We start from the raw sequence: 144,179 nt of genomic DNA, 5'->3' as shown, positions 1-144,179 counted from the left end.
TTATACAGTCCTACCTTCCCTATGGGATCCTTTTATCTACCTGCATAAATGTACCAATCTATTCATGACCCTCAGTGGGTGGAGTTCTGCCCGTTGTGTGAGTGCCGGTGGTTTTGGTGCTTCTCCTGTGCTGTTCAGTCCATGCTGCAATAAATACTCTGCACTGTTTCATCTCCAATGGTATTGTAATTCGTTTGTTGTGCCTACCTCAAGTTAAACACATCCTACTGGTGCAGATCATCCCCAACCCAAAACCATTATCTTTTCTACCCCCATTAACTCTCCCCAAGCTCACTTTCCAAGTGTTCAGTTTTTCCTTCCTGAGAGTTTGATTCTGTATCCATTTTGTCCACCCCCTGTGTCATCCCCTACCACTTATTCCTCCCCAAATCCATTATTTATCCAAGCCTCCCTCTATTTTGGCCCTTATTCCTGATGTTGTTGAATTTTACCCCCCTCTCTTGTACTGTTATGTACTGTTACTGTTAAGCCTGGCGTTGGCTTAGTGGTTATGGTGCCGGCTTGGGATCCGAGGATCCTGGGTTCGAATCCCGGTCGATTGCTGAATTAACGCCAGGGGGGTTGACTCGGCCTGTCATCCTTCCGAGGTCGGAATTAACGCCAGGGGGGTTGACTCAGCCTGTCATCCTTCCGAGGTCGGCAAATTGAGTACCAGTTTGCTGGGATGAATGATCCCGGTGTGTACCCCGATTTAGAATAGGTACACCGTATCCCTGCGCATCTGTAAGAGGCGACCAAGGGTTGGCGTCAGGAAGGGCATCCGGCCATAAAAACATTACCTCAAACAGGGAACCATGATTGTCATGGGGCCTGCGAGGCCAACCCCCACTCCAGCGGGGAAAATGGCCTTAAAACGATCATTCATTCATTCATTCTCTTGTACTGTTATGTCCTGATCCGTTCTATGTTCTCGCTCCACCACAACCATGGGCCAAGCCATTGTATAAAGAAAAAAAGGACCGTGGGTTCTGACACTCACCTGGATCAGGAGCAACAGTCACTCAAACCCCCAGAAATCCCCCTCAGACCCTGATATTGTATTAAAGACATGACCAAACTTTGGTACATCATGGGCAATGAAGGTTGTGATCAAGTTTCATTGAAATCATGTGTGTAGTTTCAGAGAAGAGAGCCAATAACTATTTTGGTGGGGCCAAACTAGCCATCTTGGGCTAGCCCCACCAAACCTTAGCCTTTGTCTGTCCATATATCCCCACAAATGTACACCAATCAGAGCTGAGGATCTGGTCACTTGACAAGGGAGGATGAAGGAGCTGTGCTCCCACGTAATCGGAAGAATGGACGCGACAAAAAGCTGGAATTCGTCCGAGTTTCTTTATTGTCACAAAACAACTCGGGTACTCTGAAAAGCCCGTTTATCGGGCAGCAATATATATACACACATTATCCCGGAGCGTTTGCCCGGGAAAGACGACAGGGGGCGTGGCCCGGCGTCCCGGCCGAGGCCTGGCAAGTTGAGCGCGGGCCTGCCCGGGCGTCCTGGACGAGCCCGGCATGGTGATCACTCCGTGACCTTGGTAGGTGCAAGGCGATTGTGTAAACCCAGCGGTAGCCGCTACACACGTCCCCCCAGAATCGACTTGCACCGGCAGGGTCAATTGGAGGGGGGTCCTGATGACCCGGCCGAAGCGACCCCTGGCGGGTCGTGGGGGGGGGGGGTCCGGTGTGGTGGTGGGTGGTCGAGTGGGGGGCACCGTGGACGGGGGGCGGCCTTGCCGCGGCAGAAGGGCCAACCGTGGCGGTTGGTCGATGTCCACGTGCGCCGGCTTGAGGCGGTCCACCGCAATCCGGTCCGACCTGCCGCCGATGTCGATGACGAACGACTTGTCATCCCGTCGCAGGACCCGGAAGGGCCCGTCGTACGGCGGCCGGAGTGGCCCCCGATGTGCGTCATGACGCACAAAAACGTACTCCGCTGTGCGAAGCGCTGGGGGGACGTAGGACTGGGGGTCACCGTGGTGGGATGTTGGCACGGGGGCAAACCGTCGGGCGGCCTCCTGGAGGTCCGAGCGCTGGTGAGCTGCGGACCAGGGACTGGTAGCGTCGGGCATGAATTCGCCCGGGACGCGTAGCGCCTGGCCGTAGACAAGCTCGGCGGTGGATGCCCGGAAGTCCTAGGACCCACGGCAGCCGGTCGGCCCAACCGCCGTCTTGAAGGCCGGCCATGAGCGCGGCCTTCATGGAGCGGTGGAATCGCTCGCACAACCCGTTGGCTTGGGGGTGGTAGGCCGTAGTACGGTGGAGCTTGACCCCCAGGTTGCGGGCGCCCGCGCCCCACAGCTCGGAGGTGAACTGTGGTCCGCGGTCCGACGAGATGTCCGCCGGTGCGCCGAAGCGGGCGACCCAGGTGGCGATGAAAGCCTGCGCCACGTCGGCGGTGGTGGTGGAGACGAGGGGAACAGCCTCCGGCCACCTGGTGGTCCTGTCCACCATGGTGAGCAGGTGTGTGAACCCCCGTGATGGGGGGAGGGGGCCCACCAGATCCACGTTGACGTGGTCGAAACGTCGTTCGGGCATGGTGAAAGGTGCCAGCAGGGCCTGGGTGTGTCGGTGGACCTTGGCCTGTTGGCAGGCTGTGCAGGTGCTGGTCCAATCGCGGATGTCCCGTCGAAGGCCGTGCCAGACGAATCGCGCCGACACCAGCTTCTGGGAAGCTTTCGGGCCCGGGTGGGAAAGGCCGTGGAGGGAGGCGAAGATGCGGCGTTGCCAGGTAACGGGCACGATGGGGCGAGGCTGGCCTTGGGAGACGTCGCAGAGCAGGACAGTGTCCGCGAAGGGGATGTCGGCCAGGCGGAGGCCCGTGTCCGCCGCCCGGAGGGCTTTCACCATGGTGTCGGTGGTTTGGTCCGCCGCCATAAGCGCGAAGTCCACGCCGAGGTGGACCGCGTTCGCGCTGGCACGAGAAAGACAGTCAGCCACGGCGTTGTTTTTGCCGGCGACGTGCCGGATGTCCGTGGTAAACTCCGACACGGCGGAGAGGTGGCGCTGTTGGCGGGCCGACCACGGCTCCGTGACCTTGGCCATTGCGTAAACCAACGGCTTGTGGTCGACGAACGCCGTGAAGGGTCGGCCCTCCAGGAGGTGGTGGAAATGGCGAACGGCCAAGTGTAGACCGAGGAGCTCACGGTCAAACGTGCTATATTTGAGCTCGTTCGGCCGGAGCTGCCGGCTGAAAAAAGCGAGTGGCTGCCAAACCCCGTTCACCCATTGCTCATGTACGGCGCCCACCGCGTAGTCGGAGGCATCCGTGGTGAGGGCGATGGGAGCGTTGAGCACCGGGTGAGCGAGCAGTGTTGCGTCGGCGAGGGCCCGCTTTGAGCTTTGGAAGGCCGCGTCCATTGCTGCGGACCAGACGATGTCGTGCTTGGCCGGCTTGCCCCGGGGGGCTTCGTAGAGGGGCTGCATGAGTTGAGCAGCGCAGGGCATGAAGCGGTGATAGAAATTCACCATTCCCAGGAATTCCTGCAGGGCCTTTATGGAGCGGGGACACGGAAACGTGGTGATGGCCTCGACCTTGGTTGGCAGCAGCACGGCCCCGTTCTTGGTGATGTGGTGGCCCAAAAAATCAATGGCCGTCGTGCCGAAGTGGCATTTGGCCGGGTTGACGATGAGGCCGTGCTCGCTGAGGCACCCGAACAGTGTTCGGAGGTGGAGGAGGTGCTCGGCCCGGGACGTGCTGGCGACGAGGATGTCGTCCAGGTAAATGAAGAGGAACGGCAGGTCACGCAGCACGCCGTCCATCAAGCACTGGAATGCCTGAGCCGCGTTCTTGAGGCCAAACGGCATCCGTAGGAATTCGAATAAGCCGAACGGCGTGATGACGGCCGTTTTAGGGACGTCGGCCGCCCTGACAGGTACCTGGTGATATCCCCGTATGAGATCGATTTTTGAGAAAATGACCCGTCCTGCCAGACGGGCGGAGAAGTCTTGGATGTGCGGGATCGGATACCTGTCGGGGGTGGTAGCGTCGTTAAGGCGGCGGTAGTCGCCACATGGGCGCCAGCCGCCCCCTGGTTTTGGGACGATGTGTAGTGGCGAAGCCCACGCGCTATCGGAGCGCCGCACGATGCCGAGGTGTTCCAAAGCGTCGAACTCGGCTTTGGCCATGGCGAGCTTGGCTGGGTCGAGGCGGCGGGCTCTGGCGTAGACCGGCGGGCCCGTGGTTGGTATGTGGTGCTCGATCCCATGTCGTACTGCGACGGCCGAAAACGTCGGCCGCGTGAGGGCCGGGAACTCCGTGAGCAGGCGAGCAAACTCGTTCGCCGCCGGGAGGGCACATGCCAGTTCGGTCGGAGCGGAGCTGCTCAATGTGCATACCAGGGAGCTGAAGGTCTCGGCGTTGATGAGGCGACGCCGTTGGACGTCCACCAGCAGTCCGTGTGCGCAGAGGAAGTCGGCGCCTAGCAGAGCCATGGGCACGCTTGCGGTTACAAACGTCCAAGTAAAGCGTTGGCCGCCGAAGCAGAGGGTGACGTTGCACGGGCCGAAGGTGCGGATGGCCGATCAGTTGGCCACAACCAAGGAGGGGCCGCGCAAACCGCGGACTGCCTGTCCTGATCAGAGGCGGGTATGATGCTCAGTTGGGCGCCGGTGTCGCACAGGAAGCGCCGTCCGGACGCTTTGTCCGTGACGAAAAGTAAGTTGCCCGTGTGGCCGGCGCTCATGGCTGGTAATGAACGCCGGCCCGGCCATTTCCCGGCCTGCCGAAGGTGCATGGGGGTCGGCATGTCCGGGCCTTCTGTCCGAACCTGGCATGATAGTAACACCACGCTTGGTCAGGTGGAGGCCTCGGTCGTCGTGCTGGAGGTGGTCGGCTCGGCGTAGCGGCCACCAATTGCGTCGGCAGTTCGGTCGTCGACCGTGCCGGGTGCTCGGGCGCCATGGGCGTTGCGTCGGACGGCGGTGGGCCCCAGGTCGCTGCTGCAATGCGTTGGCCTGCCGCGGAGATCTTGTCGGCTTCCCTGGCGAGGGCGCGGGGATCCGTGATCGTCGTGCTCGCCAGGGTGAGGCGTACCGGGCTAGGCAGCTGACGGAGGAACAGCTCCCGGAACAGGAATGCCGGAGAGTGCTCGCCGAGCAGCGAAAGCATGTTGTCCATTCGCTCGGACGGGCGCGTGTCGCCGAGCTCGGGCAGGTCGAGCAGGCGCCGTGCGCGTTCTGCCGATGGGAGGGCGAAAGCGTCGAGGAGGAGCTTTTTAATCGCGCCGTATTTGTCAGCGGCTGGCGGGCTCTCGAGGAGGCTCAGGGTGCGGGCCGCGGTGGCTGAACCGAGCGCCGCTACCACATGGTGGAAGCGGGTGTCGTCGGCCGTGATTCCTCGCAGGGCGAACAGGGAGTCCGCCTGGGCGAACCAAACCGCCGCGTGAGCCTCCCAGAAGGTAGGCAGTTTAAGGGCAACTGCCGTGTCCATGTCGGTAGGTCACCAATGAAGGAGCTGTGCTCCCACGTAATCGGAAGAATGGACGCGACAAAAAGCTGGAATTCGTCCGAGTTTCTTTATTGTCACAAAACAACTCGGGTACTCTGAAAAGCCCGTTTATCGGGCAGCAATATATATACACACATTATCCCGGAGCGTTTGCCCGGGAAAGGCGAGAGGGGGCGTGGCCGGGCGTCCTGGCCGCGGCCTGGCAAGTCGAGAGCGGGCGTGGCCGGGCGTGCCCGGGCATGCCCGGGCGTCCCAGCCGAGGCCTGGCAAGTTGAGCGCGGGCCTGCCCGGGCGTCCTGGACGAGCCCGGCATGGTGATCGCTCCGCGTCCTTGGTAGGTGCAAGGCGATTGTGTAAACCCAGCGGTAGCCGCTACAAGGACACAGAATGTTGTGAGGTGGGTAGATTTCAGAGATTCCTCAATAAAATTATGGTTTTCAAATGGACTACGTGTGAAGCTGCTGCCGAATCCGGACGTTTAACACAATATTTTGTTATAGTTTACTGTTTTTTTACGCAAGTCATTCACGAACCGGATGACCATGTCTGACGTTCGACTGAAGGTGGCACTAGAATGTGGAATTTATTGGTTCATAGTTTCCCATTCGCCGTTTTTACCCAAATCATTCACGGACCGGCTGTCCATGTGTGACGTTCGACTGAAGGTGGCACAGGAACGTGGAATTTATTGGTTCCATGGTATAGCATACACCGTTTCCGCAGTTTGTTTGCTTTTGGCCTCCACTTTTGGCTTTTGGTTTGCTTTTGGCTTCCTCCATAGCACTGGTACCTCGCTAGTAAATAGCTATATGGCCACGATTGTAGGTTCTGATACTGGTGGTAGTGATAGACACATTATACCACTCCAGTTATTTTGTTACACACATCAATGCTGTGAACGCCATTTTGTAAATATAATTTTTACCTTCATGTTTCTATTTTAACTATATTCCCTCCTTATTTAAAATGATTTACAAACAAGGTACCGTCAATACGGAAGTTATTACTGCAATAATATTCGTGTTACAACCAAGCTAATATAAACCTGAATACACCCTCAGTAATTACGCCTTTATTTAACATTGTTTAAAAACTTATACAAGAATAGAGTAATAAAAACACTTTAATATACAATTAGTAAACGTAGAATTATCCCCATTTAGATGAAGCGATATCCAAACGTGAGCTAATATAGCTGCCAGCAACACCTGCAGGTTTCCCGTGACGTCTTTGTCTTTTAGAGATTGTTGAGGTTTTTACAGGCGGTCGTGTTTTTGAGATTCTTTTCGAGGATTAAACGCCGTTTTATTGATTTAACACGAATTTTCTGTTTTGTTTTCGTAAAGTACCATAAGTTAGTTTCATATTCACTCGTCTGTCGACGAAATATCCACCAGTCAAGGAGCTTGCGGGTTGCGGTTGCGGCTAGTTTTGTCAGGTCGAAAGCAAGGTCGGGCCTCTGTCACTGTGTGTCTCTTTCTGCCTCCCAACACTCTTTTTCACTTACCGGTCTCCTTCCGATGCCGTCCCCGGTCTATTCCTGCACCCCCTTGGTCAAACCTTTGGTGTCGTACCTGCTCCCTCCTTGGTATCGCACCTGCTCCCTCCTTGGTGTCCTACCTGCTCCCTCTTTGGTGTCGTACCTGCTCCCTCCATGGTGTCGTACCTACTCCCTCCTTGGTGTCGTACCTGCTCCCTCCTTGGTGTCGTACCTGCTCCCTCCATGGTGTCGTACCTGCTCCCTCCTTGGTGTCGTATCTGCTCCCTCCTGTGGTGTCGTGTCTGCTCCCTCCTTGGCATGGTACCTGCTCCCTCCTTGGTGTCGTACCTGCTCCCTCTTGGTGTCGTACCTGCTCCCTCCTTGGTGTCGTACCTGCTCCCTCCTTGGTGTCGTACCTGCTCCCTCCTTGGTGTCGTACCTGCTCCCTCCTTGGTGTCGTACCTGCTCCCTCCTTGGTGTCGTACCTGCTCCCTCCTTGGTGTCGTACCTGCTCCCTCCTTGGTGTCGTACCTGCTCCCTCCTTGGTGTCGTACCTGCTCCCTCCTTGGTGTCGTACCTGCTCCCTCCTTGGTGTCGTACCTGCTCCCTCCTTGGTGTCGTACCTGCTCCCTCCTTAGTGTCGTACCTGCTCCCTCCTTGGCTTGGTACCTGCTACCTCCTTGGTGTCGTACCTGCTTCCTCCTTGGTATCGTACCTGCTCCCTCCTTGGCATCGTACCTGCTCCCTCCTTGGTATCGTACACGCTCCCTCCTTGGTATCGTACACGCTCCCTCCTTGGCATCGTACCCGCTCCCTCCTTGGTGTCGTACCTGCTCCCTCCTTGGTGTTGTACCTGCTTCCTCCTTGGTGTCGTACCTGCTCCCTCCTTAGTGTCGTACCTGCTCCTTCCTTGGCATGGTACCTGCTACCTCCTTGGTGTCGTACCTGCTCCCTCCTTGGCATGGTACCTGCTACCTCCTTGGTATCGTACCTGCTCCCTCGTTGGTATCGTACCCGCTCCCTCCTTGGTGTTGTACCTGCTCCCTCCTTGGTGTTGTACCTGCTCCCTCCTTGGTGTTGTACCTGCTCCCTCCTTGGTGTCGTACCTGCTCCCTCCTTGGTGTCGTACCTGCTCCCTCCTTGGTGTCGTACCTGCTCCCTCCTTGGTGTCGTACCTGCTCCCTCCTTGGTGTCGTACCTGCTCCCTCTCCAGTCTTGTACCTGCACTCACACCTCCCCTCCAACCCCCCCTGGTGTCGTACCCGCTCCCTCCTTGGTATCGTACCTGCTCCCTCCTTGGTATCGTACCCGCTCCCTCCTTGGTGTTGTACCCGCTCCCTCCTTGGTGTTGTACCTGCTCCCTCCTTGGTGTCGTACCTGCTCCCTCCTTGGTGTCGTACCTGCTCCCTCCTTGGTGTCGTACCTGCTCCCTCCTTGGTGTCGTACCTGCTCCCTCCTTGGTGTCGTACCTGCTTCCTCTCCAGTCTTGTACCTGCACTCACACCTCACACCCCCCCTGGTGTCGTACCTGCGCCCTCCTTGGCGTCGTACCTGCTTCCTCCTTGGTATCATACGTACTCTTCAGTTTTGATGCTTCTTCATTACCGATCATATATCAGGGCCTACGGCCCCATGAAGTCGAACTCCGGGGAAATAATTAACAAGGTTCATCTTTAAAATACGTACTGCTGTTGATATAAATCGCAATACCAAGCTTTCTGTTCCCGCAGCAATGGGATCACTCGCCTCATGTAACCTGAAGAAGGGAACCTTCTACACCAAGTTGGCAGATGTTGATTCTGTGCAGGATGAGCAAGGGACGGCAGACATTGCTCAGTTCCCATACGTGGAGTTTACAGGTCGTGACAGCGTTACCTGCCCCACGTGCCAAGGAACCGGGCGCATCCCCCGCGGTTAGTTGCCTTCATTTACACAGGGCCTTATGACCAGTGTGCAGAGCCTCCGCTGGGTATGTGGGTGGCTCCCTGCAAACCTCACTTGGGGGCTCTTTGTATTGCAGGGATAATAATATGGTGACAGCTCTTCAGGCGCAAAATCGATTCATACCTCGGTTCCAGAGGGGTTTAGCGAAGTATTATTAGTTCCGTCTGTCTCTGCATGTATCTGTCTTTCCACACCATCATGGATAATGTATTGTCATATCTCGGCTATGCCTGCACCAATTGTAACCAAACTTGGTAGGATAGTAGTGTGGGTCAACCAGAGTGTGATATGTGGACAACAATGAACAAAGTTAAATGTCAAGGTCATCAAAAGGTGAAAATCACATTTCTAACAATAACTCTGGAATGAATCATCAGAGAAAGAAGTGGGTTTTTGCATTAAAGTACAGCAAATGTATTAATTAAGGCACATCAAATCAAATCTGACTGAGCAATTGACTGTCAGGTTCCATTAAAATAAAAAATAAAAAAATTTGACCTTAAAAATCACAACGACCAAAAATGCAAACATTTTTAAAATCTTCATAATTATCTCAGAAACTGAGCTGCAGCAATCCTTCAAAATTAGTTTGTGGAACCTTCTTAAAAACCCCAATCATTCGCTAAAATAAAATGATGAGGAGAAATTCCAACAGGGAAAATGACGTCGTTTATTCGAATTTCACGATGGAAAGAGCAAATGCAGATCTGATGATTTCTGAATGTATCTATACGCACATAGCTCTGTAAATAATGACCCGATCTGCCGATCACCCACAAGCTGGGCACAGATGTAGTACAGACTGAACAGACACAAATGATGAATCCCTGCAAATAAAGGTCAAAGGCAACAACTCGAGAACAGAACAAAGTGAATGTCACATCATTCCGAAAAGTGCTCAAAAAGATAATTATTTTGAAGTATTACGTGGTGGAATTGGTCTATTATGGATTTCAATTCTTCAGATATTCACTGAGGGGATGCGGAGAAGAGCATCAACCATGTATGAGTCATGGAGTCAAAATATCATGTCTCACACACACACACACACAACAATGTAATCGATGCGTTTACAATTTCACCCTTCTACTTTTTCTGGATGCAAAATCGTCAATAATGTCATCATACTTCTGTATTCGTCCTCAGTCCTTCTCGATTGAGATGATGGCCAGGTGTGACAGTCTGTCCCATGACATTGTAGCTTTGTGAGCTTCAGCTTTGAGAAAGAGCGTTCTGCAGATGCGACAGTTACCAGCATCGTCAGTAAAACCCTCAGAGCCACGTGTACATTTGGATAAGTGTCTATGAGGGAGTTTTTAGTTGTTTAGCTCAATGTTTCAAGTGGAGAACATCTTTCCGGAAATGAGTTGTGCAGAAGCTTGAGTTCTTCCGGTAGCTCGATGGGTTCCCAATCGCTTGAATTGCAATCGGTTAGCAGGATATGTCGGTTGTTACAGCTTTTCGAAGATCATTGTCACTTAAAGCTTTCGTGGCTGCGATGCGAAAGAGAAAGTTGAATGGTTGTAGGATGCAGCGCATGTGCTCAAATCTACTGTACAGTGCAGTCAGACAAACATCAATAACCCTGTAGAAAAATTGAACTTTGTCTGTGGGTCTGAAACTTGTTCATCTGCAGATTCGTAAGAAAAGTGAGCATTACACGCCTGGATTAGGTCTAATGCAACATTCAACTACACGTCCTTTGACTGCAATACCTTGCTGACTCGGTTGATCTGGACAAGTATATTGTACCAGATGACCAGACATATGAGAAATCTGAAAGTCCCCACTTCCTTCACTAGGCCCATTGCCTCGCTGTAACATTTAGCATCCTTTCCTTTAGCAGTGTCAGCCAAACTCAGTAGAGCAGCATAGCCTATGTGAGCCGAATACCGAGTATGTTAAGAAAGAATATAACGCTGACTCACATCCTAAAGGTACTTCCGCAAGATGGAGGAAATTATGTAAAATCGAGTAAATAATTCATAGTAAATTTCATTTGATTTACTTTGAGGTCGTTGGAAAGTTATTTAACAAGTAATAAAAACATTTTTTCAAATGAAAAAGGATGTAGGGATGTTACTGGAAAAAGCATGGAAACAAGAAGAAATGATCCATTATATTTTGAAAAAAAAATCAATGTCTGTTTAACATAAAGATGCAGGTTTCTATTTTATAAGTCCATCTATCTTTCTGAATTTGATGAAGAAGATGTTTAATGTATGGCAGCAGGAACCATTTAAGATTTTAGAATAGAGCGTGACAGACACGGAAAAGCACATAAACAACAACAACAACTATGCCACGAAAGGTCCGGCTTTCGCGTGTTTCACTGTTTTTCATCCTCATTGAGATTTACAGATATAAATGCCCTGTGGTTGTGAATTGCAACATGAAGACTTTGATTAAACCCATCAGTGAAGCGATTGGGAGAAGTAGGCATGTAGGATCGTGTTATTGGAAACGTCTTTGTTGAACAACTGGACTTTAAAGAAAGCTGATGTGGGAGGCCCCCCATTTGTGGGTGCCGATCGGAGGCTCTGCTAGTGTAGAGCCTGCACTTGTATGCTGTGGCACTTACCTTTGTTTACCTTTTGCTGGTAGAACAAGAGAATCAGCTGGTGGCACTCATCCCGTACAGCGACCAGAGACTGAAACCCCGCCGCACGTAGGTACTTCCTAATACCTCAATGTGAATCTACAATAATCATCATCATTATTATTATTATTATTATTATTATTATTATTAATTACCAGGTACCCATGGAAATTCCATGTAATGTAAAATGTGACTTCAACAATATTATGCAAAGAACTGTTAAATATCATGGGAATTTAATATAATCTCTTTATATGCTCCCTAAAGATGTTACTTGATTAAATCAACCCTCACCCATCATCTCAACTTATGTGTTACTCCATGAAGAAATGTATAAAATCTACTTTAATCCAGATGTTCATGTTGATTTTAAAGATTACTGGGACAATAAAGTAAGAGACTAAATTGCATCAAGAAAAGTGAAATGAAAATGCAAAATATCCAATCAGCAGCTTTTGAAGGACAATGCAAGAAACGGTCGCCGTAAACAGGAGACAGACGAACGCATGGACATGCACCACGGTTCTCAATATGCAGGATGTCCCACAAGTCGATAACCCCCTTTTGCCAAGCTGTAGACTACGGAATATTTGATGACTGCGCACGTTTCTGGTGTCAATATTTAGCAGAAGGATCAGAATAGATATGGCGCTGCTAGCTAACACCATGCATTTGTTGGTGCTGCTAGCTAACCCCATGCAATAAGTAAACAAATCGAAGACCAAGCCAGCGGGTCAACAAACTTCCAGGCATGTTTGTCTTCCTCCCGGGGAATCATCCTAAAGGTACTTCCGCTTCATCCTAAAGGTAAACTTCAATTATTTTATCCATTATTGCTCTCAAGGGCCAAATGCACGGGATTATCAGCACCATCTCTATTCTGATCCTTAAGCTAAATTTTGATGCCAGAAACATGCGTTTTTTACAACAAATATTCCACGATTTCCAGCTCGGAAAAAAGAGGTTATCCACTTGTGGTACAGCCTGTATACAAGATTCTGAATAACAATAAGTTAAATGAAATTTTTGTATGGCAAAAGTGGTGACAACACAAGACTCATGCACTCTGCCCAAGTCACAATGTACCTGCTTCACATATTGTTACAAACAAGGGCATAGCTTTTCACTTTTCTGACGATATATAGTCTGAACTATATGTGACTGGCTCTGGCAAAAGCAGACACTTGGGGGCAAAAAATTGGAAAATCTTCTTGATTGAAATCTTGTATCCTTTGAAATCTTGGAATATCCTCTGTCTCTTTGCTGATGACTCCACTCTCTGCCTCATCCCTCAGATCGGCAGTCTGCAGCCTCCTCACTCTCTGCAGACCTGGACAAAATCACAGACTGGTCAAACAAGTGGAACATGTCTTTCAATCCTGACAAATCTCACACTCTTACTATGTCTCTCCGAAAAGACCGACTGGACAACCCTCCCATCTACTTTCTCAACAATCCTCTCCAAGAAGTTCTGTCGCTCAAGCTTTTGGTTCTCACTATCTGCCATGATCTTTCCTGGGAAAACCACATTTCCAAGCTGGCCTCAAAAGCCAGTCTGGGCATTCTCCGTCGTACGAAGTCCTTCCTTGGCACACGTGAGCTCCTCACCACATACGAGGCTTTCATCCGCAGCTCAATGGAATACTGTTCTCCCCTCTCGGCCGGTGCTCCTGCCTCACACCACGCTGTTGAAACCAAAGCTTTCAGAATCATTGGAATCTCCCGTGATGAAGCTAACTCCGACGGCCTTTCACTCACTCACCGCAGGCAGGTTGGTGGTCTTTCTGTCTTCTACCGACTCCTCTCCTGCCTTGCTCCCCCAGCTCTCTCTGTGCTCTGCCCCCCAAATATTCCTACAGGTCGCACAAGATCTGCCAGCAACCCTCTTATGGTTAAACTGCCAAAGTCTAGGCTCTCTACTCACCTTCACTCTTTCATTCCTCTTTTCTCCCACCTCTGGAACAAATTCCCCCACTCCCTTCAATCCTACCCCTCCCTCCAGGTCTTAAAAAAAGCTGTTCACCACCATCTCTTATCTTCTCCCATCCAAAACCTTGATCTTTTCTACCCTTGCTAATTCACCCCAGATCCACTTTTTTTGAAATTCCAACATCTTTCCTGGAAGTCCTTGCAGTTGTTACGTGCTCCTCCCCAAACCCCGGTCACGGTGTACCTCCGAGCCCCGAGAGGAGTCACGGCAGAAAGATGTGTTATTCTGTATGTCAAAGATCAATGGTGAAACCACACCAATTGTTACCAACCAACAAGTATTGTATTAAGATCACACAAGAATAACAGTACAACAACAATAGTAATCAATGGTACAACCAATATATATTTCCTATGATTGTACCATCAGGTTCGTACAATATAACTCGCTGTGCTCCAAGTGAGCGAAAAGAAGAACATTCCCAATGTCTCTTTCCCGGCTTCAAGCCAAAGTTGATTCCGGCTTCAAGCCAAAGTCGATCCACTCCAGTGATCGTCAGTACGATGTCGTATCGAGACCAGAATCCTGTTGGGTTGGCAGTCACACTGCCAAAGATGGGTGAAGGTGTCCTCGAGAAGCGACGGGGAAATCACACCTTCAGGTATGGACGTTTGACGGCTCTCAATCGGCGAACCGCAGATTTCCCACTCAAAAGCCACATTACACACACACACCAAATTAACGTCTGGATGCGGTGAGAATGGTTGAAGCGAAGTGAAAAACCTTGAGCGATGCGCAAAGCGCGCGAGTCAAAATGGCCGACGGCCCGTTCTCGTGGCGTAACGGCACTTCGATGATTCTCTTCGGAATCAACCGCAAAACCTGTCACGCAGGTTTATCTGTCACAGCGATGACAACTCTGTCGCAGGAATCCCTTTCCCGGGAAACCCAAAGTTCACACGTGACCTTCGTTCGCCAACGTTCGCTCAGGACCTTGAAGCAACTCGGCTTCTTGTCCGACTCACTCGCTCCGCCTTCTCTTCCTCCTCTTCCTCTTCGTCGTCGTCGTCCGGTTCCGGTTTCATTTAAAACATTAACTTTTTTACCTTTTGAAAATAGTAATCTCTATTTCCCTTAAACGACAACAATAATAGTACATGGAACCAACAATGTTTACAGTGGATGAAAACCACAACAACGGAAGTGACGAATCCGTAACACAGTGTCCATATGTTTTATACCTCTCCCACCTCCCCCCAAGTCCTCTCCCTCCCACAGATCTCTCAATGTCCCTGCTCTCAAATGTTGTGTTTGTGTCCTTCACCTTCTCTCCCCATCTTGTCTATCTCTCCCCTTATTATATGTTGTATGTGTCAGTTTGACTTTTTGTGTGATTAATGTTCGGTCTTTCACGAGCCTCGATGTTGTATCCCAAAAAAAAAAAATCAAAATTGAGATTTTGATATCATCTGATGTCCCCATGCCTTTCTCTTTCATTTGATATGTACATTATGTTAATTGGATGAAAATTAATGAAGCTATGGTATTTTAATGATAATTATATTTTCATTTAAACAATGGAGATTATTAGGTTCAAAGTTCACAATACAGTTCACACGCACAAAGAATGTGCACACCTCGAGCTTTTCATTCATACCAAACATGTATGCCAGGGATCTCCTTCAAATTACGATGTATGGCTCGGAGTAAAACGTCAAAATTTAGCGATCTTCGTGACTTTCTGAGCACATTTTGAGAATGACATTTTAGATTCTTCGTCTAATTTCACAGCTTTTCTGTAGTTTCTTGGAAAAATGTTTTTGTGCATAATAATCTAGAGAAGTTACTCTTTCTATCCATATAAAAATCTCAATTTGGTCCTGTGGTCATATTTTGACTCTATTCGGCTTTTTCTCGCTAAGAGAAATGCCCCCAAATGTCTGCTTTTGCCAGAGCCAATCACATATAGTCTGACCTAATTTTACTTTGAGGTCATCTATTTATGACGTGATGGGATTTTAAACTATCCCACACTCTTCCTGCCTTTGTTTTTCATTTCAGTCCACCACTCGCCAGTCCAGTCAGGCGTAACCTGGTGTTAACTTAGCGGTTAGGGTGCTGGCTTGGGATCCTAGGATCCTGGGTTCGAATCCCGGTCGATCGCTGAATTAACGCCAGGTGGGTTGACTCAGCCTGTCATCCTTCCGAGGTTGGCAAATTGAGTACCAGTTCACTGGTAATTCCCTGTGTGTCGCAAAAGGCGACTAACAGGGTTGGTGGCAGGAATGGCACCCGGCCGTAAAACATTGCTTCAAAAAAAAGGGGACGACTGTGTCCAAAAAAGGCCAACCCCCACTCTGCGGGGAAAACTGGCCTCGAAAGGAGGTTCCACTCACCACTCATCCTCCTCTCCCCTCTTCCATCTCCCTTTCTCCTGCCACCATTTCCTTTTGTCCAATCTACTGCCAAACTTGTGTCCCCACTCATACTACACTCCCCTATCTATGTTCCTTATCCCCCATTCTGTTCCCATTTTATTCTTCTTCATTTTAGTCTCACTACTCTGACCCCCACCCACCCTGTGTTTACGTACACAAGACCGAAAGTCTAACAGCGGTGTAGCTGGGCTTGTAAAATATTATAAACCACAAACACATATGATTAGCTTTTTAAACAGTCGCTAATGCTGTTTATAACATTAAACAAAGAAATTTGGAGGAATCCCGACATCCTTGAGGTAAGCTTTACTTACATAACTGAGGGAAGATCTACTGTAATATATATATACCCCACAAGGATTGGGTTAATAACATGCTATCAAAAAACCGAGGCGGATTCCTTACTTCCGCGGTTGTTAGTGACGTACACCGCTTATCATTGATTCATGAACCATACACCACTTCAATCCATCAACTTTGTATTCACGACATTGGGGATTAAAGTGTTATGGTCATATTTACTATATTATTATTATTACTATTACAAAAATGATACTACTGAAATGATACGCTACTGTATTAAGAAACCTGGGCTTAATTTGTCTGAAACGGTCCGAAGGCATGAAGCCTAAGGCCTACACGTACCGTTTTGTTTGAAGAGACGTAACGCCGATGCTTTCAATATTTGATGGTCATTTTAACAATCGTTTTGTTTATTTTTCACCCTGAATGAAAAACGTTAAGGGAGAGAGAGCATGGCGATTGTGATATATGACAGGTTCGACGATATGTTCGGCCTGAACGAAATTGAATTTCAAAATGCCGGTGTGCAGAGTCAGCTGCCGTACCGCCGTAAAGACATCAGACGTAATCACATCACCCTGTCATGTGACCAGATCCTCAGCTCTGATTGGTGTATTTTTGAGGGGACATACAGATGGACAAACACTTCTAGACGGCTTTTCCCTATGGGCTACGCCATAAAAATATGTGGCCTTTGTAGCACTTCATCTCCTTACTATTTAAATTTTTTGAACATATTGGATTATTTTGTCCTGGCAGTGTAAGCCTGGCTGTTTGTAGTGGTAATTGCAGTTGTTTGTATTGGTGCTTATCATTCTTGTGTTATTTTGAAGGAAACTATACATGGCCATCTCTGTGATCATCTGTCTCCTCATATCGAGCCTCATCATCTTCTTTCTGTTCCCACGCTCGGTGGATGTCGTTACTAATGGAATTAAATCGGACATTGTCTGGATGGACAATATTCAAAAAATCCTGCACATCAACATCACGGTATGTGTTGCATAAGAAATGGGGGAATGTCAGAGTGATTTGGGGATTTTTGTAGTTGGTGTGCTGGGTGATTCAGGGATTTGTGGAGTTGATATGCTGGGTGATTTGTGGAGTTGGTGTGCTGGGTGATTTGGGGATTTGTGGAGTTGTTGTGCTGAGTGATTTGGGGATTTGTGGCATTGTTGTGCTGGGTGATTTGGGGATTTGTGCAGTTGGTGTGCTGGGTGATGTGGGGATTTGTGGAGTTGGTGTGGTGGGGGATTTGTGGAGTTGGTGTGGTGGGGGATTTGTGGAGTTGGTGTGGTGGGAGATTTGTGGAGTTGGTGTGGTGGGGGATTTGTGGAGTTGGTGTGGTGGGGGATTTGTGGAGTTGGTGTGCTGGGGGATTTGTGGATTTGTGGAGTTGGTGTGCTGGGGTATTTGTGGAGTTGGTGTGCTGGGGTATTTGTGGAGTTGGTGTGCTGGGGGATTTGTGGAGTTGGTGTGCTGGGGGATTTGTGGAGTTGGGGTGCTGGGGGATTTGTGGAGTTGGTGTGCTGGGTGGTATGGGGATTTGTGGAGTTGGTGTGCTGGGTGGTGTGGGGATTTGTGGAGTTGGTGTGCTGGGTGGTGTGGAGATTTGTGGAGTTGGTGTGCCGGGGGATTTGTGGAGTTGGTGTGCTGGGGGATTTGTGGAGTTGGTGTGGTGGGGGATTTGTGGAGTTGGTGTGGTGGGGGATTTGTGGAGTTGGTGTGGTGGGGGATTTGTGGAGTTGGTGTGGTGGGGGATTTGTGGAGTTGGTGTGGTGGGGGATTTGTGGAGTTGGTGTGGTGGGGGATTTGTGGAGTTGGTGTGCTGGGGGATTTGTGGAGTTGGTGTGCTGGGGGATTTGTGGAGTTGGTGTGCTGGGGGATTTGTGGAGTTGGTGTGCTGGGGGATTTGTGGAGTTGGTGTGCTGGGGGATTTGTGGAGTTGGTGTGCTGGGGGATTTGTGGAGTTGGTGTGCTGGGGGATTTGTGGAGTTGGTGTGCTGGGGGATTTGTGGAGTTGGTGTGCTGGGGGATTTGTGGAGTTGGTGTGCTGGGTGATGTGGGGATTTGTGGAGTTGGTGTGGTGGGGGATTTGTGGACTTGGTGTGGTGGGGGATTTGTGGAGTTGGTGTGGTGGGGGATTTGTGGAGTTGGTGTGCTGGGGGATTTGTGGAGTTGGTGTGCTGGGGGATTTGTGGAGTTGGTGTGCTGGGGGATTTGTGGAGTTGATGTGCTGGGGGATTTGTGGAGTTGGTGTGCTGGGGGATTTGTGGAGTTGGTGTGCTGGGTGGTATGGGGATTTGTGGAGTTGGTGTGCTGGGTGGTGTGGAGATTTGTGGGGTTGGTGTGCTGGGTGGTGTGGGGATTTGTGGAGTTGGTGTGCCGGGGGATTTGTGGAGTTGGTGTGCCGGGGGATTTGTGGAGTTGGTGTGCCGGGGGATTTGTGGAGTTGGTGTGCCGGGGGATTTGTGGAGTTGGTGTGCTGGGGGATTTGTGGAGTTGGTGTGCTGGGTGATTTGGGGATTTGTGGAGTTTTTTGTGCTGGGTGGTGTGGGGGTTTGTGGAGTGGGTGTGCTGGGTGGTGTGGGGATTTGTGGAGTTGATGTGCTGGGGGATTTGTGGAGTTGGTGTGCTGGGGGATTTGTGGAGTTGGTGTGCTGGGGGATTTGTGGAGTTGGTGTGCTGGGGGATTTGTGGAGTTGGTGTGCTGGGGGATTTGTGGAGTTAGTGTGCTGGGGGATTTGTGGAGTTGGTGTGCTGGGGGATTTGTGGAGTTGGTGTGCTGGGGGGATTTGTGGAGTTGGTGTGCTGGGGGGATTTGTGGAGTTGGTGTGCTGGGGGATTTGTTGAGTTGGTGTGCTGGGGGATTTGTGGAGTTGGTGTGCTGGGGGATTTGTGGAGTTGGTGTGCTGGAGGATTTGTGGAGTTGGTCTGCTGGGGGATTTGTGGAGTTGGTGTGCTGGGGGATTTGTGGAGTTGGTGTGCTGGGGGATTTGTGGAGTTGGTGTGCTGGGGGATTTGTGGAGTTGGTGTGCTGGGGGATTTGTGGAGTTGGTGTGCTGGGGGATTTGTGGAGTTGGTGTGCTGGGGATTTGTGGAGTTGGTGTGCCGGGGGATTTGTGGAGTTGGTGTGCCGGGGGATTTGTGGAGTTGGTGTGCCGGGGGATTTGTGGAGTTGTTGTGCCGGGGGATTTGTGGAGTTGGTGTGCCGGGGGATTTGTGGAGTTGGTGTGCCGGGGGATTTGTGGAGTTGGTGTGCCGGGGGATTTGTGGAGTTGGTGTGCCGGGGGATTTGTGGAGTTGGTGTGCCGGGGGATTTGTGGAGTTGGTGTGCCGGGGGATTTGTGGAGTTGGTGTGCCGGGGGATTTGTGGTGTTGGTGTGCCGGGGGATTTGTAGAGTTGGTGTGCCGGGGGATTTGTAGAGTTGGTGTGCTGGGTGATGTGGGGATTTGTGGAGTTGGTGTGCTGGGGGATTTGTGGTGTTGGTGTGCTGGGGGATTTGTGGTGTTGGTGTGCTGGGGGATTTGTAGAGTTTGTATGCTGGGTGATGTGGGGATTTGTGGAGTTAGTATAGTAAATGATTTGGGGATTTGTGGAGTTAGTATACTAAATGATTTGGGGATTTGTGGAGTTGGTGTGCTGGGGGATTTGGGTATTTGTTGAGTTGGTATGCTGGGTGATTTGGGTATTTGTAGAGTTGGTATGCTGCGTGATTTGGGGATTTGTTGAGTTGGTGTGCTTGGTGATTTGGGTATTTGTTGAGTTGGTATGCTGGGTGATTTGGGGATTTGTGGAGTTGGTATGCTGGGTGATTTGGGTATTTGTAGAGTTGGTATGCTGGGTGATTTGGGTATTTGTAGAGTTGGTATACAACAACAACATGCATTTTAAAGGCCATTTTCCCTGCTAGAGCGGGGGTTAGCCTTGCGGTCCCCATGACAATCTTCTCCATTTTGCCCTATTTTCTGCATCTCTCCTTGTTAACCCCCTTGCCCGCATTTCTTCTTCCACCATCTCTAGCCAAGTCTTTTTCGGTCTTCCCCGTCCTCTGCTTCCTTCTACATTCATTTCCATCACTCTTCTCAACCAGTCACTTTCATCCTTCCTCAACACATGACCAAACCATCTCAACCTGTTCCTCTTCACAGCATCAATCACAGGCTCTATTCCCATCATCTTTCGCAATTCATCATTTGTCTTCCTCTCTCTCAACGATACTCCACACATCCACCGAACCATTCGCATTTCCACCCTTTCCAACCTTCGTTGCTGCTCTACGTTTATTACCCATGTCTCGCTCCCATAAATCATAACACTTCTCACACATGCAGCATACACCTTTCCCTTCAGCTTCAACGACACTCCCCTCATCATCAGCACGCCACCCAGTTCCCGAAACTTCTTCCATGCACATCTCACTCGAGCAACCGTTGCCGAGTCTGATCCACCTTCTCCATTCAGCATGTCTCCGAGGTAGCAAAATGTTTTCACACCTTCCAGCTTCATGCCATCTCCAAGATCCAACTCAACATTTCCTCCATCTGCAGCTCCCTCTGTGCACACCTTACATTTGAATGTAGCTGCCACACTGGTTAATGACCCTCTCAGACCACTACATTTTTGATGAACCCACTCAGCGCACATTGTACATTGAATGGAGTTCACTCCGACACCCTTCCTACACACAGCACAGGGCCACTTCCCAGTTCTTTCCACCTCACCACATGCTTTACCACTTGCCATCACCTTCGTCTTTCCGATATTCACCTTCAGACCTTTTGTCTCCATACATTCCTTCCACGTGGTCATCTTTTCCTTCAGTCCATCCATACTTTCCGCAATCAACACCAGATCATCTGCATACAACAACTCCCACGGTAAACCCTCCTTTACGTTCTGAGCCAGCACCTCCATCACAGCTACAAATAGTAATGGACTTAGTACCGACCCCTGATGCACTCCCACCTTCACCTCAAACTCACCACTGTTCCCGTCCTTCGTCCTTACAGCTGTGCGCGCTCTTTTGTACATTGCCATCACTACTCTGATCAACCATTCCTCCACTCCTAACCCAGCTGCCGGGTGATTGGTATGTTGTTGGTATGCCGGGTGATTTCGGGATTTGTTGAGTTGGTGTGCTTGGTGATTTGGGGATTTGTGGAGTTGGTGTGCTGGGGGATTTGTGGAGTTGGTGTGCTGGGGGATTTGTGGAGTTGGTGTGCTGAGGGATTTGTGGAGTTGGTGTGCTGGGGGATTTGTGGAGTTGGTGTGCTGGGGGATTTGTGGAGTTGGTGTGCTGGGGGTTTGTGGAGTTGGTGTGCTGGGGGATTTGTGGAGTTGGTGTGCTGGGGGATTTGTGGAGTTGGTGTGCTGGGGGATTTGTGGAGTTGGTATGCTGGGGGATTTGTGGAGTTGGTATACTAAATGATTTTGGGATTTGTGGAATTGATGTGCTGGGTGTCATGCGTATTTGTGGAGTTGGTATGCTGGGTGATTTGGGGATTTGTGCAGTTGGTATAAAAATAAAAATAAAATAATAATAATAATAATAATGATGTGGAGTTGGTATGCCGGGTGATTTGGGTATTTGTGGAGTTGGTATGCTGGGTGATTTGGGGATTTGTTGAGTTGGTATGCTGGGTGATTTGGGGATTTGTAGAGTTGGTATGCTGGGTGATTTGGGGATTTGTTGAGTTGGTATGCTGGGTGATTTGGGGATTTGTAGAGTTGGTATGCTGGGTGATTTGGGTATTTGTGGACTTGGTATGCTGGGTGATTTGGGGATTTGTTGAGTTGGTCTACTAAATGATTTTGGTTTCCGACAGGCAAACAGGGGTGTTGACAAACACCACTCAAATCGCCCATGTGGAGGTGCTGGTAGCTCGGTCGAGATTATTTTTGTTTTGTGCGGTGGTTATTTTTTCAACTTAATCATGAGGGTGGAAACCTCTCTCAATACAAAAACAAAACGACCACCTTTGGAGGCCATTTTTCCTTGCAGAGCAGGGGTTGGCCTTTTTCGGGCACCCTGGGCCCCTTTTTTTGAAGCAGTTTTATGGCCGGATGCCCTTCCTGCCGCCAACCCTGTTAGTCGACTCTTGCGACACACAGGGAATTAACAGTGGACGGGTACTCAATTTGCCGACCTCGGAAGGATGACAGGCTGAGTCAACCCCCCTGGTGTTAATTCAGCGATCGACTGGGATTCGAACCCGGCACCCTAACCGCTATTTGTGTAGCATGGAACTAACTCGGTTTTTATAATTATACAACCGCGAAGGACACCTCGACCCGGTATATTTGTAGAAATTCGAAAATTATTTGCCGTTTGAGTTGAATCGTTTCTTGATCTTACCCCCATGCACAATACGGAAGTGCTGTCACCTTCCTGGTGTGTCGTCACGGCTAATCGTGAAGAAGAAGATTTTGACTTTTAATTGCAAAATGACAAACTTTATAAACCGGAAATCGAAAAGGACACATCATATCTATTTTATATGGTATCAAGACGTAGAGTTGCGTCAGTGTGGTCTGCGCGTTTGGGTTCCCCTTTAATAGTTTTTCAGTGTGTGTATTTCTTTCCACTGATTTCGACAAAACATATCCATTTGTGTGTTTATTTTCATATCAGGTGTTGTTCTTCTGCATATTCAAATGTGTTCAGGGGCAATATATATATATATATACATGCAAGATTTGGTATAGATTGGACCAGGCATACAGGTGCAAATCATGAGTCCGCTCCCCACCCTAATGGGGAGGGTTGTGCCCATGGCCTGAACCTGGGGATCCCCAGCACGTATGCAAAATTTGGTGGAGATTAGTCGAGGGGTGTGGGATTGCATAGACATCAAAGAAAAGGCACACACACACACACACACACACACACACACACACACACACACACACACACACACACACACACACACACACACACAGTGCGTCTATCACCATTAGAAAAATAGTATTGCAGAGATTTGATTGTAGATTGTATTTGTAAATGAAACCAGCATGCATTTCATCCGGATATCTTGTAACAGATACTGATGCCACAATTTCCTCTTAAACGTGGGATAGTCCTGGATTACTGTTTGCTCGATATTTGACTTTAGCCAGGAATGGCATCATCACCCAAAACCACTGTCTATGGAGGGGTGTTTCTCTCTCATGGGGAATTGTTTTCTAATTGGGAGTTAAATGGTTGATAATGTCACAAATGCCGTTTTCAACTTTGACCGTTTTCAATTGAAACTACCACCTCTCTCTAATGACCCCATGCTGGAGACCATGTGGTGCTGATTTTCCAACATTGTCGTGGTGCTTTTTTTATGCCACAGAGCTCTCTCAATATCACCAACAACAACTATTTCCCTGTTAGTGTGATGAATGTGACGTCCCATGTGCAATACCTGAAGACTGTAATTGGTACAGCACAAGTTAACAACGTCACAAAGATTCCGCCACTCGGCACTGCACAGGTATGTGGGAGGCAGGTGACTGATATGCTACTAAAAGACTAAGTGCAGTCTATTCTGTAAGCGTACACCAAGCTGAGCTGCCTTGTGAGCATTTCACAAGGTGTTGGTCACAAGTGATCTGAGCCTGTTCAAAATCTCCCTCCATCCATATTCCTTGTGTCGTCGGATTAACTTTGCTCCATTCTGAATGGATAGCCCAGGGAGAATGATTTGGTCTTGGGAAGTGCTGTATTTAATTTTGAGCCGCCGGTTCAAAGTCTTACATCGTAGGCGTTGCTGCAATGCACCCTGGGTACTTACTGGGTACCAAAGATAACTTCTGCCTGAGGTTGAAGTTTTTAGGAAGAAAATACATCCACTGTGGAAAAGATAAACAGATGGTTAATTAGCTTTTGAGTGTTTTTATTTCCTTCTTAATCTCTGCACCCGCCTTCCTTTTCCCATCAGGTGTACTTCACAGTGAGCACAGAAATAGGTGCTGATATGACATACGTTCAGTAAGTTATTTCCCTTTTTTTCTTGCCATGGTGGTGCTAGGTATGAATAATTTCACTTTCCTCCTTTCTTTCTTTCTTTCTGGTTGTTGTTGTTGTATATCTGAGGCCTTGTTGCTATGAAGCTAACTGTTTTTGACCCTGTAGGATGTACTGCAAACTTCCTACTATCAAGGTTCACAACATTGTGGTTCTTATGCAGTGAGTATCTCATTACCCTTGCATGTGTGGTCCGTTTTTTGAGGTGTCTTGAGGTGCATGCAAACTATAGGGAAGAATGAGGATCTGAAGTCGATTTTAGGAAATAGAAAAGCATCTTTGGTTAAATGGCAAAGGAATGAGTGGCGAGTAGGGTGAAGTGTGGCTGGAAGCTCGCATGGTTCCTGTGCTGAAGATATAGATGAGATGGGAAAATATAGTGGTGGATTTAATAACCACAACACTTTTCCCAAGTGACGACCTGAGCCCCGGCAGGTTCTTGATGGGTTTAGCATTGTCTGGGTGCATCTTGAATATTTTATTTGAGTAATTTGGCCTTGGGGAAGTTGCGGACCCAAAGGCCGTGGCCCCTCGGCTGTGGACTCTGGAGTCGTTATTGGCAAATGTCAAGCTGATGCGGGGCTGGAAGCTTGGAAATGTGGCATTGCAGCGATGCAGTCCTGGGAGGGCTGCCTTTGAGGAGGCTATCGGATGGATAGTAATTTGGTATGATCCATTAAATTGGGCTTGATGTCTTAATGAAGTGACGGCCACAAAAGACAGATGGGCATGCAGCTTGACGTGACCTTCCCCCTTTATTTATTTTCTATTTAGTTTGCCCACGTCGTGTTTGATTGTGCACACCGTCGGGACTATGTTTCTGACCTTGGAGCCTGAGGCCTCAAGCAGCTTCCAAGATCTTCTTAATCTCTGCCTTGACAGGCTAGCAACCCGTCTGCCAAATTGAAAGAGCCCTCAATAAAAAGGTAATTGACACTTGGAGCACAGAGCAAAGCCCTTGGGGAGGGGGGGGGGGGGGGAGGGTGGGGAGGAGGCAGGGATGGTGGAGGAATGGAGGCTGGGGGCACTGTTCCGATGGAGGAACAGAGCGTCAGTCTAACCAAATCGAAGAGGATTGCCATTCTAACCACCATTTAGTGATGTTTGCATCTAGAAGTTTTCCACTTGGAAAATGTGCTTGGCATACTTACAATTGCTGACCTTGTGTGTTTATTTTGACAACACGGTCTTTAAGAAGTAATTGTTAGGGCGGAACGTGTCAGAGTCGGTGATCTTCCATGAACCAACTACCACTAACATTCCTCTCCCATGCCCAGGGTGTCTGTGACTTCGACATACTTTGGACACATAGAGCAGGACTCTCTGCAGTCGTACCATTATGTGGACTGTGGAGCCAATTTAACGTACACTGGAGGGCAACAACTTGTCCTGTCATCTGCAGAATAGTTCAGGCGATGCTATGGCAGCACGTCCAGCTTGACGCCCGGGGAAACCTGCATCCTGCACTATGTGGTTCTCCGCATAGATATGCAGCAATAAATGTGCTTGAGCAATAGTTTATCATTTTGATGCCACTTTGTATCACGTTTTTCCACATTAAACTATGGAATTAATTAACCTCTCCACATCGGATTTGTGAGTTTTCAACTTTGTGTTTCCGACTATGATTTTATTGGTTATGCACTTTATCCTCTATGCTTCTTAACTTGGAGTCAGAAATTTACTTGCTGTGGCAAATTGATTATCTGTTGCAATTTTTTTTTTAATGCGGAGTGACCCGTGTTCGCATTTATCAACATTTGTGATTCTCTATTATACATTATTCGCAGATATCCGTGGCTTTGCAACTTTAGATGTTTTTCCTATATAGGAGGCTTGCTCTTTTATATTGTTTTTGTGCATCGCTACTTTCTCCCTGTTTTATGGGGTTTTAAACATGAGTATACTTTAAACTTTCACATTTGAAATTGTCCATTATGGTTTGGGCCTTGGTCGCTCGATTCTCCTTCATGATGTGCATGTGAAAGTTTAATTTAAAATGTCGTCTATCCCCCTTTTGTCAACAAATGAAGGTTATAATAAAAATTTCTGGTTGTGGGATTTTCTTTTGTGTAGATTTATTGTCCCCCGTCGCACCGCGGAGCGAAAGGGGGACTATGGTTTTCCCCTCTGTCCGTGTGTGCGTCTGTCCGTGCGCCCGTGCATGCGTACGTGCGTGCGTGCGTAAGCGAAGGACCAAATTATAATTTGATGTGTGGGTGCAACCCACGTCAAAATCCAAGATGGCCGCCGCCATGTATGTCTGAACCTTGTGAGCGGAATATCTTGAAAAACAAGCATTCTGAGTATTGCGCTGCAATACATGTCCCCGACCAAAGTTCAAAGTGCCATAACTTTGTCAAAAATGATCGAATATGCAAATTTATGCACGGTTGATGCTGGTTTTCAAACTTGATCTGAGGTATGCTGAGACACGTGTGTCACGCCTCGCCTCGTTGATAAGCCCGCAAGGTCGCTCCGTGGAGCGGCCTGCACGTATTGCACTGTGTGAATTATATAAATTATTACCAACTCATGGTCTGAGGTACTAGCGATTCAAGAGATATCCATTTTGTTTAAAAATATTTTCGTTTAATTAACGATATCTGCCAAGCCGCGTGCCCTATCGCAAATTCCAAAAGGACATTTTAGTAGACTGACATGCTGAACAGATTTGTGAAGTTTCCCCTCGATTGGATCACAAATGAGGGAGGGGCTCGATTTTAAAGGTTCATGCTTAAAAACGTCATAACTCTGAAACCATGTGACGCATGCCGTCATGCTCGCTGACTTTTTTGTTCGTCATGGGTATGCGATTCTTCCTGCAAAGTTTGGCCTCTCTGTTCAGCCGTTGCAGAGAAAAAGGGGTTTTCATGTTTTCACGAAAAACAATATGGCGACCGAACCACGTGACCTGTGACGTCATAATTACCATTAAAATATTCTACAGACCGAGTCCATCATATGGTGAAAATTTTATCTCAATCGGTCCTATTATTGCAGAGAAATTGGTTTTTAAAGGAAATTAAAACTTACAAGCGTTCTGAGTATTGCGCTGCAATACATGTCCCCTACCAAAGTTCAAAGTGCAATAACTTTGTCCAAAATGATCGAATATGCAAATTTATGCACGGTTGATGATGGTTTTCAAACTTGATCTGAGGTATGTTGAGACGTGTGTCACGTCTCGCCTCGTTGATAATCCCGCAAGGTCGCTCCGTGGAGCGGCCTGCACGTGTTGCACTGTGTGAATTATATAATTACCAACTCACGGTCTGAGGTACTAGTGATTCAAGAGATATCCATTTTTAAAAATATTTTCGTTTAATTAACGATATCTGCCAAACCACGTGCCCTATCGCAAATTCCAAAAGGACATTTTAGTAGACTGACATGCTGAACAGATTTGTGAAGTTTCCCCTTGATTGGATCAAAAATGAGGGAGGGGCTCGGTTTTAAAGGTTCATGCTTAAAAACGTCATAACTCTGAAACCATCAGTAATTTATTATATTTTTCGGTTCACGATCAATGATCGATGTGTATATATATGTTGCTTGGCTTGGCTCTGCCCCTCCGGAAAGCGCGCGCTGTGTCGCGCTGTTGACGTTCATGAGACGAGGCCGAGGACACATAGTGCGGCCTGAGGAGAACTCGAGAATAAACAAGAGATGTCCATTTAAAAAAAATATTTTCGTTTAATTAACGATATCTGCCAAACCACGTGCCCTATCGCAAATTCCAAAAGGACATTTTAGTAGATTGACATGCTGAACAGATCTGTGAAGTTTTCCCTCGATTGGATCAAAAATGAGGGAGGAGCTCGGTTTTTGAAGGTTCATGCTTAAAAACGTCATAACTCTGAAACCATGTGACGCATGACGTCATGCTCGCTGACTTTTTTGTTCGTCATGGGTATGCAATCCCGCCTGCAAAGTTTGGCCTCGATCTCTTCAGCCGTTGCAGAGAAAAAGGGGTTTTTGTGTTTTCACGAAAAACAATATGACGGCTGAACCACGTGACCCGTGACATCATAATTACCATTAAAATATTCTACAGACCGAGTCCATCATATGGTGAAAATTTTATCTCAATCGGTCTTATTATTGCAGAGAAATTGGTTTTTAAAGGAAATTTAAACTTAAAATGGCACTGAGTTAAGGATCATCAGAATTATCAGAATTACCAAAGTTCAAAGTGCCACAACTTTGTTTAAAATGATCGAAACGTGAAGTTCGAACTTAACCTGTAACTTATCATGAGGAAACCATGTGCCAAGTGTGAAATCATTAGCATTAAGCGTTTAGAAAAAAAGTCCGGAAAACTGTTCTTTGCGTGACGGACTGGCAGACTGACAGACGGAGGGACGGCGTGCAAACCTATAGTCCCCTCCGGTGTTTTTTTTTTTTTGTATACTGAATCGAGGCTGGTGAAAGCGCTAACATTTACTTCACAAACAAATCAACCAGACAAACAAAATATATAAAAAGAGGGAGCGGAAGACAAGATGGGGAGAGAAGGGGAAGCACACAAACATAACATTTGAGAGCAGAGAGATGTGTGGGAGGGAGAGGGCTTGGAGGGAGGAGGCGTGGGAAGGGGGGGGGGGGGGTGGGAGAAGTATAAAACACAAGGACTTCCAGGACAGAAGTTGGTATTTCAAAAAAGTGGAATTGGGGTGAAATTAGCGGGGGTAGAAAAGATCAAGGTTTTGGATGGGGGAAGATAAGAGATGGTGGTGAACAGCTGTTTTAAAGACCTGGAGGGTGGAGTGGGATTGAAGAGAGTGAGGGAGTTTGTTCCAGAGGCGGGAGAAAAGAGGAATGAAGGAGTGAAGGTGAGCAGAGAGTCTTGATTTTGGCAGTTTAACCATAAGAGGGTTGCTGGCAGATCTTGTGCGACCTGTAGGAATATTTGCGGGACACAGCCCAGAGAGAGCTGGGGGGGGGGGGGGGGCAAGGCCAGAGAGGAGTCGGTAGAAGACGGAAAGATCACCAACCTGCCTGCGGTGAGTGAGTGAGTGAGTGAGAGGCTCTTGGAGTTAGCTTCATCGTGGGAGATTCCAATGATTCTGAATGCTTTGGTTTCAACAGCGTGAAGACGAGCTAGGTGTGAGGCAGGAGCACCAGCCCAGAGGGGAGAGCAGTATTCCATTGAGCTGCGGATGAAAGCCTTGTATGAGGTGAGGAGCTCAGGTGTGCCAAGGAAGGACTTCGCACGACGGAGGATGCCCAGTCGGCGACTGGCTTTGGAGGCCAGATTTGAAATGTGGTTTTCCCAGGAAAGATCATGGCAGATAGTGAGACCCAAAAGCTTGAGTGACAGAACTTCTTGGAGAGGATTATTCAGAAAGTGACGTGTACACCGGTAGGGGACTAAAAATGGCACTGGGTTAAGGATCATCAGAATTATCAGAATTCCCAAAGTTCAAAGTGCCATAACTTTCTCAAAAATGATCGAAACGTCGTGAAGTTCGAACTTGATCTGTAACTTATCATGAGGAAACCATGTACCAAGTTTGAAATCATTAGCAATAAGAGTTTAGAAAAAAAAGTCCGGAAAACTGTTCTTTGCGTGACGGACTGACGGACGGCGTGCAAACCTATAGTCCCCTCCGGTGTCCACCGGTAGGGGACTAATAAATGAACTACTAACTTCTAATCTGGTGTGTGGGTGTATCTCTGCGTAAGGAAGAACGCTATTGAAAATTGGGTCGCCACGTCAAAATCAAAGATGACCGCCTTGCGTCTTCCACTTTGTCAACTCATCACTTCACCGAAGGGGGACCTCGGCGTAACGCTTGTTTTCTTTTAAACCATGGGCATCTATTGTATGTTGTTTACTTTATTATGGCATGCAGCATGTAGAGTCATACTAACATAATCATAAGACTTTAAACAAACACAAAAATGTGTTTACAAAAACAAAGAAATTTATTTTTGGGGGCAACCTCTTCACGACCCAGACCCCCGCTCCTCTCCCCCCCCCCCCCTCCCCTCAGACCCAGATTTTTATAATGCCTTGAACAAATATTGGTACATTATAGATGATTAAAGTTGTGATCAAGTTTCATCAAACTTGTTTGTGTAGTTTCGGAGAGCAAATACGTATTTTATGGGGTTGAATCGCCTGCCCCCACCTCCACAACCCCTCAACCTCTGAATTTTTTTTAATGTCATGAATAAACTTTGCTACATCATGGGTGATGAGGGTTGTGGTGAAGTTTCATCAGAGTTGCGTGTGTAATTTGAGAAGAAAGCAAATACCTATTTTGGGGGACAATCCCTCCTCCCCCACCCGTTGACCCCTTTAGGGCCCGATATATATATATTTTTTTTTATGCTGTGAACAAATTTTGGTACATCATGAGGGTGTTGAAGGTTGTGGTTAAGTTTCATCGATATTGTGTGTGTAGTTTCTGAAAAGAAAGCAAATACCTATTTTATGGGGCAAACCCCCATAGACCACCTTGGACCCTGATTTCGTTTTAAATGCTGGGAACAAATGTCGGTATTAGTATATCACGGTGTGATGAATGGAACGTTGTGGTCAAGTTTCATCGGAATTGTGTGTGTGTGTGTTGTTGCTGAGAAGAAAGAAAATGCCTATTTTGGTGGAACCCCCTCCCCCCCCCCCCTCCCCAGAACCTCTTGGAACCCCCTCCCCTTTTGTATGCCGTGTACACACTTTGGTACATCACTGGTGGTGAAGGTTGTGGTCAAGTTTCATCAAAATTGTATGTGTAGTTTCGGAATAGAAAGGAAATACTTATTTTGGGGGGTCAAACCTGGATACACTTTGATCCCCAGTAAACCCCCTTTAACCACGATTTTCTTAATGCCGTGAACAAATGTAGTCACAACATACCAAATATAATTTGTGGCAAGTTTCGTCACAATCCCATCAGCGGTTTCAGAGGAGAAGTTGCAAGTGTTTACGGATTGACAGCTGGCTGGGCCTCTCAAGGACTTTCACATTCTTGTTTTGAAGCCATTCCAGTGTTGCTTTGGCTGTATGCCTGGGGTCATTGTTCTCTTGGAACGCAAATCTTCACTGCAGTCGAAGGTCTTTTGCAATCTGAAACAGGTACTCCTCAATGATTTGCCTGTATTTGGCTCCATTCATTGTTCCCTTTATCCTTACAAGTCTCGCAGTCCCTGCCACTGAGAAGCATCCCCATAGTATGATGCTGCCACCACTCTGCTTCATGGAAGGGATGGTGTTAGATGGGTGATGGGCTGTGCTTGCTTTCTGCCAGGCATAGCACTTTGCATTCAGGCCAAAGAGTTCAATTTCCATCTCGTCAGACCACAGAATATTTTGCCTCATGCTCTTAAGTCTTTCACGTGCCTTTTTGAAAAATCCAGGTGTGCTGTCATGTGCTTTTTCTCAGGAGTGGCTTCTGTCTGGCCACTCTTCCATAAAGCCTGGATTTGTGAAGTACTGGAAAGACTGTTGTCCTTCCGGCAGGTTCTCCCATCTCAGCCAAGGAACTCTGTGGTTCTTTCAGTGGTCATTGGGCTCTAGGTTACCTCCCTGACGAAGGTCCTGCTTGCCTACTGGCTGTTTGGTCGGACGGCCAGATCTAGGAAGAGTCTGTGCAGTTTTGTATTCTTTCCATTTCTAAAGATGGAGCTCACCGTGCTCTTAGGAAACTTTCAATACGAGAAATTGTTTTATACCCTTTCCCAGATATATGCCTCCACACAATGTTCAGAGTTCTACGGACAGTTCCTTGGACTTCATGGTAGAGTTGGACTTCTATTCTGACAAGCACTGGCAACCTTGGGACCATATAAATGAAGTTGTTTTTCTTTCTACATCATGTCCAACCAATTGCATTGGCCACAGGTGGACTCCAATGAAGTTGGCGAGCCATCTCAAGGATGAGCATAGGAAACTGGATGCACCTGAGCTCAATTTGGAATGTCATAGCAAAGAGGTTGAACACTTATTGACTCGAGACATTTCAGCTTTTCATTTTTAATTACATTGTAAAAAAATTGTAAATTTTTTTTTTATTTTGACATTATCGGGTATTATGTGCGGAATAGTGACAAAAAATATCTTTATTTAATCAATTTTAAATTCAGGCTGTAACAATTAAATGTGAAAAGTCAAGGGGTTTGAATACTCTCTGAAGGCACTGGAAGTTCATGGAACAGGGAAAAAACAGACATGACAGAGGAAATGAGATATATAAACTAAAGCAACTTTTAAAAGTGTTAATTGATACAATTGAACAGTAAATGATAATTGGAAGAAGAAAAAAAACAAAGGGCAAGAAAAGGAGAGGAGAGAAAGTGAAGGACGCCAAGAAGAGGCAAAAGAGGTAAGAGATAAAAAGAAGTAAAGTAAAACAAAAGCGTAAAAGATTTAAGAGACAGGAGATCTAAATGAATGAAAAGTGCTTGATCCCGTAGAGAGACAGGTTTCTGCTTCTGAAGATAAGGCTTTTCGTTTAGTACTATCCATGGTGCTGAAACGGAGCGAAATACCAGATCCTGTGCTGTGATTGAACAAATGTCTGGAAAGGTTGAAGTGTCAAGCAATCAGCTTGGAGATGTCCGTGCTGTTGGGTCGTACATCGAGCCTGTGTTTACAGAAGCGATCACCCCGTTTCGCCGATGTAGGAGGTCTTGCAGAGTGCATGTGATTCCGTAAATAAAGTTCATAGCGGAGCCATCAAAGTGATCTGTGAATTTGATACTGTTTTGGGTCCAGAGATCAAGGTGGTCCTCTTGATGAAAGGAGTGGTACAGGGACTCGATGAACACTCGAACGTTCCTGGTGGGAAGTCGGAGTGCAATGATCCTTTAACCAGATAATTTCTTACATCTCTGTCCTTGGAGATGAAAGGCAGTTGGGAAAGTAGAGGCATTTTAAAGTTATTCTGGATGATGTTATTGACCTGAAGGTTCATGGAATGGTCGATCAATGTGGATGAGATCCTTTCTTTCCCCTTTTATTTCTCAGATTGTAAACGCAAAGAAAAAAGCCTTATCTATAGGATCAGCACTTTGACTCCACACGGGATCAACGAGCACTTTTCATTTATTTACACCTCCTGCATTCTCTTACAACTTTTCAATCCTTTCACTCTCTGTCTTTTCTTTTACTCTATTTTCCCATCGATCATACCTCTCCCAAATTGCCGGAGGCATTGTATTTTCGGGTTGTCTGTTCGTTCGTGCATCCGTGAAAGGTTTTCGTTACCATGATAACTTCACAATTACTGAAGGGATCGAAGTGAAACTTGATGCAGGTATGTATAATGATATAAAGATGAACTGATTATATTTTGGGGTCACGAGGTCAAAGGGAAAAGGTCAGAGGTCATGTTCGGTAAAAATCCTGTTTGTTTTTTCTGTATTTTTTTTTTTTTTTGGTATACAAGATCGAGGCTCATGTAAGAGCCAACATTAATCACAAAAAGACAAACTGACACATAAAACATATGATAAAGGGAGCGGGAGAGAGGGAAGCATACAAGTGCAACATTTGAGAGCAGGGACATAGGGAGATCTGTGGGAGGGAGAGGGCTTGGGGGGAGGAGGCACGGGAAGGGGGGGGGGGGGTGGGAGAGGTATAAAACACATGGACACTGCTAGGACTTCCAGGAAAGAAGTTGGAATTTCAAAAAAGTGGATCTGGGGTGAATTAACGGGGTTAGAAAAGATCAAGGTTCTGGATGGGGGAAGATAAGAGATGGTGGTGAACAGCTGTTTTAAAGACCTGGAGGGCGGAGTGAGATTGAAGAGAGTGAGGGAGTTTGTTCCAGAGGCGGGAGTAAAGAGGAATGAAAGAGTGAAGGTGAGCAGAGAGTCTTGATTTTCACAGTTTAACCAGAAGAGGGTTGCAGGTAGATCTTGTGTGACCTGTAGGAATATTTGGGGGACAGAGCACAGACAGAGCTGGGGTAGCTAGGCCGGAGAGGAGTCGGTAGAAGACAGAAAGACCACCAACCTGCCTGCGGTAAGAGAGTGAAAGGCCCTCGGAGTTAGCTTCATCGTGGGAGATTCCAATGATTCTGAAAGCTTTGGTTTCAACAGCGTGAAGACGAGCTAGGTGTGAGGCAGGAGCCCAGAGGGGAGAGCAGTATTCCATTGAGCTGTGGATGAAAGCCTTGGGTGTGGTGAGGAGCTCAGGTGTGCCAAAAGCTTGAGTGACAGAACTTCTTGGAGAGGATTGTTGAGAAAGTAGATGGGAGGGTTGTCCAGTCGGTCTTTTCGGAGAGACATAGTAAGAGTGTGAGATTTGTCAGGATTGAAAGACATGTTCCACTTGTTTGACCAGTCTGTGATTTTGTCCAGGTCTGCAGAGAGTGAAGAGGCTGCTGCCTGCCGATCTGTCGGTTGGGATATGGAGCGGCAGAGAGTGGAGTCATCAGCAAAGAGATCGAGAGGATTTTCCAGAGAGTCAGAGAGTAATTAATGAAGACCAGAAATAGCACAGGGCCCAGAACACTGCTTTAAGGAACTCCAGCCTGAACAGGAAGGGTAGAAGAGAGATTTCCATTCAGGGCCACACGTTGACTGCGACCAGAAAGGAAGTCTGCAACCCATGTGTGGAGGTTTCCATGGATACCATATGAGGAGAGTTTGGTGAGCAGAGCGGGGTGCCAGACCGTATCAACGGCATGAGATATGTCAAGGGAGACAGCTCTGATTTCCTGTTTGGCATTGAGGACCACCATCCATTGCTAAGACAGCAGAAGCAGCATGTCCAGAGTAGAATGACCTGGTCTGAATCCAAATTGATGATCAGAGATCAAGCCATTGGAGAAGAGGAAGGATTTGATGTTAGAAGCAATGATGGATTCCATGACCTTGCTGATTATTGGGAGCAGGCTGATTGATCTGTAGTTGCAAGTATCAGTTTTTGCACCTTTTTGTGTAAAAAATCTGTTACCATGATAATGTGTGAACCAGTGATCGGATTTTGACCAAGGTTGGTACAAGCATGTATTATGATGCAAAAATGAACTGATTAGATTTTGGTGTCAAGAGGCCCAAGGTCCCGTTTTGTTCAAAAGTTAGCTTGGTAACAGAATTTTTACCTGTGATGGAATTTTGACCAAACTTGGTATAAGTGTATTGTTGCAAAATCGGGATTTAGGGGTTACCACGAGGGAGTTACTCGGACCCGCTCACTGACCTCTGGACCTGAAGCCACCAGGCCATGGATAAGTCCGCATCCTGACGGGTTGTGAGGGGCAACGGTGGATGTCAGTTGGGATAATTAGGTCTAACGGGGTCCCCTATGCCTTTATATCATGTTACCTGTGGGTGACCTAATAACCTTAGCTAAAGACCGTGCCCTCAGCGTTCACCCAGCTTCCAATTATACTATTACTACTGTTACGTGGTCCTCCCGGTAACTACCTGGTCTTGGTGACCCCCGGACCGTGGGAGGACCCCGCCAGAAAGATATCTGATTTATACGCTTTCGTAGCGCCATGCATATGAAAGACACAATAATTCAAGTCAATAAGAAACCCCACACCAAGGATCCAGATTACTTAATAATATATTCTCCATCCATCATCAGCAATCAACAATCCATCAACAATCTTACTAAGATGGCCATCTCATAAATTTCCCCCCTTTCCCCACTCATGACCCCTCAATGGTCACTGTCCCTCACAATGTCTCTGGGCCCCTCCAGACCAAGGTGAAGGTCGACTTCTCCGCACACGGGCGGTTGAACGAACCCCTGGCTGACGTGCTCCAAACGTGCCCGTCGCATACCGGGAATAGCTGCTGCAGCGCCCACCTCCTTGCAAAGCAAAGCGGGCAGAGCAAAGCGTGGCTCGCAAAACGCGCGAGGCCCAAGGTGCGACCCGTACGCGTCCTTGTAGACGTGGAGGCGAACTGTGCCGGACGCTTGGTTCCGTGCACGAACCCACGGCAACTTGACGTGTAACCGGTAATTACCCCGCACAGGTAACTCCTCTCGCCAGACGGGCTTTCAAACGCAGCGTTCCCCACGCTGCTCAATATCGACACCGCTCGCGTCGGAGCTGGGCGATGAGAAGAAGATGGCCGCTTCTCCCGGACCTTGTCTTCTTCTTTTCTTCCGGTTCACCATCCCGTTTCCGGTCTCCTGTTATCCAGAGCGCCTCTAACCATTTAACCACAACAACCTTTAATAGAATAAACATTAATAAGCAATGACCTGAATAGTAATTCACATAAATTCACATAAAGCCGTAACACTACTACTACTACTACTACTACTACTACTACTACCACTACTACTACTACTACTACTACTACTACTACTACTACTACTACTACTACTACTACTACTACTACTACTACTACGTGAACCATGAGTGAACGCTGGATAAACACTATCGAAGCGAATCAGTGGGGAAGAACTCCCTGGTATCTACTGAGCACACACCGTGTCGGAACAATGGAAGAATGGACGAGAATGAAGCAGATGGAAAATGCATTATTTATTAACTATTATTTGTTACCTCCGCCACCGAAGGTGGATGGAGATTATGTTTTCACCCGAGTCTGTTTGTCTGTGAACAGGATATCTCAAAAAGTTGTGAATGGATTCAAACGAAATTTGGTGGAGAGGTTAGACGTGACAATGATTAAATTATTAAATTTTGGTGAAGATACAGATCTGGATCTGCATCCGATTATTTTTTCTGTGATTCTTCACCATTGAGAGATGGGGGAAAAAAAATGTATATCACGATATCTCAAAAAGTTGTGGATGGATACGGACGAAACTTGGTGAACAGGTTGGGTGTTTGACCAGGAAGGATTTAATAGATTTTGGTGAAGATTCGAATCTAGATCAGATACTTTTTGAGTGATTCTTCACCATTGAGTGAGCATTGATATTTATTATGCATGATATTTCAGCAAGTTATGGACGTATTAGGACGAAACTAGGTGGATGAGTTGGTTCGGCGACAAGAACGAGCGATTCGATTTTGGTTCAGGTCCGATTCCAGATTGCGCCGATCATGATCAGTGGGATACTTGAGCCTGGTGGAGGTATGCTCTCTCCCGAGTATCGTTCTTGTTAACCTCGGCAGGGGAGAGTGGATTGCATTTGAGTCCATTTGTTACTTGCAAAATCGAAGATTTTTCAAAATCGAGGAAATCGAAGATTTTTCAAAATCGAGGAAATCGAAGATTTTTCAACTATATTGGTCGATTGTGTTTATTATGCTGTCATTCTACGGAAACTTGATACTTGCTTTCTGGTAAGAATTTTTTTTTTTGACAAGTATGTTGATCACTCCGGTTTGTGTGTGTCTGTGTGTCCGCTCACTTGCACTTATCTACAGGTCACAATTTTAAAACGATGTTGACGAAACTTCACCAAATGGTAGAGTTCGTAGTCCGACAAATTCCGATATATTTTTGAGGTCAAAAGGTCAACATAGGCCAAAGGTCAACCTTTTTTTTCGAATTTCTAAAATCCTCAATTTTTATCCGATTGACTGGAAATTTGAATAGGATTTTCATATCAGCGAACTGAATTCAACCACCAACTATTTTTGAGATCAACATAGGCCAAAAGGTCAACATAGGCCAAAGGTCAACCACTTTTTTTCAAATTTCTAAAATCCTCAATTTTCATCCGATTGACTTGAAATTTGAAGACTTTTCATTTCAGCTAACTGAATTTAACCACCAACTATTCTTGAGATCAGCGTAGGCCAAAAGGTCAACATAGGCCAATGGTCAACCACTTTTTTCAAATTTCTAAAATCCTCAATTTTCATCCGATTGCCTTGAAATTTGAATAGGATTTACACATCGGCAAAATGAATTCAACCACGAACTATTTTTCAGATCAGCATAGGCCAAAAGGTCATCATAGGCTAAAGATCAACCACTTTTTTTTCAAATTTCTAAAATCCTTAATTTTTATCTGATTCACTTGAAATTTGAATGGGATTTACATATCAGCTAACTGAATTCAACCACAAACTATTTTTGATCAATATAGGTCACAAGGTCAACATAGGCCAAAGGTCAACCCCTTTTTGGTGAATTTCTAAAATCCTCAATTTTCATCCGATTGACTTGAAATTTGAAAAGGATTTTCATATCAGCTAACTGAAATCAACCACCAACTACTTTTGAGGTCAACATCGGCCAAAAGGTCAACACAGGCCAAATTTCTAAAATTGTCAATTTTCATCCGATTAACTTAAACTTTGAAGACTATTTGCATATCAGGTCACTGAATTCAACCACTAATTTTTTTTGAGGACAAAGGGCTGTTCTATGAGTGCCATTCTACTTTGTTCTGTTTTGCCAATTGTTGCTCTGAGTGATTTTTCATTGTTTGGCAAATGTTTTTTTTTTGCATGTTAATCACTCCGGTGTGTGTGTGTGTGTGTGTGTGTGTGTGTGTGTGTGTGTGTTTTGTGTGTTTGTTTGTGTGTGTTTGCTAATTGGCCAAATTTTTTTTTGTGCAAATATGTTGATCACTCCTGTTTGTGTGTGTGTGTGTGTGTTTTGTGTGTTTGTTTGTGTGTGTTTGCTAATTGGCCAATTTTTTTTTTGTGCAAGTATGTTGATCACTCCTGTTTGTGTGTGTGTGTGTGTGTGTGTGTGTGTGTGTGTGTGTGTGTGTGTGTGTGTGTGTGTGTGTGTGTGTGTGTGTGTGTATGTGTGTGTGTGTGTGTGTTTTGTGTGTTTGTTTGTGTGTGTTTGCTAATTGGCCAATTTTTTTTTGTGCAAGTATGTTGATCACTCCTGTGTGTGTGTGTGTGTGTGTGTGTGTGTGTGTGTGTGTGTGTGTGTGTGTGTGTGTGTGTGTGTGTGTAAGTGTCACCGTATGAGTGATTTTTCATCTGTCTGTTTATTGTGAACAAAATATCTCAAAAAGTTGTGGACGAATTCGGACGAAATTTGTCAGAGATGTAGCGTATGTGACAAGGACAAAATGATTAGATTTTGGTAAAGATCCAGATTCGGATCCGGCTACTAGAATTTTAAAAGTGATTCTTCACCATTGGGGATAGGGCCAAAAACGATACATAGCAGGATATCTCAAAAAGTTGTGGATGGATTTAGACGAAACTTCTTGGACCGGTTGTGTGTGTGACAAGGACGATTAGATTCGATTTTGTTGAAGATCCGGCTACGGGTCCGGCTCGTAGAATTTTTAAGTGATTCTTCACCATTGAGTGATATGGCCAACCAGGCGAAGGTTCTGAGTTCCAGTGCTGAGTACTATACCGAGTGCCGTTCTACTTCTAGTTATATATGATTTGGTGAGGATTTGAACTGCTGATCCGATCTCCTAGACTCGGAGTCGGAGTGGACGTTAACCAATTACTCGGAGTGGACGGACGGGAATTAACCCTTCATTGTTGGACTAGTATTCGCCAATCGCATGTGCGAATAGGCCACAGTCATTTCCTATCAAGAAATATTCCTTTTTCTGTTTTAATGTTAAGTTTGTCAAAATTGCATCCTCTTACTAGTTGTGCAGTTTTGTTGGCCCTGATGGTATTGTTCGCAGCGGAGTACTCGCCAAAGCACCTTTTTGATTAATGCTATTTAGTCGCATCATTTATGAAACCTACTTGCGGCCATTACTGAAATTATAGACATGTGTGTACTTGAATCTTTTGTAATCATAAAATTGTGCTTTGAGGTAAGCCGTTTAAGGCATCTACGAATGGGAGATGCGGTTACAATTCGTGAGCTTACGCTAGCCAATGGCGTCGTGCCATGTTAGCGATCATCGGCCCAGTTTAGCACACTAGTCGAGCATTGGGATTTTTTTCCCCCCTAATTCGATTGTATTCCCGCTCGCTGGATAACTAACCAGAGAGGTTGTAATTTCGTGAGGGACTTTGCTGTGCGGCCGATCCAGCAGGCCTTGGATAGCCGTTCGCCGAACGTCGGTGATGATGTCCGGACACTGAATACGGGTCTTGACTCTTTGGACATGCCGGGATCGGTTCCGGTCCATCGACTGAGGAAGAGGCGCTTTGAGAGGTGAGGCCCGCAGTCCAGACTCGTCGTGTCCGGCACTTCGTGGACTTGAAACGGAACAAAACCCCCAAAGTGACGCGATATCGGGTTTGCATTTGGCGCCTTTCGCGATGACAGGCGGAAACTGCATGCGAACGCCTTCCTCTGTCTGTGCTCGCAGTCACTATTGTACTTTGCAGTATATTCACGATTATATTTTATACTATGTTCTCTGTTGTACTTTATATTATAGTCTGTTCACTATTTTGTTCCTCCCGATGAACTTTTGCTGCTTTGCGTTTAAAGCATTTATCTTCTTGCCGTTTGTCCCACATGTGGTTTGGTTTCGTGATCCATTGAGATTGACGTTACAAAAGTCGTTACTCAATAACTATGAACACCAACTGTCATTGGTAACTATAACGACAATAAATACTAATTATTTAAGCGTAATAAATATGTATTTGTTTATTTTATTTGGAGGGGTGGGCTGGTTCTGGAGGCCATTACAATACGAGGAGGCATTGGCTCTTTAACTCATTATTATTATTCGTTATTAATTTCCAGCCACAAAGTTTGACTTTCCTCAAGTACATTGTTGGAACCAAAACCAACTTCTGACTTTGTTGGCCTTTGGTCATTGGGTCCCCAACTCCCCCCACCCCTCCCCCCTTGGCCCCCCTTCCCATCTCCCCCCTCCCCCACCCCTCCCCTTTGGCCCCTCCATCTCCCCCCACTCCTCCCCATTGGCTCCTCCATCTCCCCCCACCCCTCCCCATTAGCCCCTCCATCTCCCCCCACACCTTCCCCCACCCCTCCCCTTTGGCCCCTCCATCTCCCCCCACTCCTCCCCATTGCCTCCTCCATCTCCCCCCACCCTCCCCATTGGCTCCTCCATCTCCCCCCACCCCTCCCCTTTGGCCCCTCCATCTCCCCCCACCCCTCCCCTTTGGCCCCTCCATCTCCCCCCCACCCTCCCCATTGGCTCCTCCATCTCCCCCCACCCCTCCCCTTTGGCCCCTCCATCTCCCCCCACCTCCCCCCACTCCTCCCCATTGGCTCCTCCATCTCCCCCCACCCTCCCCATTGGCTCCTCCATCTCCCCCCACCCATCCCCTTTGGCCCCTCCATCTCCCCCCACCTCCCCCCACTCCTCCCCATTGGCCCCTCCATGTCCCCTACCCCTCCCCATTGGCTCCTCCATCTCCCCCACACCTCTCCCCCCCCCCTTCACCCCCTCCCCCTACCAATCTGGCTTTGCTTTTGTGTTCTCTCCCCCATTGTGCATTCTCCGATGGACATTTGGCATTTTTATCCACATTTTCAAATCCCGCATGATGTCTCAGTGTTTTGGTTAAGCGGGCGCAAATAAATAAATAAATCAGTATCACACATCCATCTTGGGCTGAGATGTTTAACGTTAAATAAGTCAAACTCCCTTTTTGCCAAAAGTATTGCCTTGTTAAATAGTCATTAACTGCTGATCCCTTATACAGAGGAGCTGGAAAACGTACTCGTACCCTTTGGTCCAATATTTGGTTTCGGAATTGTGGAATACGAAGGACATTTAAAGAGGGTTTCAGCTCCGGGATATCAAAACAAGATGTATTACAACTTCATTTATTCATTTTGACGCGCTATGTCTGGGATCTGGGGGGGCTGAGGGTGGATAATTCAACTGTTTGAACCCACACTGGCGAATGACGACATGTGCAATTCAGGGCTTGTGAACTGCTGCATTGTCTAGCTCAGCAGAGTACCATGCATAAGGTAAAAAAAACTACTGTTTCCATTTACCTGACAGACCCTAACTTTGTCCCCTTGCAATATTTTTTGTTTATTTTACTTTTGTTTGTTACCTGCCTTGCCTGGTTCATTCTGGTGAGTTGTTTCAAAATGACTGTGGCAGTCACCCACCCCGGAGACTTCCTGTCGGTTCTGCGTCTGACGACTGCATTACCATTGGAGTCCCCAAAGTGGGTGAGGGCCACGCCGATAGGCGACTACCTGACCAATCTAGGCCAAGCAAATCTTCGGGTCACATGTGGTGAGCTTCTCCAACATCAATCGACCTTTAACAGTATTTAAACCAAGCCATCAGACAAAGCCACCACACCGCACAGAATCCGCCCTAGACACAAAGTCAGGTTTATTTTAAAATAAAACGGGCAAAATACTAATGTAACGAGATGGTATTCATAGAATACTTACCCTGCACAGTCAACTTGTTGCGAGCCAACTTTTCTGTTTGACCACGTGAGCGATGACATCATAAATTTATATTTTCTCATATAATTGTTGCGTAGATCACGCTCAATACATTTCAAACTGATCAGACCAAGCGTTTTCCCTGTCAAATTATGACATCATAATTATGGCACCAATGAGGTCTTCGTTAACACCTATTCCCCATATGGAGTTTTTTTTACAATGAGCCATGTTTCAATTTTTTCCATGCAGCGGTTTTGGAGCTATAGAGGTGCAACATTTTTTGGTTTTTCCAAGATGGCGCCTGTACCACATGACCGATGACGTCATGATCATTAAAATATTCTTAAGGAGGAGGCGCTCCTATGGTAAAAATTTTCGTGTCCATCAGACCATCAGTTGCTGAAATTTTTAAAACTAGGGCATGCCCGTACTATATATATATCTAAAATTATATCCCCCCCTCTATTTACATGAAATGGTTTGGTCCAAAGCGAACGGCTTGCGAGTACGGTGACAATCCCCCCCCTCTATTTACATGAAATGGTTTGGTCCAAAGCGAACGGCTTGCGGAGTTTGGTAAAGAAATCGCCATAGCGTGCACGAACGCGCAGGAAAGCGAAAGAATCGCAAAGTAGTTTTAATTAGTTTTAAAACATAGTTTAACGCCAACATAGTTTGCCAACGTGAAATAAATGAATACGCTCTCAAATGTGCCGTCCGAGGCAGAGTCTGTTCGCCACGTTCGGCACACGTGATAGCTCGCTGCTCTCTGATTGGTTGAATCGTTTTTTGGACATAGCTCGGTAACTACTTCTCCGATTAATATGAAACCTTGAAAAGGCACATCCTCGGGTCCCCAGCAATATACCTGGCAAGTTTAAAGTATATCGGACCCGTGGTTGTCGAGAAACAGCGGTCACAGACATACAGACATAGAGATTACTGGAATTATAGATAGATAATGATCGGATGGATAAGTGTTGTATTTGTCAAATTATGACGTCATAACGAAGGCACCGATGACGTCATCATTAACATATTTTATTCCCCATGGGGAGTAGACAATGAGCCAGGTCTCAATTTTTTCCATGGAGTGGTTTCAGAGGTGCGAAGTTTTTCCAAGATGGCTCCTGTACCACGTGACCTATGACGTCATAATATCATTAAAATATTCTACAGGAGAAGGCCCTACTATGGTGAAAACTTCATGGCAATTGCACCAACGGTTGCCGAGAAAATGAATTTTTAAAATGCAGACCCATACGGCACACGGCACACGTACGTAACTGAATGCTTAACCCCGCTTTTCACTTCACGAACGCAGGGTAATAAATAATTGGCCACAATAAGCAAATCCCTCTTGACCCACTACCGATATACATGCCCATGAAACCAACGACGAATGGCAGTTTCCTTAATTATATAACGTTAAATGCCTTCACTCGTGCGACAAGATAGAGAGGCATGGGAAAATCACAAGACAATGGTAAACCTGGTGAGTCGCCGTGTGAAGGGGAATGTCCTGTTCAGGCCAAACATCCTGTGCCAGACGATATGTGACGGAGCACGGTGGAGAGGGGGTGGCGTCGGCTTGGTGGGGCCTGGCCGCCACACTGGGGAGCCCAGAACGAATGCAGCCTCCGGCTTCGCGTTCCCAGGATTCTCCAGATTTGGCCACACCTTTTATAAGGTCGGTCGCTGGCATCATTGAAGATGCCACTCTCCTCTCATTCACCATTGGCACTTGTCACGGGTGGGGAAAACACTTTCCTTATCCTCCTCCATTCCCCACCTCCTCCCTCCCTCTCCTCGGACCTAGTGTAGGGTGGCACCATGGCCGACTGTGTGGCAGGTATGATGTTTTCCCACCAAGATAGCGCCTTAGGTCAAAACAAATGATAAAAAGAAACATTTAAGACTGGGTAGGTTTTACGTTTCAAACTATACAAATTAGTGACACATCTAATATGATATTTACTTACTTCACGCTTATTCTAAAACAATTGATAATGACATAACTATGCTATATGTATACATTACACCCGTGTTATATTTATACATGTTCAATGTACTGCAAATTCCACTTTCAAACAAGAAAATAAAATTTGTAGCAAATACGCTTCATGACCAAAAGTATGCGGACACTCCTTCTAATTCGTGGATTCGGCTATTTGAGCCACACCCATTGCTGACAGGTATATTATAATCAAGCACACAGCCATGCAATCTCTATAGACAAACATTGGCAGTCGAATGAGCCATACTGCAAAGCTCAGTGACTTTCGACATGGCACCGTCATAGGACGTCACCTTTCCAACAAGTCAGTTCGTCAAATTTCTGCCCTGCTAGAGCTGCTCCGGTCAACTGTAAATGCTGTTATTGTGAAGTGGAAATGTCTTGGTGCAACAACAGCTCAGCCGCGAAATGGTAGGCCAAACAAGCTCTCAGAACGGGAACGCCGAGTGCTGAAGCACATAGCGCGTAAAAATCGTCTGTCTTCGGTTGCAACACACTACCGAGTTCCAAACTGCCTCTAGAAGCAACGTCAGCCAACAACTGTTTTTCGGGAGCTTCATGAAATGGGTTTCCATGGCCGAGCAGCTGCACACAAGCCTAAGATCACCATGCGCAATGCCAAGCATTGGCTGGAGTGCTGTAAAGCTCACCGCCATTGGACTCTGGAGCAGTGGAAATGTGTTCTCTAGAGTGATGAATTGCGCTTCACCATCTGGCAGTCCGACGGACTAATCTGGGTTTGGCGGATGCCAGAAAAACGCAACTGCCTGAATGCATAGTGTCTACTGTAAAGTTTGGTGGAGGAGGAATATTGGTATGGGGCTGTTTTTCATGGTTCAGGCTAGGCCACTTATTTCCAATTAAGGGAAATCTTCATGCTACAGCGTACAATGATATTCTAGATGATTGTGTGCTTCCAACTTTGTGGCAACAGTTTGGGGACGCCCTTTCCTGTTTCCGCATGACAATGCCCCCGTGCACAAAGCGAGGTCCATAAAGAAATGGTTTTGTTGAGATCATTGTGGAAGAGAACCAGTTCCCTGGTAATTCCCTGCTTGTCGTAAAAGGCGACAAAAAGGGTTGGCAGCAGGAAGGGCATCCGGCCTTAAAACATTGCTTCAAAAAGGGGACCAAAAACAACAACAACCACGGTTCCCGAAAAAGGCCAACCCCCACTTTGCGGGGAAAAATGGCCTCTAAAGGTGTTTTTTTTTTTTGTTTTTTTTGTGTGGAAGAACTGGACTGGCCTGCACGGAGCCCTGACCTCAACCCCATCGGACACCTTTGGGATGAATTGGAACGCCGACAGCGAGCCAGGCCTAATCGCCCAACATCAGTGCCCGACCTCACTAATGCTCTTGTGGCTGAATGGAAGCAAATCCCCGCAGCAATGTTCTAACATCTAGTGGAAGCCTTCCCAGAAGAGTGGAGGCTGTTATAGCAGTAAGGGGGGGTGGGGGGCGGGGGGGGACCAGCTCCATATGAATGGCCATTAATTTGGAATGAGATGTGTGATGTTTGGGTGTCCACATACTTTTGGTCATGTAGTGTACATTGACGGATCAGAAGGAGATATAGTGGTTATTTTATGACTGTAAATACTTGTGTGAGGGAGATGGATCCCAGGAAAAACGATAAAAAAACCCTTACCTACCATTCCCAATTTCTTTTTTGTGGTTTGTAACTGAAAATTACTTTTATTTTCATTTTTGGCCTCGACATCCCCTGAATTTTTTCATGGGTGTGTTCACGCAGCATTGCCTGCAAGTCCACATAATATTGACCAGTGTTCGTCGTTTTGTGCGGCATTTAATCAATCAGCAGTACCTTTTTGAAGACACAGAAGATGTTGGCTATAAACTTGCCAGCTGAAGACTGCGTGCAGAACTTATTCAGGTGTGGAAATTCGCTTGTTCTTCTGCATTAATTCAGTCTTCATCTCAGGTTTTCCAGCGGTTATCCGGTGATTCGTCACCGGTAAACCAGATGTGACAAAGAAGAATTCATGTGGTCTTGGACTATTTTTGTTGTGTTGCATGGTTTAATCTCTCCTCATTTCTTGAAGATTTTATCTGATTGGGTCCCACATGTCATCTGGGTTTTTCCTTGGCAGGTTGGACTCTGACGAAGTTGAAGAGCAAGAAAACATTCTCAAGAGACCCCGCAAAGGTGCTTTTTTGTGGTTCTCTCAGTACATGTATTATAAAGAACATTAGAATCTTCCTGCTTTACTACAATGTGTAAAAATTCATTTGAAACCTTGCAAAAATTAATGACTTCCTTATGAACACACAACCTTTTTTTTTTGCAGATACTGCAGAGCAGATAATTGACGGAGCTTGGAAAACTGCAGCGTCTGTGAAAGAGACAGCGTGTTGGTTTGTGCTGTCTGCTTTCAACTGGGTCTCTGCGCGGTTACCCACACTTCCTGGTGGGTTTTGGACCTCTGTGAATGACCGAGTGGACAAGCGCCCAGGTCACATGTCCAGAAAGGATAATGTAAACCACTGGAAGATTCAGTCAGTGCCGCAGGTCAGATTAGTATGCAATTGCGGGGTTCCATTTACTGTTTTTGGTGTAAACGTTTTAACCATAAGGTGGTTAAACCAAAAGAAGAAAACAGGTGTTGGGTTGCTGCAGCCTAAATTCATTCAGGTTTAAGCAAACTGAAACCTGAATGAATTTACCATATCTTCTGGTGTATTAACCACACATCTGTTTTTCACCCTCAAAAAAAAAAAATTCATACTTCGGGCAAAACTTAATGATTTAAGACTGAAACTTTGAAGTCTTATCAGCTGTGTTATCAGGCGCGTGTGTTATCGGGCGCGTGTGTTATCGGGCGCGTGTGTTATCGGGCGCGTGTGTTATCGGGCGCGTGTGTTATCGGGCGCGTGTGTTATCGGGCGCTTGTGTTATCGGGCGCTTGTGTTATCGGGCGCTTGTGTTATCGGGCGCGTGTGTTATCGGGCGCGTGTGTTATCGGGCGCGTGTGTTATCGGGCGCGTGTGTTATCGGGCGCGTGTGTTATCGGGCGCGTGTGTTATCGGGCGCGTGTGTTATCGGGCGCGTGTGTTATCGGGCGCGCGCGTGTGTGTGTGTGTGTCGTTGTCGAACCGCCAGATTATGGCGTGCCATGAACCTGTAGGCCCGCGATGGGCTGGTCGTGAAATCCCCAATGTCATCCTCCTTAGCTAAATTTCTCTCCTTCAGCCTGAGAGTAAATGTTGTCAATGAAAAGCATGTAAATTGAAACTAATTTCCCATTATAAGAGGCAGAGGTTAGGGTGAGTGCTGTCTCAATCCTCATTTTTACTATTACAGTGGTTTATTTTATCGAAATTATCATGTTTAAGACCCACCTGGCATTGCTTCTCCAGCAGTGGGTCCTCATTTGAGAGCTCCTCCCAGTATGAGTCCAGCAACTCCTCTAGATCACCTTCCTCCATCTCATCAAAGCCGACAGTCTTGGCCATTTTGATGATGTTACATCGTGCTTTTGACATTATTCACGCCGAAACTCTTGAAGCCGTGAACAATTTGAAGGCAAAGTTTCCCCCATACAGCATTGGCCGAGCAGCCATCGCAACCATGTCAACCACAGCCCCCTCCTCTCTCCCCTTTTTCTCCTCTTTTTGCTTTCTGGAGAGGTGGGGAAGGTGGAGCGGTAACAATGGCAGCACCTCCTCCACTCTCTGGTCCACCGCTGTTTGCGGCGAGGGGACATCAGCCTCCACGCTGCTCTTTTTCTTCCTCCTCCTTCCCTGTTTGTCGTCCTCATCTTCCTTTACAGTGGAGGAGAGGGAAACAGACAACGCTGCCACAGCAGCGTTGCTTGTCCTGGGGGCAACACCCCCACCCGCATGCATTTTGCTCACCATAGCTTCGTGGGCAAGACCTGAAGGTGTGACCTATCGCACCACACAGGTTACAACACACTTGAGAGGTGCAGTGCTCCCTCAAATGTCCCAACTGCCCACACTGCGAGCAAAACTGTTTTTTATATGCAGACACAGTGGTCCAATTGTCCACGCCTTCGGCATAATTTTGGCTGACGCGCGTAATACACTTCCCCACGGTCCATCCCAATTACTATATATCCCATTAGGGATGTGGGTGACCGAGCCATCCTCCTTGACCCTGAACTTGGCACGATACTGCCGAGCTCCAGTCCATATTCCCAAACCATGTTGGATATACCTTGGTGGGGTCTTTATATCGACATAACGTGACAACCAATACTGTACATTGTAATCGCAAATGCTCTCATTGTAGAGGTGGATCGTCACGGCCCTCTCATGGTCAGAAAGGGCCTTCACCGCCCGGTCAGCCAGAGACCCAGCTGACTGAGCGGCTGTCCACCTCACCCAGAAGTCGGCAAGCTTCCCAGCTGACTGTAAAAACACATCAAACCGATTAGCCAAGGAGATGAGGGAGTAAAAATCCTCAGCCTTGAACTCCAGTGTGCCCAACAATACTGACAGTCCAAATACCTCATTCGGTGGAACAGGTCCCTCCTTCACAAACTTAAAATGGCTGCCGTTATGGCGCTTGCTCGCTATGCCGGAGTCCTTGTGAGGGGCAGGGGACAACACTAAGAATGAGGGTTGGGGGAATGGGAGGGATAGAGGGAGATGTTGGCAGCTAAGGCTACCTACCTGCCTGGACGGCAAGTCCGCCAAACAGGAGGAAGGCTGGGGAAATGCAGGACTGACAAAGACGAGAAAAGAAAACGGGCAGAGACAACACGGGGAAATGAAAAAGCACGCAACACCACAGTGCTCAGCCACCAGCACATTCCACACCAGTGATGCAGTCAGTCAGTCAGACAGGTAGAGAGAAAGAGACAGAGACTGCTTGCCTTTGCCCACGGCGCTTTTATAATCCCTTGGTGAGTGTTGGGCCTAGAGGGGGAATCTAGGATGCCAATTAACGCATCGTCACTTTGCCCCACCGTCACCGATGTCCATCAGACATGACTTCCGACGCACCAGGATGGAGCTCTGCATTTAACACGGGTGGGAGGGGTAGCGACTTGTTCTCTGCGTGAGACGAATGCTGGGACCGTGTAATTGTTTTGTAAAGACAGACGGAGTGATTAGATGTCCCCAGGACGCTAATGGCCAAGTAAAACCTGTCTGTTCTGATATATGACAAAGTCCGGCGAACTAAAGCGTTGGCCGCCACTTCCAGCGATCCCCTTTCCGTGCTTCCTGCAGCAAATGCTGCTCGGTCGAGGTAAGGGTGATGGCAAAAGGTGAGCAAGTCATGTGTGGTTGGAGCAAAGGTTGTGGCGAGTGGTGGTGTTGAATGGCGTGTACAATGTCTTGATGCAATGGAAATTAATGTGAAGATGATAATGAAACCAAAATAAAGTGTTGCTAAAAAATGTGTTTAAGAAAAGCTAAATGTGGTGTCCTTATCATGTATCAAAAGGGAAGATTCAGAGACTGCGAAGACATGGGGCAGTTGAGATTCAGCACGCAATTAAAACCAGATTTTGGCACGTTATGCAAATTAGCATACACACACTGCACAGGGCACACATGAAGCTCATATAGAATTTACAATTAACCCCTTGGAAATGGGGAGAAAAGGGGAAGAAAACTTCTCTACCCATCACCAACGCATTGTATTACACTCTAACCCACTACACAAGCGGAAGGAACTACTCTGACCTTGCTCTATGGAAATAACTACACTAAGGGACCTGGATGGTGGTTGCCATTGCCTCTGAGCGGTTTCCTAAAACCGCAACACTATATATAATATGATATCTCAAAAAGTTGTGGATGGGTTGGATAGGTGACAAGAACAAGCCGATTCCATTTTGGTTCAGGTCCAAATCCAGATCAGGCCTATCAGTAAACTGAAAATTTCAACATATGAAGTAATCAGCTAGGTGGAGGTATGTGCTCTACCGAGTGCCATTCTAGTTGACTGAATTTCTAAAGCCTGAAGTTGCTAGATTTGACACTGACCCCACCTGTGCACACAGAAGCACACACCTGCAGCGTGCACTGCATCAAGGTCGACGTCATCTTCACTGTGGAAACACCAACCGTTGAAGATTTCTTTTGGTAGGGTTTAAGGTGTAATTTCTTTTTGGCTAAACGTGTAATCCTCATGAATGTTTGTGTGAAGACGATGAATGTATGTGAGATGACTGCACTGTTTTTTAACAAACAGAGAATGAAGGTGCGTCTCCTGAAGTTTGCAACTGTTATTTGCCACAAGACAAAAGGAAAAACTACAGGATGGCAGGTAATCATTCTACCAATATTTGTTGTTTGGCCCAATAATTTTGTCCCTCTACCTTCTCTTCTGTCCACATCGGTTTATCCTGCCATGTTATCGCACGCCTCCATTGCCATCCTTTAAAATCTGTCCCGTTTTGTTATTTTTTACTTGTGGAAGTTGGTTATGATATGTTCTTGAACTCTGCTTACTAGATCAACTCCTGCAATGCGAGGGTGCTCATAAACAAGATCTTGACCACCCCCCACCCCCAGTCCTTCCAGAGAAGTCTGTATGTGGAAGGAAAGAACTGCACGGCAAACTGAACCACCATAAACTGCCCAGGTAAATTAGTATGGCTGTCGGCATGCTTGTGGGATAAAGGGAAGTGGTGTTATTGGTCCTCTTCTATAGGTTTGCTTCCTATAATACTATACACTACCGGTCAAAAGTTTTAGAACACCTCGATTTTTCCAGTTTTTATTGAAATTTACGCAGTTTAATGTCTCAACGTACTCTGAAATTAAGCATAGAACAAATAAACAATTGGAGATTAAAAAAAAGAAATAATAGAATCATTTTGTTTAACAAAATTTAATTAAAATTTTTGACTCGGCAAAGTAGCCACCTTTTGCAGATATAACCGCCGAACACACTCGTGGCATTCTTTCTACAATGGAAATCAAATATTGTTCGGGAAGTTCTTCCCAACACTGTTGCAGAAGTTCCCACAAATGTGTTGCACTTGTAGGTTGCTTTGCTTTCACCCTTCTGTCCAGTTCATCCCAAACCAGCTCAATGGGGTTTGAGTCTGGAGACTGTGCTGGCCATTCCATGATTTGAAGCCTACCATCTTGTTCTTTTCCTCGAAGGTAGTTTTGACATAACCTGGAGGTGTGTTTAGGGTCATTATCTTGCTGTAGGATGAACCCCTGACCAACTCGGCGTATACCAGTGGGTATTGCATGGCGCTGCAAAATGCTGTGGTAGCCCTTTTGGTTCAGGGTGCCAGTCACTCTGTGCAAGTCGCCGACTCTGGATCCAGCAAAAGAGCCCCAGACCATCACGCTTCCTCCTCCATGTTTGATAGTTGGTGTCGCACACTGAGGAACCATCCTTTCGCCAACTCGACGGCGTACAAAAACCCTGCGTGATGAACCAAAGATTTCAAATTTTGATTCATCGGTCCATAAGACCTTCTTCCAGTCTTCAGTCGTCCAAGGGCGGTGCTACATGGCCCAGGCAAGCCTCTTTCTCTTATTTTGCCATCTTAGCAATGGCTTTCTTACTGCCACTCGACCGGTCAAACCTGCAGCTCGAAGTCTTCTCTTCACAGTTGAAACTGACACTTGCTTACTTCGACCAGTGTTAAGCTGTGCTTGAAGCTGTTGTCCTGTGAGCCGCCTATCACGCAAGCTGTTAACTCTCAGAAACTTGTCTTCTGATTCTGTTGTGGCTTTGGGTCTGCCAGACCTCTTCCTGTCAGAGTTTCCTCCAGTTTCCAATATACTACTTCCTGCAGTGCAATATTGTCCAAATAATGCTTCAGAGGGTGTAATAACAGTCTGTTCCAATACTGCTTTTATACAGACGGGGTTTGTAATCAAGTAATCAGCAGAGGTTGGGACACCTGTAGGAATTGTTTGCATCAATTTTCAAGGCTTAATTTACTTACATTGCTGCAGAACAGCTGTAAGTTGTTAACCCATTACTTGTTCCCTGAAGAAGGCCTTTTTAAAAAATATATAACTGTGCAATTTACATTATTTTCCCATTTTTGCTAACCTGAACTTTTTTTTTAACCTCGAGCTGTTTACTGCTTACCTTTGTACCATTTCAGGTTATTCACTGGACATTAAACTGTGTAAATTTCAATAAAAACTGGAAAAATTGAGGTGTTCTAAAACTTTTGACCGGTAGTGTAGATTTGCTCTCCATCTGTTCCTCCCAACTGTGGTTTTCTGAACTTTTTCAATACCCTTCAACGTATTCAACTGAAACTTGATAGGGGACATGTATTGCAAATCAATTCTCCCTCTGGTTTCTCCTGGTATGCATGGAAAACTACGTATTACAGTGCATTCAGAAAGTATTCACATCGCTGGACTTTGTTCACAGTTTGTTATAGGCAGAATTTAAAATGGATTGAATTGAGATTTTCTGTCACTGATCTACACATAATACCTCATAATGTCAGTGGAACTTTTTACAGCGTAGCTCGTATGGCAATGTCATCTAGAACAGCCTTTGTCTGTCCATATGCCCCCACAAACGTCCATCATTCAGAGCTGAGGATCTGGTCACATGACTAGGGAGGACACATTTAGTAACTGTTACATTTTACCAAAAGGAAATATAAGATCTCTCTGTGGAATGTTTTGTGGTCCCAGCGGTTGTCGTAACATAGGTAGGAGGTTACAGAAATTCTTCAATACAATTATGATTTTGAAATGAGATCGACACGGACCTTACTCGACAGCTAGCAGATGTTAGCAGATGACGACAGTTCGCTTGTTTGATATCTCAATACAATCGGTATTTTATCATTATATTTTGTTATATAAATATTACAGTATTAATTTGTGTTTGGAATGATGAATGATGCTGTTTGGAATGAAAATATAGAGAACCTGTTGTCAACGTCTGACGTTCGACTGAAGGTGGCACAGGAATGTGGAATTTATTGGTTAATGGTTTGCCATTTGACTTTTTTTTTTTCTTTTTTTTTTTAACCCAAGACATTCATGAACCGGCTGTCCATGCCTGAAGTCCAAAAAAATTAATACTGTTATGAATTTTGGATAGGGGGGTATATAGATCCAGGTAGATCTGCTTAGGTATTATGCTCCGGCTGTCGTAATAGGGAATCTTCACCTGTAATTTTGTTTAGGCGGTTTGTCGGAATTAAGTGTATATCTGTGATCATACAAGGATGATCGTGTGATAGGTAGAGTAGGGATTATATGCTAACTCCCCGGTATGTCAAACCTGTGACCATTCCGGTGTCCCATATGGCAATGCACTCATATACATTAGTTAGGCCCAATAGTACACCACACTAATTAATCCCCCCGCCACAATAACAAAGGAACTGACGGAAGAACAGACCGAAAGCGGCCGCGCACTATGGTGCCATGGCAATGAAACATCGAGCAGGTGGGCCGAGAGCCACGCCCAGAAGGACGCATGATTGCCGGGGGAGGGGCGAGTAATGATCAGGTTGCTGATTGGCAGAGTAGGGAAGATGAAGGACATTCCACACTGATTGGCCACCGACCGATGACACCAACACCAAAGGCGCGAGGCCAATCAGTGAGGAGGGCGCGAAAGACAGGCAAGATGTGACGCGCTCATTGGAAGGGAAGCGCCAGTGACGTCGGAGGACGTCTGATAAAAGTGAGCGGAGACGGACATTTTCTCTCTTCCTTCTCTCTTGGCCCCTTCGCGTCTGCCTATCTTCGCCTCCGCCTTTCTCTTCCCTTTTCCCTTCTCTTTACGTTGGACCCTTGCTCGTTGGCCGACAGACGGTGGATCGCCGACGATCATCCTCCCAGGTTATTCACGCATGGGACCTTACGAGTGATCGCGCAGGGATGCGAGGCTTGCTGCGCAGCGACGGATGTTGGTCCGGCAGCGCGCGAGCGAGAGGTATAATCAAGGCCTGGTGAACGGGGGCACATTGGAGGCCTTTCTTCCCACCAATCGGAGCCGCGGTCGGACTACTGCTCTCGGAGCCTGACCATCCCGGACAATTCCTGACAGACGCCTCATCCAGACAGAGATAAGCCACAGTACACCGAACACAACGATTGCTTTTTATTAATTCTTCCTAGTATCTGTTGTAGAGGTCTGGTGCGGGGACGTCCAAATATAGGGGTTTAGTTTTTACCGTCTCGTTCTTGTTATCGGCATCCGTGGCAATAAAGCCTTGTTCTTTTGTACATTCTAATTCTGTTTACGGCTGAGTTACTTTTTGCAGGTTTGAAGACTGCTCAGGACCGTCAGGTAAATTCCCACTTCTTCTTCTTCCCCTTCTTCCTCCCGTGCGTGTATAGGAAATCCGCCATTGATCGTCGCCTCAGAGTAAACTCGATTGCCATCCGTGATTTCCCGTTATTAACAGAGGGGAATCGCACGACAATACTTACATTATTTGGTAACTGGTATCCCTCACCCAGGTCATACTATCCTCAACAGATAACGATCAAACATGCCCGGCTGTGCCGTTGTTAAAGTATCGGTCTTGTTTTTAGAATTTTTTACAAAATAATAAAATATGGAATACAGAAATATCTAACTTACAAAAATCAGTATTCAACCTCGTAAAATGAGCAATCACTTTCCAAATCACCTTTTTTGAACCAACAACTCGACTGTGTAGGGTGACGCAAACCACAAAAGTTTGCATTGTCATTCTCCACAAGACTGACCCTATTCCGTATCACAGTTTGCATGCAAAAAAAACTAAAAAAACTGGAGACATCGGACAATATTTAGAGGTCCCAACCATATGTACAATGTATATTTTTCATCTTCAAAATGAAATATCCCTCCCCACTCCCCCAATTTTCTTTTTTAAACTATTACTGCTGGGCATTGAAACGATCTCCACCTACTGCATTGTATTTAATAGAGGAAAAGAGAAAATGAAAACCCACAAAGGCCCACCTCTATACCAGCCTAGTAACATACAATCGGCAGCAGTAGCAGTTAGCACAACTGCTACGTAATAGTAAATTGAAATGTCATGGTGCAACTGTCAAATGTTACTAGGTCCAATCATTTTTTTTTCTTTTTTTTACATTACATTTACATCATAATACAATTACATCTATGTAGGTATATATCAAGAGGCAATCCTCAATTGACTCGTCATTGCACGATTTTTTTAGTTACGCACAACGCAATCGTACAATCATTTTAAGGTTGAAAACAAAAGTATTACATTTGAAAATTAATTGGTTGGCTAATACAGTAATTGTCAATGAGATGTGTGATAATGGATAATGATATGATATGCGCATATGCGCACACTGCGCACACTGTGCATGCGCAAGATTGGAGGTCACGTCTATTCAAAGCTGTCCCTGCTCGCACGCTTTCGAAGTTAAGTAATTTTTTCACAATTGTGTTTTTGTCGAAACTGTATCTTTCTTTCGGTGTATGTACCTATTGGGGTGTCTTTAATAGGATTCTCGGTGTTGGTTTTTCATACCTGTGTACAGAATCGTCGGTTCTTTCGTGTCGCGTATTCTGAGGCCTAGTGAAGTACTAGTAGGCTACCGTGTCCGACCCTGGCTTGAGGCTTTGTTTTTGTCTCAGCGGCTCTTCGATCGCGCTGCAATTACTTTCGGTCTCTGGTTTTCCCGGTCTTTTCACCCCATACCTCCTTGTTTTAAAATCTCCTCAAAAATAAAAACCCCAAAAAATATTTTCCTTCTCTGTTCTTATCCGTTTGTTCGTTCTAATTTGTTCGTTCGTTCTTCGACCACGTTGTTTGTGATCACGTGATCACGTTGTTAAAAAATGTTTAATCTGTCCCCTGAAGAACTGTATTCTGTTGTATTCTATAAAACACCTTTTTCTTCTTCTTCCATAAAAGGATACTTTCGACTTGCTCACCAAATCTATTCATTCCAAAAAAAAATTCCATCTCTTATAGTGCATCTTTCATTCATTCCATAAACTCTCCAGCACTCCACCCATCCTTCAGCGTACAACAAACGTATTTTTGACTCGAATGTCTCAAGAAACTCATTTTGCAATAAATGTTCGTTTCCCATTAATCGTACACTTTTCAAAATCCAATCTCACCCCTCCCCTCCAAATCTTCCCCATCACCCCTTCCCTCCAAAACTTCCCCATCACCCCTTCCCTCCAAATCTTCCCCATCACCCCTCCCCTTCAAAACTTCCCCATCACCCCTCCCCTCCAAATCTACCCCTTTGCCCCTCCCCTCCAAATCTTCCCCATCACCCATCTCTTTCAAATATTCCCCCTTGCCCCTCCCCTCCAAATCTTCCCCATCACCCATCCCTTTCAAATCTTCCCCTTGCCCCTCCCCTCCAAATCTTCCCCATCACCCCTTCCCTCCAAAACTTCCCCATCACCCCTCCCCTCCAAAACTTCCCCATCACCCCTCCCCTCTAAATATACCCCATCACCCATCCCTTTCAAATCTCCCCCCTTGCCCCTTCCCTCCTAAATTCCCCCCACACCCCTCCCCTCCGAGACTCTCCCTCGCTCCTCCCCTCCTAGACTCCCCTCTCACCCCTCCTCCTCAAAGCGTCCTCCCCGCTTCTTCCCCCTTCCAACTTTCACCTTCATCTCCCTCAACCTTCTGCCTCACTCTTCCCCCTCCTCAAATAACACCTTACTGCGCCTCACCCAATCACCATCAAACCTTTTGTCCACCCCATTCTTCCCTTTCTCCAAGCTATTCTGAAATCTCTGACACACCTTCAACAGCTCTCCCTACCTCTTCCTCCTCTTCCACATCTTACCCTACCGCTCCCCCCCCCCCCCCCCCCCTGTTCTGTATCAGATGCTCCCCCTGCCTCTTCCTTAACAGTATTGACCTCAAACATCCGGGGCCTTCGCTCAAACTTGACTGATCTCTCCATACAGGTTGCTTCTGACAAACCAGACGTGATCTGCTTAACAGAAACTTTCCTCCTTCATGATGTCTCTGATTCCTTGGTATCTCTCCCAGGATACTCCCTCCTCCGGTATGATAGACCTGAGCCTCGTCCTGGAGGTGGGGTTGCTATCTTTATAAAAAACTCTCTTCCTCACTCGCCCTGCACTGCCCTCTCTCCACCTCACCCCCAGGAATACCTCTGGCTACGGCTTCCCCTTCGCTCCCACCTTTTGTTCATATGTGTGTTGTACCATCCACCAAACAGTGATGACTCCATCGACATCTCGCTGTCTGATAATATGGACCAACTTCTATCTACCCATCCCACTCTCTTTTCCTCATATGTGGTGATTTCAACTGTCACCATGCCAGTTGGCTGGGTGTGGGTACCTCTCTCACCAGCCATGGCTCTTCAGCAAAGGACTTCTGGGACTGACCCAATCTGTCAATTTCCCGACACGGATCTCAGTCAAAGGAGCATCTTCTCTTCTGGACTTGGTTATGACTCACTTCCCTGAAAATGTCTGCTGCTCTTCTTCTGCTCCAATCGGCTCTTCTGATCATGTGCTTGTTAAAGTGGACATCTCTCTGACCATTCTCAGAGAGCCTCCTCAGCGTCGACGAGTCTGGCATTTCACTCAGGCCAACTGGCATGGTCTTCAAGCAGCCATCAATCATCTGGACTGGTCTCCCATCTCTACCGCCTCTGACATCAACTCATCCTGGGAATTCTTTCAAAGTAAATTGCTCTCTCTCATGCACAGAATTATCCCATCTCGTCTTCAGTTTTCATACCGTTCCTCCCATCCATGGTACACGGAATCTTGTGGTGAGGCTATTGCCCAGAAACAACTTGCTTTCGTCTCCTGGAAAGCAAATCCAACGGAAGGAAATCTCATTTCCTTTCACAAAGCCCGAAACATGTGTGTGTCCACCCTCAGGAGAGCCAGGAAACAATATCTCTCCGTTCTCAGGACCGAACTCTCTTATCTGTCTCCCTCTTACAAATCCTGGTGGCGTCTGGTCAAATCTGTTTCTGGTGTTTGTTCCCCCTCCATCCCCTCCCTCACCTCAAATGGCCACACGGCTGACTCCGCACGTGAAAAAGCTGAATGCCTCAACTCTGTGTTTGCCTCTAAATCTTGTGTCCCAAACCCATCCCTCTCTGTACCCACCATACCCAGTCGTACCCAGCTGCTCCTGGACTCCGTGTCCTTTCCTCCTGACAAGGTGGAAAAGTTTCTGTCAACCCTCGACTCTGATTCTGCAACTGGACCTGACGGCATCAGCCCACGGGTCCTAAAATCCTGTTCTTCCGCTCTTTCACTCCCTCTCTCTCTTCTCTTCACCCTCTCTTTTGCTCAAGGTCATCTTCCATCTTCTTGGAAATCTTCCAACATCACCACTTTGCACAAAAAAGGTGCAAAAACAGATCCCAGCAACTACAGACCAATCAACCTTCTCCCAATTATCAGCAAAGTCATGGAATCCATCATTGCTTCAGATATGAAATCTTTCCTCTTCTCCAATGGCTTGATCTCTGATCATCAATTTGGTTTCAGACCTGGTCACTCTACTCTGGACATGCTGCTTCTGCTTTCTCAACAATGCATGGAGGTCCTCAATGCCAAACAGGAAATTAGAGCAGTCTCCCTTGACATATCACGTGCCTTCGATACGGTCTGGCACCCCGCTCTGCTCACCAAACTCTCCTCTTTTGGTATCCATGGAAATCTCCACGCATGGCTGACGGACTTCCTCTCTGGTCGTAGTCAACGTGTGGCCCTGAATGGGTTTCTCTCATCTCCTCTTCCTGTTCAGGCTGGAGTTCCCCAAGGCAGTGTTTAGGGCCCTGTGCTTTTTCTGGTCTTCATCAATGATCTCTCTGACTCTTGAAAATCCTCTCTATCTCTTTGCTGATGACTCCACTCTCTGCCGCTCCATTCCTCATCCCTCAGATCGGCAGTCTGCAGCCTACTCACTCTCTGCAGACCTGGACAAAATCACAGACTGGGCAAACAAGTGGAACACGTCTTTCAATCCTGACAAATCTCACACTCTTACGATGTCTCTCTGAAAAGACCGACTGGACAACCCTCCCATCCACTTCCTGAATAATCCTCTCCAAGAAGTTCTGTCACTCAAGCTTTTGGGTCTCACTATCTGCCATGATCTTTCCTGGGAAAACCACATTTCAAATCTGGCCTCCAAAGCCAGTCGCCGACTGGGCATCCTCCGTCGTGCGAAGTCCTTCCTTGGCACAGCTGAGCTCCTCACCACAGACAAGGCTTTCATCCGCAACTCAATGGAATACTGCTCTCCCCTCTGGGCTGGTGCTCCTGCCTCACACCTAGCTCGTCTTCACGCTGTTGAAACCAAAGCATTCAGAATCATTGGAATCTCCTGCGATGAAGCGAACTCCAAGGGCCTCTCACTCACTCACTCACTCACTCACCGCAGGCAGGTTGGTGGTCTTTCCGTCTTCTACCGACTCCTCTCTGGCCTTGCCCCCCCCCCCCCCCCAGCTCTCTCTGGGCTCTGTCCCGCAAATATTCCGACAGGTCGCACAAGATCTGCCTGCAACCCTCATGGTTAAACTGCCAAAATCAAGACTCTCTGCTCACCTTCACTCCTTCATTCCTCTTTTCTCCCACCTCTGGAACAAACTCCCTCACTCACTTCAATCCCACTCCACCCTCCAGGTCTTTAAAACAGCTGTTCACCACCATCTCTTATCTTCCCCCATCCAAAACCTTGATCTTTTCTACCCCCGCTAATTTCACCCCAATTCCACTTTTTTGAAATACCAACTTCTGTCCTGGAAGTCCTTGGTGTCCTTGTGTTTTATACTTCTCCCTCCTCCTCCCCCCCCCCCCCCCCTTCCCACGCCTCCTCCCCCCAAGCCCTCTCCCTTCCACACATCTCCCTGCTCTCAAATGTTGTGTTTGTGTGCTTCCCCTTCTCTCCCCATCTTGTACTTCTGCTCCCTCTTTTTATATATTTTGTTTGTCTGGTTCATTTGTTTGTGAAGTAAATGTTAGCTCTTTCACGAGCCTCGATTCAGTATACAAAAAAAAAGAAAAAAAAAAGTGTAAATTGTTGGGACCTCTAAACATGTTTTTGACCTTGACATGATATGTGTAATGTTTTTGCATGCAGGTCATGTTTTCATGTGTAATGTAAACAGCCTTGTCGAGTGGCATATTTTCAACATTTTTTCCCTGCTATGTTTTGGGGCCACCCAAGTGGACAGTGTGGATACACGTGTGCTTTTTCAACTTTGGCAATGGAAGCTTGTGTTTGTCAACCTTCATGGCTTTGCGTTTTGCTAAACTGTGTGTGTTTCTTAGTTAGTACTGTACTTCATGTACTGTTAAGTAGTCTGGATGTGGGTGTGCTGGACACTTTACATGAGTGGATGAAGAGGGAATGACAAAGAAAGCGGTTAGGTTGAGGGAGCGAGGTAGAAGAGGAAAATTGGTAGTCCGTGGCTGAGATGGGAAGATTGTGTGAGGAGGGATATCAGTAAGGTTGGGGTGGTTGGAGAGTGGAGAGAGTTGGTTGAGGCCAGAAGGAAGTGGATGAGTATCATGTTCAAGGCAGCACAGAAGCTTGGTACCAATTTGGTCATCCCTTATAAAGGGAAGTGATTAATGAAGTGTCAGTACTTCACATGTACCTCCACCTTTTATATTTATATATATATATACATATACATAAACATACGTACATATATACAGTCATGGCCAAAAATATTGGCACCCTTGCACTTTTTTCAAATGACTCACAATTTTCTCAAATTGAAATTGACAAAAGTATTTGGGCTTCACAATCCTGTATTTCACTGTTAATATTGCAGAACCTTTGTTTTTGATTCAGACCTTAATATATCCTTTTAAATCAGAAAATAAAAAGAAATGGCATTGACAAAATTATTGACACCCTGCACTTAATATTTGGCAGCACAGCCTTTGGACAAAATAGCTGCAGTCAAGCACTTCCTATGGCCAGGAATGAGCTTCCTACACCTCTCTACTGGCAGTTTGGCGACTCTTCTTGTGCAAACTGCTCCAGTTCTCCCCGATTTGAAGGGTGCCTTCTCTCCCAACTGCTGTTTTTAGATCTCCCCATTGGTGTTCAATGGGATTTAGATCTGGACTCATTGCTGACGACTTCATAACAGCCAGCGTTTTGTCTTGAACCATTCCTGGGTGCTTTTTGAAGTGTGTTTGGGGTCATTGTCCTGCTGCAAGACCCATGACCTTCGACGGAGACCCAGCTTTCTGACACTGGGTTGAACATTGCGCTCCAAAATGCATTGGTGATCTCCTGATTTCATGATGCCATGCACACATTCAAGGCACCCAGTGCCAGAGGCAGCACAGCAACCCCAAAACATCACTGAACCCCCCCCCCCCCCTCCATGTTTATGGAAGGTGTTCTTTTCTTTGAAGGTTTCATTTTGTTTTCTGTAAACATAGAGATTATGTGCTTTACCGTAAAGCTCTAATTTGGTCTCATCTGTCCACAGGGCATTCTCCCAGAAGGATTTTGTCTTGTTCAGGTGTGTTTTGGCAAACTCCAGTCAGGCTTTCTTTGCAGTGGGGTCCTCCTGGGTCTCCTACCATAGAACCCCTTTCATTGAGTTGGCGACGGATGGTGCGAGTTGAAACTGTCGTACCGTACCTTGTGTCTCGATGTCAGATTGAATCTGTTTGGCAGTTAATCAAGGTGCTTTCTCCACCATTCGAACAATCCGTTGCTGTAATCTTCGATCAAGTTTTTTTTTTTCTTTTTTTTTTCTTTTCTTGCGGCCACGTACAAGGAGGTTGGCTACAGTGCCATGGGCCTTAAACTTCCGGATAACATTGCGTATGGTGGACACAGGAACATGAAGGTCTCTGGAGATGGACTTGTAGCCTTGAGATTGGTCATGCTTGGCTACAATCTTGTGTCTGACGACCTCAGGCAATTCTCTGGTTTTCTTTTTGTTATCCATGCTCATTGTGGTAGACAGTGACACAAAACACCAGAATGACTCTTTTTCTCTCTTAAAACTTGAATGAGTGATTTTTATATTTCAGGCACCTGCAACTCAGCACAGGTGAGTTCCATTCCAAAGTAAAGGTGAATCACCTGCTTGAAATCTAATTATTTCTAACAACTTCTAAAAGGTGACAATAATATTGACCAGGCCATTTTAGGATTTCTGTGTGCAATAGGCTAAGAATTTTTTTCAGCTTTTTTTGTTTTGTTCCACTGCACACTTCGAAGAAATACATGTGTGGATAACAAAATAATTTTTTATTTCAACAATTTTCAGGAAGGTGTGTGTGTGTGTGTGTGTGTGTGTGTGTGTGTGTGTGTGTGTGTGTGTGTGTGTGTGTGTGTGTGTGTGTGTGTGTGTGTGTGTGTTTGTGTGTTGTTTGTTTGTTTGTTTGTTTGTTTGTATATTATACGGTGCATTCAGAAAGTATTCAGACCCCTTCACTTATTCACATTTTATGTTGCAGCCTAGTGCTGACATCGTTTAAATTCATTTGTTTAAATTGTTTAAATTATTTAAATTAATTGTTTAAATGTTTAAATTAAATGTTTAAATACATTCAATACTTCAGGCAGTTAAGACCGAAAAATAGGGCGTATCGTTCATTTTTTCAGGAAAGCACCAAATTTGGCACAGATGTAGTATGGACCTATACAATTGTTTTCCTGAGGGGCGCCCAAAAATTCAGAACCCCTGGTGGCCGCCATATTGAATTTCAACATGACCGCCCTCTTTGACATATTTCCCTCAATAACTTCTATACTATGAGCGATAACACCACAGTTCCAGTGTCTTACCCCATGTTTTCATGGTCTCTGAATCCAATGGGATCAATAATTGCATAAAGATTGGCATCCATCATCTTTAATTTCAAGATGGCCGCCATGGTGTTTCCATTTTCCTTGAATCTCTCATAGTATTTTAGGTAAAATTTCAATTCCAAGTGATACACATTGTTTTATTGGTCTCTGATAACAATGGAATGGTATTAATTAATCAAAGTTACACACAGTTGCAGTTTTAACTTAAAATATTGTGGGCACTTGATAGGTGGAGGCTCTCGCACAGACGCGTAGTACTACAAGCACTGTCCATCGCAGTCACACAGTGATGTGCAGGGCAGATTTGCCCTGGAGCATTTACAGTTGCATTTACAGGCCGACTTACAATGGCAGCTTGTAAGCTCTGAACATGCCTCCTGTATCAGTGGTATTGTGGTCCAAATTGGTGTCCAAGAAGTCCCTGTTTTCATCCAGCCCCAATCAGCTGGTGATGGAAGTTCTGGGTAGGGCACAAGTGCCTGACTCCATACGTGTCCAGCCTGAAAACATGCACGTTTTAGGTATTGTTCGAAGGCGTCTGCTGTTGGGGGAATGTGCTCAATTGTTCTTGCCTTCTTCGTGAACAAGTGTCGGCGCATGTCATTCACTGTCTTTATCTCGGTAGTCCGGTCATAGAGGATGGCAACATATCTTTCTATGCTCTGTAGTTCCATAGTAATAGCGTCCACAGATGGCCTATAAGCGAGAGCATGAAAGGTCTGCGTGATGCTGGGGTATGCCTCCCAAGCCTTCCAGGCTGTCTTTTTCCCAATTTGGGCAAAAAATGACTGTGTCGCAGCCAGTGAAGGCATGAAATAATGGCAAAGACTCGGACTTCCTGCGGCCAAGGCCGGTGGCAATTTTATGGATGGCAAGGTAGCGGTAGCTTTTACCAGTGCCAATGGCAATCCAGAGTTCCTCCACACCGTGTGACTGGTAGGTAAAGTAGTGTGCTATTGCCAAGACCACAATATCAGAATCTACAGTTCGAATCAATACCCGTTTTCTCCCCTTTTTCACGGCATCCAGGACATTTTTTTGGATTTTTTTGAATTTTTGGGCGCCCCTCAGGAAAACAATTGTATAGGTCCATACTACATCTGTGCCAAATTTGGTGCTTTCCTGAAAAAATGAACGATGCTTCCTCTTAACTGCCTAACTACAATACCCCATAATGACAAAGAGAAAACAGGATTTTAGAAAGTTTTGCAAATTTATTAAAAAGAAAAAACTGAAATATCACATTGACATAAGTATTCATACCCTTTGCTATGACACTTGAAATTTAGCTCAGCTGCCTCCCATTTCTCTTGATCATCTTTGAGATGTTTCTGCACCTTGATTGGTGTCCACCTGTGGTAAATTCAATTGATTGGACATGATTTGGAAAGGCACACACCTGTCTATATAAGGTCTCACAGCTGACAATGCATATCAGAGCAAAAACCAAGCCATGAGGTCGAAGGAACTGCCTGCAGAGCTCAGAGACAGGATTGTGTCAAGGCACAGATCTGGGGAAGCCTACAAAAAAAAAAACTCTGCTGCATTGAAGGTTCCCAAGAGCACAGTGGCCTCCATAATTCTTAAATGGAAGAAGTTTGGAACAACCAGGACTCTTCCTAGAGCTGGCTGCCTGGCCAAACTGAGCAATCGGGGGAGAAGGGCCATGGTAAGGGTGGTGACCAAGAACCCGATGGTCACTGGCTGAGCTCCAGAGATCCTGTGTGGAGATGGGAGAAACTTCCAGAAGGACAACCATCACTGCAACACTCCACCGATCTGGGCTTTATGGCAGAGTGGCCAGACGGAAGCCTCTCCTCAGTGAAAGACACATGAAAGCCCACAGAATCTTGTTTCTCACAGTCTGAGAGTCCTTTAGGTGCTTTTTTCCAAACTCCAAGCGAGCTTTCATGTGTCTTTCACTGAGGAGAGGCTTCTGTCTGGCCACTCTGCCATTCCTCCAAAAGCACATTCCATGACATCTGACATACCAATATCAGCCATCAGGGTTTCTATACATCCAAGGAATTTCATTGTGAAGTGTATAACTGTTGGATCAGGTCTTTCTCCTTGATCTCTTCACCAATCGCTACTTGTAATGGAGTTGCTTTTTTTGCTGATATGTGTGATCAGGTTGCAAACCATTATCATTGGAAATTTTTGCGTTGTCCGGTAGAAATTTATTCAGAAGATCCATCATGGCCTAGCTTGTATATTCATCTGCCAAGTCAATATTGATTTGAGACTCATGTATATCCCTATTGTGAAGAATCATCTTCGTGTCATGTTTCACATGCTTTGTAACTTTCTTCATGGCTTGTTCCAATTCGTCGTCATTGTCATAATCATCGCACACCATCTGAAACTCCTCATTGGCTTTCTCATGAGATACGAGCAAGCTTTCTTTCAATGCCTGGTGCTGACAAAATAAACATTCCTTCTGCAAAATGCGGAGACAGGGCAGTCTTTGAAGTTCTTAACTTTACCACACTTTCACATGTTTGGTAAAGTTTGTAGATTTCAGATGAATTTCTGATCTTTGATCGATCTGCACCAATGTCAGTAACCAGTTTATCGTATTCTGGATCCATTATTGATGATTGATCAGCTCGATTAGCACTGGAAGATGCCAGCTGTAGTGATTTTGGTGCCATAAAGTTGGCTCTTCAGTCACTATGGTGCCTTGCCTCTGCTGCGTGCAGATCACTGAGAGCCCCTTCGACTCTCACTCTCACGTAATTTGCCCATTGATCTCCACGCGCTCGACAGCTGTCCAGTATTACGGATTTTAAATGGCTTATGATGGGTAGGATCAGCTGTTCCACACAGGACTACTGTTTCTTCTTATCTGGTTCACATGAGGCGCCACAAAACAAACAGTGTGTCTTAAAGTCAAAATTTCAAAGGTCAAAGCGACATGGACGGTTTCCTTGATGTTCCGAGGAATTTGGGCAAGATTCAAAGCTTTGTTGTCTTTTTATGCGGGTTTTAGATGTATTTGCTGAAATACAGTCACTGTGGAAATGGACTTTGAAATTACGATTGTCAGAGATGTGTTGTAACAAATCCTGAAAATGAATCGTGATGATCGAATTTCTCTACATACAAGACGTGTACCTTGTGAAGAGATAAATCATTGCTTTAGTTGATAAATGACCAGCAGCAAACTCTTCTTATGTACATTTGTTGCTTTCTGCACAGAATAAACTTTCCCTTTTAAAGGATGTTTTAAATTCAAGGATGTTTGTAAGGATGTAAGGATGTAAGGAAATGTAACCTTTAAAACATCTGGTTACCATAGAAACCGGTGTTTTCTGCAAAACGCTCAAGGGTGCCAGCTTGGCATCAATCAGATTCTGATTCTACATGGTCTGAAGATTTAAAATTGGCAAAGATCCCATATGGGACCTCTACTGCATGGTTACCTCAAACTTGCTCTGGACTACGCTAATGAAGTCGCCGTACGCATTATGTTTTCTGGTCGTCCGTCTGGCTGTCTGTTCATCCATGATAGGTTTTCGTTACCGCGATAGCTTAAGAACGGCTGAAGGGATCTTAGTCAAACTTAATACAAGTATGTATGATGATGCAAACATGAACTGATTGGATTATGGGGTCAAGAGATCAAAGGTCAGAGGTCCTGTTAAGTTAAAAAAATTCTGGTGACATGCTAACTTGTGAACTAGTGATGGAATTTTGACCAAACTTGGTAAAAGTATATATTATGATGCAAATATTAACTGATTAGATTTTGGCATCGAGGTCAAAGGTCAGAGGTTATGTCCAGTAAAAAAATGAAACTCGAACATCTGAAGGGATTTCAATCAAACTTGTTTAAGTGATCCTTCACCATTGAGAGATGCGTCCAAAAACGAAATATAGCAAAATATTGCAAAACGTTGCGGACAAGTTATGACAAAACTTGGTGGATGAGTTGGTTAGGTTATGGGAACAAGCTGATTGGATTTTGGTTCAGGTCCGGATCCAGATCCAGACTATCAATGGGATACAAAATGTAAACTCTTCAGACTGGTGGAGGTATGCGCTCTACCGAGTGCCGTTCTGCTTTGTAATAGTACCTCAATTGATGTATGTCTTGTATTGTCTTTCAACTCAAGACCACTAAGACATGCATTTGGTTTGTGTATGGTAACTGGGCTTGGTTGTGTCGGCCTTTGCAACACAGCAGTATTATGCTGCTGGAGGTTTTGTAGTTTTTCAACCTCCATTGTTTGCGATGTGTGTACCCCGGTTTAGAATAGGTACACCGTATCCCTGCGCATCGTAAGAGGCGACTAAGGGTTGGCGTCAGGAAGGGCATCCGGCCATAAAAACATTGCCTCAAACATGGGACCATGATTGTCATGGGGCCCGCAAGGCTAACCCCTGCTCTAGTGGGGAAAATGGCCTTAAAATGATCATTCATTCATTCATTCATTCATTCATTGTTTGCGATCTCACCCCCCAGATCACAGAATGCAGCCGGTAACACCACCAAGTTCGTGTCAATGTACGAGAAAGCTTTTGCCCCCCCTAGCAGTCCCATGTCCTCATTGCCCAAGATAGGCAGTTGTCTCCTGCCTACACGCTGCAACTTCCTGCGCAGTTGGCAGAAGAGGTACCCCTCCACAATTGAACAGGTATTCACCGAGGCCTCATTATTTTTACTTGTTGCCTGACCTTATGTACAGTATCTATATTATAATAGCCGTAGATGATTCTGTTGGGTGTCTGTCCGGGGTGTGGCTTACTCGGTTTGCAGAGTAGCTCCACCCATAGCTCCACCCATTCTGGGAGTGGCTTCATATAATTATAAACAAATATCCACCATTTTATTAACTCGCATAGCTTTGAGGCCTGCTTTGTAGGCCCGTGGTGTCTTGCTCTCTCCCAGTTTTATTTCAAATCAAATTCGATATATCATTTCATTTTTCACAGTCGCTAACATTGTTTTAGACTCGGTTGAAAAAAAACGGGAAGAAAATACAATGAAAGTTGCCGTTTATAAAACGAAATGAATTCTCAAACGCCTGTAACTTCAAGGCCATTGAGTCTCTCACGCCTTTATCTCCAATCTAACTCACCATATGATTTCATTTTTATCGATGGTTTTACTTTTAGACTCGGTGTCAGCAATAATTGAGAACATTCCACACACGCGGGAAAATGCAGAGATATATTTTTAAAAATCGCGTCATGGTGTATCATACACCGCCCAACATGACACCGACGGCAATGTGTCGATATATATTAAAAATTCGCTTTTGCTTTTCCGTTAAGATATATTACTTTTTCGTTTGATGACAGTCGTCACAAAAACGTCAACAATGATGCCGACATATATTTCTTCGTTTTTATTTCATTCAACATTATTAGCCGGAAGTAAAATATGTTTCAGGACATTTCAGGACGGGGAATTTCTTCGTTTTTTTTATTAGTTATGTGCGCATACACTTTAAATAGGTTTATTTGAAATCTTTAATTTTCCACAATATAATTTACTTGCCATTTATCATTTGATGATTACGAGACGAATTCCTCTTGAGGATCGTGGCAATTCATGCGCTGCGTGGAAACTTCTATTTCCAAAATGAATGAGACGGTCGATGAAGAACGCAGACTTGAACAGGATGTAGCAAGAAAGCGAATGAGACGGGCGAACGAGTCCGTCGACGAACGTCAATGCAAACTTGCGGGGTCACCCGTGGGAATCCCACGGGCATGGATGTGTGTGACATTTCGACATATTGAGTTAGATGCTGCACATTCATTTTTACAAAATGGTTACTGGCAAGTCATCAGATCCAGAAATGGTGTAATGAACACAATTTATTTACGCGAAAGCAAGACGGCCCGATTTCCGATTCCGACGGGCGAGACAGGCCGACGGGCGGCGAAACGGGCCAACGGGCCGACGGGCCGATTTGGAGCAAGAAAAAGAACGAGACGGGAGAAAAACGAGAGAAACGAGACGGGGAAAGCCGATTGGAGAGGCGAGTGAGGAGCGATTGGAGAGGCGAGTGAGGAGCGATTGGAGAGGCGAGTGAGGAGCGATTGGAGAGGCGAGTGAGGAGCGATTGGAGAGGCGAGTGAGGAGCGATTGGAGAGGCGAGTGAGGAGCGATTGGAGAGGCGAGTGAGGAGCGATTGGAGGGGCGAGTGAGGAGCGATTGGAGGGGCGAGTGAGGAGCGATTGGAGAGGCGAGTGAGGAGCGATTGGAGGGGCGAGTGAGGAGCGATTGGAGGGGCGAGTGAGGAGCGATTGGAGAGGCGAGTGAGGAGCGATTGGAGAGGCGAGTGAGGAGCGATTGGAGAGGCGAGTGAGGAGCGATTGGAGAGGCGAGTGAGGAGCGATTGGAGAGGCGAGTGAGGAGCGATTGGAGAGGCGAGTGAGGAGCGATTGGAGAGGAGAGGAGAGTGAGGGATTGGAGAGGTGAGGGAGAGGAGAGGAGAGTGCTAGGTGGAGAGAGGAGAGTGCTAGGTGGAGAGAGGAGAGTGCTAGGTGGAGAGAGGAGAGTGTCAGGTGGAGAGAGGAGAGTGTCAGGTGGAGAGGAGTGAGGGGTCACATATGTGAAATAAATAAATTGTGTTCATTACACCATTTCTGGATCTGATGAATTGCCAGTAACCATTTTGAATGTGCAGCATCTAACTCAATATGTCGAAATGTCCCACGGGTGACCCCACTATATTTCTTCGTTTTTATTTCATTCGACATTATTATCCGGAAGTAAAGGTTCAAATGTTCATTTCACGTGTGCAAAAACAAACTCCATTTCACGTGTGCATGGACATGAAACACAGACGGGAAATTGCTAAGAGATATTTCGTTCGAAGCAATTCTACACCGCCCAAATAAAATATTTCACCGATACACCGAGCGAATTTCAGCGAATTTCACCGAGTTTCAGGAAATTACCCAGAGATATTTCTTCGTTTTTATTTCATTAGTTAAGCAGAAGTACTCAGCGTTGCCGGGCGGGGGAGGGGGGGAGGGCACGTACACTTTAAACATGTATATACATGTGGGATGTGGGATATATACGTGTGTGTGTGTGTGTGTGTGTGTGTGTGTGTGTGTGTGTGTGTGTGTGTGTGTGTGTGTGTGTGTGTGTGTGTGTGTGTGTGTGTGTGTGTGTGTGTGTGTGTGTGTGTGTGCATATATGTGTATGTATATATATATATGTCTGTATGTGTGTGTGGGTGTATATGTGTATGTGTATGTGCATATGTGTGTGCATGTGTGTCGGTGTACATGTGTGTGTACACGTGTATGTGTGTGTATATATGTGTGTATGTGTATATATGTGTGTGTCTGTATGTGTATATATGTGTGTCTGTATATGTGTGTGTGTGTGTGTGTGTGTGTGTGTGTGTGTGTGTGTGTGTGTGTGTGTGTGTGTGTGTGTGTGTGTGTGTGTGTGTGTGTGTGTATATGTGTGTGTATATGTGTGTGTATGTATATGTGTGTGTGTGTCTGTGTATGTGTATGTGTCTGTGTGTGTATATGTGTGTGCATGTGTGTGTATCCATGTGTGTATGTGTATATGTGTGTATGTGTGTATGTGTATATGCATGTGTCGGTGTACGTGTGCGTGTGTGTGTGTGTGTGTGTGTGTGTGTGTTTGTGTGGGTGTGTGAATAAGAGAGAGACCGAATTGTGAGATACAGAAATGAAAAAACGAGGTGTGTGTGTGTGTGTGTGTGTGTGTGTGTGTGTGTGTGTGTGTGTGTGTGTGTGTGTGTGTGTGTGTGTGTGTGTGTGTGTTATTGTGAAACAGGTGCAGCATCTAACTCAATATGTCGAAATGTCACACACGTCCATGCCCGTGGGATTCCCACGGGTGACCCCACTAGTTTATAATATTTGGTCTCCTTTTAGGGATTTTTTTTTGTCCACTTATGGGATTTTGTTTGGGGGTGCACTTGCCGGTGTGTTGGGAAGTTGGGTGACTTTATTTGATGTTTAAAATTGAGAAAGGACAAAGGGATGGACAGAATGGAAGGAAAGGAATATTGGGATAGAAGGGAGGGTGATGCATGGAATAACCTGCTCATTCATTTCCTTACTTGTTGTGTCATCTTGGTGTCCCACTGTTAGTTTGTTGATTCTTATCCTCTGTCACCTCACTCTTCTATGAGCCTAGTATTTTTGGATATAAAATAGAATATCGATACCAATGGTATTGTGATTTGTGGAGGTGTTATGAGTGTTAAACAGTTGGTTTGAGGGAATTGCAGTATCAATACAGTGTGTATAGAAGGTCTTGAATAGTTTTGTAACGGGTTCAAAGTCTTGTCTTGAACCCCTTGCGATTTTTTCACCTTTTTGCCTTGTCACCTGGAATTAAATTGCATTATTTCAGACTTTTTCCAACTTCATTTACACATCAACACCCACAAATTGTGGCATAATTTGAAAAACAAATTCTGCAAATTTCAGAAAATTGATTTAACAAACAAAACTGGAATGTCTTGATTGGATAAGTGATCACTCCCCTGAGTTAATACTTGGTGGAAGCACCTTTGACAGCAATTGTAGCTGTGAGTCTGTTGGGAAAGGTCTCTCCCAACTTTGCACACCTTGTTTGGGCAATGTTTGCCCATTATTCTGCACAAAACTGTTCAAGCTCAGTCAAGTTGTGTGGGGAGCGTTCATGGACAGCAATTTTGAAGTCATGCCACAGATTTTCATTTGGATTTAGGTTGGGGCTCTAACTGGGTCACTCAAGGACATTTATCTGTGCTCCTTAGCCACTCCAATGTAGATTTGGTTGTGTTCTTCCAGTCATCGGCATGCTGGAAAGGTGAAATTCCGTCCCAATTTCAGCTTTCTTGCAGAGGGCAGCAGGTTTTCCTCTAGGATGTTTCTGTATTTTGCTCCATCCATTTTCCCTTCCATCCTGACAATTGCCCCAGTCCCTGCTGATGAGAAACATCCCCATAACATGATGCTGCCACCACCATACTTCACAGTAGGGATGATGTTCTTTGGGTGATGTGCTGTGTTGGGTTTGCGCCAAACATAACGTTTTGCATTTTGGCCAAAAAGTACCATTTTTGGTTTTGTCAGACCTCAAAGCTTTTTGCCACATGGCTTCAGAATCTTTGGAGTGTTTTTTTTTGCATACCCCAAACGGAACTCAAGGTGGGCTTTTTTGAGTAATGGCTTCCTTCTTTGCCACCCTACCGTACAGGCCAGACTTGTAGAGTGCTTGGGATATTGTTGTCACATGCACACAGTGACCAGTCTTTGCCATAAAAGTCCTGTAGCTCTGTCAAAGTTGCCATTTTCCTCTTGGTGGCCTCTGATCAGTCTCCTCTTTGCTTGGTCATCCAGTTTGGAGGGACGGCCTGATCTAGGCAGGGTCTTGGTGGTACCATACACCATCCACTTCTTATCGATTGTCTTGACTGTGCTCCAAGGGATATTCAAGGCCTTTGAAATATTTTTTTACCCATTCCCTGATCTGTGCCTTTCGACAACTTTGTCCCGAAGGTCTTTTGAAAGCTCATTGGTGCTCATGGTTGCCTTTGCTGTGAAATGCACCACCCAGCAGAGGAAATCTACAGAATCAGCTGATTTTATCATGAAATAATCAGAAACACTACAGGTTAACTTAGGTGGAGGCCAATTAACTTGGTGTGTGATTTATTACACCTGAGCCAATTTACAATTGTTATTATAAGGGGGTGGACACTTATCCAACCAAGATGTTCTCGTTTTGTATTTTTTGTTAATTTTCTGAAATTTGTAGAATTTGCTTTTTCACTTGGAAGTTTGGGTTACGATGTGTAAATAAAGGTGGAAAAAGTCATCAATGTGCAATGTGCATCGATGACACTTGTACCCTTTGTTCGTCAGATATTCTCCGTAGTTATCAATTGCAACACATTAGGTGTTTCAACATGGTGTGTGGTATGTCACAATATCCCACTATGCTGTCGTCGGCCTTGTGTATTCTTAAACATGTATTTTTTCTACCCTACTTACCGTGTGCTGTGTATGGCTGCAGATATTCCAGCACGAAGAGAAGGAAAAGTACCAGCAGCTTGTCCGAAAGTTTGTCCCTTTCGGCAGCCGTGTACATTCTCCTCTGGCCAGCCAATCGTGAGTTGCACAAGTTGTTACCATGTCACCACACTGCTCATACTCGGCACTTTGTGGTTTTGTCACGTCAAGCAATCTTTCCTACGTGTATGCTGTAATCTACTTAATATTTGTGTCATAAATTTTTTCGATGTCAGTGCTTTTTTTTCTTTTAATTTTAGCTCACCTGGAACATAGTTCCGGGGAGCCTATGGGATTGCATGTCGTCTGTCTAAGTCCATCAGTCGTTAAACACTTGCAACTTCTTCGAAACTACTGATGGGATGACCAAACTTGGCTAAAATGATATTTGGTATGTTGCAACTCACGTTCATGGCAATTAAAAAAAAAAAAAATTGAAGTCTAAGGGGTCTACTCGGGGCCAAAGCGGGTCCCGATTTGATCCCCAAAATAGGAATTTGCTTTCTTCTATAAAACTACACACATGATTTCGATGAAACTTGACCACAAACTTCATCACCCATAATACACCAAAGTTTGTTCATGGCATTTAAAAAAATCGGGTCCTATTGGGATTTACGGGGATTTACAGGGGGTTTGCACCCATCAAAGTAGGTATTTGCTCTCTTCTCCGGAACTACATGCAAAATTTTGATGAAACTTGATTGCAAACTTTATGACTAGTGATCTTTCAATGGTTGTTCACAGTATTAGAAAAATTGCGGTCTAAGGGGTCTACAGCGTGGGGTAGGAGGTTGCCCCCCAAAATAGGTATTTTTTTATTTATTTAACGTCTTATGAGTATGTTGGTATGATTCTAAATGCTGCCCTGTTTCCTGGCAACCAGTGAAATTGTTTTTTTTTCAAATTGTGTTTGGGCGTAGTAAAATATAAGATCAAAGAGCTCTTGAAGAAAATGAAAGAAGTGTGTGCGGTATGGACTCAGAGAAGACACTGAATCGCGGACTGAGCATGCCACTGGACTCTCACTGCGAGGTTGGACAGAAAGTGGACGCATGAGTGTCGATATTTTAACACGTTCATTACACCATTAGGGAGTAGTACAAAGTTGTACCAAACTATCCTGGTCCAAACATGACATAACCGCATTTTATCGCTGTAACAAAATGTACAAAAATGATTTAACCATTTAAATACCATGAACCCCTGACATTCGGGGATTCGACGTTGGTGGATTTGACATTTGCGGTTCATAAAATGTGACCTGCCTCAACATTCGTGCTCTCTGCCTTGCGTAGTCACGGTTTTTGTGTGCACAAAAACAACCTCTCCCACCAGCCACACTCGGAACTCTAAAACCATCTTCCACGCGTCGCGCATAAACCATTTCCCAGCAGCCATGTACATAACACAGTTCTAAAACGATCATTCACCAACCACGCATAAAGCAGCTGCACGTGTATAAATCATCCCAGCCGCCATCCCCCACAATCAATGGTCATACTTTCCACCCCTCCTCCATACACTCATAACCCTTATGTGCAGCGTGACATTGGTTTCATTCTATCTTCTCGTTCCACTGCCTTGGCCTGCTGTGATTCCTCGCACACGTGGACCTTTTTGCGCACATTGGTCATCATGGATTCTAAGCATACAAGTAATGCAGGAGATGCCTACCTCCGAGGCCAAAAAAAGTCATGAGATTGAGCCAGAAAGTGGAGCTGCTTAACCACCTGTCAAGAGGTGAGAGTGCAGCCTCTGTGGCAAGCACTGGCGTGAACGAGTTGATAGTGCATTACAGAAAGAGGAACGAGAAGTCCATTAGCGATAGTGTCACGGCTTGCGAAGTACCCAGCATCAAAGTGGTTACCCAGGTTAGGGACGTTCACATCGAAGCAATGGAGAAGGCATTATTAAATGTGTGGATTGATGACAATGCCCAGAAAAACGTGCCTTTAGGTGGGCCTCTGATTCATGAAAAGCGTAAGCACGATTACAAGTGTTGTGGGTACTAGTGGCTCCAATCCCTTTCAAGTCTCAATAAGTGGTATGGCCTCCACAATGTGAAGTGCCTCAGTGGACCACGAGGCAGCTGCATCTTTTCCTGCTCAACTAGCGCAGCTCATCAAGGAGAAGGTGTATGTACCTGAGCCAGTTTTTCAATGCAGACGAGACCGGCCTGTTCTGGAAGAAAATGACAACTAGAATGCCACTCAGTAGAGTGCATACTCCCGCCGTGGATGGCCACTGCTGAGCCCTATCTTCCAATGGTAAAAAATCCTTCAAAAAATTCCTGGATCCGGAATAATATCCTGAGCTTCACCAAAAACTAATCAATTCTTCCTTATCCCAAGGGAAATCATCCCACAAACTTTCATCCAAATCCGTTCAGAACTTTTCCAGATATCTTGTTCACAAACACACGAACACACACACACACGGATCTTTTGGCCATTGGTGTAGCAGGAAACAATCTCCGTTTGTTTTACTACAACCACTAAGGCATACATGTGGAAATTAGAAAATTATTCGCCGTTCGAGTTAAACTCCGGTGTGTACCCTGGTTCCGGTGTGTACCCTGGTTTAGAATAGGTACACCGTATCCCTGCGTGTCGTAAGAGGCGACAGAGGGTTGGCGTCGGGAAGGGCATCCAGCCATAAAAAAAAAAACATTGCCTCAAAAAGAGAACCATGACAATTACAACTACATATGGGCAGGGTACAGCCCGAAGTGGAGATCGGTTTCTGAGGTTTGGGACATGGAATGTAGGGACAATGACAGGGAGATCAGGAGAAGTGGTGGACGTATTGGTCAGAAGAAGAGTGGACATATGTTGTGTGCAAGAGACGAGATAGAAGGGAAGTGGTGTGAGAATGGTGAAGGGTAGGCAGGGACAGAAATACAAGTTTGTGTGGCAAGGGTGCCCGGAGGGCGTGAATGGTGTTGGTGTCCTGTTTTCTGAGGAGTTTGTAGACAGTGTGGTGAGTGTGACTAGAGTGAGTGATAGGTTGATGATGGTGAAAATGATGATTGGAAAGTTCTTGGTGAACGTCATCTCGGGATATGCTCCGCAGGTTGGTCGGAGTGATGAAGAGAAGGACAAGTTCTGGTGTGCGATAGAGAAGCTGATGGAAAACGTGAAAGATGAGGAAGTTGTTGTGGTAGGAGGATACCTAAATGGACATGTGGGAAGGAGTATGGGTGGTTTTGAGGGAGTTCATGGGGGTTACGGATATGGTGTGAGAAATGGAGGAGGTGAAAGGATTTTAGAGTTTGCTGATGGAGCTGATTTGTTGATTTATAATACTCAGTTCCAGAAAGAGGATAATAAGCTTGTTACATACACGTCAGGTGGGTCGACGACAACCGTTGACTACCTGATGGTGCGTAGGTGAGATAGGGGGCACCTCCGGGACACAAAGGTGATCCCGGGGGAGGAGGCTGTTTCACAGCACCACTTGGTTGTCTGCGATATAAGGGTGAAAGGTGCGAGGAGAGCTCGGCGGGTGAAGTACCAACCGAGAATGAAGGTGTGGATGTTGAAAGAGGTGACAGTAAGGGAGGCATTAAAAGAGAGGCTGAGTAGGGTAGAGGATGATGTGGTTGAGCTTGAAAATGGTTGGATGTCAATGAAAGATAGTCTGTTGGGAGCCGTTGGTGAGGTATGTGGATGGACAAAAGGCGCACCGAGGCATTCAGCAACATGGTGGTGGCATGATGAAGTTGGAAAGAGGATTGACGAGAAGAGGAAGAAGTTCAAGGAGTGGCAAAAGGCGAAGGGTACGGGAGCATAAAAAGCAGAGCATGAAAGTTATAAGGCAGCCAAGAAGGCTGCAAAGAAAGAGGTAGCAAAGGCGCAGGAGGCATATAGGAAAATGTTCGGAGAACGCTTGGATTCGGAAGAGGGTCAGAGAGCGGTATTCAGGATTGCAAAGCAGATAGCGAAAGAGAGGTGTGATGTGATGGGGGTGAGTTGCTTGAAGGATGAAGTGGGACAAATCGTTGTGGACCCAGATGGAATTAAAGGAAGATGGAAAAGATATATGGAAATGCTTTTGAATACAGAGAATGAATGGGATGGCAACATAGAGAGTAACCCAGTTTTAGGACCGGCAGAGAAGATAACTGAGAAGGAAGTTGAGGAAGCGATAAAAGCAATGAAGAGTAGAAAAGCAGGAGGGCCGACGGGGGTTGTGGGAGATATGTTGAAGGCAGCTGGAAGTTGGGGTGTGAAGAGAATGACAGACATCTGTAATCTGGTGGTGAAAGAAGGCTGCATTCCAGTGGATTGGGAACTGAGTAGGTATGTGGATGGACATGGCAAGTTGCAGGAGAAGTACATGGCGAAGAGGAAGAAGTTGTTTCTTGGGTTTGTTGATCTGGAGAAAGCATTTGATGGGGTTCCACGCGAAGTATTGACATGGGCATTGAGGAAGTTAGGAGTGGAGGAATGGTTGATCAGAGTAGTGATGGCAATGTACAAAAGAGCGCGCACAGCTGTAAGGACGAAGGACGGGAACAGTGGTGAGTTTGAGGTGAAGGTGGGACTGCATTAGGGGTCGGTACTAAGTCCACTACTATTTGTAGCTGTGATGGAGGTGCTGGCTCAGAACGTAAAGGAGGGTTTGCCGTGGGAGTTGTATGCAGATGATCTGTTGTTGATTGCGGAAAGTATGGATGGACTGAAGGAAAAGATGAACAAGTGGAAGGAATGTATGGAGACAAAAGGTCTGAAGGTGAATATCGGAAAGACGAAGGTGATGGCAAGTGGTAAAGCATGTGGTGAGGTGGAAAGAACTGGGAAGTGGCCATGTGCTGTGTGCAGGAAGGGTGTCGGAGTGAACTCCATTCAATGTACAATGTGCGCTGAGTGGGTTCATCAAAAATGTAGTGGTCTGAGAGGGTCATTAACCAGTGTGTCAGCTACATTCAAATGTAAGATGTTCACAGAGGGAGCTGCAGACGGAGGAAATGTTGAGTTGGATCTTGGAGACGGCGTGAAGCTGGAAGGTGTGAAAACATTTTGCTACCTGGGAGACATGCTAAATGGAGAAGGTGGATCAGGCTCGGCAACGGTTGCTCGAGTGAGATGTGCATGGAAGAAGTTTCGGGAACTGAGTGGCGTGCTGATGAGGAGGGGAGTGTCGTTGAAGCTGAAGGGAAAGGTGTATGCTGCATGTTTGAGAAGTGTTATGATTTATGGGAGCGAGACATGGGTAATGAACGTAGAGCAGCAACGAAGGCTGGAAAGGGTGGAAATGCGAATGGTTCGGTGGATGTGCGTAGTATCGTTGAGAGAGAGGAAGACAAATGATGAATTGCGAAAGATGATGGGAATAGGGCCTGTGATTGATGCTGTGAAGAGAAACAGGTTGAGATGGTTTGGTCATGTGTTGAGGAAGTGGCCATGTGCCACTTAGCTAAGGTGGTTCGGTTAGCTAAGGTGGTTCGGTGGATGTGCGTCGTATCGTTGAGAGAGAGAGGAAGAAGAATGATGATTTGCGACAGATGATGGGAATAGGGCCTGTGATTGATGCTGTGAAGAGGAACAGGTTGAGATGGTTTGGTCATGTGTTGAGGAAGGATGAAAGTGACTGGTTGAGAAGAGTGATGGAAATGAATGTCGAAGGAAGTAGAGGATGGGGAAGACCGAGAAAGACTTGGCTAAAGATGGTTGAAGAAGAAATGCGGGCAAGGGGGTTAACAAGGAGAGATGCAGAAAATAGGGCAAAATGGAGAAGATTGTCATGGGGACCGCAAGGCTAACCCCCGCTCTAGCAGGGAAAATTGTCGTAAAATGCATGTTGTTGTTGCTTTGTTGTTCGAGTTAAATTGCATCGTGATGCAACCCGTAAACAAGTGGCAGTCGACTTAATGGTGTGATGTCATGGCTATTACTGAAGAAGATTTCGACTTTTGATCACAAGTTTACTGACTTTATAAATCAGAAAAAACACATTATATCTATTTTACAGGTATCAAGGGATGATTAGCGTTGAGGTGGTCTGAGCATTTGGGTTCCCGTTCATATTCATTAATATCCCCTTTTCCCACAAATCCCTGTTCTCGTTTCTCTTGTAGTGGGGCGGCTTAGCCCAAATATTCAAAAGAATTGTGCATTTTGTGAAACAAGCACCAAATTTGGCACAAATGTACATTAATATGTTGCGAACATTTTCAGATATTGGGCCACTTGAAATTCCGTAATTTTTTTTTTCAAATTTTTTCAAATTTCGTAATTTCAAATTTTTCGGGTGACACCGTCACAATTTCGGTCTTCGAGGCCGGCCGATAGGCAAAGTGTGACCGGAAGGGACGAGGTTCTCCTGACCACGTGGCCCTCGATCTGGGAAGCGAGAGGCGTTCCATTAGTGGACGCGCCCCTCACACCCGACTTTTGGGCGGCCCCGGCAGGCCGTTTGTTTTGACGTTCCGTGACAGGCCCCGCACCCCCACCTCCGGGCCGACCGGAAGCTTGTGCTGAGTACATCATACCTGAACAACTCAGTGAGGCAGAACACAGCAGTGCACACCAGGGTGACCCCTTCAGTGCATAAACCAATTAACCTGTCCACTGCAGGGCATATAGAAATGAAGTTATTTTCTGCATATAATAATAATATAAGTTCAGTTCTATATAACAATTTCTGTTATCACCACTACCACTACAACTACCACTACTACAAGCTTTGTCTGGAATTTTGTGGACTAACAGACAAACAGACATACAGACAAGCTGGGATCAAAACATTACCTCCTTCCACCATTGAGTGTAGAGGTAAACATCATGGAAATTATATCATGCCCTAGATTTAATTCATGCTTACCCGTGTATTTGCTTCACTGGTTCACAAGGTCTTTTGCATACATGTAATTCAGACTCTCGTCTTCATTGCTGACCACACAATGTTCGCAACATATTAATGTACATTTGTGCCAAATTTGGTGCTTGTATCACAAAATGCACAATTATTTTGAATATTTGGGCTAAGCCGCCCCACTATATCGGCCGGCCTCGAAGACCGAAATTGTGACGGTGTCACCCGAAAAATTTGAAATTACGAAATTTGAAAAAATTTGGAAAAAAAAATTACGGAATTTCAAGTGGCCCAATATCTGAAAATGTTCGCAACATATTAATGTACATTTGTGCCAAATTTGGTGCTTGTATCACAAAATGCACAACAGGTTTGCTATGCTGCTACACTATTGCTATTAAACAGCTTCGATCAAAAGAGTCGTAATAAAACTTTATTAAACTGTTTCCTGCTGTTTACATAACTTTTACCTGTTGTGCAGGTCCAGCTCACCTCCATCACTCCCAAGGGGATATGAAAGTCCTATATCATTCGGCGATGTTTCCCCAGTTGCAAGCCCTTCCCTTGGGAATGGGTCATTATCTGAAAAGGACTGTTCTCCAGGTACGACGATTATTTTCTAAATCTATATTCGTTTATGGGCATTGTGTGAGATGAAAATGTGAATTCTCACATCTGTTTCTCACTGCAGCCTTAATGTGACAGGAAATGCTCCAAAATGAATATCAAAGCAGTTTGTAGCCCCTCTTTTCAAGGAACTTTTATCAGCAGCTTGATGAAGAATCCCCAGCATTTTATTTATTGCTACAAAAGGTACCCAGCATAAAGCTGGGCGCCTCCTCCCACTCCTTCCCCTCCCTCATCCCACCCTCTCTCCTGCCTCCTCCCACCCAAACCCTCTTTCCACCTAGACTCCCATGCCTCTCCTCCCATCCCACCCTTCCTCTCCCTCCTCCCACCCTTCCTCTCCTTCCTCCCACCCTTCCTCTCCCTCCTCCCACCCTTCCTCTCCCTCCTCCCACCCTTCCTCTCCCTCCTCCCACCCTTCCTCTCCCTCCTCCCACAAGGAATTTACACAGGGTGTATATTTGGAGAAGTTAGCTAAGGTGGTATCCCTATTTTCAGCAAACTCTTCTTTCACTCTTGAGAGTACAAACCTCGTGACACTGAAAACCTATCATGGCCACTTGTGATTAGGTCATCAGCAAGATTTCTTTGAATGTGATGCATACGTTGTGTTTATGCTATTTTGGGTTTTTAAATAATTAGCGATTCGTGCATTTGAGAATTCATGTGACTCTTTCGCCTAACTTACCAATCGTTGTAAAGTCTTGATTGTTATTTTTCACATCTGATACCATATTTGTCACTGACAGTGAATGAAGCATTTTTAACCACGTTTGGGAAAAATAAGTTATTGAAATATAATCCATTTTTGATTCCTACCAATCTCTAACTTGCCACATGTCTTGTCAAAATCTGCCCCCGAGCGATAAATTCAAATTCTAGGTTTAGACTCTCAAGAGTGAAAGAAGAGTTTGCTGAAAAATGTTTGGCCGAAATAAGTCAACGACTGGGGTGTGTTCAGTTGCCAAGTTTCCTATAGAGTGCTCGCCAAGTGGCTTAGGCACTCAAGCAATGAGTGCAACAAAACCTTTGATAAGGAACAGCTGTTACTGGGGGCATTATGTTTTCGGGTTGTCTGTCTGTGCGTCCGTCCGTCCATCCATGATATGTTTTCATTACCATGATAACTTGAGAACAGCTGAAGGGATCCAAGTCAAACTTGGTGCAGGTATGTATAATGAGGTAAAGATTAACTGATTCGATTTTGGCATCTTGAGGTCAAAGATCAGAGGTCATGTTCGGTAAAAATCCTGTTGCCCTGATAACTTGTGAACCAGTGATGGGATTTTGACCAAAGTTGGTACAAGTATATATTATGATGCAACGTTGAACTGATTTAATTTTGGGGTCAAGAGGTCAAAGGTCAGAGGTTATGTCAGGTAAAAATGTAATACTTGAGAACAGCTAAATAGTCTAGTAGGAAGACTAGGTCCCCCTGCACCCCCCGGAGATATACTTCTAATCAGTGTTTCTAGATTGGAAAAAATGTGTAGAAAATGACTAGCTATGGCCCCAAGCTGAAAAAATGTCCCACATACCATTTTTATGCAAATTACTGCTGCAAATTTTATGCAAAATTATGCAAATTTTATGCAAATTTTTGATGAGGAGTAGAGTTGAGGGGTCTTTGAGGGCTTCATCGAGGTGCTCTCGGTTGCAAGACTGGGTCATTCTGAGAAGCACAGCAGGGTCAGAGATCATGATGTTCTCCTCCTCAGTGAATCTCTCCATCAACAGCCTCTCCATTGCCTCACACACTGTTTTGAGGCAAAAGAGGGACTTTGCGTAGGCCTTTCCACTGAGAACACCTTTGAGAGATCCACTTGTTACTAGTTGTGCCTCAAAGAGAATCTCTGCATATCCAGAACCACGCATCTTGTGTCCAGTGAGCATCCCGATGTAGTTCATGGATGTGTGGAAGGGTCCAATCGTTACTACATGACTAGCAAATTCATTTGGCCAGCGCCAGATGATGGGAAGGGCTTTCATGCAGACACCCAGATCAAATGTATTCAGGACCCATCTCTGACCCACCTCAGCAGTTGCTGCCTCGGAACGCTTCAGTAGCTCACGAACAACTGCGTTGTCTGTGATCGGTCTGTGCCTGGTGCCTGCATGGCATGGCAATGGCCTGCAGCCTGTGCCTGGGCTAGGGGGTTTCACCTCTGCAACTGGTTCTCCCCCACCCAGCAAATCAACAGTCGACTACTGCACGCCTATCCACCAACCGATCACAGACAACGCAGTTCTTCGTGAGCTACTGAAGCGTTCCGAGGCAGCAACTGCTGAGGTGGGTCAGAGATGGGTCCTGAATACATTTGATCTGGGTGTCTGCATGAAAGCCCTTCCCATCATCTGGCGCTGGCCAAATGAATTTGCTAGTCATGTAGTAACGATTGGACCCTTCCACACATCCATGAACTACATCGGGATGCTCACTGGACACAAGATGCGTGGTTCTGGATATGCAGAGATTCTCTTTGAGGCACAACTAGTAACAAGTGGATCTCTCAAAGGTGTTCTCAGTGGAAAGGCCTACGCAAAGTCCCTCTTTTGCCTCAAAACAGTGTGTGAGGCAATGGAGAGGCTGTTGATGGAGAGATTCACTGAGGAGGAGAACATCATGATCTCTGACCCTGCTGTGCTTCTCAGAATGACCCAGTCTTGCAACCGAGAGCACCTCGATGAAGCCCTCAAAGACCCCTCAACTCTACTCCTCATCAAAAATTTGCATAAAATTTGCATAATTTTGCATAAAATTTGCAGCAGTAATTTGCATAAAAATGGTATGTGGGACATTTTTTCAGCTTGGGGCCATAGCTAGTCATTTTCTACACATTTTTTCCAATCTAGAAACACTGATTAGAAGTATATCTCCGGGGGGTGCAGGGGGACCTAGTCTTCCTACTAGACTAAAAGGGATTTAAATCAAACTTGGTACAAGTATGTATAATGATGTAATAATGTGGGAGGAGGCATATCGTTCGACCTCGCGACGTCGAAGAGTGTTGTTCTTGTTCTTGTTTAGGTTCTTGTTTAGGTTCTTGTTTAGGTTATTGTTGTTGTTTAGTTTTTTTTTTCTTGTGTTGTTTAGTTTGCATCAGGGCTATGAGGTCCCCCGCCTGTTGGGGAAATAACCGTCATTCCCCTAAGGGGATACTTTTGTTATCTGTTCTGTGTTCTAGCTCTTCCATGAGCCTGAACTTTGTATACAAAAAAACTGTGGTGGTTTTGCGTGAGCTGATGTGTTTTTTTAAATTTATTTCTCAGAGCTTTTTGTTGCAGGCTCTGGTACTGAAACAGATTCACTCTACATTGTGAAGACTACAAGAGCACCAAAAAAACACTCCTCCAGGTTTTACATTTTAAACTCTTCTTATTTTTGAAAGCATTGCTTCTTTATTCTGCATGTGTTAATGCCTTGCCCAACTCTGCTTGCAGTTCTACTACAACCATTAACAAGAAGCTGTTCGACTCCGAACAATGGATTAAGAATCTGTAAGCAGCAACTTTGTCACTCATTTCTTGCAAAATAAATCTGCTTGCTTGCTTCTTTTTTGTGTTGCCTTTAAAAGCATCTTTATCACTGTTTCATGCAGATGCAGTCTCTATTTTGGAACTTGCAGAATTGTGGGTGCCTTCAAGATTTTACTTTGACTAAAGAAAACAAAAAAAAATAACCAAACTTAATTTTCTATCTTTAGGTGTTTCGGCATTATAGTCTCATTGGCACAAATTAGATTAGCAAATTTGATAGTTCGGTCATGGTGCACTCACTTCTGAGTGGCTTAGAGATTAGTGTGTGTGTGTGTGTGTGTGCGTGCGTGTGCGCGTGCATGCTATGCAACCCCATTCCTTAATTCCTTCATCTTCATTCATCGAAAGGCACAGCATTGTGTCATTTTTAAGCGAATGATGAGCTACCGTCTGCTTATTCAATAAGCTCTTGACAGATATAAAATGAAGCATTTCATACTTGTCTGGTCGTGTGAAAAGCAAGTTTTGTACAAAATATAGTACACGGAGTCCCGGGGTTACGAAGAGATTCCGTTCCAAACTCGTTCATATAGTAAGTAAATTGATCGGTCGGTGACTCGGTGTTATAAATCTTTAAGTATTGCTCTTCTAGTTTGCTTGGTTTCTTTGGCCTTCCAATCCGTTTTCTCTCCAACTTCTCCAGTCACTTTTTGCACCAACTTGATCTCTATCCATGACAGATCGATATATTAATGAAATCTTAAAACAACATTTGTTGCCTACCCTTCAACATCATGGTCCAGGAATCATCTTTTGCACAATAATGCTGCTCACAGGGCCATTCAAATGGGGAATGTCCTTGTCAATGCCAACGTTAGTCATAACACGTTGGCCTTCCATCTCACCAGTTTTAAATCAAATTGAACATCTCTGCAATATAATTTGTCATTACGTTTGAACCTTACCAAGACAGCCACAGACTGGAATGGAAGAGTAGTTTATTCGGTGGAATTCCATTCCTCGCCCTCAGATGTGTGTGTATGTGTTTGTGCACGTAAAAAAAATAATTAAAAAAAGGAAAGGTGCTTGCAACCTAAAATAGTAAATACTAGCCGAAACCCGTGGAACATCCACGGAAGGGAGGATGTGGTGTATGGATAGAGTGTACCATTATGGATGGCATAGGGGATTTGCTTGTCCGAGTAAGAGTTAGGAAGAAAGATGAGAATGAAGAGTGCGTATATGAACAACGATCGCCGACACCGGCACAAATGCATGCTCTGGATTGTCCACTCAGTGGACGGCTTACTTTCGCCTTCACCCGTCCAATCAGCGGACGGCTTGCTTCGCCTTCGCCCAGCAGACGTCAATACTATGGCGTCGTATCGGCAGTTAATCGGATGCTTTTGGGTCCCAACGTCGGCTAATTCAGATTTTTCGAGTATGTCTGTACGTGATAAACAAAGAGCGTGGTTCGTAGATCGTAAATCCATTAGTGCCGTGGGCATGGGGTCACTGGGTGTGGCGTAAAAGGGATAACAAAGTCGAGTCCTTACGCTATTATTATATAGATTATCTTGACATCTATCTTGACATCTATCAACATCGATCTATCTTGACAGTCTCTTATTAAGCAATTCCGAGCAGATTCAGTCTCTGGTGGCATTTAATCCACTTCCCAGTGGAGATTTCCTCAGGTCCCAGAACCTCCACTTACGACAGTACACTCTATGAACAAATATTTGGCACTGCTATTGGTCATATTTGGCACTGCTATTGGTCCACAAGTCTCTGCGATTGTGGTCAACCTTGTCATGGAGGGACTTGAGCAAAAGATCTTCAATTTCAATCAAAACTGGCTCCCATGGTACTGGAATAGGTACATGCATGATACTTTCGCTATTGTGCATAGGGACAAGATAGACTACCACCTTGGCCATGTCTTTCCAAGCATTGGTTTAACAAAAGAAATTTAAAGAGTAAATTCCCTTTTTGGATACAGAATCCTCACTGGATCAGATTACTAGATTCAAACTCTTGTAACTCCATCACCCACAAACACAATGGAGCAAGATCGAAGAACCTTGGCAGGATAGTCATGGTCTCTGTCATCTTTCAAAGGTGATGTAATTAAATTAATTAGGTTAGTCATATGAGTCTTAATAATAATAATAATTATCGTAAATGAATATACCCAACCTTAACTAAAAAAAATAGGACCGCGAGTCCTGAAGCTCACCTGGATGAGGAGCAACAGTCACTCAAACCCCCCATAGACCGCTCAGACCCTGATATTTTTATTGCCGTGAACAAATTTTGGTACATCATGGGTGATGAAGGTTGTCAAGTTTCATTGAAATGGTTTGTGTAGTTTTGGAGAAGAGAGCAGCAAATACCTATTTTGGGGGGTCAAAAACACACCCGTAGTTACCCTTAATGAGTGCAGATTTTTATGCGGTCAATAAATCATCATTAGGCATCAGATATGAAGCTTGTAGTCAAGTTTCGTCAAAATAGTGTGTGTAGTTTTGGGAAAGAGAGCAAAAACTTATTTGGGGGAGGGGGGAGGGGCAATATCCAACCCCATTGTAGACCCCCACTATGAGTATAGATTTTGATGCGGCCAATACACCTTCGTTGGGCATCAGATATGCGGCTTATGGCCAAATTTCATCAAAATTGTGTTTTTGGTTCTAGCGATAATGACTGAAGGTTTTACTGACTGACTGACTGATTTGCCTACGGACACTGTTTGATCGAATAAGCTTACCGGGCTAATGTCCAGGTGAGCTAAAAATGGCAGTATGCATATAGCCACATGTGCTTGGACACTGCTGCCATACTACCTGGGACATTGCAAGATAGTAACAGAGCACATACAGGGTGTTTCAAAAAAAGTGGACTATTTGAGCAGCCTGATATTCTGTCGTTTATCATGCTCTATCCTTCTCTCTTGTAGGTTATGGTGGTGGTGGTATGCCATTTCTAATGACTAATCAGTAGGACGCTACAACAACTATGGTGTTCAGTGGAACAAAAAGTGAAAATCGTGACTTTGTGGTTTGAGACATAATCCTACGTGCAGGTGTGCCGACAGTACTGTCAGTATTACAATGTTCACACCCGTAATTGACCTTCCAAAGGGAGCATTCAGCGGTTTGTGGAGCACTTACAAGCACATGGAAGTGTGGAAAATCAAAATACAGGCAGCAGTGACCACCCACCAAGTATTACCAAGGACCAAGGGAACATTGATCATGTGAGAGATTCTGCTATCAAAAGTCCTAAAAAATCCCACTGTCGGTGTTCCCGAGAACTGACGATCTCGGCCTCATCTGTGTGGCGCATTCTTGCTTCTGAACTCAAGCTCTACTCAACATCATATCTGCAAGACAAGCTAACTCTGATTGACATGGCAAGACAAGTAACAATGTCTGATTGGTTCAGTGACGGAATGGTAAGTTACCCAAATCTCCTTGTGATTCAGTGATTAAGCACACTTTCATTTGAAGGGGCCTATCAGCGATCACAACAACATCTTCCGGGGTGCTGAGCCTCCTGAAGTCTCTTTGTCTTTCAAGAATGAATGAATGTCTTTCAAGTGCTCCAGGTCAACTTGATTGTGTGCATTGAATGCCAGATGGGGTATGCTTGGACTGTATTGGTTCAAGGACGCCAATGGTAAGACGGTGACAGTCAACGGTGAGTGGTACTGCGAGGTCTTGCGCTGATTCCATGCTGATCTCGCTCACCAGTTGACTGTAAACCCACTCAGACTTGCATGATCCATGCAGGACGGTGCCCCACTGCACACGGCAGGTGAAACCATCGACTTGCTCCACCAACTGTTAAGAAATCATGTCATAAGCCTGGGCACAGAATATGAGTGGGTGCCCCACAGCCCGTATTTAAATCCATTGGATTTTTTTTTTTTGGGGGGTGCTGCCAAAGGTCAAGTTTATACCCACGAACCTCGAACACTGGCTGTCCTGAAGCAGGAGGTGGAGGACTACCGTCAAGCTACCACTCCAGCCACTTGCAGACGATTGTTGGAGAATTTCAGAGTCTGGATTAAAGCCTGTTTGCACAGAGGTGGAGCACACATTGAAAATGTCAATTACAAGCAGTATAACGAGTGATTTGAAAATGGCATGGTGTTTGCTTTCCATGGATATATCACTGAACTTGCTACCTTTTGTAATATTTCTACAATAAAACGTTCAAATAGTCCACTTTTTTTGAAACACCCTGTAGACCGGTGTTGTGTATAAACCTTTACACATCATCTCTAATGTCATCGTCAAGCTATAAGACAGAATTTGAGTGGTGACAAATCAAGAGTAGTGTATATACTATTCCAAATGCAGGGGCACTGGGCAGTGACAATTTCTACATTTGCGAAATTAGGAGTATGAAGCAAAGGTGACATGAACATGATACAGCAAATCGGCTTTGGCAAGATGACAAAGTCGGCTAAAGCACGCCACTGCATGTGTTGTGTGTGCCTGCGTCTGCTTGTGTGTATGTGTGTTTAGTTAGAAAAAATACTCGCCCTTTGATTTCTTTATTTATTTATTTTTTCTATAAAAATCATTAAAGTAGATAACCCTTACGGTAAGCATGACAATGCTCCTTTCGAACCAGAGTTGGTTTAAAGTGACTATTTGCTTGGCAAGCAATGGAGAGTATGTCTCAACCATGTTGTCATCCATCTGTTTGACAGGTGAACGTTCATGAATTGTATTCCTTGGTTTCATCCTCTCTCTCAGCCATAGTAAATACTTGAGCAATGATGAAGAGCGCAAGCGAAGCATTCTGGAAGAGAGCATGAAGATGACTGCTTGCAAGGAAAAGGTAAACACAGGAGTGAACTCTTCCATATGTACATGGAAATCAATATTTTTGTATCGACCTAGACAGAAGTTTCTGTATTTTCCTCGTCAGAAAAATTCCACGGTTATAGGGAATTAGAGTGCTGTCCTATGTGGATTCATTTCTTAACCTGGTTCATTCGGTTTATGTGTTCAACACATCGTTGCTGTGAGTGCAGAAATTATGACCACAGTAGATTTTGCACATGTTATTTTTGTGGAAGTTTAATGCCATGTATATTCCAGATATGCATCCTGATCCATGATCCCTTGCCATCCTCATTCCTAATATTTTTGGTTATCGAATTGCTCGTGGATGGAAAATTTCTGTTGTATAACATGGACAATAAATAATCTTGAAGATTGTGGTATAGGGGCTTGTGTGGGTACCATGACGTTGAGCCAGAGGAACGTCTGTAAATGCTGGCGCACTATAAGAATAGTGTACATTGTATGCTTTCCCCATAGTTATCCCCTTCCATGAACTTAATGGAAAATGTCAATTGTAGAAACTAAATTCATAATCCCACAACTGAACCATTGAATGGAATGAGTTAAAAACTGATAGTTGTACTCGTGGTGTACATGTGCATGTGGGGGATGAGGGGAGTACACAAAATTCATAGTCCTGGGAATTCAGGGTGGGGGAAGTGGATTATTACACATCATCAAAGTGGGGGAATTAACCTGTTCATAAGGATGTGATCTTTGTTAGTCTATTGAAATTTGTCCTGCAAAGATTTCAGTTGCAATTATTAACGGTAGCTGGGGCATGGGGTGGAGTTGATTATCTCGACAACAGGGTCTACACGCCAAAATCCAGGGATGCTCGTGTACTCATCCATGTCAATCCCCCAATAAGTGTCAGCATGTGCATCCAGTTTATTAATAGCATTGGATGAACTGTTTCTAAATAATCTGAGTTGTCAATGAACGCACTCTGCCGCCTAGCATTGACTTGTCAGCATGCGTCTGTGACCATTAGTCGGTATATTTTATATATTGTTTGATCAGAAATTATTCGCATTTTCCAGATCAGCTCAGATTAGATCATTTTCCAGATTTTCCCGATCAGATCCAGCAGCTCAATCTTGCCATTTTATGTAAGTCCCCAAAAATTAAGAATAAGGTGAAGTGGGGAATGGACTGATCAACGAAGTAACAATTGAACACCAGGCTGGGTTGTCTGTATTCCATGTGCAAAGCACGTTACGTACAGGGCCAAGGTTTAAACTTAAAGGCTCTTGATATTCATGTGATCAGTGATCAGTGATCTCAGTGATCAGAAGAAATGTTTTAAGATAAATCAAATGAGATCTAGATTTTATACCTGATGGGGACTTTATGGACTTTGAAAAATCTTGGGATAGTTTCTAATGGTCCAAGATGTACAAAAACATTTTAACCTCGTGACACAATCAAAATGGATGAAACTTCACACAATCATTATTGCACTCATGAAGAATTGTCACACAAGAGCCTTGCTTCTGTAGAACCCCAAAAAATAATTTTTAGACCACATGTGGTGAATAGGTTTCTTTAATGTTCTATACTTTCATTTACAGAGGCGAAAATAGAACGAAACTTTGGTCAGTAGTGTTTCTGAAACTGCAACGAATGGCCTTGTGTCTGCACCAATGAATGACAGAACAGTGATGGTCAAGGCTATTACAGTGGCATTCCTAGCCTCTTGGCCTGCCTTTGAGTTTGGTTCCAGACTTGCTCGAATATGCCAAGCGAGTTTCACAAGACGCTCCCGCTCGAGGTTGGCCAATTGGCCAAATTTCACTTCTCACACACGTGAAACCTACAAGATGACGCATGCCCTTGCGCATCCTTAAATGCAAATATGGCTTCAAATCTGCAGACCTCACCCTATTCGCTAAACATTGAGTGCACAATCTATAATGCCGGGGACAAAAGTCTCAAAGTTTTGGTCCAATATTATGATGAGGAGGAAAGCATTGTCCCACAGCTTTTGAAGAGAAAGATCTTGCAACTTCTGTTCTTCAATATTCTTCAATATTTATAACTGTTGTGTCTGAATGTGAGAGGTATTCCTCTGAGCAATTGCACAAGTTGATTGATGTACAATTGCTCCACTAAGAGAGATAAAAAGTTCTTCAGGAATTCACGAGGGATCATGTGCTAACTCTTTTGGATATAGCAGGTGACAATGGCAAGACTAGTGTTGCCAATGCAGCCAAGGTGTTGTTCTGGATCTGAATCGTGGGTGGGGGATATTGCTGGTGACATCTACTACGACTTGGAGAAGTCTCAAAAAGCTAAAGAACGTTTTGCAGAGGTGCAAAACCTGATGCACTTGACAGTGTCCAGAAGATGTGTAAAGGGTTCTCGGACATTCTGCGTCCCATCTCGATTCGCTTCCTTCCAATGTCAATCGCACATCAGCTTGCTGAGATCATGGCTGCTATGCAGATATTGTACTATTCCTTCCTTGTAAAAGAGGAGAACGTGTGATATGCAGTGTTGTTGTGAAACCCTGCAGGAGTCTGGTGTCGGTGCAGAGAGACAGAGACAGAGACAGACAGCGATAAAAAACACTTTTGACTTTTGAATCTTTTTATTACAAAAATAGAAAAGAAAACCTCCAAATAGGAGTCACACTCATTTCAGGGATAGAAGAAAGACAAAGAACAGATATCTGGGGAAAAAAAGTTAATACAGTGGATTACAGTCATCCCTCGCTATATCGCGGTTCACTTTTCGCGGCTTCGGTACATCGCGGGTTTTTCTCGCTAGTATATGTAAAATTATATCGCCGATTTTTCGCTATATCGCGGGATTTTGCGGTATAAATGTATTTTTATATACTATTATTTTAAATATTTTTGTGGTAAAATAAGCATTTTCTAGCCTAAAAAATTAAAAAACGTAAAGAAATAAGAAAAATACAGTAATTAAAACATATTACAAGAAATAAAATACTGTACATAGTGTACAGTAGAAGGGTAGACAAAGAGTCGTGCGTATGGAAAACGCAGATGCGGCAGCTTCCACCGCTAGTTACCCACGTAATGGGTAACTGTAATGCTCTTTCTGGCTGTGCAGTACATTCATCATCGTCATCACCTTCATCGTCATCACCTTCATCGTCATCAGTACTGCACAGCTAATTCATCATCATCTTCATCACGCAAGTTGTAGTATTGAAGAGCCGGGGCTCTTGCTTGATACGGACGAAATGACGGGCAAGACACAAACTCGTCCGAGAAGATATTTATTCTCAAAACCAACTCGGGAACACTGAAAAGCCCGTTTATCGGGCTGAATTATAAAGCACAACCAGAAACCGAAAGCCACGCCTCTCAAGCGTGGCGTGCTTCGGTGGTCACGTGATCAACAGGTGTAGCTGATTATACCCGCAAAGCGCGGCACGCTTTAGCGGTCACGTGACCAGCCACTCTCGCGCCGGGGATCCCCGCCGGTGACGTCACCGGCTGGAGCAAGGAGATTCTGATGCTGGTCTTGCTTGGGGGACCCATGGGTAGCTACAGTATCTTCAATGGTGAGTACCCATTAGAATTTTATATGTTGTTAAAATTACGTATGTTTAAGAGTGTAAAAAGTGTTTAAGAGTATAGGAAGTGTTTATAAGAGTATGGGAAAGGTTAATAAGAGTGTGGGGAGGGTCATAAAGCTTTAAAATATATATAAATAATAAAATAAAAATATGGTCGCTACTTCGCGGATTTTCGTCTATCGCGGGGGGTTCTGGAACGTAACCCCCGCGATAAACGAGGGATCACTGTATATACAAAACATTTCACAAAACAACGTTTCTCTAGGACTATACAAATAACTTCTTCTTTTTTTATGCACCTTTTGGCTTCAAGCTGCGCTAGCAGTTTTTTCCATTACTGAAAATAAAGCAAACTACAATTTTTCACGACTTACTTATTACAAGGTTTTTAAACAAAGCATTTTCATCATTAACTCCAAAACCATCAGAGAAAGCAAGCAGGAAATTGGCTAACACAGCTTTGGTGGAATTTTTGTGTGAAATGTCGAAGCCATTAATGAACACAAGTGTTGAAAATCAAATCAATCCTAACAAAACAATTCCGAAGAAAATAAACAAAGGAGCCAACCAACCGTTGGCATTGTAATTGCCAACATAGATATGAAAAAGGTTTTCAGACTTTTTACAAAATGGACATTTATCTATGAAGAGATTTGAAAAACGATGTGAAATGGTTAGAAGGAAAGCATCCAGTGTGCTAATCTCCATTGGAGGTCGCCATGTCGTAGCGGTACAGGAAAATTATAAAAACCTTTGCAATTATGAAAATAAGTGGGAGAACAAGGTAAGAGGTCTCTCCATTCAACCCTCCGCTGTGTTATTTGCCCTTGTAAAATAAATCTTACACAACCCAAATGAAGGTCTTTCTGTTTTGGAAAGCCATTGAAGCCCACACTAAAAGGAGTACAAGGAGGAGGGTTATTAAGAGAAAACTCGCATACGAGTTCAGGAAAGGTAGAAAGAGAAGGTATTAGGTATGTACCTTGTTCATTGCTTGTTTGGCCTTGCTCCCAAGCAGGTGCAAGCTGTGCACAGGTGTGAAGCACACTACATAATATGTGTGCAACATTTCTGGAAGATAGCACACCAACCAGGCTTGCCAGTGCCTTTGGAGGCCATTTTTCCCCGCAGAGCAGGGGTTGGCCTTTTTCGAGCACCATGGTCCCCTTTTTGAAAGCAATGTTTTATGGCTGGATGCCCTTCCTGCCACCAACCCTGTTGGTCACCTCTTGCGACACACAGGGAATTACCAGTGAACTGGTACTCAATTTGCCGACCTCAGAAGGATGACAGGCTGAGTCAACCCCCCTGGTGTTAATTCAGCGATCAACTGGGATTCGAACCCAGGATCCTCGGATCCCAAGCCGGAACCCTAACCGCTAAGCCAACACCAGGCCTTAGGCTTGCCAGTGCATCAGCTCCGATCCAACTGCTATTTGGCCTTAAAAGATCCACGACTGATTTTACGTTTTTATCAACAGTGTTGAACGAGGCACCGATAAGCAGGCACATTGTGGAAATGGGAGGTGTAAAACAAAGGTTCTACCATGACCATTTGCTTTGTGTAAGAGTGTGTGGCTCTTGTCGTCGGGGCTTGCCATGCGTTCAGCACACTGATTGAAACCGGGGAGGGGAGACATGTCAAGTTTGGCAAAGTCTATCAAGAAAAGAGCGTGGTCATAGCCTAGTCTTCCAGCCTGCCGCTATAGTTGATGGGAAATGTTGACCCATGGTGGAGAGGTTCACGTGTATAGCATGTGCAGAGCAACCAAAAGTCGAAAGGCAATTAACTGGCTCTTTTTGTCGACCAGGCCTTGGCCTTCATCGGTCAGTGGTAAACTGAGGTCCATGGGTTGCAGCCAGTGTTTTCCGTCCCAGAAGAAGGACACAAAACCCTTGTGGAGCTGTTGAAGCGATCAAACCTTTTCATTTTTGCAGTTTTCCCTCAACAAAACAAAAAAGCTGACAGAACAGTCCAATTCTTTGCTACTGTGTGGCATCATTACGCAAGAACACTCCAAGGTATTTCACGCCATCTTTGGCCTATGAGAGCGGAGCAGGAAGTCTTGGTGCGAAGTGACACGACAGACCGAGCCAAAGGCACTCGTTTTGTTCCAATTTACTTTGGCTGAAGAAGCCTTTTTGAACAAGGATAAACAAGAATGAAAAATGTTGATATTGAGGTCCTGCACAAATAAACATACATCATCATTGGCATATGCCAGTACCTTGATGGGTCATTCAAGATGAGAAAACCCAAACCCAGTTAGTCTAGCGTGCAAAGAAACCAGTAGGGGTTTGATAGAGCATAGAGCAAATCAGGGAGAGGGCAACCTTGTCGAATTCCCCTGTTAACAAAGGTGTAACAAGTTCATTGTTTATCTTGAGCACACTAGAAATATTATTATGCAACATTTTAATACAAGAAATGAAAGTCCAAACCACTCGAGTTTGTCTAAGGTATTGGGTCGTTCCAGGTGGGAATGCCCACCTTCACACAACACTGATAGGCCGACGGAGATAGAGGCGACACTGCTCCATCAAAATATTTATTTGCTCCATCAAATATATTTTAGAGAAATATTCCTTCGTGAACAGTTTAATCACTGATTGGGTGAATGTGATGCATGAATCTGCCAATCGCAATTGAGATAGAGCTGCTTACTAGGAAATAAATACTTGCTTGGCACATCTGGCTCGTTCAGGTGCTGCACCCACCTCCGTACTAAGGCACCACGTGCGTTCCTCTGTTATTTATTTTAATAAAGACTGTTTCTTGGTTAATGGTTCTTGCACATTATTATTTTGTCCTGTGACCCTCTGGAGATGTAAAATCTCCGATTGCAATAATTTTACTGCTTCATAATCAGCCCTTTTCGACAAGCTACGATATTGTTGGCAGAAAACTTGGATTTGGGCCTTTACTAAATCCCACCACACCAGTGGGTTAACATAACAGCTGAACTTATGTTCCAAGAGATCTGTCCAGAAACATTCAAAAGCCTGAATGAAATTGGAGTCTTCAAGCAGATGTGCATGACATCATGAAATCGGGAGATTATCAAGGAATTTTGGAGCGCAATGTTGAATCCAGTGTCAGAAAGCTGGGTCTCCGTCAAAGGTCATGGGTCTTGCAGCAGGACAATGACCCCAAACTCACTTCAAAAAGCACCCAGGAATGGTTCAAGACAAAACGCTGGACTGTTCTGAAGTGGCCAACAATGAGTCCAGATTTAAATCCCATTGAACACCTGTGGGGAGATCTGAAAACAGCAGTTGGGAGAATGCACCGTTCAAATCTGGGAGAACTGGAACAGTTTGCACAGAAGAGTGGGCCAAACTGCCAGTAGAGAGGTGTTGGACGCTCATTCATGGCTATAGGAAGTGCTTGACCGCAGTTATTATGTCCAAAGGCTGTGCTACCAAATATCAAGTCCAGGGTGTCAATAATTTTGTCAGTCATTTCTTTTTATTTTCTAATTTTAATGGATATATTGAGTTCTGAATCAAAAACAAAGGTTCTGTAATATTAACAGTGAAATAAGGAAGTGTGGAGACCAAATATTCTAGTCAATTTCAACTTATTTTTGGAGAAAATTGTGAGTTATTTGAAAAATGTGCATGGGTGCCAATATTTTGTCCACTACTGTACAAATTCCATGTAATATGTGAGAATTTGCATAAATGCAATCAAGCCTCGCAAGTGAGATGTGGTTGTTTGAACGACGATACCATGTGTCAGATTGTTCAGAAGGGTGCTGTATGTGCCAGACATCATGGACATTGTATTTCGCCATGATGTTTGCAAAATGTTTTGCGGGCATGGTTAGGGATCCGGCCCGTCTTGGTCACACGAAGTATTAGCAGTACAGTTAAAATCGCCACCAATAATTAAACAAGCCTAAAAATCTAGTGTTTGGAGGAACTTTCTCAGTTTAGCGAAAAAAGAGATCCGCTCGTCATTTTTGCTTGGAGCGTACACATTGAGGATTGTAAATTTGAACTGATTGATATCGAAGGCCACAGAAGCAAGATGGCCATCATTAATATTCGTAAATTTAAAGGATGACTGTTGGAAATGTTTGCCGAAGACAAACATAATGCCTGCATTAGACGAGGAACTGTTACTAAAGAAACACTCCTTATCCATAATTAGTCGCCACTGGGCCTGAACAGATCTGACGGCATGGGTCTCCTGTAACAAGGCTATGTCGAGACCGTTGACTTCTCTCAGCTGTTTAGTTTGGATCTGGTGAAGCTAATTCCACCACCATTGGCATTTACTGTTTCGATCTTGAAACTGACCATGAGGAAAATAGTAGCTTCAAAAATACAATATCAAAGGGGAATCATTAATTGAAAGTCTTTTTTGCCTTGGCGATACTTTTTTTTTTTTTTTTTTTTTTTTACTGTGACAATGTGTCTGACGGAAATTGAATCAGCCAAGCTTACACACTCCAGGGAGGACGGTAAATCTGGAAAGTATTCTGTCAGGCTGAAATTGTTTGCTGCATGCATTTTGTAAGAAAAGTCTTATTTGTTCAGGGGACGTAGGACGGAGCGGAGTATCGATGGATGTGCGGAGTATCGTTGAGAGAGAGGAAGACAAATGATGAATTGCGAAAGATGATGGGAATATTGCCTGTGATTGATGCTGTGAAGAGGAACAGGTTGAGATGGTTTGGTCATGTGTTGAGGAAGGATGAAAGTGACTGGTTGAGAAGAGTGATGGAAATTAATGTAGAAGGAAGTAGAGGACGGGGAAGACCGAGAAAGACTTGGCTAAAGATGGTGGAAGAAGAAATGCGGGCAAGGGGGTTAACAAGGAGAGATGCAGAAAATAGGGCAAAATGGAGAAGATTGTCATGGGGACCGCAAGGCTAACCCCCGCTCTAGCAGGGAAAATGGCCTTAAAATGCATGTTGTTGTTGTTGGACGTAGGACCTTGACTGGTCAACTTCTCCACCGTTTCCACCCGACTTTGCTTCCTCCAGGTCAGATTCATCAGAGTCGGTTTGATTTCCGAGTCACACAAGTTTGTATAGTGCATATCGATACTGTCATCAACAATTAAACATAGATCTGCACTCGTTACGACATCTGTGTGCTCTTCCACCATGGGAGCGTCACTTTGTGAAATAACGGCAACAATCCGTAGATTTGCTGAAACGGAAACCACATCAGCAGATACAGCGCTATTGTTTCCCTCGACTGTAACTGCATTACCTGAGAGAGAGACAGAGACAGAGAGGCAGGCACAGGCACACACAGACACAGACAGACAGACACAGGGAAGCAGACGCATGTACACTCGCACACACGCACACGCACGCATGTACACACACATGTACAGTGTACACACACATGTACAGTGTACACACACATGTACACACACAAGTGCACACACACACACACACACACACACACACATACACACACACACACATACACACAGTGCCAGCAGCCCAAGCAACTCTGCAAACACTGGGAGGAAGGATAGGGGTTGGTTTCCATTTTCCACAGGTTTGACAAGTTCATGGGAACCCTCAATCTGTACAAAGGCATTTTGTACCAAGGTTGAAGACCTCTGTCTTAGTTTCCATGCAGATGTTTTATGTTGTCAAAAAGTTACTCTCTTCTTCAAAGCAGAGTACATTCCATGCTTCAGTGCAAATAAATGGAAGCAGCTAGCTGAATGTGGAAGATACCAGGACTCGACTGACTGCAGATATCGTTGCGTTGGAGAGTTCAGCTTCTATGCTATGTGAAATGCAGCTCTAAGCAAACAGTGGGTAAAATGTGAGGAAAGAGCTCCGCAAAGGTTATATTGCTCTTGGGATATCCCTCATCATATTGCTTTGTTCTTTCCTTCTTCAAAATTCTGCTTTTTCACTCTTGTAATTATTTATCCCTGATACTGAGACGTATTTACATTTACATTTGTTTCGCTCCACAATGCATTTTTTTTTTTTTTTTGTGCCGAACTGACTTAAGGATGTATAGAACAGCCCAATAGACCTGGGTTAGGTCGGGCTATTGGTTAAATGCACATGTTCAATGCTTACCTTCTGTTTCCTGCCTCCAGAGAGCGCAGGCAGAGTGGGATCTGGAGAAGAGTATTCGTATTCGGCTCTCTTTGGCTGAGAAGCAGGTATTTGAAGAGGTTCTCAAACCTGAGACGTGGCATGAAGACCCAGCAGAGGAAGAGTTTCCATTACTGTCTGAGGTACTACCCAAGATGGCCTTATTACTAGTTCTCTTCTTTGTCTTCTTCCCCACCCCCACCCCCACACATCTGCAAAGCCATTCTTGATCTGAAGGTCAAGTTGCCGGACTTTCCTGTTGGTTGATTTTCTTTTCAACTGTTAGTGTGTTGTTCTTAGATCTGCCATATGGAAATTAATTGGGTTAATAATTGAGGAGTTGGAGGGAGTAGGCAGTCATGGTGGTTTTCCATCTTGCCTTTGTGGAGGCAATAGAATCACAGGCCCTTAAACTTTCATGTATCTCTCAATTATAGATTGAATCATGGAGCTCGCTTCTTCCTCACTCAATTGCAGTCGTCTTTGTAAATGAAGACCAGACTGCGGCATAATGATAAAAGCATCCGCTCTGAGTCTGGTTGGTTGGTGGTTTGAATCCTGGCTGAGTCCCACCCAAAACTCGTACAAAAGGAACTAATATGTTGACATTTGCCATGATAAATTCTGTAGAAAAAAAACCAAGACTATCACCTGACGTATGGTAAGAGAGTGGTTTAAGAGTTGAACACTTCTCCACACAGAGGTTGACTATGTGTTTCTGGGGCCTAAAAAGTAAGGATAAGTGGCAGGCTACATCTCCAGCGCAAATGTGTCAACAGTACTCCATGAGAGGACGTATAGTTGTCTTGTACTACAAGTACAAAACAGCATCAGGAGGTACAGTTATTGATGTAGGTAGACTTTTTGGAAAACGAAAACTTTGTTTAATCGACATTGTCTGCTGGCACTCAGGGCAGCTAGATTCAAGTGTTCTGGCCTCAGTCAACCTGACTCGTTCAAAGGAGATAGTAATCGCTTACATAGACAAGCAACTGGAAAGCCTTCCACCAACTGTCAAATATGTCTCCATATGGTCTGATGGACCATGGTTGCAGTTCAAAAACCATTGTGTGGCAGCATGTATTCCTCAACTGCAGGAGAAAGATGGAGTAAAGATAAAGTGGAATTACTTTGCCGCATCCCATGGAAATGGCCCTGTCGATGGAATTGGTGGGGCAATGAAGAGACATGTCTGGTCGCAAGTGCTTGCAAGAAAGCACACTGTGCAAAATGTGCATAGTTTTGTGAAAGCTGCAACTGGAATGCTGAATGCTGAAGTTAAAGAATTGTCACCCAATGACATTGCTAAGAGGGAATGAATTCTTGAAGCTTACTGATGTGTTCAAGAAGGCTCCACCTGTCCAACATGTTGCGCACATGCATCACTTTGAGATTTCCCCTGTGGATAATGATACTACCTTGTCTGACCAAGGACATGAAGGACATTTATAAATACTCAGCTGATAATGACCCACCTAACATGACAATTGATGATGGCCACTGGTGTCTGGTCGAGTACGAAAGGGAAATGTTTCCAGAGGTAGAAACTGAAATTGGCATCCAAAATGATTTCAAAATGTCAGTGATGGAACCAGCAGGAGAGAACTGGAAGTGGCCCACTTCAAGGGACGAAATATTTTATCCCAGGGACAAAATGGTTGCCAAGTTGACTATGCCAGAAACAAACACTCATGGGCATTTCAAGTTTGCAGCAAATTTCTAGTTGTTTCAAGAACTTTGACATTTCGGTCACAAATGAAATTTGACATTTCATGTTGTTTTATTAGTTATCTTTTTTGCAGTTTTGACATGTTTCGAGTACTTCGGGATTGAATCCCAAGCATGACATTGATTGATTAGGATGTGTTACGGATCCGTCACTTACACCTTTGTTGTTATTATTTACTTGTAGGATTTTTAGTTTGTGTTAAGATTTTTGTGTGAAAGGGAGATGACTTTAGTAAAAGGTGAAAATATATGTTTGTGAAGGAAAAAGGAAGACGCGGAAAAGAGGCCGGAAGAGGAGAAAGAAAAAGTCGAGAGAGAGAGAGAGAGAGAGAGAGAGAGAGAGAGAGAGAGAGAGAGAGAGAGAGAGAGAGAGAGAGAGAGAGAGAGAGAGAGAGAGAGAGAGGAAGAAGAAGAAGAAGAAGAAGAATGAGGAGGAGGAGACGGCCATGAGAGTTATACAGCCGTAAAGTCGCATTGGGGCTGCGAGGGGACTTTTTTGATTTTTTTTTGATAGTTTAGGCTTCCCAGGGGATGGATTTGCCCGTGACATCATCCTATATTGCAATTGCAATTAAACCTGCCTCTCAGGTTTTATCACCGAGAGTGAGTTATTGTTGGAGAGAAATCAAGCACCTCCATTACAGGCCGATACGCCATTTTGTCCTCGAAGAGGCTGTCCACTTGATGAATCTTGTTTTGTCGTTGGGATTTACATATCGACCTGATTGTGTTGATTGGCGTTGGTTTACATATCGGCTCTATTCCAATATCGATCTCTCACCTCATAACCCGTCTGCCGCCGTGCCAATACCTGCCTGTTCTCGTCGTTCTGCATGACTTCACCCTTCAACCAGCATGGGCATCCGTGCACGTACTTTGGGGAATGTTACATTAAACTCGCGTTTGTCGTATCGTGAGTTTATTGTTTTGAGGGCATTGGGGGAATGATGGTGCCATCATATGTATTGTTCATTTGATACAAGTGATATTTTCATGGTACTTTCTTTAATAGTGTTATTATTGTGTATGTGAGAGTTCTTAATACAATTACTTGTTTTGTTCTACAATTGCATTGGTGTGGTTTTGCCATGGTTTATTTTAAAAAAAAAACACCTTTAGAGGCCATTTTTCCCCGCAAAGTGGGGGTTGGCCTTTTTCGGGGACCGTGGTTGTTGTTGTTTTTTGGTCCCCTTTTTGAAGCAATGTTTTACGGCCGGATGCCCTTCCTGCCGCCAACCCTGTTTGTCGCCTTTTTATGACATACAGGGAATTACCAGTGAACTGGTACTCAATTTGCCGAACTCGGAAGGATGACAGGCTGAGTCAACCCCCCAGGCATTAATTCAGCGATCGACCGGGATTAGAACCCAGGATCCTTATTTTTTTTATTTTTTTTGTGTACAGAGGCGAGGCTCGTGAAAGAGCTAACATTTATCAAACAAACAAATCAAACAAACAAGCAAACAAAGTATATAAAAAGGGGAGCGGTCGACAAGATGGGGAGAGAAAGGGAGGAAGCACACAAACACAACATTTGAGAGCAGGGACATCGGGAGATGTTTTTGGAGGGAGAGGGCCTGGGGGGAGGGAGGCAAGATAGGTATAAAACGCAAGGACACCAAGGACTTCCAGGAAAGAAGTCAAAAGTCACCTCAAAAAAGTGGATTTGGGGTGAAATTAGCGGGGGTAGAAAAGATCAAGGTTTTGGATTGGGGAAGATAAGAGATGGTGGTGAACAGCCGTTTTAAAGACCTGGAGGGAGGAGTGGGATTGAAGAGAGTGAGGGAGTTTGTTCCAGAGGCGGGAGAAAAGAGGAATGAAGGAGTGAAGGTGAGCAGAGAGTCTTGATTTTGGCAGTTTCACCATAAGAGGGTTGCAGGCAGATCTTGTGCGACCTGCAGGAATATTTGGGGGACAGAGCCCAGAGAGAGCTGGGGGAGCAAGGCCGGAGATGAGTCGGTAGAAGACAGAAAGACCACCAACCTGCCTGCGGTGATTAAGTGAAAGGCCCTCGGAGATAGCGTCATCGCGGGAGATTCCAATGATTCTGAACGCTTTGGTTTCAACAGCGTGAAGACGAGATAGGTGTGAGGCAGGAGCACCAGCCCAGAGGGGAGAGCAGTACTCCATTGAGCTGCGGATGAAAGCCTTGTATGTGTGAGGAGCTCAGGTGTGCCAAGGAAGGACTTCGCACGACGGAGGATGCCCAGTCGGCGACTGGCTTTGGAGGCCGGCTTGGAAATGTGGTTTTCCCAGGAAAGATCATGGCAGATAGTGAGACCCAAAAGCTTGAGTGACGGAACTTCTTGGAGAGGATTTTTCAGAAAGTAGATGGGAGGGTTGTCCAGTCGGTCTTTTCGGAGAGACATCGTAAGAGTGTGAGATTTGTCAGGATTGAAAGACATGTTCCACTTGTTTGCCCAGTCTGTGATTTTGTCCAGGTCTGCAGAGAGTGAGGAGGCTGCAGACTGCCGATCTGAGGGATGAGGAATGGAGCGGCAGAGAGTAGAGTCATCAGCAAAGAGATAGAGAGGATTTTCAAGAGAGTCAGAGAGATCATTGATGAAGACCAGAAAAAGCACAGGGCCCAGAACACTGCCTTGGGGAACTCCAGCCTGAACAGGAAGAGGAGATGAGAGAAACCCATTCAGGGCCACACGTTGACGACGACTAGAGAGGAAGTCCGCCAGCCATGCGTGGAGATTTCCATGGATACCAAAGGAGGAGAGTTTGGTGAGCAGAGCGGGGTGCCAGACCGTATCGAAGGCACGTGATATGTCGAGGGAGACAGCTCTAATTTCCTGTTTGGCATTGAGGACCTCCATCCATTGTTGAGACAGCAGAAGCAGCATGTCCAGAGTAGTGACCTGGTCTGAAACCAAATTGATGATCAGAGATCAAGCCATTGGAGAAGAGGAAAGATTTCATATCCGAAGCAATGATGGATTCCATGATTTTGCTGATAATTGGGAGAAGGCTGATTGGTCTGTAGTTGCTAGGATCTGTTTTTGCATCTTTTTTGTGCAAAGCAGTGATGTTGGCTGATTTCCAAGCAGATGGCAGTTGACCTTGAGCAAAAGAGAGGGTGAAGAGAACAGAGAGAGGGAGTGAAAGAGCGGAAGAACAGGATTTTAGGACCCGTGGGCTGATGCCGTCAGGTCCAGTTGCAGAATCAGAGTCGAGGGTTGACAGAAACTTTTCCACCTTGTCAGGAGGAAAGGACACGGAGTCCAGGAGCAGCTGGGTACGACTGAGTATGGTGGGTACAGAGAGGGATGGGTTTGGGACACAAGATTTAGAGGCAAACACAGAGTTGAGGCATTCAGCTTTTTCACGTGCGGAGTCAGCTGTGTAGCCGTTTGAGGTAAGGGAGGGGATGGAGGGGGAACAAACACCAGAAACAGATTTGACCAGACACCACCAGGATTTGGAAGAGGGAGACAGATAAGAGAGTTCGGTCCTGAGAACGGAGAGATATTGTTTCCTGGCTCTCCTGAGGGTGGACACACTTGTTTCGGGCTTTGTGAAAGAAATGGGATTTCCTTCCGTTGGATTTGCTTTCCAGGAGAGGAAGGCAAGTTGTTTCTGGGCAACAGCCTCACCACAAGATTCCGTGTACCATGGACGGGAGGAAGGGTATGACAACTGAAGACGAGGTGGGATAAATCTGTGCATGAGAGAGAGCAATTTACTTTGGAAGAATTCTCAGGATGAGTTGATGTCAGAGGTGGTAGAGATGGGAGACCAGTCCAGATGATTGATGGCTGCTTGAAGACCGTGCCAGTTGGCTTGAGTGAAATGCCATTCGCAAATTCGCAAAACGCAAAACATTCGCAAAAAAAACGCAAATCCTTGGATCCTAAGCTGGCACCCTAGCCGCTAGCCCAACACCAGGTTTATTAGAACACTCAAAATAACAAATCTTTGTGCCGTGTTCCCCCTCGAGACTGAGGGGCACCGACCGTAACCAGATTTTGGGAAGGTAACATGTAGCAGATGGTTATATGTTGTTGTGTACAGTATTTATTGCCAGTAGTTGTATATAATAGCAGTTTGTTCCGTTCGTATTCACATGGTTTGTGTTCATTAAATTTGATGATGTAGGCCTGGCATGTGTGCAGACAGGTATAACATACTGAGAGTCCATGTCAACAAATAATTAAATGTGAGCAAAATGAATTGTCTAAAATGGACATGGAATTGCCCCAACCAGGTAATTTAAAGGATACCGAGGAGGTGCCACTGTCCAACTGACACTCAGATAGAGCCAGCAGGTCAGGTGAGTTAATCTGACCAGAAGAAAAGTTGGAGTTTGAGGCAAATTTCAATAGGCAGTCGGGTGGGGGGGGGGGGGGGGTGTGTTAAAGCAAAAATCACCCTGACTAAAAATAAAAGAAACATTACACCAGCACTCTGTACCTCTGCCAGACTGAACAGTTCACCTTTTGTATCCCACTGGTAGTCTGGATCTGGATTCGGACCTGAACCGAAGGCTAATCGCTTATTGTCGCCTAACCAACTCATCTATCAAGTTTTGTCATAAGTCGTCCACAACTTTTTGGAATATCGTGTTGTATATCGTTTTTGGCCCTATCACTAAATGGTGAAGAATCACTTATAATTATTAAATTCTCGTATCCGGATCCTCACCAAAGTCTAATCATTTCGTCCTTGTCACACACCCAACCTCGCCACCAAGTTTTGTCCGCATCCGTGCACAACTTTTTGAGATATCCTATTCACAAACAAACGGCCAAACGGGAAGGCGTAAGGTAGCCTGACAGGTATGATGAAAATCGAGAGAACCTTGACCTTTGAACATGGTCATTTTGACGGCATCTTTCCCACTATCCATTTGTAGTTCATGTTTTAATATAATTTGTGGTGAGTTTGACGTCACGTAGTGCATACACTTTTGGTCGTAACTGTTTTATGCAAATGACGTCACTTTCACCTTCACTTTTGACATACATAGTCAACTAACATTGACAGCCTCACATTTTGTCCCCCGTCGCACCGCGGAGCGAAAGGGGGACTATGGTTTTCCCGTCCGTCCGTCCGTCCGTGCATGCGGGCGCTCGTGTGTACGTGTGTACGTGCGTGCGTGCATAAGCGAAGGACCGCATTTGAATTTGGTGTGTGGGTGCAACCCACGTCAAAATCCAAGATGGCCACCACCATGTATGTCTGAACATTGTGAGCGGAATATCTTGAAAAATAAGCGAAGTACCAACTTCTAATCTGGTGTGTGGGTGTATCTAGGCACAAGGAAGAACGCTATTGAAAATTGGGTCGCCACGTCAAAATCCAAGATGGCCGCCACCATATACATGTCTGAACCTTGTGAGCGAAATATCTTGAAAAATATGCGAAGTACCAACTTCTAATCTGGTGTGTGGGTGTATCTACGCATAAGGAAGAACGCTATTGAAAATTGGGTCGCCACGTCAAAATCCAAGATGGCCGCCACCATGTATGTCTGAACCTTGTGAGCGAAATATCATATCATAGCATGTTTTCTGCGTCTTCCACTTTGTCAACTCGCATCACTTCCCCGACGGGGGACCTAGGCGTAACGCTTGTTTCCTTTGGAATCCTCTGGTAAAGTTTGACGAAGATAGCTGAAAGCCTTCGCAAGTTATCGAACTCGCAGACAAACATATATAGCCCAGGAGCATTAGGTTAGGACCTCGAAGAAATTAGTAGAAAGCTGATTCTTTGCACAGAGTTTCAGAATACCATGTGGATGCCCACAATATATAGTCCCACGAGTCCCACCTTGTGGCATTTTAAAAATTCAATATGGCTGCCGGTTGGATGGAAAATACATAAATATGGATAACTTCTGCCTAGAACCTCATAAAAGTGTACTTTTCGTGGCTAAATATATGTTTTAGCACACCAGAATTTTAATACAATATATTTCAGTGACCTCAGATAATGATATGTAGATATAATCCAAGATGGCTGACAAAATTGCTGCTGCTGTAATGCAAAAAAACATCAAAATCATGATAAGTTAAATTTGCTATTATTTTATTTAATGCAAAATGTTTCACATTGTGACCACAAGGCCTGCAAGAGGTAAACAACACATGGGGATTTGACATTTAATTACAATACGACACAAAAGCAGACCAACTCTTTGATCCCAGTCATCCCAACCTGATTCTAGTGTTTTGGACAGTACCGTGTTAACTGAATGTCACTTTTCTTATTCCTGACTTAAACACTGTTATCACCCTCTAAATCAATGTCCCGAGAGTTTTTGCAATTATGGCCATTACAAACAGTACACAAGAGGGTACACTCCAGACCAGACTTGTAGCAAGTGCATCGTTTTCCACACCCCGCCTTGCATCCACAAGATATCATTTTCAGTACTTTCTCAGGGGCGACAGGCCTATCAGTCTCGATTGGAACAAGTAGTCCCTCTCTGTACTGCCACCCCCACTCAGTTGGCAGCAGTTCATTCCCCTGCCACTGCTGAACAGCATGGTATGCTCTGTAGCTGTGGAATTTGGTAGCTGCCGAAGTAGGTGGGAGCGATTCCAGCTTGAAACCAGATGACGTCAAAGATGTTCTCTGGATTGATCGGAAGTACATGAGATATCGGTATTTATCCAGTGACTTCGATCGAGCTGCTCCATACAGCTTCAGCAGAAACAGCTCTCCCACTCTCGCTATTTCTTGTTGAGTGCTTTTAGATCGAGAGAAAACACTCAGGCAATCACAGTTGTCACCATTATCCAACACTGCAAGAGCCTTCTTCTTCCCTTCATTGTAGAGGGCAGAGACGGTATTACATCCTGTTATTGAATGCACAAACATCAGGTGTTGCTTGATGTTCTGGAAGGCTGCCTGAATTGCCCCTATAGAGTACACTTGCAATTGGTTCCATCCAAAGAGCATATGGAGGTCCATGTCTGTTGTAGCTTGTGCTACCAGCATCACAAGCAAATCGGTATCGGTCCCCACAACAACAACCGGTGCTGTATCTGCTTTGGCAGTGTCCATGGCCGTTGATACAATCAGGCAATCTGCATCTGCAGTGCTCTGCTTGACATTCACACCTTTGGCTGCAAATCTTTCCATCATCTTTTTAATCAGTTGATCCTTGTTCTTGCCATTACCCAAAAATGCTTTTTTTCTTGTGGTGGTTTTAATTTCCAGCTCAAACAGAATATCAGCTGATGTGTTCTGTTGTGCTCGTCGCTGCTGTTCTGCTACTTTTGTTGACGAGTCACTGCCATACCCATCAAACACGATTATGGTCTGCATCCCATAATGTTCAAGTACGTACAAAACGTAGTGGTCACAGACCTGATCATATGTGGCATTCTCAGGCCAGGGCAAGCTTTGAAGGAGGTGACCCCCATCGAGGATGAAGCGTGCTCCATCAGGAAGGCTGAGGTGGACACTCACTTTAGACTTCAGGATACTTGCCAGGCCACTCTTCACATTCTTTCTCATAAGCCCTTTATCGAACAAGGAGGGTGGTTGTTTGGCAAATTCATGAAGGAGATATCCCTCCATTTCAGCACTCCTTGATCACGCATGTGACCCTTAGGAATAGTAATGTGCTATTCACCTCCACCTCAACGCCGCGAACAGTGATCTTGTTTCTGTCACCACTGATACTAGTCACTCGATCGTTTCGTTTTAACTTCACGTCGGCATACGTTTTGCCCGTCATCGCCGAAGCTGCCTTGGTGCCAACCGTAACCGCTTGATCCGCATTTACATTTTTGCCGGCAACCACCCCACTTGCTATGTTGACTAGGGAGTCATGTTCTCCATATGAGAACGGAGAGTGCACTTCCAGCCACTGCAAGAAAGTCTCGTAGTCTTTCCTGTCACGAGCTGTGCTGCTGGTGCACAGGTCCACATGCTGGTCAGACGTGTGACTATGAACCCCAGTGAAATCTTCCAACGCATCACAAATTGGGATACATCGGGGCATGGCATGAACCCATTTGGCTATTGTGCTGTCTGATTCCACGACCATGAGCCAGACCTCCAGATGTTTTCAGCAATCGCATCAAATTTTGTTCGATTGTCTGGTCGCTGAAATTGCCACTCCAGAACTTTTCTGTCCATCGAATGGTGAAGAACCCTCTTTCTGTGTAGTTATAGAACTGCACTGAAGACATGGTACTTTCAAGGTCTTTCATCTGGTCAAGGTAGAGGCGGGCAGACTTAGCATACGCAAGGTGACCAGCAGCATGGAACAGGGGGATCATTTCACTGACTGCCTGCAGATGCAAGTCCCAATCCCCAATGCGCTCTGTTCGGATGAAATGCCTGATCATGGACACTTGCTTCAAATATTCAATCCATAGTTGACCGGTTCTACCTTGCTTTTCTGCCTTTACCATGAGAGCATCCATGATATCACTGAGCTGGTTGACACATTCCTCATCTTCCAGACTTGACGTGGGGCATTCCCCATTCAGCAGGGCTTTGTGAATAGCCTTAAGATGGGGCAGATCCACACCACTGAGATCCAATCAGGTTGGTCAAGTAATTTTGACATTATGGCAACTGAAGACAAAAGATGAGCGCGGAGTGCATGAGCATATGCATGACCTGTCATCATATGAATCACAGTGTTTGGAGCATACACTGTCTCCCACAGATCCTCTAAACCACTACCACCCATTACATATCCAATTGCTCCCATATATGACATGAGTAGATGAAAACCCCCAAGTCTTTCAACAATATTCTTCAGACCTGGGTAAGAGGATTTCACAATTTCAGCTGCCTTGATATAGAGGGGTTGGTCAAATGTGACAGGACAAAGATCCAGTCCATACTTTTCAGACAGCTTCTGGGCGAAACACAAAGCAGAATAGATGGTGTCAGGTTGAGATGGATCCTGGTTAATGAATGGCAGAATATGAATCTTACTCATTTCGTGATTTTCTCCTGTCACAGCACATTGCATAAAGCCACTCCATGACGGACATTGTGACACAGGGATACCCAGAGAGAAGCTTACTCACCAGATATTATCCAAGCATTCAGATAATTTGAGGAGGGGTGGTTTGGGTTTGGGAGGTTCATTGGGCCCTATTTTGATGGACTTGAACCCTGGTGCAGTTTTCTTTTTGTACACTTTGATTGGCACTTGTCCAAATTGACCAGTTTGGGCAACATTTTTGTCAACTCCCTCTCTACTGGTAGTGGCCGGTTCCTCACCTGTAGGAGTAACACATGCAATACCACCTAGAACATGCCACGTACCATGCGGCCATTTTGTCGGCCATCTTGGATTATCTCTGCATATCATTATCTGAGGTCACTGAAAGATATTCTATTGAAATCCTAGGATGCTAAAAAATATATTTAGACATAAAAGGTGTACCTTTATGAGGTTCTAGGCTGAAGTTATCGCAATTTATGCATTTTCCGTCTAACCGGAGGACATCTTGAATTTTGAAAATGCCACAAGGTGGGACTCGTGGGACTTTGTACTGTGGGTATCCACATGACATTCTGGAGCTCTGTGCAAAAAATCAGCTTTCTACTAATTTCTTCTCGGCTTCCCCTTCATTTTTGGCTAATGCTCCTGGGCTAATAAGCAAACAAACGAGACAGAACGACATGTGACCGAAAATTTAAAATTTTCGTCATAACCAAACAGACAGAGGTGAAAACATAACCTCTTGGTAATAATCTTATCTGAATTCTCAATTTCCGTGTTTGAAGGTAATAATCAATGTGTCTGAACAGTGTCTGAAGGTAACAATCTTGGTCTTATACAATCATCTAGCAGACCTCATAAATACTGGATGTTCCGTCATCGTCGTGTTCCGAAGGACAGTGACTTGTTGCCATGCTTGAGCTAATTTTTGTATTCAAAATCTAGGCTGATGGAAGGGTGGCATGGCAGCTGTTTCTTTTTGGTGAAGATGGTTCAAACTGCTTCGGTGCTCAACAATGAACTGCAAATATTGATTCACAGAAGATGGAGGAGGAAGTGGACCGTGCTCTGCGGCCAGGAAATGCGGACGAAGTTCTCTCAGAGGCGTTTCGACAGACCGTCACGCGGAAGGACATAAAAACCCTCCACCAGCTCAATTGGCTCAATGATGAGGTTAGCCTGGACCTAATTTGTGTTGTACTTATTACCTGGTTAACAGACACTCCACATTGATGTGATTGCTTGCTTATTTATACATTTTTGTTTGTTTGTTTGCACGTATAATAAATTGCATTGTGTGCATTTTGCTGGAGATCCCACTTAGTCCTGTAATTGCACAGGGATTGTGATTGCATGTATTGAACCTTCATTAAATGATACGCGTAAAGGTGTATCTGAGAATAAGACATCTATTCTCTTCTGAAGGTCATAAACTTTTATATGAACCTCATCATGAAACGCAGCAAGCGGGAAAATCTTCCCAACGTCCATGTCTTCAACACCTTTTTTTATCCACGCATACGGAGTGGTGGGTTCCAGGGCATCAAACGATGGACGAAGAAGGTTGACATCTTTGCGGCGGACATTATCCTGGTTCCGGTGCACCTGGACGTCCACTGGTGCCTGGCTGTAAGTTGTGCTAAGTGTTATTCTCTTGCATTGTTCACATAACCTTTTGTTTCATGATTTTTTATTTTTTATTTTTGTCTAAAAAATCGAGTCTCATGGAAGAGCCAGAACACAGAATGGCAATGGACCAGGCCGCAGCAGAACAAAAAGAACAGCATAACTAGAGCAGGTTTGAAAATAACAGGTAAATGAAAATAAAACACCAACAGCAGGGCCGAGGGACAAAATAGACAGAGACAAACTAACAAAGGGGCGAGGGTTAACTGTAAATTTAAAAAGTGGTGGGCTTGGAGGTGGGGAGGTTGAGGGTTAACAGGGGTATAAAATATAATGGTTTCTGGATTGGTGATGGTCTAAAATGGTGGTGAACAGCTGTCTTGAAGAGCTGGAGGAAAGAATGAGATTGAAAATGTGGTTGATGTGAAAAGTTGATTCCACAGGTGGGGAAATAAGGAGAACAAATAAGTAGAGATGAGCAGTGATTCTGGATTTTGGGAGTTTCACCAGGAGGGGGTTGCTGGTGGACTGCATGCATCCAGCAGAAACTGAGGGGTTGGGGGAAGTAGGGAGAAAGCAGAGGGTGCAAGACCAAAGGAGGAGGTAGAAGACAAAGTGACCACCGACCTGTCTAGGGATAGGTCCATACACTCTACTTCATCGTGGGAGATTCAAATGATCTTGACGGCCTTGGTTTCCATGGCGTCAAGCTGAGCAAGGTGTGAAGCAGGGACGCCAGCCTGTGGATGAAGATCAAACTGTGGATGAAGGCCTTGTATACATTTAAGATTTGAGTTGTGCCAAGGAATGTCCAGTCCACAGGAAACTGGCTTTGGTGGCAAACTTTGAAATGTGGTTTTTCTCCAAGAAAGATCGTGGTCGATGGTGAAACCCAAGAGTGTGAATAACTGAACTTCTTCAATTTTGAGGATTGTTAAGAGTTGATTAGAAGGTTTTCCAGACAGTCCTTTCAGATAGAGTGATAATGTGACATTTCTCAGGATTGAAAGACATATTCCAAGTGTTTGGTCAGGGATTGAAGAGGGGGAGCAGACTGCTGCCTGTCTATCTGAAGGGTGAGGGATGTCACAGCAGAGGGTGGAGTCATCAATGAGACAGAGGATTTTCCAAAGTCAGAGATTGTTGATGTCACACATTGCCTACGAGAGCAGAGGAAGTCAGTAACCCATGAGTGTTGTTGGCCTTGGATGTCATAGGCATTGAGTTTGGAGACCCACAAGAGTTTGGAGAGCAGGGTGGGGTGCCAGACTGTATTGAAATCTCGAGATATTAGACTAATGATAATAATAATTTTTTTATTGTTATATATGTGATGCACATGCAATGAGAATTGCTTAAAAATTGCATTGAATAGTAATGAAATAAAATCAATATTTTATTTGGCTTAAAATAGCAGTGAATAAGAATAGATTCATTGTGATGAGTGTAGAGAGCCCTAAAACAACATTTTGGTGATGAAATAACTTGTGTGGTTTAAAATATCCATATCCATTCTTTAGATGATTATACAAAAAGTTCAGACTGATTCATTGAGGGTGCAATTATAGTTTGGTAAAAGCTGTTGTGCAAGCGATTGGAGTTTGTCTTGACAGAACAACATTTACTCGAGTAGAGAAGTTCAAAAATGTCATGTGTTGGGTGGAACTCATCTCAACTCGTATATCAAGACAGAAAGATGTCTCTGATCTCACGTCTGACATTGAGGGCCTCCATTCATTGTAGGTAGAGTAGGAGCAGCCTGTCCAAGGTAGAGTGACCTGGTCTGAATCTGAGCTGAGGTCGTTGGAGAAAAGTAAGGATTTTATGTCGACTGCGATGATGGGTTCCATGACCTTGCCTTCCATCAACCTTGCTGATGATCGAAAGCAAGCTGATAGGTCTGTAATTAATGGGATCGGCTTTTGCACCTTCATTATGTAATGCGGTGAGGTTGGCTGATTTCCAAGCAGATAGAAGATAACCTAGGGCAATGATAGGATGAACTGGGAAAAAGAGGATGTGCAAGAACAGCAGAGCAGGTTTGATGCCATCCGGTGCACTTGATGAATCAGGGTCGAGGGATGCAAGAAACTTTTCCACCTTCTCAGGTGCAAAAGACAGTCCAGGAGGAGTTGATGGTGACTGGGTGGTGTGGGTAGAGAGTGCATGGTATTGGGGATAACTTTTGGAAGGAAATACTGAATTGAGGCATTTGGCCTTCTCATGAGAGGGTTCGGTTGTGGTGTCATTTGGAGAAGGAAGGGATGGGAAGGGGGGCATCCTCCAAAGACAGACTTCACACGGTGCCACCAGGTTTTGGAGGATGGATACAAGTTTGAAAGTTAAATCTTGAGGTTGGACAGATGACGTTTGCTGGCTCTCCTGAGAGCAGACAGACACACTTGTTGTGGGCTTTGTGGAATGTTCTGAGGTTGCTTTTTGTTGGATTTCCCTTCCAGGAAGAGGAAGTTTACTGATTGAGTCAGTTGCATGGATTCACTGAAGTCCTTTGCTGAAGTGCCGTGGCTGGTGAGAGAGTTACCAATACCCGGCTAGTTGGAATGGTGACAATTGAAATCACCACATATGAGGAAGAGAGAGTTGTGAGAAATGGTTATCAGTTGGTCCATTTTGTCTGAGTGAGAGGTAAATGGAGTCGTCACTGTATGGAGGATGGTACAACACACAGACAAACAAGAGGTGGGAGTGGAGGAGAATATCTCTGGGGTTTGGGAGATGCAAGAGCAGTACAATGACTGAGAAATTGAATTATTGATGTACAGTGCGACTCCACCGCCAGAACTTGATTTGGGTCAGTCAAACTGGAGGAGAGGCATGAAAAACTCAGAGATATCCCGTGGGAGGAAGGATTCCGTTACACAGATGGTGTCCGGTTTATGAACAGCAGCCTGAGTTGAGGGATATGTCAAGTTGGAGTGCAGGCCTTGGATGTTTGAGATCCACACAGTTAGGGACAGGGGAGGAGGAGCTGCCAGCTGGGTGCAGGAATGTGGAAATGAGCAAGGTGAGGAGCAAAGCGGGGAGGGACGTTGGGAGGATGTGTGGTGGGGGTTGGAAGCTAGGAGGGTGTGTGGTGGGTGGGGCAGGTGGATGGAAGATAGGAGGAAGTGGGGCTGGGCGCAGTCTTTGAGGGCGAGTGGCTGGCCGCAATCTGGGAGGGTGCGTGGCTGGCCAAAATCTGGGAGGGTACGTGGCTGGCCGCAATCTGGGAGGGTGCGTCATTGGCCGCAATCTGGGGAGGGTGCGTGTCTAGCCGCAATCTGGGGAGGGCGCTGGGCTCGGTGCAATCTGGGGAGGGTGCGGGGCTTGGCTCAATCTGGGGAGGGCGCTGGGCTCAGCGCAATCTGTGGAGGGTGCTGGGCTCTGCGCAATCTGTGGAGGGCGCCGGGCTCAGCGCAATCTGTGGAGGGTGCTGGGCTCTGCGCAATCTGTGGAGGGCGCTGGGTTCTGCGCAATCTGGGGAGGGCGCTGGGCTCTGCGCAATCTGGGGAGGGCGCTGGGCTCTGCGCAATCTGGGGAGGGCGCTGGGCTCTGCGCAATCTGGGAAGGGCGCTGGGCTCGGTGCAATCTGGGGAGGGCGCTGGGCTCTGCACAATCTGGGGAGGGCGCTGGGCTCTGCGCAATCTGGGGAGGGCGCTGGGCTCTGCGCAATCTGGGGAGGGTGCGGGACTCGACACAATCAGGGGAGGGCGCTGGGCTCGGTGCAATCTGGGGAGGGTGCGGTGCTTGGCTCAATCTGTGGAGGGCGCTGGGCTCTGCGCAATCTGTGGAGGGCGCTGGGCTCTGCGCAATCTGTGGAGGGCACTGGGCTCTGCGCAATCTGTGGAGGGCGCTGGGCTCTGCGCAATCTGTGGAGGGCGCTGGGCTCTGCGCAATCTGTGGAGGGCGCTGGGCTCTGCGCAATCTGTGGAGGGCGCTGGGCTCTGCGCAATCTGTGGAGGGCGCTGGGCTCTGCGCAATCTGTGGAGGGCGCTGGGCTCTGCGCAATCTGTGGAGGGCGCTGGGCTCTGCGCAATCTGTGGAGGGCGCTGGGCTCTGCACAATCTGTGGAGGGTGCGTGGCTAGCCGCAGTCCGGGGAGGGTGAACGGGCCCGGCGCGGTCCGGGGAGGGCGAACGGGCCCGGCGCGGTCCGGGGAGGGCGAACGGGCCCTGCGCGGTCCGGGGAGGGCGAACGGGCCCGGCGCGGTCCGGGGAGGGCGAACGGGCCCGGCGCGGTCCGGGGAGGGCGAACGGGCCCAGCACGGTCCGGGGAGGGCGAACGGGCCCGGCGCGGTCCGGGGAGGGCGAACGGGCCCGGCGCGGTCCGGGGAGGGCGAACGGGCCCGGCGCGGTCCGGGGAGGGCGAACGGGCCCGGCGCGGTCCGGGGAGGGCGAACGGGCCCGGCGCGGTCCGGGGAGGGCGAACGGGCCCGGCGCGGTCCGGGGAGGGCGAACGGGCCCGGCGCGGTCCGGGGAGGGCGAACGGGCCCGGCGCGGTCCGGGGAGGGCGAACGGGCCCGGCGTGGTCCGGGGAGGGCGAACGGCCGGGGATGAGAGGGGGGTAGGTAATGAGGGATTTGCCACCATTATTAGACGTGCAGGGAAATTGATTGTTGTGTGCTTACACCTTCTGCAAAATTGCCTTCTTAGGATTTCCAAGTTGGATGTAGGAAGACGGACTTCATGGCCTGGGTTGAAAAAATGTTTTCAATTGAAGCCCTGGTGGAAAGTAAAGCTGTCGGTACGAGAGGAGGGTGCATGCATTTTTAAGAATTTCTCAGGTGAACTTGGCATTTCGGAATGAAAAGGTTTTGAGAATTAAGCCTTGTGAAAAAAGAAGAGAAAGAAATTGGATGGAGAAGAATAATAATAATGCATGGTTTCTTCCTGAAGGAATAGTCGGGAAAGTGAGGCATTTTAAAACTAGTTTATTAAAAGGGTTTTTTTACGTTTCGAGTTTTTAAAGTAAGAAACGTTTTATTCAGTGAATAATCTGTCTGGGGATATTGGAAAGGAGGAACTGTGCACACACAGTAGATAGAGTTCGTTTTTTTGTTGTTGTTTTTTGTTGTTGTTTGGAGAGAATAAAAAAAATTTGGAGTGAGGAGGAGAAAAGGATCAAGTTGAGGGATAAGAGATGGCAATACTGTACCTGGGATAAAAGGAGCACAACGAAGGACATGCGATCAAAAAAGCAGAAGCACCAACTTGAGCCCTTGAGGGGGGGGGGGGGGGGGGGTGAAGGCCAATTTTAATTGTTACACAAATTTGACAATTCAACACAACTCTGTATTGTTTGGCATGGAAAATTGGAAGGAAACATGATCAGAAACACACAAATGAAAAAGAACCATGAAAACACAATGGATTTGGTCCAGGAAACTTAGCTTTGATGAGCGGGATGGAGGAACTTTTGTTGAACCAGCATCACACGTGAAGGAACCCAAAACTGGAGTCCGAAAGTTAATGAAACGGTTAATAGTTTATTTTATTTTATTTATGAACTAACTTATTATTATGAATGTATTTTACAACAAATTAACCCTTATTCTCTTCTCCATTTATTGATCCAAGTCCACTTATTGTTATTTGCGTTCTGCATCTCCAAATGTGTTGTTCCTTTGTGAGGATGTTAAACAAATGTTGTTGCAATGTAGTGGTGAGTGTTGCAGTGTTCTGCATCCATGGATGTTTGTACTTGTCAGCATATCGTTTTTACTTCTTTTTTTTTGTCTCTCTTGTTGCATGCAGTCCATCGATTTAAGAAAGAGAACCATCTCGTATTATGACTCCATGGGAAATGGAAACCAAGAGGCTTGTCATGTCCTGCTGTGAGCGCTGCATGACCCCCTTAAAATTTTTCCTTCTTGCCTTTACAAGTGGAATTTTTTGTGTAAATATACACCATCCTCCCTCGCCTTCCTCTGCCATATTTTATTATTTCAATTTTTTTGCTTGTTTCCAAAGGAACTACCTGAAAGAAGAGAGCTTGGACAAAAAGGGGAGGAGGTTTCTCACCAGTGAGTGGCGTTTGCACTCCAAGAGTTCCAGGGTATGTTGAACTCTGAGGGATTAATGCTCGTACTTGTGTTCTTTGCTTGCAAGCTGTGCTTTGGAAAGTGTTGTGCAGCTTTATCTACATTTCCATTTCCTAAACAATATTTTATAGATTTTTTTTTTTTTTGTTGTTGTTGTTACGGTTTTTGCGCGACACCTTCCCTTACCAAGTAGAGATTAAGCCCCTTGTTCTCCTGGGGTCTTCGCAACCGCGAGACTGAGTCGCCACTTCCGGTCAGACGCGGGTACAGGGTTTCGGGACAATTTTCACACGTACCTAAGTACCCACGCCGCTGCGGAAGCGGGGATCAAGTCTCGCACGAACCATGCGTAATTGGAGTACACCCTAGCGGATTGCGTACCACGTGGTCCGTGCTGTTACCTTGCTACTGGAACCCGATCAGAGCGATATAATTCGTACCATGCTAAGTCAATGATGGAAAACACAAGACGGTCGAATCAAAGGAATAACAGGTTTAATTATTATTTACAATGATTGGTAGAAAAAGCAGAGACATAGGGCAGTCTTAAACAGTCTTACTTATCTCCCAGACAATGGGCCCATTCACACTCACAGGGGGATGAAGGAAGAATTGTTCATGCGCTGAACGTGCCGGCTTTGGTCGTCCAGGAACAGCTCACCCGGCGTGGCCCTCTGGCGGTCACAGCACGTGTCCCGGTGAAGACAGGCAGGCAGGCGGGATGATCCTCGTGGCGCTTGTATTGGCAAAGGCAGGCAGGAGGTAGGAAATATTCGCGCGTCTCTGGCCCGGCACGGCTGTCTTTCACAGCGCGATTAATATAACTGCGCGCTTTCACTCTCGTAACTCAACGGAGGATCGGACTCAAGCTCAACCGAGAACTCAACTTGTAACTCATGCGCGTTTCACCCGAGCTCATAACTTGTAACTCGTCTGCCTCCCTTCTCATAACTTGTCACAGCGCGTCTCTCCTCATAACTCAACGAGTGCCTCTCCCCTCATAACTTAATTCAACAGAGGACTCCGGCTCACAACTGAGGTGGGGGCTCCGGGCACAGGGTTATATCGCCACGCCCTGGCCTGCATCGAATGTTCCAAACCACGCCTTTTGCCGCAGTGGTAAGCCACTCCCCTCGAGCCCTGATCGGTAAGCACGAGCCGCCAGTCACTCCCACTCTTCCTGTCCCGCCTTCCTTTGGCCTTGATCGACTTGTTCAGGCCGGCCTCGTGGTATTTCGCGCCAAATCCACAAACAATCAAGGCATCATAAGCATTAGAAGGAGACCTAACTCTCATTATTCTACTCAACGCAAACTAAACATAGGAAAGGTCTACGCTGACATTTACTATGAAATAACTGAACTTAAACGAGGCTACATGTTGTAGTGTAACTAAACTATGAGGGGAAATTAACCTTTTATTGTAAAAACACAAAACTGCAACACTACACCCCTCCCTCGTCAGACTCGTCCCGAGTCGGAACCAACAAATGCAACGACTGGTTAGAGAATGACATGCAAAATTAACTTTTACTTTTACATGTGACATATAGGTGTGGTTCCCCCTAACATTCACTCTGACCCGTGTATGCGACAGGTTTAAAACACTAGATATGTCCCTCCTATTGCGTTGAGTAGCTACATATCAGATTCACGCCCACAACTAACCGAATTCCGGAATTTGTCAAACTAAACACATAGCCGGTGGGCAGCATTTTTATATTTACAAGCACAGAAACGTAATCTTATTTACAATTCTATGACCCAGGACCTGTCCGTTTTGGAAGAGAAGATTGGAGGGGAGAGAAAGCACAGCAAAATCACAAAACACTCAAAATTCATGACAATTGCTGCTTGCTTCTTGCATCTTGCTTCTTGCACCTTCTGTGTGCATATATATCAAACCGGCTAGCCCCCGGACCGGCATACAGGCCATTTTTAATCTTCAGGGCTACCTAAACTTGCACATATTCTCATCCCCAGCATACCATAATAAAAATGCACAAACAATGCTTTTATTTCATTTCTTTGCCAGGCAGGGCCACTACCATGTGGTCCAACTGTGTGGCATTAACGCCACTCAAAACAAGTGGTCCGAAGATGCAAGATTTTGCAGCAAGGTGCTGCACAGCAGAGGTGCAAGGCCACAAAGCTTTGTGGTCCATAGTGTGTAAGGTACAGCAAAGGGTTTGTGGCAGCAAAGTGCTGCACAGGTTCAGCAAAAGGAGACGGCAGCAAAATGCTGTGCCATTCGGCTGCACAGATGTAGCAAGGTGCAGCATGGATGCTGCACAGGTCGATGGTGCTGCACAGTTCCACCTCCAAAATGGTCCTGGGGTGGGGGGAGAGACAAGGCACAACAAGCAAAACGGAAAGGACGCAACGGCACACAGAAAACAAGGTAATGCAATGCAAGGGGCGCGGAAGAGCGAGCAGAGCAGGCTCGTCCCTAACCGTCCGTACCCCCCACCGTCGGCTTACTCTACCCTCGCCCCCCTTGTATTTACAATCCGTCTCTACCTCTTGTCTCCCATATCCCCCTCTTATCCAAATTCGTCTCCCAATCCCTCCCAGGAAGGAAGGAATGGAACAACCACAATGTCCCATTACGTCATGATGCGTCTCACTACTCAAACAGTTCACAAAGCCTTGGTGTGGAGCTTCGTCCTCCTTGGTGACTGGCTGTAGATGGTGCGAAGGGATTTCTCATCTCCTAACTACACTACTGACATTTACTTTTAACCGACCCGGGGTCAAACCCAGCCAATTGGCCATCTTTAAACTATGTGGTTCTAAGAACCCGAATTCCGATTGCCCACCTGGTGCCCTCCGAATTTGTGTCTCACTCCCACGAATTTTCTCTCTGTGCCCTTGCACAATTTCGGGGCTGGGTCGTGTGGCTATACCAGCAGGTCTACCTACCTGCGCACCTCCGCCACTGAAGTCGCCACCCGAGCCTACCTGCTCCTGCGACTACCTAACTGCGGAAGGCCCCTCCTGGCACATTACCCCCTGATGCCCACCTTGGCATTGGGCAACCCGGGTCCTCTCCTGGGATCCTCGGACCCCACTCAACAACTCACAACTACCCTAACTGGGGAAGGCCCTTCCTGGCACATTACTCCCTGATGCCCACCTTGACATTGGGCAACCCGGGTCCTCTCCTGGGATCCTCGGGCCCCACTCACAACGAACCTATCCGGCTCCCAGAGCCTACCTGCGGCCTCACCTGGCCGGTGGGGGCTCTGGGCACAGGGTTTATATCACCACGCCCTGGCCTGCATCGAATGTTCCAAACCATGCCTTTTGCCGCAGTGGTAAGCCACTCCCCTCGAGCCCTGATTGGCGGCTCGTGCTTACCGGTCACTCCCACTCTTCCTGTCCCGCCTTCCTTTGGCCTTGATCGACTTGTTCAGGGCCGGCCTCATGATATTTCGCGCCAAATCCACAAACAATCAAGTTATCATAAGCATTGGAAGGAGACCGAACTCCCATTATTCTACTCAATGCAAACTAAACATAGGAAAGGTCTACGCTTACATTTACTATGAAATAACTGAACTTAAACGAGGCTACATGTTGTAGTGTAACTAAACTATGAGGGGAAATTAACCTTTTATTGTAAAAACACAAAACTGCAACAATATATATATATTATATATATATGCAACAATATATATATATTATATATATATGTAAAAACACAAAACTGCAACAATATATATATATGTATATACATACACACACACACACACACACACATTGTGTGCGTGCGTGCGTGCGGCGCATGCAGGAAGTATTCAGACCCCTTTACTTTTACACATTTTTTAATGTTGCAGCCTTGTGCTGAAATCGTTTAAATTCATTTTTTCCCTCATCAATCTACACTCAATACCCAACAATGACAACGAGAAAACAGGAATTTAGAAAGTTTTGCAAATTTATTAAAAAGAAATAACTGAAATATCACATTGACATAAGTATGCAGACCCTTTGCTATGACACTTGAAATTTAGCTCAGGTGCCTTTCATTTCTCTTGATCATCTTTGAGATGTTTCTACACCTTGATTGTAGACCACCTGCAGTAAATTAAATTGATTGGACATGATTTGGAAATGCACTCACCTGTCTATATAAGGTCTCACAGCTGACAATGCATATCAGAGCAAAAACCAAGCCACGAGGTCGAAGGAACTGCCTGCAGAGCTCAGAGACAGGATTGTGTCGAGGCACAGATCTGGGGAAGCCTACAAAAACATCTCTGCTGCATTGAAGGTTCCCAAGAGCACAGTGGCCTCCATAATTCTTAAATGGAAGAAGTTTGGAACAACCAGGACTCTTCCTAGAGCTGGCCGCTCGGCCAAACTGAGCAATCCGGGGAGAAGGGCCTTGGTAAGAGAGGTGACAAAGAACCCGATGGTCACTCTGGCTGAGCTCCAGAGATCCTGTGTGGAGATGGGAGAAACTTCCAGAAGGACAACCATCACTGCAACACTCCACCGATCTGGGCTTTATGGCAGAGTGGCCAGACGAAAGCCTCTCCTCAGTGAAAGACACATGAAAGCCCGCTTGGAGTTTGCAAAAAAGCACCTAAAGGACTCTCTGACTGAGAAACAAGATTCTGTGGGCTGTGGGCCTGCAAGCTACTGTACAGAATGAAAACACTCCACAGTATCTATTAGTGCAATTAGCTGTCTTCCTTTTCCCCATTGAAACTGGCACGGCATGCATTCACGGATTTTCATCGACATTCGTGTGATTTGCCTCGCCATTTCCAGGATTTTCATTGACATTCGTGGGATTTGCCTTGCCATTTCTGTTGCATTCATCGACCTTCGCAGATTATTGTCGACATTCTCGGGCTCTGCCTCACCATTCGCGCATTTTACCTCGCCATTCGCGGTTTGTTTTTTTCTATTCGTGGATTTTCGCAACTCTGGAACCTATCCCCCCCCCCCCCCCCCCCCCCCCATTTTTGCATTGAAACAACGCCCCGCCATTCGCGGTTTTGCAATTCGCGGGATTCTCCGGGAATGTATTCCCACCGAATAGCGGGGTCCGACAGTACTTGTGTGTTCATGTATGATTTCGAGTTTAAATGTTCCAAATGTTGTCTTCGTCAATTTCCTGCTTGCTCAGGTGATGCTTTGTTCTTATTTAAAACCTTTGTAATAAGTAGTGTTGAATTAAACTTTGCTTTTTATTCAGTAGCAGAAAGGTTTCTTCGGTTGGAAGCCAAATGGTGTATAAGGAAAGTTATTTGTAAAGTATTAGAGAAATGCTTCTTCTTTTTGTAAAAGCTTTTGTGTATAATCTACTGTATTTAAGTTCAAGTATGTGTGGTTTTTCTTTTTCTTTTTCCTGGGAATGAGAATATGACTCCTTTTGGAGTTTTCTTTTTTTTCTGTTTTATAATAAAAGGTGCAAATGTCAGACGTTTTTCTCTTTCCTTCTCACAGGAAATTCCCCAGCAGATGAATGGCAGTGATTGTGGTATGTTCACTTGTAAATACGCCGATTACATCGCAAGGGAAAAACCAATAACTTTTTTGCAGGTATGTATTTGTGTCGTGGTTTTAAATGAAGTTGACCATGTGGTTTTTACCTTGTAATACTTTGTGAGGAAAAGAATATGCTTATGAAAGTTATATATCAGAAAGTTATTTTTAGGTTATATATCAGAAATAACCTCAGACTGGGTCCCGGTGTTCGGCCGTCCATTAACATTTGAATAAAACATCTTCTCACAAACTACCTGGCCGATATGGACCAATTTTTGTATGATGCATCATATCAGTAAAGTCTCGAGAGGTTGTGCTCACTCCCCCATCCAGATCTGTCCCTATAAAGGCGATACAAGTGGAGTTTTGCCCCTAATTTGGGTATTTAATTTTAAAATCCCCTCAGAAACCGACCAAACTGGCCATATGGCATCGAGACCATGCCCTTAACCTTAAGTTGTGCTTCCCATGGCTGTATCTTCCCCGGAAAGGAGACAATGGGCCCCCTCCCCGAATCCTTCATATTCACTTTAACATCTCCACAACTACCCAGCCGATAAGGACCAAAATTTGTATGATTTGTCAGGACAGCAAGGTCTCAATGGGTTCTGCTCCCCATCTGGACCTCCCTATAAAGGGGGTAAAAATGGGGGGTTTGCCCCAAATTTGGGTATTTGATTCAAAAACACTTCTCAGAAACCAATTGGATACAGACGCTTTCGTCTCCTGGAAAGCAAATCCAACGGAAGGAATCTCATTTCCTTTCACAAAGCCCGAAACAAGTGTGTCCACCCTCAGGAGAGCCAGGAAACAATATCTCACCGTTCTCAAGACCGAACTCTCTTATCTGTCTCCTCTTCCAAATCCTGGTGGCGTCTGGTCAAATCTGTTTCTGGTGTTTGTTCCCCCTCCATCCCCTCCCTCACCTCAAACGGCTTAACGGCTGACTCCGCACGTGAAAAGCTGAATGCCTCAACTCTGTGTTTGCCTCTAAATCTTGTGTCCCAATCCCATCCCTCTCTGTACCCACCGTACCCCAGTCGTACCCAGCTGCTCCTGGACTCTGTGTCCTTTCCTCCTGACAAGGTGGAAAAGTTTCTGTCAACCCTCAACTCTGATTCTGCAACTGGTCCTGACGGCATCAGCCCATGGGTCCTAAAATCATGCTCTTCGCTCTTTCACTCCCTCTTTCTGTTCTCTTCACCCTCTTTTGCTCAAGGTCATCTGCCATCTGCTTGGAAATCAGCCAACATCACCGCTTTGCACAAAAAAGGTGCAAAAACAGATCCTAGCAACTACAGACCAATCAGCCTTCTCCCAATTATCAGCAAAATCATGGAATCCATCATTGCTTCAGATATGAAATCTTTCCTCTTCTCCAATGGCTTGATCTCTGATCATCAATTTGGTTTCAGACCTGGTCACTCTACTCTGGACATGCTGCTTCTGCTTTCTCAACAATGGATGGAGGTCCTCAACGCCAAACAGGAAATTAGAGCTGTCTCCCTTGACATTTCACGTGCCTTCGATACGGTCTGGCACCCTGCTCTGCTCACCAAACTCTCCTCCTTTGGTATCCATGGAAATCTCCACGCATGGCTGGCAGACTTCCTCTCTGGTCATAGTCAACGTGTGGCCCTGAATGGGTTTCTCTCATCTCCTCTTCCTGTTCGGGCTGGAGTTCCCCAGGGTAGTGTTCTGGGCCCTGTGCTTTTCTGGTCTTCATCAATGATCTCTCTGACTCTCTTGAAAATCCTCTCTATCTCTTTGCTGACGACTCTACTCTCTGTCGCTCCATTCCTCATCCCTCAGATCGGCAGTCTGCAGCCTCCTCACTCTCTGCAGACCTGGACAAAATCACAGACTGGGCAAACAAGTGGAACATGTCTTTCAAGCCTGATAAATCTCACTCTTACGATGTCTCTCCGAAAAGACCGACTGGACAACCCTCCCATCCACTTTCTGAATAATCCTCTCCAAGAAGTTCTGTCACTCAAGCTTTTGGGTCTCACTATTTGCCATGATCTTTCCTGGGAAAACCACATTTCAAATCTGGCCTCCAAAGCCAGTCGCCGACTGGGCATCCTCTGTCGTGCGAAGTCCTTCCTTGGCACACCTGAGCTCCTCACCACATACAAGGCTTTCATCCGCAGCTCTATGGAATACTGCTCTCCCCTCTGGTCTGGTGCTCCTGCCTCACACCTAGCTCGTCTTCACGCTGTTGAAACCAAAGCGTTCAGAATCATTGGAATCTCCCGCGATGAAGCTAGCTCCAAGGGCCTTTCACTCACTCACCGCAGGCAGGTTGGTGGTCTTTCCGTCTTCTACCGACTCCTCTCTGGCCTTGCCCCCCCCCCCCCCCCCAGCTCTCTCTGGGCTCTGTCCCCCAAATATTCCTACAGGTCGCACAAGATCTGCCTGCAACCCTCTTATGGTTAAACTGCCAAAATCAAGACTTTCTGCTCACCTTCACTCCTTCATTCCTCTTTTCTCCCACCTCTGGAACAAACTCCCTCACTCTCTTCAATCCCACTCCACCCTCCAGGTCTTTAAAACAGCTGTTCACCACCATCTCTTATCCTCCCCCATCCAAAACCTTGATCTTTTCTACCCCTGCTAATTTCGGTCCCCTTGTGTTTTATACCTCTTCCCCCCCCCCCCCCCCCCCTTCCCACGCCTCCTCCCCCCAAGCCCTCTCCCTCCCACACTTCTCCCTGCTCTCAAATGTTGTGGTTGTGTGCCTCCCCTTCTCTCCCCATCTTGTCTTCCGCTCCCTCTTTTTGTATATTTTGTTTGTCTGGTTGATTTGTTTGTGAAATAAATGTTAGCTCTTTCACGAGCCTCGATTCAGTATACAAAAAAAAAGAAAAAAAAAAAGAGCAAATTGGCCATGCGGCATCGAGACCATGCGCTAATTTTAAGTTATGTTAACTTAAGTAATTGAATGGCACAATTTGTAGCTGCCCATCAAAACTGGAAGTAAACTTCAATCTCTACATGTCCAATAGCTTTTGAAACTGCCTCTAATGGGCATAAACAGCAATACCGCACTTAGCATTGTCGATGCATTCCAGAAGGACATTATGTTAATCGAAACAATGTTAAGTGGGTTCTAATTTCCCATCAACTTGCATGTATTAAATGGGGATGCATTCTGATAATGTTGTAATTATAACTTCCATTGGCATCATCGATAGCATGATGCGGATTAATAAACAGTATGTAGATGCTAAAATAACATCTGAAAAAATGTACATGTAGTAAATAAATGAACAAAAACAAAGTTCATTCAATGCTCACCAGTCTTATCTCGGAGCTAACATGGGGTGTGTTTAATATATAATAATAACCACCGTTAGAGGCCATTTTTCGCGGGGGTTGGCCTTTTTCGGGGACCGTGGTTGTTGTTGTTTTTTGGTCCCCTTTTTGAAGCAATGTTTTACGGCCGGATGCCCTTCCTGACGCCAACCCTTTTTGCCGCCAACCCTTTTTGCCGCCTTTAACGACAACCAGGGAATTACCAGTGAACTGGTACTCAATTAGCCGACCTCGGAAGGATGACAGGCTGAGTCAACCCCCCTGGCGTTAATTCAGCAATCGACCGGGATTCGAACCCAGGATCCTCGGATCCTAAGCTGGCACCCTAGCCGCTAGCCCAACACCAGGGCTGTGTTTGGGGTGTGTTTGATGGGGGTGGGGGGGGTGTGTTTGATGCCTCCAAATGCCGTTGCTCCGATATGGCATGCTAGGGAGAGGGAGGGATGGCGGGGTTATCCGCATCACCCTCTTCAGTCTGGTGCAGATGCAGGCTGTTTTCTCTTGAAGAATGAGGCCCTGGAAGAATTAGCCCTGGTGTTGGGCTAGCGGCTAGGGTGCCGGCTTAGGATCCTGGGTTCGAATCCCGGTCGATCGCTGAATTAACGCCAGGGGGGTTGACTCAGCCTGTCATCCTTCCGAGGTCGGCTAATTGAGTACCAGTTCACTGGTAATTCCCTGTTTGTCGTTAAAGGCGGCAAAAAGGGTTGGCGTCAGGAAGGGCATCCGGCCGTAAAACATTGCTTCAAAAAGGGGACCAAAAAACAACAACAACCACGGTTCCCGAAAAAGGCCAACCCCCGCGTTGCGGGGAAAAATGGCCTCTAAAGGTGGTTATATTTTTATATAATGAGGCGAGAGAAAGTCGTCTTGGCATCTTTTTACGGCATAGCCCATCGGGCAGAGCCGTCTAGAACAGTGTTTGTCCGTCCGTATGTATGTATGTCCCCTCAAACGTATACCGATCAGAGCTGAGAATCTGGTCACATGACAGGGTGATGTGATTACGTCTGATGTCATTACGGTGGTGCGGCTGCTGACTCTCCACACACCGCCGTTTTGATTTATATGCCATTCATTCCGAACATATTGTCGAACCTGTCATTTATCACAATCGCCATGCTCTACCTTAACGTTTTTCATTATGTGTGAAACACAAACAAACCGATTGTTCAAATGACCATCAAATATCAAAAGCATCGGCGTTATGTCTCTTCCAACAATACGGTACGTATAGGCCTTAGGTGTTATGCCTCATCTTCAGACTGCTTCAGACAAATTAAGCCCATGTTTCTTAATACAGTAGTGTATCGTTTCAGTAGTGTCGTTTTCGTAATCGTAATAATAACAATAATATCGTAAATATAACCATAATACTCTAATCCCAATGTCGTGAATTGAAGGTTTATGGATTGAAGTGGTGCATTGTTCATGATCAGTGATTAGCGTTGTTCGGCACCAATATTAATAACCGAGGAAGGAAGGAATTTGCCTCGGTTTTTTAATAGTAATTTCGTTTTCGAAATAATGATCGCGTAACGTTAATATTATAGTAAATCTAAACATAACACTAATCCCTTCGTTGTGACTGCAAACTTACTGGAAGTTAAAACATATTGTTATGGATCTCAACGTCGGCCTTTTTTCCCCTTAAGAAGGGGGGATTAATCCCCTTGTGTGCGACTGACCGACGTGAGTCCTGAAGTTGCGCAGCTCCCTCCGGAGAGGCAGGTGAGCAACCTCGTTCGCGACCGCGGACAAGATGTTAATTGCCCAGCGGATTAGCAGCCGCGGCACGAACCATTAGCAAGTACTAGACCCGATTCTGAAACGTTGGCCAAATCGTGCCACAGGTATCCAATGGGGAAATCACTAAAACAAAACGGATGTAAAGGAAAGAAGGCAAGGTAGGAAGAACAAATATAATTTATTACTAATATTTACACCATCAAAGGAACCAAGGAGAAGGAAAGATACGAAAATAAAGACAGAAGGATGGAAGGATCAGAAGACATAGTGCAATACTAACTTATCTAAACAGGCTTAACTTATACCCCAGGACAAGACACACAAAACAGACGACAATCAGACTTACACGAATGGGGAATGAAGGCAGTAACGAATGGCTGGAAGGGGAGGAAGGTTCAGCTGGAGGTGGATGGCTGGACGGACTAGGTGGTCGGATCACAAGGCGGGAAGGATGCGGGTGGTGGGTGTGATCCCGGCTCGAGTTGAGCAGCCGCCGACTCTCCCCAATCGTCTCCGCACGGCGACGTTGCTTCGTGGCCGCAACTGCCGTCACCGCTGTCGACGCTCAAAGCTGCGGTGGTTAAAACTGCGGTTTGTTCAAAGCTGCGGTTTGTTCAAAGCTGCGGTGGACTCCTTTAGGTGAACTCATCCCTTCTCTGGTGGGGGCGTCGCGTGACGGGTTATATAGGGCCACACCCTCGAATCTTCGCGAACTTGCCCGATCGTTCTTTCTCTGCCCTCTCAAGCCAAACCCCTCGTGCTTGGTTGGTTGATTGGCAAGGGCTCACTCCTCCTTCCTATGACGAGGTGGAGACACGCCTTTCTTCTCCGAACCGACCGCGTGCTTAATGGAGGGCGAATGCAGTTGGCAAATGCGGTTGGCAATGGAGGTTTTTGGGAATTTGAAAAGGGAACTATCTTATGTCATCTGATGCAATGCAGAGTCGATTAATGGGAAACACAGCCTTAAACTAATACACATAATAAGGAAATAACTATTTAGAAGGGTATATGGTGGCCTCCGTGCATGTATATGGACTAACTAAGAGGACGACCTTTGACCTTTACACACAAAACGGAGATATTTACAAGGAATCATTACACTACTCAGGGTGATATTTACAACAAGATTCACAAATCCGCAACAATATCATTGTGTCTGTTACGTCATTACGTCTATGATGTCATTACGACGGCTGACTGCACCGAGCTACATTTGAATTTACAAGTATAACCGCTCACTACGTGGGTGGCAGGAAGGGCCATTCATCTTTGGGGTATATAGATTACAGTCGATCTATGGTCGGGTCTCAAGAACACTGGGTGTGTTCATTTACCAAGTTTCTTGTGGATAAATCGCCAAGTGGTTTAAGCATTCGAGCAAGCACGCCATTCAAAACCGTTAAGGAACGGCTGGCTTGGCAAGTGCTAGCTCGCTGTTTGGTAAATGAGCACACCTCCAACCCTTGTGGGGTATAATCTAGATTACAGTAGATCTTACCTCATGTACGTCCAGATTCCTCCAAATTTCTTTGTTTAATGTTATAAACAGCATTAGTGACAGTTTGAATACTAATAATATGTGTTTGTGGTTTATAATATTTTACAAGCCCGGCTACGCCGCTGTTAAACGTTTGGTCAGGTTTTCCTTGTCGAGCTCATTGTCGCATGAAAAAGCATTGAAAGCCATTCTTTTCACGACAGTGCTGCACTCCAAGTCAGGACCATTTTTAGACGTGAGCTCCAGAGTCTCATTAACTTTATTCGGAATGTTTGAAAGAATTTTACAGGTTAATGTCCTTTCTGGTTGGTCCTCTTCTGTTGCTTGTTCAGCCCGTTGTTGGTCGAGCTCTACCAGGTCCTCATTGGTCAAACTCTCCCCATTAGAGTTCAGCAGCTCCTCAATATCTCTCATGTTGACTTTGTTGAATCCCACTTCGTTTGTCATCTCCGTCGTTCCATGAAGTCGTTGATGCATTTTGGCCAAATCTTCTTCCAAACACTGTTCATGCAGTTAGTTGCCCATGACTTCCTTCTCGGCCTCAGCAATGTTTTCAACGGCTTTCATGATGTTAAAAGACTGCCAGAAGTCTTGAATGGATTGGATGTCTTTGCCATCTGTCTCACAGATCTCGCATGAGAAAAGGTGTGTCGCAGGTAGTAAGCCTTGAATGCTGCGATGGTGCCCTGATCCATCGGTTGTAGGAGGGAAGTTGTGTTTGGAGGAAGCAACACAACTTCAACTTTGATGCCAGTTGATAAGGAGTCGAGGTCGACTGGGTGACCTGGTGCGTTGCCCAACAGTAACAGCGTTTTCTTTTCAAAGATTTTTTTTTTTTTCACAATAACTTTTCACTACTGGACAAAAATCATGCACAATCCAGGTCTGAAAAATGTCCCTGGCCCTCCAAGCCTTGCGGTTTGACAGCCAGGTGACAGGCAGGGTAGCCTTGCAGAAGCTCTTCATTGCTTGTGGTGCTTTAGGATGGTAATCAAGCCAAGAGCTTTAATTTAAAATCTCATGCCGTATTACGTCCAAGCAAGAGTGTTAGGTGATCTTTGGCGGCCTTAAATCCTGAAGCACTCTTCACTTGCAATAAAGGTGCGGGATGGCATCCATTTCCAGAAAAGCCCCGTTTCATCTACATTGAGAACAAGCTGTAATTGCGGTGTTCTGTTATCGTCTGCAGGGTACTCGAGAACTCATCCACTGCCTGCTTTGTCCCTTCCCCCAAGTATCTGCAGGACACACGCGGTCCACCAGAGACCACATTCCAGTGAAACTGCTAAATTTAGAACCACTGCTCATCTCCACTAATTTATTCCTCTCTCTTCCTGTCTGAGGAACTGACTTCCACATTCTCTTCAAATCTCATTCTTCCCTCTGGGTCCTCAAGGCAGCTGTTCACCATCATTTCAGGTCATCCCCCATCTAAAGCCATGAAACCACCCCCACCCCTCCCTAAAATGTTGCTTGTCTGTCCATCTTGTCCACACCTTGCATTCCTTGTTTGTCCGTCTCAGTGACAGGAGCCCTTGCAGAAACCCTTCATTGAGTGGAGGTGAGAAGGCTAATACCTTCTCCATCTGCCCTGCTGTTGGTGTTCCCCTTTCTTCTGCTGTTCCATTTATTATGTTGTTTCCTGATCTATTCTGTGTCCTTGCTCTTCCACGAGACTAGATCACAAATTTTTTATACTGTATTTCAAACGACGTTGTAATGTAACAACGTTAATCTGGGCAATGTTAAGCGGGTATCACTGTATCTGTTTCTGGAAATGTCTGATCTTACTGAGAAAGACATGAAAGAAAGACATTCTGGTGGAATTTGTTGCACATCACCAACACTTTGCTATTATTGATTTAACCAACCACTCGCCCTCCTCTGCCTATTTTACCCTCGAGTGACTCGGCACAACTTAGTGGGTTTAGAGCAGTTATGCAAAATGCTTATTCCCCCCCCCCCCACCTTTTCCATGTAGAAACACATGCCGTACTTCCGAAGGAGAATGGTTTGGGAAATTCTTCATCAGAAGCTTCTCTGATCGTGACGAGTACAGCATCACCCTCAGATGGTGCAGATGTTTCCTCACTTTGTGCAACATCTTTCAGCCAGAGGATTTTGGACACTCACTTTGGGACTTTGTTTATATCATGTCCTTCCACTTCCATCTGCATTTTGTATACAAGTATAATTTTGTAAAAATATTGCTTGTTTAAGCTATTTGTATTTTGAAGAGCAATTTTTTTTCAGGATTTTTGAAGTCAAGACTTTGTTACAGTGGTTTTACAGTTTTCGATTCTGCGACCGATTTCTTCAAAATGGGCTTTTGATTTTGACTCAGATGTAGGTTTAACCATGGAAATAAATGCTCAATGACATTTGGATGTACATCATAAGGAAGAGATTTTTTTTTTTTTTTAAACAAAGCTAACTTTAGCATTTTGTGTGCTGCAAGTTTGCGCTCTGGCATTGTAAAAGCAATTTTTAATGCACTGTTTATTATTTTTTGTTTTATAAACAATTTGTGCAGACTTGCTTGAGGTATGCATTCCAGGGTATTGTACATTTACCAGCACTTTTCAAGTCTTGTACAGTTCTGTGCCTGGATATTGACCCACACTGAGTGTGGTTTGACTTCAAGCGAAGACAAAGCCAATGGCAGGTCAGTGGATGCTGACATTGTCGCTGCTGTTGAAATCTGTGCTTCTCTTTCAAGTGTTAATAATAAACTATATTATTGCACATTTAAGCTGTTTAATCTAGAAGCCATTGCACTCTCAACCCACAATACCAGCCAGCAGGACAACGTCGGACATCAAAGTCACTTTCTTGCCCCCTTTTCCAGATTGAAGAGTTGCCTGCACTTTAAGCAGAAGAAACTGCATCAAGTTCAAGGAATGAAAAGGTGTTTGGTCACGTGTAAGCATGCTTGTTATCCAAGGTTTTTTGTCCCCCGTCGCACCGCGGAGCGGAAGGGGGACTATGGTTTTCCCTTCCGTCCGTGTGTCCGTCCGCCGGTGCGGGCGTACATGCGTAAGCGAAAGACCGCATTCGAATTTGGTGTGTGGGTGCAACCCACGTCAAAATCCAAGATGGCCGCCGCCATGTATGTCTGATGCCATGTATGTCTGAACCTTGAGCGGAATATCTTGAAAAATAAGCGAAGTACCAACTTATAATGTGGTGTGTGGGTGTATCTAGGCATAAGGAAGAACCCTATTGAAAATTGGGTTGCCACGTCAAAATCCAAGATGGCCGCCGCATGGTGTATGTCTGAACCTTGTGAGCGAAATATCTTGAAAAAATAAGTGAAGTGCCAACGTGTAATCTGGTGTGTGGGTGTATCTAGGCATAAGGAAGAACCCTATTGAAAATTGGGTCGCCACGTCAAAATCCAAGATGGCCGCCGCCATGTATGTCTGAACCTTGTGAGTGGAATATCTTGAAAAATAAGCGAATTACCAACTTCTAATCTGGTGTGTGGGTGTATCTAGTGTTACGGGTTCGTGATTTCCGTTATTGTGGTTTTCACCCACTTGACGTAGTGCTGATATTTTGTGCGATTATTATCTTCAAACGGCTTATTATTCACGAACGGTTATCAAAAGTTAAAAAGGATAGCTGAAAGTGAAACAGGAAACCGGAGGAGAAGACAATGAGGAGGAAGCACGCGCGCAAAGTCGGGGAAGATGGTGACGTCGGCGCTCCGTAACGAGCCAGGTCTACCGACAGCTGCGAGGGGATTTTGAGTTCCTGGAAGGGACATCCGGCGATACGAATATTCGCTGGAGTGGAGAAATCTGCGTAGACAGATTTGGGGCGCTGAGATTCCGATGAATCCTTGCCTCGTCGCATTGGCTCAAGCCAGAGCCGTCGGCCATCTTTAACCCTGTGCTTCGGACCTGTGAAGGTTTGCTTCGTGTCGTCTTCTCCCCAACATCCTACCGTCTGTCGGGGATGAGTGGGTGAGAACGCTTGGTCTCCAATTACGTTGCGGTTTGCTGAGGGAGCGGTGGAGGTGTGTCTCTGGAGGGCGCCGTTGTACAGTTTGGCGGGAAGAGCACCCTTGCCCACTGTACACGCTTCGGATATCGGCAGGAGAGCGAGATTCGGGCTTCGAACGGATTTCGTTCCATCGACCGCTGGAGCGAATCCCATTCGCCTTGGGAAAAGTCAAAGAGACATTGAGTAGTGTCCGTTCATTGGCTGGCAGAGCCGTGAGTCACTTGACTTTATTTATATAAGATATATATGGAGTGCACTCTGAATGGCCATTTACTGTACTGTATTACCTGTGTGTGATTTATAATACAAGTTTGTGCATTTATTAATCATTGGTGTGGTTTCCCTATTGATTTTCAACACAGGGTAATATATTTTTCTGCCGGGGTTCCTCTCGGGGTTCGGAGGCTTACCGAGACCAGGGGATCGGTGAGGACCCCATAACAGAAATTGGGGGCTCGTCCGGGATGGAATTCCCTAGCATTCCCAAATTTTCCAATTTTGGAATATTTTTCCAACATTCCCAAATTAAAAAAAATTTTTTTTGTTTTTTTTAAAATTTCTTGTGTGAAGGTTAACAGGTGTTAACGGATAGTCACCATGGAGTTTGACGCAGAGAAGTTTACAGTGACACCTAGTGAGGCACAGTTCCGAGCGTTACTAAAATCGGAACTCTTGATATTGGGCAAACATTTTAGCTTGGAGGTCCGAGCTAAAATGAAGAAAACAGAGATGCAGATAGTGGTGATAGAATCTATGGTGAAACTAGGAACATGGAGAGAGGGAGCCTTGGATTGGTTACCAGAAGAACAAGAAAGTGTGGAGCTCCAAAAAACGGAGATGCAATTGAAACTCCAGGAAAGGTTAGAAGAGAAAAAAGCAGAGGAAAGGAGAGTGGAAAGAGAACTCCAGGAAAGGTTAGAAGACAAAAAAGCAGAGGAAAGGAGAGCTGCAAGAGAACTCGAAGCAGAGGAGAGAAGAGCCGAAAGGGAGTTAAAGGACCGTGAATTGGCGCGTCAGCAGGAAATTAAAGTCAGGGAGCTGGAGTTAATGAGAGAACGGGGAGAGGTACCACCGATGCCGACTGGTTCGACAACTAGTCAAAACACCTGGGATGTTGGCAGACATGTGAGGCTGGTTCCACCCTTCAATGAAAAAGAGGTAGCCAAGTTTTTTTTTACACTTTGAGAAAGTGGCTCAAATGCTAAAATGGCTGGAGGAGTCCTGGACCATATTAGTACAAAGTGTTCTGGTGGGTAAAGCTTGATATTTATTGAGCAATGTGCAGATTATGAGATAGTGAAGAAAACCATTCTCAAAGCCTATGAATTGGTCCCTGAAGCTTACCGGCAAAAATTCCGGAACGCCAGGAAGAGGGAGAATGAGACCAATGTGGAGTTTGCCAGAATGAAAGAAACCGTGTTTGATCGGTGGTGTGATTCAAAAGGAGTCGGGAAAGACTTCAAACTATTGGGACAATTGATCCTGGTGGAGGAATTCCAACAGTGTGTCAACGAGGACATTAAGGTACATCTGGAGGAAAGGAAAGTACCAAAGTTGTATGAGGCAGCAGCCATGGCGGATGACTATGCCTTAACACACAGGATGACGTTCCATAAACCTAACTTCCCACCTAGAGTTCGCACGGAGAGTTATGATACATCTGGTGCGGAGAACGAAGATTCAGGGGGGAGGCCTCGAGATGAAAATGAGGACCACTCTGATACCACGACTTCTAGAACTCAGAAGTCTGCGGTTCCAAGACAGACCTATCCTCCAAGGGGCTCGAGGCAGACCGCTGCCCCCATGCCTTGGCAGACCACGAGGTTCTCCTCCGGGCCTACTTACGCTTTTTGCCATAAACCTGGACACTTGATGTCCCACTGTCATGCTCTGGGAAAGGAAAATCAGGAGCGGAGTTCGACTAGTACAACTCCGAATGCAATGGCCAGTGTGAAAAATCGCCCTCAAAAGGGTTACCAACCATTTATTTCAAAGGGGTTTGTGTCACTGGATGGAGACCTGACTACCCAGAAACCTGTTAGGGTATTGAGGGACACCGGAGCACATCAATCTTGAATGCTTCAAGGCATCTTGCCATTGTCAGAGGAGACGGCAACTGGTGATAGTGTTCGTTGACAGGGGATTGGTGGCTGTGTTAGAGCTCCGCTCCATGCCATCCATTTTGGAGTCCAATGTGGTGTCAGGACCGGTCACCGTAGGTTTACAAGCCACATCTTCCTGTAGAGGGAGTATCTGTGGTTATCGGGAATGATTTGGCCGGTGGTCAAGTTTATGGTAACCCGAGGGTTGGTAAAGAGCCCAGCAGGGAAAATAACACCACACCAGTTAGGGATGGTGACAAAAGTACCAAGTTATTTGTAGGGGGACTGAACTTCAAAACAAAGGAAGAAGTTCTGACCTCTGTCTTCAACAAATATGGACCGCTTGTGGAAGTGCGGTTGGTAAAAGACAGGGAAACGCAACAGTCAAGAGGGTTCGGCTTTGTCACGTTTGCAAGCACAAAGGACGCCAAAGAGGCAGAGAAGAATTGGAATGGCAAGGATTTGGAGGGTCGGACCATAACAGTGGGGAAGGCATTTTGTAGGCGTCGAGAGGTCGACAGAAGAGGACAACTTGGCAGTAGTTTTGGTGGTGGCCGCAGCCGATATTACTATGGAGGCTCCCAGAGTTACGGCATCTCCCGAAAGAATGATTATCAGGGTAGCTGCCGAGAAGGAGACCGCTATTCCCGTGACTACTGTGACAAGTGGTCCCACCGTAATTATTAGGAGTCCGGAGAAGTTGAAGCACTGAATGCGGCGGAGCCGCCGAACCCAGATTCCGACACGGACTAACCGTGAACGCCACGCTCCTAAAGGCGTCCAGGTAGTGATCTTTCCTCCCCGGACTAAACGTGAACTCCACATTCCTAAAGGCGTCCATGTCGTGAATACTCGGCTTGGCCTCCCGGAAAAAGTGCTATCGAGTTGCTTAACTTTGTGGATTTTTGATCAACCCCTTAACCTTCATTCAAAAAATGAAAAACAAACATCCGAGGTTGATGAGATGGAGTTGGCTTTGCAGGAGTTCAACTTGGAAATTGAGCACGTAAAGGGCAGGGACAATGTCGTTGCTGATGCTTTGTCCAGAGTGAATTAACTTTGTAAATCTCTGTGGGTTGTGTGAAATTTTGTTGCTTTATTTTTGAGATGTGATAATTGTTGCCCACGGGAATTTATGATTTGGATTGTGAGTTTACTTTTGTTTTGTTTTTGTTAAAGTTTGCATGCAAAGAAAGTTTTCGCTGTGTTCAAACTTTCTTTCTTGAGAGGGGGAAGTGTTACGGGTTTGTGACTTCCGTTATTGTGGTTTTCACCCACTTGACGTAGTGCTGATATTTTGTACTATTATTATCTTCAAACGGCTTATTATTCACGAACGGTTATCAAAAGTAAAAAAGGATAGCTGAAAGTGAAACATGAAACCGGAGGAGAAGACGATGAGGAGGAAGCGCGCACGCAAAGTTGGGGAAGACGGGGACGTCAGTGCTCCGTAACGAGCCAGGTCTACCGACAGCCGCGAGGGGATTTTGAGTTCCTGGAAGGGACATCCGGCGATACGAATATTCGCTGGAGTGGAGAAATCTGCGTCGACAGATTTGGGGCGCTGAGATTCTGACGAATCCTTGCCTCGTCGCATTGGCTCAAGCCAGAGCCGTCGGCCATCTTCAACCTCGTGCTTCGGGTCGCCACGTCAACATCCAAGATGGCCGCCTTGCGTCTTCCACTTTGTCAACTCGCATCACTTCACCGACGGGGGACCTAGGCGTAATGCTTGTTTGTTTTGTTTTTAGATAAAGGGAGCAGGAGACAAGATGGGGAGAGAGAGGGAAGCACACAAGTACAACATTTGAGAGCAGGGACATCGGGAGATTTGGGGGGCGGGGGGGCACGGGAAGGGGAGGTGGGTGGTGGGAGAGGTATAAAACAAATGGACACTGCTCAGACTTCCATGAAAGAAGTCAGAATTTCAAAAAAGTGGATCTGGGGTGAATTAACGGGTAGAAAAGATCAAGGTTTTGGATGCGGGAAGATAAGAGATGGTGGTGAACAGCTGTTTTAAAAACCTGGAGGGAGGAGTGGGATTGAAAAGAGTGAGGGAGTTTGTTCCAGAGGTGGGAGAAAAGAGGAATGAAAGAGTGAAGGTGAATAGAGAGTCTTGATTTTGGCAGTTTCACCAGAAGAGGGTTGCAGGCAGATCTTGTGTATCCTGCAGTAATATTTGGGGGACAAAGCACAGACAGAGCTGGAAGATATAGGCCAGAGAGGAGTCGGTAGAAGACAGAAAGACCACCAACCTGCCTGCGGTGAGTGAGTGAAAGGCCTCGGAGTTAGCATGATCGCAGGAGATTCCAATGATTCTGAAAGCTTTGGTTTCAACAGCGTGAAGCCGAGCTAGGTGTGAGGAAGGAGCACCGGCCCAGAGGGTAAAACAGTGTTCCATTGAGCTGCGGATGAATCCTTGTATGTGGTGAGGAGCTCAGGTGTGCCAAGAAAGGACTTTGCACGCTAGAGTATGCCCAGTAGGCAACTGGCTTTGGAGGTCAGCTTGGAAATGTGGTTTTCCCAAGAAAGATCATGGCCGATAGTGAGACCCAAAAGCTTGAGTTACAGAACTTATTGGAGAGGATTGTTCAGAAAGTAGATGGGAGGGTTTTCCAGACGGTCTTTTTGGAGAGACATAGTAAGAGTGTGAGATTTGTCAGGATTGAAAGACATGTTCCACTTGTTTGACCAGTCTGTGATTTTGGCCAGGTCTGCAGAGAGAGAGGAGGCTGCAGACTGCCGATCTGAGGGATGAGGGAGCGGCAGAGAGTGGAGTCATCAGCAAAGAGATAGGATTTTCCAGAGAGTCAGAGAGATCATTGATGCAGACCAGAAAAAGCACAGGGCCCAGAACACTGCCTTGGGGAACTCCAGCCTGAACAGGAAGGGGGGATGAGAGAAATCCATTCAGAACGTTGTTTTTGAATTTTGTTGTTTGCACAGAGATAAACAGTTGTGCTGTTTCATGAAGCAAGGTTGGAATAAATTGTGAAAGTTAAAATTTGCATCGAAGGAAATGAAAGGCCACAATAGGAAAAGCAGGGTAGCCCCCCCCCCAACACCAATGTTGTAGTGGCAATGAACAGGGTGAGCTAAAAATGTACCCGATTCCAAAATTTAATAGAAATTAAACGAGCTCTGTCTGATATGAATGTGAATCAAAAACCCAATGATGGAGGGATTTTTCAAGTTTATTTCCAACAAATTCAGATTTTCAAAATGACTTCCATCGCACAGCACCGTTGCTGATTACGGCCTGCAGCGTCTCACGCCTAATATTGGCGATAGCTGTAATCAATATCTTTTCGATCAACAAATTGTTCTTGGTTTCTGAAAGACTTTTTCCTTGAGGTACCACAGAAAAAACTAGAACAATGCGACTGTGTTGCAAATATGCCTCCGTATAGTCCCCCAACGGATAGATGCCATCATTCTGCATATTGTCGCGCGAATACAACAATAACATGCATTTTAAGGCCATTTTCCCTGCTCGAGCGGGGGGTTAGCCTTGCGGTCCCCATGACAATCTTCTCCATTTTGCCCTATTTTCTGCATCTCCCCTTGTTAACCCCCTTGCCCGGTTAATACCGTGGGCCAAACGAACGATGGCCAAAACGAATTTTAATGGAGGTGACGATCAATTACAGATTTTTACTATGCAAGCACGGGAGGAATAAGGAAGAGGAAGAAGCGGCGAGCTCTTACCTGTAGCGATCTCACCGGCAGTCTTCAACCCTGCAAATTAATCTCACACGAACACGGGAGGTAAAATGTACAAGAAAGAAAGTTATTACAGAACCCGTTTCAAAGAAACGTGACGGAAGAACTAGTTCTAAATTGGGACGTCCCCACACAGATTTCAAATACGAGACCAAGGGAGAATGAATAAAATATATGTCCCGTCGTGTATTTGTGAATGCGAGCTTATCTGTCTTGCAGTGCAGCGTCGCGTCGATGTTGGTGCGAAGAAAGGCCTCTATGTGCCCCTGCTCGGCCGCTGCCAGGCCCAGAGCCACCCGCTTGCCCCGGTCTCGTCTGCTCAGTGGCATGCCTCGCTCGTCGGTCGCATGCGAGGTCCCGTTTGCTCATAGCACCAAGCCTCGCCCCAAGCACCAAGCACAAGCACCAAGAGCCTGCGAATAACCCAGGCGAGACAACCCAGAATGCCCGCGAGCGAGTCGTTTTGTCACCCGCGGTGTGACGTCAGCTCTCCTCCTCCACCAACCAGTCCCTCACTTCTTCGTCGTCTTTCCGGCCTTCTGACGTCACCGGCCCTTTCCTTCTAATCAGCGACCTGCTTTTTCGTAGTGGTTTTGTGCCTTCCACACTGATTGGCCGAATGTTCGTGCCTACTGCACTGATTGGCCGAGGTGTCAATGGTCGGTGGCCAATCAGTGTGCCGCTTCCTTCCACCTTCCTTTCACCAATCAGTGGCCAGCTTCTTACCCCAACCAATCACACGTTCTGCTGAGCGTGGCTATTGCCTGTTGGTCCTTCCAAAGTCATTGTGGTGGTGGGGAATTAATTAAAGTGTGCACTAATGGATCTATCTAATGTATATGAGTGCGTTGCTCTCAGAGGGAACGTCACACGAGGGAATTTTAACCATAATCCCTGTACTAATTAGCATGCCCCGCCCCCACCTGGTGGGGACACACATACAACTTATTCCGACATACGGCTAAACGTAGAACTTATTACAGGTAGATTCCCTATCACGACAGTCGAGCACCTACCTATGCAGATCTACCCAGATCTAGATATTCCTTTACCCCTAATTCATAACAATATGTATGGGTATGGGATCACGTTTGTGAAGTTTCGTGTTGATCGGATAAGGTTCGTCCTTCAATCCAATGTCTGCCAAACCATGTGACCTATGATGTCATAAATTTAATATGTCAATACAAATGGGTCATAGATCATGTGCATGCAATTTCAGATTTTTAGAATAAGGAATTCGATTTAAACATTTTGGGCTGGTGTACCACTTTACCTATGATGTCATCATTATCATACTTTTGTTCCTCATTGGGAGTACTTGACAATGTGCCAAGTTTCAAATTTTTCCATTCAGTGGTTTCTGAGAAATATTTTTTTAATTGCTTGCGTTTAATCCAAGTTGGCTGCCATGTCACATGACCTATGACATCACAATTATCATAAAAGCATTCTGCATGGGTGTCATTCTGCATGCTCCTACCCTGAAAGTTTCGTCTCAATCGGACATATGGTTGCTGAGAAAAACTAGGTTTAGCATGGATGGAAGGAAGGACAACCCGAAAACATAATGCCTCTGGCGATTTTGTTGGTGGACGCATACAAAACAATCTAAATGGGACAGATCTGGTGACCATGGAGGCCATTGAAATGGAGACGCTGCAGGCTGTAATCAGCAACTGTGTGATGGAAGTCATTTTGAAAATCTGACTTGGAAATAAACTTGAAAGATCTATTATTTGGTTTTTGTTTTATACTCGGATACATTTTTTTTTTGGCGGCTTAGTTTATGTTAACCGTCCGTTATTCCATCCCGTCCGTTTCGCTTTTTTTTTTTTTGACTCCGTTAACATGTTGTCTGTGTCTGTGTGCGCATTTTGTTACGTCGAGGGGGGGCGGGGGGGGGGGGGGGTTCATCGAGTGTGCCAAGAATAGTGTCGCGTTAGAGGCTTCGTTACATGTTCACTCTTTAAAGCTGGATGTCATGTAAATGCCTCAGTGGATCCTGAAACGATGTTTATTACCCTGCGCTCGCGAAGCCAAAGGCGGGGTTAAGCATTCAGGTAAGTTCGTGCGTTTGCATTTTAAACATTAATTTTCTCGGCAACCGTTGGTCCGATTGACATGAAATTTTCACCATAGGAGGGCCGCCTCCTGTAGAATATTTTAGTGAATATTATGACGTCACAGGTCGTGGTACGGGCGCTATTTTGGAAAAAAACAAAAAACTTTGCATCTCTATCTCACAAACTGCTGCACAGAAATAATTGAGACAGGTCTCATTGCAAATAACTCTCCATGCGGAATAACATATGTGAATGATGACATCATAGGTGCCGCCGTTGTGACGTCATAATTCGACAAGTAAAAAAACTGTCTGATCAGGATGAAATTTCTTGAGCATCTCGGTATAAATTGATGCAGAAATAAAATTATAATGACGTAGGTCACGTGGTTCGGACGCCATATTGTTTTGTGTGAAAAACCACTAAAATCCAATTTTTTCCAAAATGACAACAGATCGAGGCCAAACTTTGCAATCAGAATCGCATACCCATGACAAATAAAAAAAAGTCGCCGAGCATGACGTCATGCGTCACATGGTTTTGGAGTTATGACGTTTTTAAGCATAAACTTTTAAAACATAGCTCCTCCATCATTTTTGATCCTATCGAGGAGAAACCAGAGATGTGTTCAGCATGTCATTCCACTAAAATGACCTTTTGGAATTTGCGATAGGTCACGTGGTTTGGCAGATATAAATAATTAAACGAAAATATTTTAAAAATTTATATCTTTAACCGCTTCATTGATCGACGTGAAACTTTATATTATTGTAGAGGTAATGAAGTGTAAGTGTGCAAAATTTCAAGATGATTGGATGTCCGGTCTGGAAGCTAGAAATTGTTATTGCGTGAAGAAGAAGAATCTTCTGCAGTGGCCATGGAATTAATCACACTACACATGAGCAGGCAAAGTATGGAGCGACCTCACGGGGTCATTTTGACCTCAAATAAAATTCTGATTTCAGATTTGTCAATCGCTGAGGTATATTAACACGTGACCAAAACAGATTTGGTGAAATTCCAACAATTTTTGACGAAAATATAACATTTGTGTGCATTTCAGTGAAGTGTGTGCCATGTCAGCATTTAAAAAATGTAAACATGGCTCATTGTAAATAACTCCATATGGAGAATAGATGTTGTTAAAGATGACGTCATTGTTGCCATCATTATGACGTCATAATTCGGCAGGGACAACGCTTTGAAATTCTCTGATCTGAATCTGATCAGTTTGAAATTTATTGAGCATGATCTATGCAACAATTTTTTAGATATAAATTTATGATGTCATCGTCACGTGGTCTGGCAGCCATATTGGATCAAAAAAAATGAAACGTTCAAAAATAGAAGAGTTGGCTCACACCAAGTTGACTGCGCAGGGTAAGTATTCTATGAATACCATCTCGTTATAGTTTGTGTTCAAAATTATTAGGATTCCTCAAGGTTCACCAAACGTAGCCGACACTTGTGGTGGTCACGTGGGAAAGCGTTTTCTTTACAATTTAAATGGTTTATCGGAGGGGAAAGATGAGATGCTAATGAATAAACAATCCGCACACACGAAGCGTTCAATGGACAACGTGTAGGGAGATACAAACAGGTATGTACAATGAAAGGGAAGAAAACATAAGTCCTCCACCATTATGGTGCTGCTAATACGTTGCAGAGTCACACGAAACAATGGGGCAGGTAAGGAATTAGAAGATGTACAGACAGGTTCGGGGTGAGCAGGATGAGACAGCAAAGTGGCGTCCACGTGTCAAGGTCCGGAACACTGTCATGGCGACGAAGCAAATATAGTTTGTGAAGAGATGCTACCCTTTCGAACTTCAATTCTGCAGTTTTCTGCGAGGTTGAGCCGAGGTTAGGACACTCAAATTCTCGCACCACCTTAGCTTGTGCGTCCCACTCATTGGCCGCGTGCTTCTGTGGGCGTGCCATATTCTGAGCCGTCCCGCCCTGTGGAGCCGTGTCCCGTGTGAATGAATAAGGTTAAATAGAGCCGTGTCTGTCCCATATTCCCATGTGAATGAATAAGGTTAAATAGAGCCGTGTCTGTCCCATGTTCCCAGGTGAATGAATAAGATTAAATACAGCTGTGTCTGTCCTGTATTCCCAAGTGAATGAATAAGATTAAATAGAGCTGTGTCTGTCCGACATTCCCATGTGAATGAATAAGATTCGATAGAGCTGTGTCTGTCCCATGTGAATGAATAAGATGAAATAGAGCTGTGTGTGTCCCGTGTTCCCATGTGAATGAATAAGATTAAATAGAGCTGTGTCTGTCCCGTGTGGTGAATGAATAAATTAGATAAAGCAGCGTCTGTGCCGTGTTCCCAAGCGAATGAATAAGATTAGATGGAGCCGCGTCTGTCCCGTATTCCCATGTGAAAGAATAAGATTAAATATTTCAGAATCATTGGAATCTCCCGCGATGAAACTAACTCCAAGGGCCTCTCACTCACTCACCGCAGGCAGGTTGGTGGTCTTTCCGTCTTCTACCGACTCCTCTCTGGGCTATGTCCCGCAAATATTCCTACAGGTCGCACAAGATCTGCCTGCAACGCTCTTATGGTCAAACTGCCAAAATCAAGACTCTCTGCTCACCTTCACTCCTTCATTCCTCTTTTCTCCCGCCTCTGGAACAAACTCCCTCACTCTCTTCAATCCCACTCCACCCTCCAGGTCTTTGAAACAGCTGTTCACCACCATCTCTTATCTTCCCCCATCCAAAACCTTGATCTTTTCTAACCCCGCTAATTTCACCCCAATTCCACTTTATTGAAATACCAACTTCTGTCCTGGAAGTCCTTGGTGTCCTGGAGTTTTATACTTCTCCCTCCCCCCCCCCCCCCCCTTCCCATGCCTCCTCCCCCCAAGCCCTCTCCCTTCCACACATCTCCCTGCTCTCAAATGTTATGTTTGTGTGCTTCCCCTTCTCTCCCCATCTTGTTTTCCGCTCCCTCTTTTTATATATTTTGTTTGTCTGGTTGATTTGTTTGTGAAGTAAATGTTAGCTCTTTCACGAGCCTCGATTCAGTATCCAAAAAAAAATAAAAAAAATAGAGCTGTGTGTGTCCCATGTTTCCATGTGAATGAACAAGATTAGATAGCCGTGTCTGTCCCGTGTTCCCATGTGAATGAATAAGATTAGAGCCGTGTCTGTCCCATGTTCCCATCTGAACGAACATGATTAGATAGAGCCGTGCCTGTCCCATGTTCCCATTTGAATGAATAAGAATAAATAGAGCCATGTCTGTCCCGTGTTCCCATGTGAATGAACAAGATTAGAGCCGTATCTGTGCCGTATTCCCATGTGAATGAATCTTACTATAATTC

General features: G+C 45.6%; 2 protein-coding genes across 4 annotated transcripts; both read left to right on the top strand.

The window, feature by feature from the left end:
- Positions 1 to 6,631: 6,631 nt before the first annotated feature.
- Positions 6,632 to 26,240, top strand: LOC137431405 (transmembrane protein 106B). Its single transcript, XM_068122702.2, has 8 exons — positions 6,632 to 6,920; positions 8,681 to 8,863; positions 11,499 to 11,562; positions 16,998 to 17,157; positions 23,506 to 23,646; positions 24,094 to 24,143; positions 24,288 to 24,341; positions 25,457 to 26,240. Exons 2-8 carry the CDS (start codon positions 8,683 to 8,685, stop codon positions 25,584 to 25,586), a joined length of 780 nt encoding a protein of 259 aa, XP_067978803.2. The 5' UTR covers positions 6,632 to 6,920; positions 8,681 to 8,682; the 3' UTR covers positions 25,587 to 26,240.
- Positions 26,241 to 39,842: 13,602 nt separating this feature from the next.
- LOC137431403 (sentrin-specific protease 1) lies at positions 39,843 to 131,686 on the top strand. Of its 3 annotated transcripts, XM_068122699.2 has the most exons (20): positions 39,854 to 40,172; positions 46,198 to 46,272; positions 46,490 to 46,545; positions 46,688 to 46,908; positions 50,375 to 50,456; positions 50,566 to 50,640; positions 50,829 to 50,958; positions 67,590 to 67,761; positions 73,137 to 73,231; positions 80,433 to 80,554; positions 83,864 to 83,933; positions 84,020 to 84,076; positions 88,825 to 88,909; positions 98,556 to 98,696; positions 110,252 to 110,383; positions 110,636 to 110,839; positions 116,589 to 116,668; positions 116,805 to 116,889; positions 122,335 to 122,430; positions 130,923 to 131,686. In XM_068122699.2, exons 1-20 carry the CDS (start codon positions 40,123 to 40,125, stop codon positions 130,983 to 130,985), a joined length of 2,091 nt encoding a protein of 696 aa, XP_067978800.2. In that variant the 5' UTR covers positions 39,854 to 40,122; the 3' UTR covers positions 130,986 to 131,686. The 3 variants fall into 3 exon arrangements, with proteins under 3 accessions (XP_067978802.2, XP_067978800.2, XP_078638109.1); XM_068122701.2 differs by lacking the exon at positions 46,198 to 46,272 and having other exon boundaries at positions 39,843 to 40,172; XM_078781983.1 differs by lacking the exon at positions 46,198 to 46,272 and having other exon boundaries at positions 39,903 to 40,172; positions 50,889 to 50,958.
- The last annotated feature ends 12,493 nt before the right edge of the window (positions 131,687 to 144,179 follow it).

This window comes from Myxine glutinosa, chromosome 7 (genome assembly GCF_964187855.1).
Source record: "Myxine glutinosa chromosome 7, kmMyxGlut1.1, whole genome shotgun sequence".
NCBI lineage: Eukaryota > Metazoa > Chordata > Myxini > Myxiniformes > Myxinidae > Myxine > Myxine glutinosa.
This window is presented reverse-complemented; position numbering and strand designations above follow the sequence as displayed.

What these genes read in the sequence shown, in the direction of transcription:
- LOC137431405 (XM_068122702.2), top strand. Translation starts at nt 8,683, where the DNA reads ATGGGATCACTCGCCTCATGTAACCTGAAGAAGGGAACCTTCTACACC. An exon ending in AACCGGGCGCATCCCCCGCG is followed by an intron (nt 8,864 to 11,498) that starts GTTAGTTGCCTT and finishes TTTTGCTGGTAG; the next exon opens with AACAAGAGAATCAGCTGGTG. An exon ending in TCCTGCACATCAACATCACG is followed by an intron (nt 17,158 to 23,505) that starts GTATGTGTTGCA and finishes TTTATGCCACAG; the next exon opens with AGCTCTCTCAATATCACCAA.
- LOC137431403 (XM_068122699.2), top strand. Translation starts at nt 40,123, where the DNA reads ATGCCGGGATCGGTTCCGGTCCATCGACTGAGGAAGAGGCGCTTTGAG. An exon ending in AGATTCAGTCAGTGCCGCAG is followed by an intron (nt 46,909 to 50,374) that starts GTCAGATTAGTA and finishes CTGTGCACACAG; the next exon opens with AAGCACACACCTGCAGCGTG. An exon ending in AGTTTCCATTACTGTCTGAG is followed by an intron (nt 98,697 to 110,251) that starts GTACTACCCAAG and finishes ATTGATTCACAG; the next exon opens with AAGATGGAGGAGGAAGTGGA.